A 121,896-nucleotide genomic window follows, 5' to 3' on the forward strand; every position below is an offset into this window, starting at 1 on the left:
TGGGTCCCAGAGCGGAGGAAAAAACGGAAGAAGTGTGTATGGGCCTACATGTGGGACACATTTGACACTATAAACACACACACACACACACACAAACTCTTTGGCAAAGCTCCCACCCATCAAACACAGAGAAGAAAAACAGTGTGTTGCATGCAAAGCACACCCTAGAGCGCGCACACCAACACACACAAACACGCACACGCACACACACACACACACACACACACACACACACAAACACAAACAAACACACACACTCCCTTATATTATAGAAGTTTGGCGGTCGTCACTGCAGGATGTGGAAGTGCACTGTGATAAATAAAAAGTGGCATCAGAAGTTGAAATGTTTATGCAGAGTGATATAAAAGCCTAATTGGACCAGGCACGGGCCCCAACTTTTATCTTCCCTCCAGCACAGACAGAACAAAAGACACAAAAACAATTAGCGGCTCTCCAGGCCCACACACACACAAACATGCACGTGCTAACACACACATGCACGCACACGCTAACACATAAACACAGTCCGGTTTATCGGACCGGACCTGGACCAAAATAAAACACCCGGTGTTTATGGTAGCACGGGTGAATGGGTGGTGGTGGTGGGCGGGGGGTGTGGGGGTTCAGAGCTTTGTCCCCGTCCCCCCTGACAGCAATGCTCCTGACCCCACTCCACTCCAATGGGTCTCATTCCTTTCTGCTTATCAAAACCGCAATCTTCAATTTACTCAGGCCTCAATTCAATAAGATTGAGCGTTAACCCGCAATGACCTTTTGGCGCTGTTGGAGGTGTAACTACGGTACTGGCTGACAAGTCAGTGAGCGGCTGCTCTTGTGTGTCACCAACCAACCACTCCCTTCCTTAATTAATATCCCTATCGTGTTAGATCAAAACGGTGATAAAAAATGTAGGCTCTATTGATGATAAAAATAATGATATGTTTTAATAATGCATGTTTTCATGTTAGTTTGGATTGATAGCCAAATCAGTCTAACCGAGGTGTAGACAATGGAGCATCATGCATTCGAGTGTTTGACACGGCTGCATGGGATTTGTCGGATAAAAAGTTGGGTGTGGTTTTGATGCATCCAATGGCAATGTCCACTATAAGGTAAAGGAAGAAGCTGCTTGTGGATTGACAGCTCTAACGCAGTTCCGGCTCCGACACCACCAAAACAACCAGTATGCAGATGTCAGAGAGCACGGATCTGATAGAATCTAGCTAGTCCTTAGCGCTACTTCACAAAAATACCAATGCCATTTTTTTTTAGGTCTAAACAGGTCTAACAAAGGAATATTGATTTAGTTGCCTTGTTGATCTCTTGAACCATTGCTAATAATGACCATGATGTAAAATCATGCATGACTGAAAACAACTATAAAAAAAGTGAGATGCTCGGTGGCTTGGAAGTGACTGAAGTGACCAAGTTGATTTAGGGGTTGAATGAAAAGTCAGATGTGTGTGCTGGCCCCAGAGCGCTAAGGGGGCCATGACAATATCGTCCCACTTCCCGGGACCACGACTGTCCTCTCAGGAATGTCACGCTAGCTGGAGCACAGGGTGGAACCATGGCCAGCTGTCTGGCTCTCTGTCTTTCTGTGTCTCTCTGTGATGCTCATCTCTCCTGAGGACCTGTCTACTCTCTCTGCTTTCCTCTCTCTACTCGGGCCGGGGGCCACAGGGTTCACACACACTGCACTGCTGGCAATAAATAATAAGGGAAAGGAGCGTAGTAAATTGAGCATCCTGCCTCCTCTGACAGCTAAATTACAGAGGCTGCATGCCCTACCGGCCGCCTGTACTCTCAACTAGAGGGGAGGACAAATCAGGAGATTAAACAGTGAGAACAGGATTCGGAGGATTCGCAGCCCAGTCATAAAAAAGAAAGCCTGCTCGTGGCTGTCGGTGTGCTCCAGTGTCCTAAGCCCTTTAGCTGGGTAGTACACCACCAGCACCACATCAGGTGGCGAGATGGAAGGACTGTGGCCTAATTGTTTCCATTAACGACTGCTCCCAGTTAGGTATGGTACGGAAACTGTCTACAAGAGACATACCTTTTCCCACCTTTATACATAGCTTTTCTAACATAGTATTGAAGTGCAAATGGTAACAGAAAACGCTGGACATATACAGTACATAGGGGCAGTACTCAGTCACTTCCGGATATAAGAGGTAAAAATATAGGTTCACAATATCAACATTCAATGCATCAAAATATATGGCCATACACAAGGAATGTGACCAATATTTAAGAAATATATATATATTGTACAGTGTAAAATATTAAATTAGGATTAAAAAAGCATGCAATCATTTTGACATTTTTTTAACTCTCTCATCTTTTTAAGTGGGATAACTTGCACAATTGGTAGCTGACAAAATACTTGTTTGCCCCACTGTAGGTGGTTAACTGATTTTTGTACTCTGACGTCCTTGGGTAGGTGGAGGGAGTCTGGAAGGGCATCTAGGAATCTTTGTGTTGTCCAAGCATTTATATCTCGGCTTTTGATGATCCTTGGTTGGGGTCTGAGCAGATTATTTGTTGCAATTGCAAACGTAATAAAGTGCATTCGGAAAGTATTCAAACCACTTAACCTTATGTTACAGCCTTATTCTAAAATTGATTACACTTTTTTTCCCTCAACAACCTACCCACAATATCCCAATGTAACAAAAATGTGGAAAATGTCAAGGGGTCTGAATACTTTCCAAATGCACTGTATAGGATCTTCAACCCCAACTTGGGATATGGATGCCTGATGACGACCTAAGGGTCGAAACCTTGCTATAAGAAAACAACTTGCAAGCATGAGCAGCAGTGTGCTGTGTTTTTCCTTTTTATTTTTCATGAATTCACCTACAACTCCAGCATCTTCAAAAAGTACTTGGATGTGCGTATGTTCTTCGGCTTTTGTAAATGGTAACAGAGACATTAATCTAAAAACAGATGGTTACCTTGGTAATGGTTCACAAGGTGGCTTGCATTAACAGTGTATTGACACCACAAAAATATCGCAATCAGCAATATGATCGTGATACCAAGTGGTTGAGTACTTCTGGAAAACTTGAGGGAGTCCTTTGCTCAGCTTTCTAGTCTTACAGTAGGAAATTACCCACAAAATATTCACAAGCTGGATCAATCAACATTAGGGAAACCTGGTTTGCAAGCAGGATGGAATCCCCCATGAAAACAATAGTAGATTCTGACTAGTCTAGTCATATAGTGCCTTGCAAAAGTATTCACCCCCCTTGGCGTTTTTCCTATTTTGTTGTATTACAACCTGTAATTTATTAAATTGATTTTTATCTGGATTTCATGTAATGGACATACAAACATTTGTCCAAATTGGTGAAGTGAAATGAAAAAAAATTCCTTGTTTCAAAAGGATCTAAAAAATAAAAACTGAAAAGTGGTGCGTGCATATTCACCCATTTTGCTATGAAGCCCCTAAATAAGATATGGTGCAACCAATTACCTTCAGAAGTCACATAATTAGTTAAATAAAGTCCACCTGTGTGCAATCTAAGTGACACATGATCTCAGTATACATACACCTGTTCTGAAAGGCCCCAGAGTCTGCAGCATCACCAAGCAAGTGGAACTATGAAAACCAAGGAGCTCTCCAAACAGTTCAGGGACAAAGTTGTGGAGAAGTACAGATCAGGGTTGGGTTATAAAAAAATATCAGAAACTTTGAACATCCCAAGGAGCACCATTAAATTCATTATTAAAAAATGGAAAGAATATGGCACCACAATAAACCTGCCAAGAGAGGGCCGCCCACCAAAATTACGGACCAGGCAAGGAGGGCATTAATCAGAGAAGCAACAAAGAGACCAAAGATAAGCCTGAAGGAGCTGCAAAGCTCCACAGCGGAGATTGTAGTATCTGTCCATAGGACCACTTGAAGCCGTACACACCACAGAGCTGGGCTTTACGGAAGAGTGGCCAAAAAAAGCCATTGCTTAAAGAAAAACATAAGCAAACACGTTTGGTGTTCGCCAAAAGGCAAGTGGGAGACTCCCCAAACATATGGAACAAGGTACTCTGGTCAGATGAAACAAAATGTAGCTTTTTGGACATCAAGGAAAACACTATGTTTGGCGCAAAACCAACACTTCTCATCACTCCGAGAACCCCATCCCCACAGTGAAGCATGATGGTGGCAGCATCATGCTGTGTGGAGGTTTTTCATCAGCAGGTACTGGGAAACTGGTCAGAATTTAAGGAATAGGACAATGATCCAAAGCATACTGCTAAAGCAACATTTGAGTGGTTTAAGGGGAAACAATTAAATGTCTTGGAATGGCCTAGTCAAAGCCCAGACCTCAATCCAATTGAGAATCTGTGGTATGACTTAAAGATTGCTTTACACCAGTGGACCCAATCCAACATTAAGGTGGTGGAGCAGTTTTGCCTTAAAGAATGGGCAAAAATCCCAGTGGCTAGTTGTGCAAAGCTTATAGAGACATACCCCAAGAGACTGGCAGCTGTAATTGCTGAAAAAGGTGTCTCTACAAAGTATTGACTTTGGGGGGTGGAATAGTTAAGCATGCTCAAGTTAATTCTTTTTTTTTCACAATAAAAAATATCTTGCATCTTCAAAGTGGTAGGCATGTTGTGTAAATCAAATGATAGAAACCCCCCATTTGAATTCCAGGTTGTAAGGCAACAAAATAGGAAAAATGCCAAGAGGAGTGAAAACTTTCGTAAGCCACTGTACATCGAACATTGAGAACAGACCACATCATACCATTTATTAATACACCACACTATTAACCGATTGATGACTGAACAAAGGGCATTGCGCAATGACAGAAGTCTGCACTGTACACCCATGCAAACCTCTTAAATCTCTCTCACAATATAATCTCATCTCATCTCTGGCTCGGTCTCAGCGGAGTGACATGGTTCAAGATGACTTTTGAGAGCATAAATCAAGCGTCCTTCCCTGACACTTCATAAAGCACTCGGAAATCAAAAAAGCAGCATACTCCAGTATGGAATTCACCGAGGACTGGATTCTGGCTTCACTGTCACTTAACTCTCAACAGACATCCAGATTTCAGATAATTCCCCTCCTCTCCATTCGGAATATGAGTTACTGAACACTGTGGTAGAACTGAATTTCAGTGAATAAATAATCATCAGATGACCTGACCTCCACAATCACCCGACCTCAACCCAATTGAGATGGTTTGGGATGTTGGATGCAAGCTCATCCTTTACTTCCTCCGGGACTCCGTACAGGAACATGTCGAACAGCGCTTCCAGGTTCCAGGCACTCTCAGCTACCAATTTTCGGAAATCCACCGCATCGTCTGCCACACTGTGGAAGTCTTGTCGAAGCTAGAGTAACATCCGGGCAGCCTCTCATCAATGGAGCATCGAAATGGAGCATCGGAAAATGTCTTTACCTCCACCATGAACTCCTCCTATCAAGCATGCATGCAAGGGTTGGCTCTTATGCTTTTAAAACTCATAGCATTGCATTCATTTAATCTCTGCTCAGTTAATTTAATCTCCTGACAAGGTATGAGTCCATGCACAGGTTACAGTAAAAAAATATCTAATGTATCCTTCATTGTGACAATAAATGCATTGTCTCTCCAAATTCTTTCCACTGTGAAATCACTCATTGTGTGTGTGATGAAGTCACACTAAGCAAAGCCAGTCACAACTTACTGGCCTTGCACCTGTGTATAATATCTGTGTGTTTTCTTTAACTGTGCTTTCTCTCCAGTGAGTCGGATATGGGTGGCTTCTGCGATGGATTTCATGTCAGGGCATTTCACCTTTACCAGTCCAAATGAGGGGTTCTCTGTCGGGTCGACTCCTTTTCCATCAGGACTAGCACAAAGATGGGGCGCGTCTGGATGGACGACCAGACCACAGGGCATGACATTGAACTGAAAGGTCTGTGCATGTCTCCTCAGCTCCAGTTCAAGTCCCCTTGTCATTGCCACTGTCTGGCATGTTCCCTTAAAGATGCGTGAGTGAGAGTCTGGCTGGGAGACTCTCTCCTGATATTCGCTGCTTCATGAAATCAACTGGCAGTGACTCAAGGGTGACACATTTGGTTCCACAATTTGCACTTTCCCCGTTCCCAATTTGGCAGATTAGCAACTGTGGATCCAAATCACACAGCTCTCCGGTGGACATCACATGCTCATCAGGAAGTGGTCCTTAAACAGGAAAGGGATAGTGCTTCACTTGAGTAGGATCTGTCAATAACTAAATTCAACACAGTTGAATTGATTGTATATCCTTTAGTGTCAAATCATTCTGTTTATTTTTCATGTGACATGTTTATAATCACGTGTGTGCCATGTATAGTGTTGATTTTATCCCACTGCTGCTAGAAGCCTTATGATACCCTAATGAATTAATATGTATATTGAATACATGTTTTCACATTTCATTTCATATTGCTACTCTGAGCATTGTGAGATTAGAGAGCCTTTATTAGAGGCTGTATGACAAACTGAACATAACCGCATGACAACAGTACAAGAGTTGGCTACAGCACAGGCAAACAGTGGGACAATAATTCAAGACTATACAGAAGTACGATCTGCAAACCCAATATTCAGCTGAGCGTAAAGTGACTCTGGAGGTCATACATATCCGGATAGCATTTTCTTCACCTAAACTCAACAGTTTGCCTTTCTATGTAATGCTTTTGCTAAAGGTAATGTGAGAAACATGTTGAACTCAGTGGTGCATTGAACATATTGAGATATGTTCGGTGGAAGGACATGGTGAATTGTGCAACCGCACAGACAGAAATAAATAACTTGGATCTTGAAGATATGAACAGGCATCAGGGTCTACTTCCATGTTTTAAGTTACATTCCACCCCAAAATCATGTTATGGTCAGATGGTTTCTAGTCTATGAGGCCAGAATTAGTACTTTAATTCCAGCATTTCATTCAAATTGAGTTGACATAAGAAGGCCTTCATGAGCAGTAACCCACAATACCAGTAAACGATTGCAGCTAAAATGTGAATGGTTTTGCAGCCCCTGTAAAAAAAGATCTGAAGTGAATATTCCTGTACAGGACCGGTAACACGAAGCCTTTACATTTATCTCCCTCCTTATGGCATTGGACACTTTACAAGTGAAAACATGCAAGACAACAATGCAAGGGTTAAGAGACAAAACATGCATGATGAGACAAGCAAGTTCAATTGAGTTCTGTTTTAATGCCAAAGAATGGTAAATACATCCACAGAAGTAAACAAGCAGTAATTACAGAAGTAATTACTCACAGGAAAAACAAACCATTATTCACAATCCTTATTAATAGATGTTTTATTGACAACACAGCAAGACTAAAGGACATAACTCGCTAGCTTACTGTAGTTAGCTGCACCATGTAGCTAGCTACCTAGCACATTAGCTAACCACTGTGATAACCTACCTTCAAAATCAGAAATTAATTGCTCGAAAAACAACTTATATCCTTTATCTAGTTTGGATCTTTTCATCTTGGATAGTTTATCGACTATGTTGACAACATTATGTTGGCTGAAGTTTGGTATTTTAGCCAAACATTGAGTAATGCAGGCCTACAGCAGCTGCCATTACTGCAGCTGCAAAATAACGGGAAACAGTGGAAGTATGTTTCACCTCAGCAGCAATGAACAGCTGTTTGATCAGCTGTAGCAGCAGCTCTCGCACTACATCAGCTGGTATTTCAATCAATGAATAGAATGCATTTTTTCTTCTCTTCTTATTGGCTTAAAAATAGAAATTGAGCCAAAAGCGGGCTATTACCGGCTAACAGAAACCCTGACCTGTAGCAGCAACACACACCTGTAGCAGGCCACACACACCTGTAGCAGGCCACACAAACCTATAGCAGGCAACACACCACACATGTAACAGGCCACACACACCTGTAGCAGGCAACACACACCTGACAGCTTTGCCTATGTATGAGGAACATCAGGAAGGTGCATGTGACCGAGAGTGGGGTGGTTGGGGTAGACACAAGCTGAGCACCTCAGAAAGCTGTGTGTTACCAGCATTTCCACACGCAGATTGATGTCAGTATCATCTTTCTCAAAGACATAATGTACTGGTAGTATAGATTCAGCTTGGAATAAACTGTTTTTGATTGAGACGATGTGAGTAGGAGAGGGTAGCTTAAATGATGGATATCCTACAGCCCTCGACACACAGGGGGAACATGAAGAAGCTTTGCAGCAGGGGGGAGCTGTTGCCAAAATTATGCCTTTGCCAGAAAGAGCAGCCTGGTCTCATAGACTAGACATAATAATAAATAATAAGACATAATAATAAATGTAAATCCGTCACACTTAAATCAGTATGATATGTTTCTTTTGGCATGGTTACATAAGACAATGTTACTTAAAACCTCTCTGGGATAGGGTCCAGTTTCCTGAATTTCCCACCTGACTGACATGCCCAAAGTAAATGCCTGTTACTCAGGATATGCATATAACTGGTAGCATTGGATAGAAAACACTTTGAAGTTTCTAAAACTGTTAGAACAATGTCTGAGACTATGACAGAATTGATATGGCAGGCTAAAATCCAAAGAAAAATCAACCAGAATTTTGTTTTTTTTAGGTCACAGACTCTTATAATGGAAAGCTATTGTTCCTATGTAATTCCGTCTCCCAGATTGCAATTCCTATGGCTTCCACTAGACGTCAACAGTATTTATTCAAGGTTTCAGGCTGTTTTTTTGAAAAACAAGCAAGAATTTTGAGTTTTGGTGAGGAGAGCACCGGTTAATACCCGCTTAATAATTTAGCTTTCCTATTGAACATACTACTTTCCGTATAAAATACTATAGTTTATTTACATTTTGGAGTACCTGAGGATTAAAAAGAAACTTTGTTTGAATTGTTTGGACGAAGTTTAGCTTTTTGGTGTCACGGATGTCATCTAGAGATAGAGAGGAGGACCAAGATGCGGCGTGGTAAGTGTTCGTCATTTTAATGGAAAAAACTGAACACTACAAAACAACAAAGTGACAACCGTGACGCTAATCAAACACTGTGCTAACAAGCAACATAACATAGACAATCATCCACAACCCACAATGACAAAACAGGCTACCTGAACATGGTTTCCAATCAGAGACAATGACTAACACCTGCCTTTGATTGAGAACCATATCAGGCCAAACACAGAAACAGACAAACTAGACATACAACATAGAATGCCCACTCAGATCACACCCTGACCAAACAAAACATATAAACATACAAAGCAAACTATGGTCAGGGTGTGACATTTGGACTCCTTTGTCTGCATGTTGAATGATTGGATTACTGAAATCGATGGCGCAAACTAAACAGACAGCAGTTAGATTAACAAGAATTTAAGCTTTTAAATTATACAAAATACTTGTATGTTCATGAATATTTAATATTACGATTATTTATTTGAATTGCGCGCCTGCCACACCTATCCCTAAGACGTTTTTAAGGCAAAAGCGAAAGAAGGTTGGTTGGCCGGGATAAATGTGTGGGCATATAACGTGAATGTTAAGCAAGCCAAAAGTTGTGTGTTTTGAATCTCAAACTTTAGCTTTTTAGCAACTTTAACTACTTACCACTTTTTTAGCTACTTTGTAACGACTTAGAATGTTAGCGAAGCCATCCCTTAAGCCTAACCCTAACCCTTTTCGTTACCCTTTCTCCTAAACCTAACCTTAACGTGACACTGACAGCTTTTTAGCTATTTTGCTGAGATGAAACAAACAGACAATCATATCAATCAAAAATATAAAAATCCCAGTTTATGCTTCACAACCAACTACATAAGAAGTTTTAAAAATAGACTATATTTGACTCAAAGTCCCATGACGTACTGTAAGGCATTGTTGGCAGAATAGATGGATGCATTTCAATGCATTATTCATATAATTCAACAAAACATTTCTTGGTTGTCCCGAAAAAATGATTCAGTCGTAACGTGGCTAATAGGCTAGCGCACATGGGTCAAACCCAAGGCCCGCGGGCCTGATAGGAAACACAAGCGAGTATCAATGAGTCAACAGTTGAGTCATCTACTTCATGAAATTAATGACTGATCCACTAGCATCGGTGAATTCAACTTCAATTGCGTTACTTTCATATGTCCCATTTACAGTAACTGGCAACAAAACACCATGCAAAGAAGAAAGGCCTATTACAGCAACATTTGAGCAGTAGCTTAGACTGGCTACTCAACCACAATACATTTTGAGTGCACCATTCAATGATGCTGCATTCAACTGCACCAGTGATCCATACAGTGCAAAACAAAATGTCAACATGTTTTAAGTTTAAATGTTATCACAACCTATAGCTACATTTTTGTTATTTGGAGTTGTTAAACACTTTTTGATTAGGGTCGCAGCACATTATGCACATCTGCAAGCATAGCAACAAAGGCTGGACAAATATGATTCTCTTCTTTTGTTTTAATAGGTTAAAACACTATATGCAGCATCCGACTGTATGTACAAAAGTGAATGTTATAAAGGGCCATATTTTTTCTAATAAAATTAAGGCCAGTTTGGGTCGCAGATGTTTTTAAAAATAAATAGTCTATGTCTGGCCTGCGAATTCATTGTTTTTTTCAATATGGCCCATGTGCTGATTGAGCTTGATACCCCTGGGCTAGCATATCTATTTATGTAGCTAGCTATTTATTTAGCCAGCTAAAAACTGCTGGGAGGATGTCATGTCATTGGAGGAGTGGTTTTTCAGTGGCTACATCTAGAGATCCAGTTGTCGTTTGGTTAACTAGCAAGAAATGTGGATGACTTTCCTAGCTAGCTAGCTATGCTGAACTCGAACGACTGTAATCCAGAGTTAGCATATCTCTTAGTTGTCAGTCAAATGTATTTGGCATCGATCAAATGGGCGGGCGGGCGGGCAGGCAAGTTCCCATTCAGTTGTGAACACGTGGGTTGGGACAAGCATGTATTGGCAGGCAAGTTGCAGAAGGACGAGCGGGATAATAATGTGGCTTTTGGCGAATGCGTTCTAATGATCTAAAGTCGCAAAGTTGCTACTGCCTGTAAACACAGTCCAGTTCAAAGTGAATGACGGCAGGCCCATGTGGTAAATGGCTTATTAGCATATAGGCCTACTGTAGCTCTGATGGGCAATGGTGCACTGGTCTGCGTAGACTCCGGTCCTGGACAAGACAGATATTTGTATAAAGTTTTACTTACAGCAGTGTGTATTAATTGTCCAAACGCATAGCCACTTTCCCACTCTATATTGCTGTAGAATTTTCACAAATGCCTTCCTATACGTCATTCCCAAACATTCTATGAATTTATGAAACTTGAAAATGACCATATCTAAGTGCTCGCTTGTCAGAAAATGTATATGGACAGATTTTAATAAGATTTCATGTTGCAAAAATGCTGTCAGTTCCACCTTAACCCTAACCTTAACCCCTAACACTAACCCCTATCCTAGCTAGCGTTAGATAGCTAGCTAATGTTAACCACCTAGCCACTTAGTTAACGTTAACCACAATAAATTGGAATTTGTAACATATCATACTTTTTGCAAATTTGTATTGTATGCTTTTCTAATTCATAACATATTGTACATTGTGCAAATTCGTAATATATCATACAAATTGGAATTCGTAACATATCATACGAAATGAATGATGGACATCCACAAATTAATACATCATATGAATCGTAACATTTCACTCTAAATTAAGTGTTACAAATTTTCAGGCAGAATAATATGAAATGCTCTGAGACCAGGTTGGAAAAAGCCATCTGAATGTCCACACTCCCCTCTATCTTTCTTTCTTTCTTTCTTTCTTTCTTTCTTTCTTTCTTTCTTTCTTCTTGGAGATCTGGGAAGCTCCTTATCAGGGGAGGAAATGGTTGATTTGATGTGGAGCACCCCCGGGGGCTTGGAGCTAAGCCCATTCTCTGTCAGACCTGGGGGTCACACACAGGCATGCATAAGTGCACACATGCACACATATGTGTGAGCACACACACACACACACACACACACACACACACACACACACACACACATACACACAGAACAATAGCTCTTTCTTGAATAAAACATACATTTTTACAGTTTCTTTCAAGGTTACGTACAGCTGAATCACAGATAATGACACCTAGAGAGCTTTTTCTAGCTATGCTAATGTCCCCTGGTCAACATCGCAGCACAAAATACAGCGGATTCTCATACAGCGCCTTCAGAAAGTATTCATACCTCTTGACTTATACCACATTTTGTTGTGTTACAGCCTGAATTCAAAATGGATTGAATATGTTTGTTTTCTCCCGTCTATGCACAATACCCCATAATCACAAAGTGAACACGTGTTTTTAGAAAGTTTTGCATATTTATTGAAAATGAAATACAAAAATATCTAATTTACATACGTATTCACACCCCTGAATCAATATATGTTAGAATCATTGGCAGAGATTACAGCTGTGAGTCTTTCTGGGTAAGTCTCTAAGAGCTTTGCACATCTGGATTGTAACAATCTTTGCACATTATTCTTTATAAACGTTTTCAAGCTCTGTCAAGTTGGTAAATGACCATTGCTAGACAACCATTTTCAAGTTATTGTCCTGCTGAAAGGTGAATTTGTCTTTGTGTCTATTGGAAAGCAGATTGAACAGCCTCCAGTATTTATGCTGCAGTAGTTTATGTGTCAGGGGGCTAGGGTCAGTTTGTTATATCTGGAGTACCTCTCCTGTCCTATTCGGTGTCCTGTGTGAATCTAAGTGTGCGTTCTCTAATTCTCTCTTTCTCTCTCTCGGAGGACCTGAGCCCTAGGACCATGCCCCAGGACTATCTGACATGATGACTCCTTGCTGTCCCCAGTCCATCTGGCCGTGCTGCTGCTCCAGTTTCAACTGTTCTGCCTTATTATTATTCGACCATGCTGGTCATTTATGAATATTTGAACATCTTGGCCATGTTCTGTTATAATCTCCACCCGGCACAGCCAGAAGAGGACTGGCCACCCCACATATGCTCTCTCTAATTCTCTCTTTCTTTCTCTCTCTCGGAGGACCTGAGCCCTCGGACCATGCCCCAGGACTACCTGACATGATGACTCCTTGCTGTCCCCAGTCCACCTGACCGTGCTGCTGCTCCAGTTTCAACTGTTCTACCTTATTATTATACGACCATGCTGGTCATTTATGAACATTTGAACATCTTGGCCATGTTCTGTTATAATCTCCACCCGGCACAGCCAGAAGAGGACTGGCCACACCACATAGCCTGGTTCCTCTCTAGGTTTCTTCCTAGGTTTTGGCCTTTCTAGGGAGTTTTTCCTAGCCAACGGGCTTCTACACCTGCATTGCTTGCTGTTTGGGGTTTTAGGCTGGGTTTCTGTACAGCACTTTGAGATATCAGCTGATGTACGAAGGGATATATAAATAAATTTGATTTGATTGAACCAGGTTTTCCTGTAGGGCTTTGTCTGTGCTTGGCTCTATTCCGTTTATTTTTATCCCCCCCCCAAAAAAACTCCCTAATCCTTGCCGATGACAAGCAGACCCATAAACCAAATCAAATGAAATCTAATTGTATTGGTGACATACATGTTTAACAGATGTTATTGCGAAATGCGAAATGCTTGTGTTTTGAGCTCCAACAGTGCAGCAATATCTAACAATTTCACAATACACACACACATTTAAAGTTTAGGAATGGAATTAAGAATATATAAATATTTGGACGAGCAATGTCGGAGCGGCATAGACTAAAATACAGTATGATGGAATATATGCATATGAGATGAGTCATGCCAAATATGTAAACATTATTAAAGTGACTAGTGTTCCAATTATTGAAGTGGTCAGTGATTTCAAGTCTATGTCTATAGGGCAACTGTCACGTTCGTCGTACGAACTGGAAGCATACTCGTACAAACTGGAAGCATACTCGGACCAGCGTGCAGCGTGATCTGGGTTCCACATCTTTATTTAGTGAAACGCACAAACAATAAAGGAAGAATGAAACGTGACGACAATGGAGTGCTGACATATAACTACCCATAAACAATGTCCCACAAACACAGGAGGGAAAAAGAGCTACTTAAATATGATCCCCAATTAGAGACAAGGATTTCCAGCTGCCTCGAATTGGGAATCATACAAATCACCAACGAAGAAAACAAAACTAGAACCCCACATAGAAAATATAAACTAGACTAACCCCCCCAGTCACGCCCTGACCTACTCTACCATAGAAAATAAGAGCTCTCTATGGTCAGCATGTGACAGCAGCAGCCTCTAAGGTGCTAGTGATGGCTATTTAACAGTATGATGGCCTTGGGATAGAAGATGTTTTTCAGTCTCTCGGCCAGCTTTGATGGACCTGTACTGACCTCGCCTTCTGGATGACAGCGGAGTGAACAGGCAGTGGCTCGGGTGGTTGTTGTCCTTGATGATCTTTTTGTCCTTCCTGTGACATTGGGTGTTGTAGGTGTCCTGGAGGGCAGGTAGTTTGCCCCCGGTGATGCGTTAGGCAGACCGCACTGTGCAGTTGTGCAGTTGCCATACCAGGCGGTGATACAGCCCGACAGGATGCTCTCAATGGTGCATCTGTTAAAGTTTGTGAGGGTTATAGGTACCAAGCCAATATGATGCAGCCACCACCATGCTTGAAAGTATGAAGAGTGGTTCTCAGTGATGTGTTGAATTTGCCCCAAACATAACGCTACGTATTCAGGACATAAAGTTAATTTCTTTGGAATTTTTGTTGTAGTTTTAGTGCCTTATTGCAAACAGGATGTATGTTTTGGAATATTTTTATTCTGTAAAGGCTTCTTTCTTTTTATTCTGTCATTTGGGTTACTATTGTGGAGTAACTACAATGTTGTTGATCCATCCTCAGTTTTCTCCTATCACAGTCATTCAACTCTGTAACTGTTTTATAGTCACCATTGGCCTCATGGTGAAATCCCTGAGTGTTTTCCTTCCAAATCAAATCAATCAAATCAAATCAAATTTTATTTGTCACATACACATGGTTAGCAGATGTTAATGCGAGTGTAGCGAAATGCTTGTGCTTCTAGTTCCGACAATGCAGTAATAACGAACAAGTAATCTAACTAACAATTCCAAAAAAACTACTGTCTTATACACAGTGTAAGGGGATAAAGAATATGTACATAAGGATATATGAATGAGTGATGGTACAGAGCAGCATAGGCAAGATACAGTAGATGATATCGAGTACAGTATATACATATGAGATGAGTATGTAAACCAAGTGGCATAGTTAAAGTGGCTAGTGATACATGTATTACATAAGGATGCAGTCGATGATATAGAGTACAGTATCTACATATGCATATGAGATGAATAATGTAGGGTAAGTAACATTATATAAGGTAGCATTGTTTAAAGTGGCTAGTGATATATTTACATCATTTCCCATCAATTCCCATTATTAAAGTGGCTGGAGTAGAGTCAGTGTCATTGACAGTGTGTTGGCAGTAGCCACTCAATGTTAGTGGTGGCTGTTTAACAGTCTGATGGCCTTGAGATAGAAGCTGTTTTTCAGTCTCTCGGTCCCAGCTTTGATGCACCTGTACTGACCTCACCTTCTGGATGACAGCGGGGTGAACAGGCAGTGGCTCGGGTGGTTGATGTCCTTGATGATCTTTATGGCCTTCCTGTAGCATCGGGTGGTGTAGGTGTCCTGGAGGGCAGGTAGTTTGCCCCCGGTGATGCGTTGTGCAGACCTCACTACCCTCTGGAGAGCCTTACGGGTTGAGGGCGGTGCAGTTGCCATACCAGGCGGTGATACAGCCCGCCAGGATGCTCTCGATTGTGTATCTGTAGAAGTTTGTGAGTGCTTTTGGTGACAAGCCGAATTTCTTCAGCCTCCTGAGGTTGAAGAGGCGCTGCTGCGCCTTCCTCACGATGCTGTCTGTGTGAGTGGACCAATTCAGTTTGTCTGTGATGTGTATGCCGAGGAATTTAAAACTTGCTACCCTCTCCACTACTGTTCCATCGATGTGGATGGGGGGGTGTTCCCTCTGCTGTTTCCTGAAGTCCACAATCATCTCCTTAGTTTTGTTGACGTTGAGTGTGAGGTTATTTTCCTGACACCACACTCCGAGGGCCCTCACCTCCTCCCTGTAGGCCGTCTCGTCGTTGTTGGTAATCAAGCCTACCACTGTTGTGTCGTCCGCAAACTTCCTCTCCGGCAACTGAGTTAGGAAGGACACCTGTATGTTTGTAGTGACTGGGCGTATTGAAACACCATCCAAAGTGTAATTAATAACTTCACCATTCTCAAAGGGATATTCAGTCTCTGCTTTTTTCTTCTTTACCCATCTACCAATAGGTGCCTTTCTTTGCAAGGCATTGGCAAACCTCCCTCGTCTTTGTGGTTGAATCTGTGTTTGAAAATCACTGCTCGATTGAGGGCCCTTACAGATAATTTATGTTTGAGGTACAAAGATGAGGTTGTCTTTCAAAAATCATGTTAAACACTATGATTGCACAAATAGTGAATCCTTGCAACTTATTATGTGACTTGTTAAGGCACATTTTTACTCCTGAACATATACTGAACAAAAATATAAACACAACATGCAAGAATTACATATAAGGAAATCAGTCAATTGGAATATATTCATTAGGCCCTAATCTATGGGATTCACACTGGGAATATAGATTTACATCTGTTGGTCACAGATATCGTTAAAAAGAAGTAGGGGTGTAGATCAGAAAACCTGTGCGACCACCATTTGCCTCATACAGCGCGACAGCTCTTTCGCATTGAGTTGATCAGGCTGTTGATTGTGGCCTGTGGAATGTTGTCCCACTCCTCTTCAACGGCTGTGCAAATTTGCTGGATATTGGCGGGAACTGGATCACGCTGTCGTACACGTCGATCTAGAGCATCACGATCATGCTCAGTGGGTGACATGTCTGGTGAGAATACAGGCCATGGGAGAACTGAGACATTTTCAGCTTCCAGGGAAAAAGGGGTTGAATACTTATTGACTCAAGACATTTCAGCTTTTCATTTTGAAAAACAGAATTCCACTTTGACATTATGGGGTATTGTGTGTATGCCAGTGACACAAAACCTCAATTGAATCCATTTTAATTTCAGTCTGTACAACATGTGGAAAAAGTCAAGGGGTGTGAATACTATTTGAAGGCACTGTGTGTGTGTGTGTGTGTGTGTGTGTGTGTGTGTGTGTGTGTGTGTGTGTGTGTGTGTGTGTGTGTGTGTGTGTGTGTGTGTGTGTGTGTGTGTGTGTGTGTGTGTGTGTGTGTGTGTGCACTTGTGTGTGCAGAAGGGATGTTCAGTGGTAATATTGGTACCATGGGGCTGGAGTGTCACAGGATGATCCAAGTTGCGGTGACCTCATCCTCATCTTGAGTCCTGTGAACCGTTTTGCCTGCACCGTACGATTCACACACCCCTCGGATAGGCCTCCTCTCCCGGGATAAGGGCCCTTATTTTCCATGCCTGCAGGTTCCAGTGTGGGATTCCCAATCCGAAGCCTCCAGGAAAACACATTTACAACATTCCCACAGTGGTGGCCATGGAATTACTCTCTTCCTCTTTTTCTCAAATTCTTCTCCCTTTTTTCTGGGGTCTCTGCCGAGGTTGTTGTCAGATGGAGGTTTGTAAGCAGAGTGATGATTCCCGGTTCGTTTGGTGATGGGCGGTCTGTGTCCCCGCAGACACCACAGCTCTGGGTTTTGTTCCCCGCCAGCCAGCCAGCCAGCAAACCAACAGTTCTCAGCTGTGGACAAATCTCCCATGAGCCCCCTTACTCTACGGAAGCAATTAGGCATCATGGGTAGTTTGGCATAATAGACAGTGTCATTACAGATTTCCCTGGTCCCCAATTTTAACGAACAACAACTTTAAAGACGTACGCTTTAGTAAACCCTTTACAATGCCTAAATAGATGCTTTGCTTATGATTTGTAATCAAATGCATAGTATATAAAGGGTTATAAGAGGTCTGTACATCTGGCACTTTGCATTACCCTTTTTCCACACTTTACATGGCTTCTAGTCTTTATAAAGGGTTCATGAATGCTTCATTTATCCTTTAAAGTTGTTGTTTGTTTAATGTGTGACTGCATTAGAAACTTGGAACAATGTGGTCTTTCGCTGTTTCTTCAAGTCATTGCAATTCGTTACAAGTGCAGCACATTGCGATCTTCAGTAAGTAACAGAGAAAAGAATGAGGTAACATATTACATTATTAATGGTGAACGAGTATATGCTGAGTAGGTATTCAAAAATATGTGGAAAAACTGACAATAATTACAGAAACTATGACTTCCTTCCTCCGTAAAGCCACATTTCACAACTACCGGTGCCTTTGGAAAAAGCCAATTAAGCCATTTGGTTTCCTTTAATTACAACCAACGCACGTTTACTGGTAACTTAAGCCTCATTTAATATTTCCTGCCACATCACTTGCTTAATGATTCAAATAAAAGCTCTAGAGAGTTTGCTCTCTTTAAAACACAAAAACAGAAAAGACAGTCCTTCCTGTTTATTAACTGACCTGACATGACTACATACAGAAAACGCTGTCACTCTTGTACCGTATATCATTCATATTTGATTTTGTGACAGACATATTTTCGTGTGAATGAATCAGGTTGGCCTGCTGGCTTTTTATGTATTCAGCGTCAAATGTCTCGGATCCAAATGTCGCGTATTGGAAATATGCACTTGTCTGTTGTTTGTGTGACGTAAAATAAACACAGCAGAAAGCAATGTGTCCATTGAGGAAATTAAGCGTCGGAAGCCTAAGGTATGAGATCATACCAAAAAAAGCATGACAATTGCTGACAGGGTAAAATTCCAGTGCAACTGCAACTAAAACGGGGTCTGTATAAAAAGGTAGACAAAAAGAGATTGTGGCGAACTCTTTAACAACTTGCAGCTGTTTCCCGCTCACAGTAAGGACATAAAGTTACTCTCTCTCTCACACGCACGCACGCACACACACAGAAGCAAGCTTAATTCCAATTTCCTACTTAACTAAGTGCTGTGGTCATTTCACGAGGAAAAAGCCATCTTGAAAGGGAAGCCACAGAGCAGTTAACATCTCTTGCATGTCAAATAACAACAGTGGTGATGTTTGCAGACAGAGAGAATTTTGACTGCAGTTGGTGGCACAAATAAACTCTAGAATAAACCATATAACACAATACTATAGAAAGACAACCCAATAGAATACTCACCAGTTATTTGATAGGATAGGAAAACGGAACTGAACTGAAGTCAAGAGGGCCTTAAAGGGGAATGGAAACACTAGAGCTGTGTTCGAATACTGTACTAACTGTACTATTTGTGATGTAAATTGGGTATATAGTATGCTTATAGTATGCTATTGGTCATAGTATGGATATAGTTGGTATGTCAAAATTTCTCAGATGTTGTACTACATTCGCCTATACACTATTTCTGTGCTTTTAAGGCCCACAATGCAATTCCTCAGAAAATGGGCGTGACTTCACATCGTTTTCAGATTTGAAGAAAATATACAGTTGAAGTCCAACAAGAGCGAATACAAATTCATTGCTTTAACTAATTATGACAAATGTTAAGAAAATGTTGAGCAATGTAATAAAGTAATGACTTTTCAAATACGTTACCTTACATGTTATGTTGGCTGACAATTTGTTAGCTATGCTATCCTTACGAACCACATAGCATATCATTACAGCAGTATGTACCGGTATGTTAGCTAGCTATCTAACGTTAGTAGGCTACGAATACATCAAACTTGCCAGAATATTAACTACAGTGGTTCCTCCTTTAAAAGTTGCGAGCTTATACTTATTTTCCACCATAATTTGCAAATAAATTCATTAAAAAAATCCTACAATGTGATTTTCTGGATTTTTTCCCCTCATTTTGTCTGTCATAGTTGAAGTGTACATATGATGAAAATTACAGGCCTCTCATCTTTTTAAGTGGGAGAACTTGCACAATTGGTGGCTGACTAAATACTTTTTTGCCCCACTGTATGTTTTACAATTCTACACTTAAACAGTGTTTACCACTCCTGCTCCTGGGACATCAATGATTACACATTGTAACTATGCAACAGACTAGAACCATGATTGATTTGTAATTCATATATACCATTAAAAAAACTATGCACATGTAACTCCCATCATCTGCATTAATCTGAGGACACAGGATAGTATTTCAATGAGATACTTAATTTCAACCAGTGGAGAATGTGAAACACTTTATTGAAAGAAGTTCATTATGCTGGTGTTATAAATACATAGACAGCATATGATTCATGAATTACAGTGCTACCCTAATATTCTCTCAGTTCATCACAATTGCGGTGTCTCCTAACCAGCCTTGGGCTCCCAGTTGGCCCGAAGGTTATCTTAAGAGCGAGTGAGGTGGCGATGACGGGACTGGCTTCCTCTCTCACATCAAAACATACCTGCAGACGAGTGACAAATGGATAAAGAGAGAGCATGATTAAGCCTAGTTTGTTTTTTTATTCTAACACGGTCAGTCATCTTAAATCAGGAGGTGAAATGCAAAACTGACCTTTGATCATTAACTCTGGGACTACTACATCTCTGCCTGTATTTCAATGTAAAGCTTCTCTTTAATAATACTTCCTGTTGACCCGATCAAGTGACATCTCACCTATGATCATGCTGTGCCCTCTGTGTCAGCCAGTTCAGATGCGGAAGGGGTTCACCAGAACAGCTGATATAACCTAGAGGGTTTAGGGAGAAGGGGGAGAGGGATGAAGTGAAGAAGAGAGACTGCAATTGTGTGTGATCTCACCTGGTGTTCACACTAAGTGGCTACAGAGTACTTTATGCAGAAAAACAGACAAATGAGGAAAAACAATAGAAGATAATGTCAATAGAAGATACTGTATGTGACGCAGACACCTATTGGAGTGTACCTGAAACATTTACATTTAGAGGGCTATGTGTCTCACCACTTGCTTATTGCAAGGCTAACCCCCAGGGAAATCATGACTTGGCAGCAACAGATAGACCAGTGAAAAGGGCTGTGTTTATGTGGTGTAAATCTGAAAATTAGCAGCTGACATCTCAATGGTTTTTTAATTAATGCATGTGAGACAGTTTCCATGTACAACAAGACAGGCAGAGAGGAACAGAGAAAAAGAATACAGAACAGTTAAATTACCTCTGGTTATGGACACTTTTACAAGCAATAAAGCTACCACGGCCTGTTTCTCGGACAGTGAACATCTGGCAATATCTACATTTTCGACCCCTTGGTCAGCTCGCTCTCTGAAAAGAAAGAAAACAGCTTATTTTTTATAGATATGAAAACAATAACTGAGATATGATCGATAACAAACTAGCTCGCTGCCCAGACTTACATAATTACAAAGAGGAAATTCTCCTGATTAAAATGGTGCCCATGTAACAGTTTTGCTATCGTCCCTCTCCTCGCCCCTACCTGGGCTCGAACCAGGGACCCTCTGCACACATAGACAACAGCCACCCTCAAAGCATCTTTACCCATCGCTCCACAAAAGCCATGGCCCTTGCAGAGCAAGGGGAACAACTACTTCAAGGTCTCAGAGCGAGTGACGTCACCGATTGAAACGCTATTAGCACGCAGCCCGCTAACTAAAAAGCCATTTCACACCGGTTACAGCCGACTTGAAAAAAAAATCTAAATATATACATTGCGAGATATTTGGCGAAATAGACAGGAAACAATGGGAAGACTGCAGAGCTACAATATTATTTTGTTGTTTACATTTGAACTTTATAACAATGTGAGCAGGTCTAATTGCCAACAATAGCGAATCAGGCATTGTGACGTTGAACAATAAGCTGGGAATAGAACATTTGGAAGGCGAGTTGGTGCCATGGTGCTCAATAGAACTAATAAGAGCTGGCAGGGTGAAAAATGCACTAAAATAAGGCCTGTTTTTTTTCGAGATTAGTTCAAAATGACGGGAAATATGGTCATATTTTGAAACTGGGCTCCACGGTGGATGCAATGACCTAGTTTTTTATCAGAAAATGACTGTTACGACTTCCGCCGAAGTTGGCTCCCCTGCCTGTTCGGGGGGCGTGCTCGGCGGTCGTCGTCACGGTCCTACTAGCCGCTATCGATCCCTTTTTCGTTTGTCTGTTGGTTTTGTCTTATTAGTTTCACCTGTGTGTATTTTGGTTTAATTAGCTTCCCTATATGTAGTAGTTTGACCCGCCCTTGTTTTGTGCGGGATTGTTTTTTGTTACTCTGTTGGTTGTGATTTTCATGTTTGTATTCTCTGGACTGTTTGGTCTGTTTTATGCGCCCTGTATGTTGGCATGACAGTTTTTTGGCCGGAGAATAAATCACGATTTACTGAACCCTGCTCTCTTCCAACCCACCACTCCTAGTAGGCTGTGACAAGAACGTTGTTAAACATTTCATGTGTCCAGCCTACTATCTACACGGATTTCAGAGCACTCTCATCTGAGTGTACCAGAGCACAGAATAATTACTTTACGAGCGCTCAACACCCGTTGAATATGGCCGGTGTCAGTAAACGTCTGAAAAAAAGCATAATTAAATTGTTTCCAGCAGCATATTTACAGTCACCAACGCTCTGGTTAACACAAACTGCCTTATCAGCTCTGCTAGGGTGAGTAAAATGGTCAGAGTGGTCTCATTTGTGTCTGGAAGTAGCTAGCCAACGTTAGCTTGGGTGTCTGAATTTACAAACGGACCATTTTTCTCTGAATGGAAACACCATAATATTAATCAAATTAATTAAGCCAAGTTTCTTAAAATCAATCCATTATACTATGTTTTTAGAAAAAAAGGTTTTCAATTCTCTGGTAATGCCAATATGGAATACTATCAAATGCTTCTCAAAAATGCCCTCTGGTGGTCAAATTAGCAATAACAGAAGAAATGGCTGAGAATTAAATGATGTGCCACAGAATGCTGCTGCAGCAGCACGTAGGGTGTGCTGCGGTATGACACGACTTTTAAAAAGGAGGAACCACTGTACATGCTTTCTAACTAACTACCTAATGTTTATTGATATGATTGTTCCCGTCATTCTTTTCTTACTTCAGTGGTATGTTCTCAATGGACATTCCGGTACTTTCGTAAATTCGCTCTGGCTATCTACTTCGGTTTCAGAGCACCCTCGCTTGAGTGTCACAGAGCGCAGAATAACTGATGCATTTACTAGTGCTCAACACCCGTTGAATGTGGCCGGTGTCAGTAAACGTTGGCAAATTGTTGCCAGCAGCACAGGTGGTCACCAACGCTCTGCATAACATGAAAACTGCCTAAACCGCTCTGCTAGGGCTAGTAAAATCGTCAGAGTGCGGTGTTCTCTCATTCGTGTCTGGAAGTAGCTAGCAAGCTAGCCAAAGTTATCTTGGGTTCTTGACTGCCGTTTTAAGGTCAGAACGCTCTAATCAACCCTACTCCTCAGCGTCCAGTGTGCACTCCCGAGAGCGAAACACTCTGAATATACAAACGGACAATGCTCTGAATTTGCAAATGTCCAGAGCACACTCTGAGCACACTTTGGCACTCCAGATGTAATTTAAGAACACACCTGGAGTCATAAAATGCCAAGCTAGTAATTTGTTAGGCTAACAAGCTAGCAAGAGGTTGCATAGCACCAGTACCAGCATAAACAGGTTAATAAGCTAGTACGCTCAACTGAAAGGATACCGTTCATTTCCAGTATACTAAAATGAACTGATAGTATATACTCACTAAGTATGTAGCATACAGTGTGTTAGTATGGCTATTCAAACACACTTTAGGATTTAGAACACCAGCTAACTGTAAATCACCATATTGGCATTGTTGTGTCACTGGCACGAGAGAATATTTGGGAACTCACAAAAATGTCTGAATTTGCCAAGAGTAGCTCGGGGTCTGAGAGTGAGTTTATAACAGAGGATGAAATATAGTTAGTTAGTGAGCCTGTAAACCTACTGAAGCGGTTCATGTTTGAGCCGATCGTTGCCCCAGATCAGAGTATGTTCTCGTAACAGTAACAACACAGATATTTCGCCTGAAATACCTCAGCTAGAGGGTCGGCGTAGCAGTGACACAATCTGGTGTGACTGCGGATCCTGCCAGATAATGGCTAGAGACTATGAGTGTGTGTGTCGTAGAGAGATGGTGGCAATACAGCACAAAATCCCAGCGGATGGCGATGTATCGGACGTGTCGTAATTCCTTGTGAAGGACTTCCTGGCAGAAGAGGTTACTCGACCAGTCAGCAGCATGTATGCCAGTTAAATAATTGCTTACATTTTGCTTGATTATAAATTGCTTAAAGCTAACATCAGTAGTGGGTAAGTGCTCAATATATATAATAAGTAACCTATAACGATGTTTATCACAAGTGCTGTTTGGCGCGAGGGTAACGCATTCTCCTTTTGATTAGACAACAGCATCATGATTCATGAAATCTCATTCTAACTAATAATGGGGCGTGCTCAATACAAATACATTGTGATTTAGTTTCGGTATCAGACTAACTTTTCTTATGATTTTGTTTTCCAGAGCATACAGGCTGGCTGCTTATCGCCAGTTCACTGTAGAGGCACAAGGGAGAACTGGACGATGTGTCATCCCTGCGTGTGTCGTCTCATCCATAAGGCACGCATACCCAGAAGCAATTGGCATTTACGTAAGGTTTGAGTTTGAATAAAAACAGTTTATTTAGTAAATCTAGCCTGCTGTAATTTGTTTCAAGACAGGCCTAATGCCTGCACTTTATATTAAAAAAAATAGTATTAGTTAGCTGGTCCACTATAACAACAGGTTCAAACATAACCAGATAAACTTGCTCTGAAGATAAAACTACTTTCAACACACACTAACCCCGTGTACCTGTTATTAGAGTAGTGACTTCTACTAGCTTTGGCTGCCATCTATTGGAAAGGAATGGTGCCTACACTAGGCAGCTAGTTGGCAGAGTCAAAGGAGACTTTAAATATGCCATTTAGCAGTGTGTGTATGTGTGCATGTGTGTGTGCTGAATCCTTGGGGGCGAAACTATCTAGGGAGTAAGGGATAAAAACCTCACTTGAAAGCATCTCCTTGCAATGGAAACTCACAGCAGAAGATATTGGTTTGCAAACTATCCATTCCTCACAATTTTTCCACTAATGTCCTGCAAAGGAGCTTGTGTGTGTGTGTGTGTGTGTGTGTGTACGCTGTTGATGATGATAGATTTGGTTTAATGAGATCTAAGCAGGAGATGAAGCACTCACACAGATGCTGAGGTTTCCAGCTGGTCTTCCATTGAGGAGAGAGGAGAGCGAGTGTGTAAGGGAGAGCGAGAAAGAGAGACTGCCACACTTGACATGAAGAGAGTGCCATCTAGAGCCCTCCCTGGGACATCACTGAGCCTTTCATTGACACGAATGCAATTTCTCTCTCTTAAACCTCTTTCAGTCAGAAAACAGTAATACCTAAATGATTTCAGGCATTCTATGACCTCCATTCACACAGCCTGTTATTGAAGAACAATGGTACAGAGGATGGGACAATGGACACAAATGAGCCATCGAGCCAACTCCAGCTCTGTTTAACTCCTTAGTATTGTCTAATTAAGATATAACATATTTCTCCCTGTCAGATAAATGGAATAAGTAAAACAAAATACAAAAGTTAAAACGATACAACTGCAGTATGAGCCAGGAGGGGAGAGGTCCAGTGAGACTGCCTGGTTCCCAGACTCATGTGGGGTTTGTGGCAGGTAGCTTAGTGGCTCCCCTCCAGCGCCACTGGTGAATGGGGGAAATTAGCTCAGAGTCTACACTGCGTTTAGCAAGACTGGATAGGTGTAAACAATATGAAAAGGGTTAAACTTCCACCTTGCCTTCCAATAGCCTAAGTAGAATTTTGGCTCTACTGCTTTCAGCTACCCAGTTTTTCCAGGTCTGTGATTGCTGCAGTGGCACAGCGCAGGCTGAGAGAAAGGATTAGAGTTAGAGAAGAGGGTTATGAACAGAAATGGAACCAATCCCAACTCCACTTTGGGGACTGACTGTGGAATATGCCTCTATTACAGGAGTAAAGAGAGTTTGTGTGTATGTGTGTGTGAGAGAGAAAAAGCCCACCTCTACCCTCATTGGCCAGACCAGCTGGACTCAGTATCCCTGGTCTCAAAGGTGATGCAGTTGCAAAAATGGCGGCGGATAATTTTAGAAAAAGAAGGACAAGATTGTCTAGCCCAGCTGATTTGTACAGGTCCAGGTTTTGCAGCTCTTTTAGAACATCTGCTATCTGGATTTGGGTGAAGGAGAAGCTGTGGAGGCTTGGGCAAGTAGCTGCGGGGGGTGCGGAGCTGTTGGCCGGGTTTGGAGTAGCTAGGAGGAAAGCATGGCCAGCCATAGAGAAATGCTTGTTGAAATTCTCGATTATCGTGGATTTATTGGTGTTGACAATGTTACCTAGCCTCAGAGCAGTGGGCAGCTGGGAGGAGGTGCTCTTATTCTCCATGGACTTTACAGTATCCCAGAACCTTTTGGAGTTAGAGCTACAGGATGAAAATTTCTGTTTGAAAAAGCTAGCCTTTGCTTTCCTGACTGACTGTGTGTATTGATTCCTTATTTCCCTGAAAAGTTGCATATCGCGGGGACTATTCGATGCTAGTGCAATACGCCACAGGATGTTTTTGTGCTGTTCAAGGGCAGTCAGGTCTGAAGTGAACCAAGGGCTATATCTGTTCTTAGTTCTACATTTTTTGAAAGGGGCATGTTTATTTGGTGAGGAAATTACTTTAAAAGAACGACCAGGCATCCACTACTGACGGGATGAGGACAATATCTTTCCAGGATACCCGGGCCAGGTCGATTAGAAAGGCCTGCTCACAGAAGTGTTTTCGGGAGCATTTGACAGTCGTTTGACCGCGGACCCATAGCGGATGCAGGCAATGATTGAAAACAGCAGAGGTGTGTTTGGAGAGCAAGTTGGTCAGGATGATATCTAAGACGGTGCCCATGGTTACGGATTTAGGGTTGTACCTGGAGTGTTCCTTGATAATTTGTGTGAGATTGAGGGCATCAAGCTTAGATTGTAGGATTGCCTGGGTGTTTAGCATATCCCAGTTTAAGTCACCTAACAGAATGAACTCTGAAGATAGATGGGGAGCAATCAATTCACATATGGTGTCCAGGACACAGCTGGGAGCTGAGGGGGGTCTATAACAGGCGGCAACAGTGAGAGACTTATTTCTGGAGAGATTCATTTTTGAAATTAGACTGTTTGGGCATAGTATGGAAAGTATGACAGAACTTTGCAGGCTATCTCTGGAGTAGATTGCAACTCCTCCCCCTTTGGCAGTTCATTCTTGACGGAAAATGTTTTAGTTGGGGATGGAAATATCTACATTTTTGGTGGCCTTCCTAAGCCAGGATTCAGACACGGCAAGGACATCAGGGTTGGCGGAGTGTGCTAAAGCAGTGAGTAAAATAACCTTAGGGGGAGGCTTCTGATGTTAACATGCATGAAACCATGGCTTTTTCGGTTACAGAAGTCAACAAATGAGAGTGCCTGGGGACACGCAGGGCCTGGGTTAACCTCCACAGCACCCGAGGAACAGAGGAGGAGTAGGATAAGGGTACGGCTGAAGGCTATCAGAACTGGTCGCCTAGTGCGTTGTGGACAGAGAATTAAAGGAACAGATTTCTGGGTGTGGTAGAACAGATTCAGGGCATAATGTACAGACAGGGGTACGGTGGGGTGTGGGTACTGTGGAGGTAAGCCCAGGCACCGAGTGATGATAAGAGAGGTTGCTTCTCTGGATGGGCTAGTTATGCTGGGTGAGGTCATTGCATGTGTGGGAGATGGGACAAAGGAGGTATCTGAGGCATGTTAAGTGGGACTAGGGGCTCCACAGTAAACTAAAACAATGATAACTATCCTAAACAACAGTGTACAAGGCATATTGACATTTGAGAGAGACATAAAGCGAGGCATAAATCAATCACAGGTGTTGATTTGGAGAGCTAGCTAAGACAACCATGGGTAAGACAACAACAGCTAATCAGCTAAGACAACAACAGGTAAAATGGCAATGAATGGACAGAGAGGGTCAGTTAACTACACACAGGGCCTGAGTTTGAGGCAGGGGCCGACAGATAAACAAAAACAATATAAACAAAATGTAATACAGTGATTAATGAACAGTCCAGCAGGCATCAGCTATGTAGCCAAGTGATCATAGGGTCCAGTGAACAGCAATATATGGAACAGGGGCTTCCCTGTTCCATCCCCGGGGAGTAGTCGTTACTACGCTAGCATGCGGGAGACACAGCGTTTAAAGTTAGCAGGCCAGGGTCAGATGGCGAAAGAGGTATTGTAGTTGTAGTAATTTTGTTTGCTAGCCGGGAGATGCGCCTGGCTCGCGGCTAACTGGTGCTAGCTTCGGGGCAGGGGAGTTAGCCACTCGGTAGCAGCTAGCTAGCAGTGATGATCCGATGCAAGGGTCCAGAGCTTACGGCAAGGATCTGGTGGAATAGTGGATTCTAGCCGTGTTGGGGGTAGAGTCCGGGAGGCATCGGCTGAGTAGCGGAGTGATCACAGAGTAGGCCGGGAGGTGGGCCTGGCTCAGGGTTAGCTTCGGGGCTGGGTCACTTGGTGGCAGCTAGCTAGCTGTGATGATCAGGAGTAATGGTCCTGGGTTTATGGCAGGAAACCGGCGTTGTAGTGGAGAAAACAGTCCGATACAGGCAGGCTGGCAAGTATTATCCAGGCTAAAAAAAAAGAAATTAACGGCTGGTGTCTGTGCAGCAGGTAAAGGCCGCTAGCAGTGGCTAACAATGACTAAACAGGTAGTAGCTAATTAGCTGGATAGCTTCTGATGGCTAGCTGCTGATGGAGGTTATGGCTATAAGGTCTAAAAAAAAATAGCAGATCCGTGTCACATTGGGGTTACCGGAGGCGGGTTACCGGAGGCGGGTTACCGGAAGGTATGTTTAACTTAAAAATGGAAAAGATATTGACAGCAGAGTTTCTCAAACTTGGTCCTCTGGACCCCAAAGGTGCACATTTTGGTTTTTACCCTAGATTACACAGCTGATTCAAAGAATCAACTAATCATCAAGCTTTGATGATTAGGGCAAAAGTGTTAGGACAAAAAACAAAACGTCACCCTTTGGGGTCCAGAGGACCTAGTTTGGGAAACGCTGCTGTACAGCTATAGGATCGGGAGCAGCACAAATATCAATTTGTAGGGAGAGAGGATTGCCATAATAAATAAATATGCAGCTCCAAAAATAGTTTGGTGATCAAGAATAATAACTGTTTACTTTGCAAGCTCACCAGCAATGGGGTATCAAGCCACAATTAGGCCTACTAGCATAGGCCTACTGGTCTTTTGGTATGTCAAAATTGATTGAAATAGATCATTTATTTATGAAACTTGAATTTGTTGTTAAAATTCATTATTATTGTTGCGAGGACATGCGTCTCTCCACTTGACCCCCCCAAACTCCCGCCAGTGGAGAGCGCTTTGTTCTCTTGCCTTCTCACATTTAAATGCATATGTGCTAAATCTATATTCCATTTAATCCTACAATAATTGCAAGCATTTCATACCGGTACCGTTAATTGCAACACTTAGACATTTCTGTTTGATAAGATCATTTTCATTTAGCCAACTATTTCTTAACCTCTGAGTGGGCGCGATGTTTACTGTGCACATGAACATTCACAAGGCTCATGAGGTAGAAGTTCAGTTTAATTCAATGTATGGTTTCCTTTGTTGATATTTCCCGGGTTAGTAAACAAAATAATTGTTCCATGCGTGAATGGTGATAAAATATCATTAATAATCATTAAGTGTGATTAAGATGAATGTACCAATGTAAGAATAGATGTGGCCTCGTAACTAGTTACGCCCAGAGAACTTGTCCTAAAGGCGGAAACGCCCATTTCTGACCAGAGGGTATAAAACATGTGCGTTAACAAAAACGCAACTCAAGGTCGAAGAAGACAAAGGAACCTCTTAATCATTGGTACCTCTTAATCTATGCTACGGATGAGTAGCTGTGTCTAAGAGGGTGAATACAAGCAGAACCAACCGGCTACTCTCTCCAAGGAATCGTGTGTCGACACTGCATTCATTCCCATGCTGGAACCATCTACACGGCTGATTAGCCGTCCTCAAAAGACCCCTTTTTCAGAACAAGGGCGAGGAAACAGACCACTAAGACAAAGGACACTGACATCGTGAGGACAATCAGAGAGTTACACCCGGTAACCATCAGAGGAGAAGTCGAACCTGGTCCACAAAGAGACACCCCATCGGAGACCTCCAACACGTAATTACATCATTATATTCTGACCCATAAGAGTGGCAGTTCGGGGCAAGGTTAGGGTTAAACCAGGCATAGTTTAGAAACGTACTCAAGTGTGCTTTTCTCTCGTGCACTCTCTCTTTCTCTCTCTTTTTTAAATCCCCGTTTTGTGTAACATGTGTAATATAGTGTTGGCCTGCTAGGGACCTGTTTCATTGAACTAAGTTCTAATCAATAGCTTAGACTGTGTGTTTGTGTACATGTTTCTTATATTGTCATTTTAGCTTGTTAGTAAGTGAATAATCAACTTAATTGGTGTGGCACGGACTTATTTTGTGAGACTTGGGTTTGTGCAGATTCCCGGATTATGCGACGTTCAGGATGAGACTGTAGAGGAAATGAATTAATTAGCGGCGGTTGTAGAATCGATATTCTGATATTCTTTGAGTTAATTTGGGAAATAGAAACTCAACAAAAACCCAAACCTTCCCATGGTGCCCCAGGTTACTTAGTTAATAATTACCTGATTCATTTAATCACGTATTATTATAAACAGTTAATCATTCGATAAGCAGCAGTCGTCACATTAATCAACACAACGTTACGACAAGAGGAATATTGTGACAGGGACACAGAACAGTGGATTTATGAGGAATGGAGGGCGAAAAAGAAAGAAGAGGTTGAAGAGAATGGGGAAAGCAGAGGTTGGATTTGAGGAAGATGGCGATAAAAATGGAGATAGGGTGTTGAAGAAGATTGGTGTCAAGTGCAAACAGAATGAGCTGTGCGGTAGACCGAGTTCTGGAGGTGAAATGGAAGTGAATGAGGGCAAGTTAATTGAGGTGGAAGGTGAAGAGCTCAGAGCCCGAGGCTGGCATCAATAGACATGATAAGGAGAATCTGGTCCAGTAGGAGTGAAGTCTTTGGAGAAAGTTGATCCTTGCCTTGATCCATTTGTGGTTTCAATGTGGGTGAGAAAGGAGTTGGGTGCAGTTGAATCAATGAATGTAACCTGTAGTGGACTTGTGATATTTGTTTGTGTTTCTTCTGACCAGAGGGAGCAGGTGCTCTGGGTCATGCAACTTGGGTCAAGATATGTTTCTTGCTTTGCTCTTAGGAACAGGGCGCCATTGAAAGGAGTGATTTCTGGAGTAGCGTTAAGTTTGGAGGTGGAGCAATTGAAGTTGAAGATTTCTGGTGTTTGGACTGTCAGTCCTTTTGAGTGTTGAGTCAGAGTCTTAACCTGACAAAGTCATGTTAGAATATATCAGTTATCCACAAATCCTGCTTTTGTGCTGAATCCACTGTGCTGTTTCAGGTGCTAAGTTTATGGTCATGTCGCAGCAATTTGTAGGAGGCAGATTCCAAGAAATAGGACGTGCAGGAGGGCATGGGATAGAGGATTGTGTAGTTTGTGGATAAAGTTGTGTGTCATCTGTAGGGGTGCCCATGTTGCTGGAGATCGGAAATGTCCGGTGGGAGAGGCAGGTTGAGGTGGCTAGAGCCAGAGTAGTGCAGGTGCTGTACGCTGAGGCAATGAAGAAAGGAGGATGGTTCAATGTGAGGTATCCTGAGAGGATCCCTGTGAGTAGTAGATCTGTGCCAGCACAGACGGATAGGCCAACGAGTGATACAGTGTGTTTGGAAAGTATTCAAACCCCTTGACTTGATTTTTGTTACGTTACAGCCTTGTTCTAAAATGTAATCAAATATTTTTTCCCCTCATCAATCTACACACAATACCCTAGAATTATAAAGCAAAAACAGGTAAATCGTTTTCTGCTAATATATTCGAAATAAAAAACAGAAATATCACATTTGTGACCCGATTCATGAAACTAGGCATATTTCTCAAGTCACGACTTCACAGGAGAGCTGTTTGAACATTAAAAAAAATGTTTGATCAAAATGCGTTTTTTGGCAGAAATGCCGTCTCGAACTTGTGAACTTTCATGTGCCTTAATATCAAACTTGTATGCCATCTGTAAATATGAATAAAAAATGTTGGTCTGGTAGTTGGCAACCTGGCAACCTTCCCGCTAGCCATGACTGGCTGAGATAATGAGTGGGCTGGACATGCCGAGAGATGAGTTTAGATTGGTCTGCCATGTAGCAGATTGGAGCTGGTCAGTATGTCTAGGTAATCGTGTCAAATGTGGATTTTTCTTAAATGTATCGCGTAGTAAAACTGCATAAACCTAATGTCAAGTTAAAGTGTACTGTTAGCTAGCTAATGTTAGCTTGCTGGCTCTCCACTTTCTGGAGGACCGAGTTTTGAAATCAGTGGAATTCGATTATGATAGCTAAGGAGATGTGGAAAATACTAGTCTGGATTACATCGTCAAACTAAGGGCAACTATGCATGCCATCAGACAGGAGATGTGTCTGATGGCATGCAAGATGTAAGATAGTCTAGCTAACTACATTTTCAGATATTACACATTTCTAATTTTGACAGAAAGTGGTTTAATTTCAAGTGTATTGTTAGCTAGCTAACGTTAGCTGGCTGGGTCGCTATCGAACGTTGTGTATGATCTTATTCTTCGTATCTCAGACACATTTGCTTGACTGGTATGGTGATTATTCAGTAGCATATTGTGAAATATTAACGTAATAAAATAGAATCATTAAAAGCATTAAAGGAACCTGTAACCACACCTGCATAGCATAAGAAATGCCAATATACAAAAGAAATAGACACACATTGTAATCCAGATGCATGCCTGGATAAGAAGTGTCAGAATCAATATCATTAATGTACTTATGACTATAGCCTGGTGGGTGCTGATATAAACTATATAATGAATGTACTTGTGACTGCAGCCTGGTAGAGGCCACTATTATATTTTAACCAAACTGTCACAGTTGCGCCACCAATATAATCGGTTCAATGATTTGTAGAGGCGGGAAAAAGCCACAAGGGACCAATAAACGGTGGAAAATCTATGGCTGCAGACGGGTCTTTCAGGACGAATTGCACAAACAGGTTGCCACCTTAAGAAGGTAAGCAATGGTCTTACTTATAGTATAAAGTTTGTGTGGTTCGTTTCGAGAGCCTGCCTCAGTAATAGAACACCAACTAGATCTCTCCAAATTGAACAAACTAAAGGATATTGAGAGCTGTTGAATTCAATGAATGCAAGCAAAATAAAGAAAGGGAACGCTTTGGGGTTAAAATAGTGAAGGTATAATAGAAATATTTGCATGGACCACTGTGGATTGGGAGTTGTGTGCTTCATCTGTTTTGGATGGTTCAGTTGAGTGGGGTTACTCACTTGGTTTAATTATGGGAGTTCATCTGACTAAGTTTATTCAGTCTGTTTGACGTTAGGATTGTTTTGTCTGATTCAATTTGGCTGTTCAGCCTGCTTGAGGTTGCGGGCGCAATTCGTTGCAAACGCAATTCATTCATCTTATTCAATCAGTCCAAGTCGGGCGGGCCATTCAATTTATCCGACTCGCTCAGCTGCTCATCTGGGGAATTTTTCGATCTTGTTCAATGAATCTGTCTGCCCTGTTGACTGTTCAGCTCAACCCATTTTGGGGTGGCAGCTGTCCGTCTTCATGGTCGAATACAATAAGTAGAAGTCCTATGGTTATCACTTTATTGTGTCTGGGGAAGTGTATCAATAAAGGACTGCTCAGATAGGCACAAATCCTGTGGTTACCGCCTTGTTGTGTTGAGGAAGTGAATCAGCAAGGGACTGGTCAGACAGGTAAAACCCTGTATAATACTGCTTTTCTGTGTCGAGGAAGTGTATCAGAGAAGGGCTGAATTTGCAGGTCGCTTAGAAACGCGTGAGAGAGAGTGTGAAAGTGAGTGTGAAAACTCTCTGTCCTTGGTGAGAAAAGGTTGCGCACCTCTCCCGGATCGTCACTTAAGTGTGACCTGGTGGGGCGGAGGCACCCAGTCCCGCACTAAAAGAGGGGAGTGTGAATGGTGCACGAATGACTATTATAGTAATATGATGCTAGAGATCTTAAGTAATTAGTGAACAAAGATAGGAAATGGAAAAAACATACCAGAAGGGGTATGGTCACAACATGACAGACGTTGCATTGGTAAAATCAGCAAGTCCTGTAAGCATCCAGGTTAAACCAAATGGTAAGCCCCCTGGAAAGCCCAATATTATACGAAGCCAGAAGCTGAGGAAGGCATAAGCATGACAATTGAGGGACTGAAAAAGCAGGGGTATTGATAGAAACACAAAGTTTCTGTAATAGACATTTACACGGAACCCAAACTGGCTGCGCATGTGCACCATCGTGCGACATCGTGCATAAATGTATTTTGTCTTCCTACACCAAACGCGATCACGACAAGCAGGTTAAAATATCAAAACAAATTCTGAACCAATGACATTAATTTGGGGACAGGTCGAAAAGCATTAAACATTTATGTTAATTCAGATAGTTAGCTTGCACTTGCTAGCTAATTTGTCCTATTTAGCTTGCTTCGCCTTGCTAGCTAATTTGTCCTGGGATATAAACATTCGGTTGTTATTTTAACTGAAATGCACAAGGTCCTCTACTCCGACAATTAATCCACACATAAAAACGGTCAACCGAATTGTTTCTAGTCATCTCTCCTCCTTCCAGGATTTTTCATTGATGAACTTATATGGTGATTGGCATCTAAACTTTAGATGCACGCGAGCAGTGTGGGGGCAATATTTGAATAACATAGATTTCTAAATTTAATTTGCAACACTCGTGCACGCGGCGCGAGTGGTGTAGTCAGGGTATTACTACCAGTTCGTAACCCCTTATAGGCTAGGTCTGCCCCTAACGTCCCACCACTACAACATCCGGTGAAATTGCAGAGCGCGAAATACAAAAATCGTAATATTAAACATGAATGAAAATACAAGTGTCATACATCATTCTTTAGCTTAGAATCTTGGTAATCGAACCGCTTTCTCCGATTTAATAAATGGCTTTACGGCGAAAGCATAGCATTTGATTGCCTGAGGACATTGTCCCGCATACACCAGCATTAAACACATTTTTCAAACCAGCAGAGGCGTCACAAAAATCAGAAATAGCGAAAAAATAAATCACTTACCTTTGAAGATCTTCCTCTGTTTGCAATCCCAACGGTCCCAGCTACACACCAAATTGTCATTTTGTTTGATAAAGTCCTTCTTTATATCTCAAAAAAGTCTGTTTAGTTGGCGCGTTTGATTCAGTAATCCATCCGTTCCACTCGTTCAACATGCAGACAAAGGAATCCCAAAAGTTACCGGTAAACTTCGCCCAAACAAGTCAAACAATGTTTCTGATTAATCCTCAGGTACCCTGATATGTAAATAAACAATAACATTTAAGATGGAATGCAGTATGTTCAATACCGGAGATAAATAACGAAGTGCGCGCCCTCATTCACGTGCGCCACAAGACTAGAGTCCTAATGAGGGACAACTTGAAAAACTACAACTACTTGTTCATTTTTTCAAAAAAACAAGCCTGAAAACCTTTCTAAAGACTAGTGGAAGCCATAGGAACTGCAATCTGGGAGGAACTCCTTTGAATATCCCATAGGCTTGCATTGAAATGGCCTGTGACCTCAAACAAAACAAAAATCCAGATGGATTCTCCTCGGGTTTTTGCCTGCCATATCAGTGTATTATTTTAACAGTTTTAGAAACTTCAGAGTGTTTTCTATCCAATGCTAGCAATTATATGCATATCCTAGCTTCTGGGCCTGAGTAACAGACAGTTTACTTTGGGCAAGTCAGTCATCCGAACTTCCGAATACTGCCCCCTAGCCTTAAGAAGACAGTTATTTCTTAAATTATTGAATCTTTGCAGGTGGCAGAGTAAGCCCTATTATATGGAATGACAATAGATGATAAATATGCGTTCAGAATTATTGTACATTTATCTGGGAGTTATATGAGTAAGGCAAGAGGCACAAACAATTGTGCTGTCTGGTTTGCTTAATGTAAGGAATGTGAAATTATTTATGCTTTTACTTTTGATACTTAAGTCTGTTTTAGTAATTACACTTACTTTTGTTACTTAAGTATATTAAAAAACAGATAGTTTTAGACTTTTACTCAAGTCTGACAATTGGGTACTTTTTCCACCACTGCAAAGAGGCCACAGAATGCTCAGCATGTTGCCTCCCCTTAAAGCTGTGGATTGGTGTTAAAGGGATTTTCCACCATTCTTATAGTAGTCCATTTCTTCTTAAGTCTATGAAGGGGAGTGAAGGTGTGCACACTTTGAGGAGAAGGGTTGAGAATTGAATAGCAGGTATGTCATAGCCCACAATTTCCATAACGATCATCAAAGACAAGGCCTGCCAGAGCCAGTTCTGGTGAAGCAGGAAGTTCTTAATGGGGTCCAGGAGCAGTAGAAAAGGGATGTATTTGAACCAATGATTCCTCATCTCTTTCCTAATACCAATCATCAGGGGGGCCCATGTGGTGAGGGTAGGCAACGTCATCTCTGCCACGCTGATCCTCAACACGGGGTGCATGTGTGGCCATGAACGACTACAACTCAATCATCAGGTTTGCTGATGACAAGACAGTGGTAGGCCTGATTATTAACAATGACGAGACAGCCTACAGTGAGTATGTTAGAGCCCTGGCAGAGTGGTGCCAGGAAAATAACCTCTAAAAGGAGCTTATCGTGGACTACAGGAGGCGGAAGAGAGAGCATGACATTCTCAACGACGCGGCCGCAGTGGCGAGGGTCAAAAGCTTCAAGTTCCTCTGCGTGCACATCACTGAGGACCTGAAATGGTCTCCCCAAACCGACATCGTGGTGAAGGCTGCGCAACATCACCTCTACAACCTTAAGCAGCTGAAAAGATTCAGCACAGGCCCTCTAAGACCCTCACAAACTTTTACAGACGCACCACTGAGCGCATTCTATCGCGCTGCATCGCCGCCTAGTGCATTATTCTCCAGAGTGTGGTAGAGGCACCCCAACGCATCACCGGGGGCACACTACTTTTCCCTCCAGGACATCTACAGCACCTGGTGTCAAAGGAAGGCCAAGAAGTTCATTAAGGACGTCAACCACCTGAGCAACTGACTGTTCACTCGGCTACCGTCTGACAGATGAACTGAAAAGTGCAGTAACTACAGTCGCCTGTGGTATTTTGGACTCAGTAATTGCAGAATTAATGACGTGTACTGCAGCTATACTTCACTTTAACTGCAGTTACACTGCAAACTTACTGTAATAAACAAAACAGTATTTTTTGGGATGCAATATTTGCAGAATACGGCAGTTAGACTGCACTCTAACTACAGTTATACTGCATTGTACTGCAGTTATACTGCAGTCTGGCTGCCAGCCTGAACAACGCGATATCAGCCCAGAGCATATCGGACTGCTCTTCACCTTTACTCCCGATCATCCTTGCACCTTTACTCCGGATCATCGCAGTTAGCTAGCTGCTATTCGAGTGGCTACTCCTGGCTAACGTCTCTGTCCCGAATATAATGTCTCTGTCCACTTCAATACCTCTTTTGCCAATTGGCCTGGACCCTTTGCTGCCTACACTGAGCCCCGCCGATCCATCACGACTGGTCTGCCGACGTAACTGTCTGAGGGGGTTTCAACAGGCTCTCCCATTGCGCCGTCCCCCTGAGGCCCATCTGCTAGCCTGCTGCTAGCCCTGGCCTACTAGATGTCTGAATCTCTGTGCCTCCAGCTCACCTAGCTACTCACTGGACTCTATGACCACTCGGCTACACATGCCTCTCCCTAATGTCAATATGACTTTCGTTTGGTTACTCATTTTTGTCTTATTTCACTGTAGTGCCTCCAGAACCTGCACAAAATGCCTTAGCTAGCCCTGTTGTTCCACCCCCCCACACATCGTCACTCAATGCCTTGGCTTACCTCCACTGTACTCACATCCTACCATACCCTTGTCTGTACACCTTGAATCTATTCTTCCTCGCCCAGAAACCTGCTCCTTTTACTCTCCGTTCCGAACGCACTGAACGACCAGTTCTTATAGCCTTTAGCCATACTCTTATCCTACTCTTCTTCTGTTCCTCTGGTGATGTAGAGGTTAACCCAGGCCCTGCAGCCCCCAGCACCACTCCCATTCCCCAGGTGCTCTCATTTGTTGATTTCTGTAACCGTAAAATATTGGTTTCATGCATGTTAACATTAGAAGCCTCTTCCCTAAGTTTGTTTTATTCAATGCTTTAGCACACTCACCCAACCTGGATGTCCTAGCCGTGTTGGAATCCTGGCTTAGGAAGGCAACCAAAACTCCTGAAATTTCCATCCCTAACGATAACATTTTCCAACAAGATAGAACAAGATAGAAAAGGGGGCGGAGTTGCGAAATTTCCCCAATGGCAGACGATACTACTCTTCTTTGAAGACAAAGACCAGGTCACCCATGCCCTTAATGCTATCACTTCATTCTTGTAACGTGTGTGAGAGTAGGGAAGCAAGTACAGGGAGTGAGTGTTTTAATTAATATACAAAAAACATAAACAACACACCAATATAAAACAGAGTCAATAACACCTGAGGAAAGAACCAAGGGGAGTGACAGATATAGAGAAGATAATCAAGGAGGTGATGGAGTCCAGGTGAGTGTCATGAGGCGCTGGTGCGCTTGACGATGGTGACAGGTGTGCGGGATAATCATCAGCCTGATGACCTAGTAAACATGACAATTCTCTATTGCATCTGGATTCAAAAGGAACGTTTCTAAATGTGTAATCTTATGTTTATATGACTCTGATGGTAAAGAAATAAAAAAATATTCCTGTAAAGGACTGTTAAATATTTAGGAATACATCTATCAAAAAAACACTTAGTCAGACAAGGACTGTGATTTTCTCTCCTAAAATTAAGAAAACCTAAAATATATTTATTAATTGGATCTATCCACACTTGGGAGAGTGCTTCTGTCCAAGGCAGAGGGACTGTCTCACTTTGTGTACCCCTCCCTCATTATCTTTGTTTGTAAATCCCTCTACCTGTAAAGAGATCAACAAGACCTTTCTTGACTTCATCTAGAAAAATACATCTCATAAAATAAAAAAAGTCAGTCCTCTCAAATAAAAGACCTGAAGGAGGTCTGGAAGTGTTGGATTTTGTAGACATACAGTGGGGAGAACAAGTATTTGATACACTGCCGATATTGCAGGTTTTCCTACTTACAAAGCATGTAGAGGTCTGTCATTTTTATCATAGGTACACTTCAACTGTGAGAGACGGAATCTAAAAAAAATATCTAGAAAATCACATTTGTATGATTTTTAAGTTATTAATTAGCATTTTATTGCATGACATAAGTATTTGATCACCTACCAACCAGTAAGAATTCCGACTCTCACAGACCTGTTAGTTTTTCTTTAAGAAGCCCTCCTGTTGTCCACCTGTTTGAACTCATTACCTGTATAAAAGAGACCTGTTCACATTCATTCAAACAGACTCCAACCTCTCCACAATGGCAAAGACCAGGGAGCTGTGTAAGGACATCAGGGATAAAATTGTAGACCTGCACAAGGCTGGGATGGGCTACAGGACAATAGGCAAGCAGCTTGGTGAGAAGGCAACAAGTGTTGGCGCAATTATTAGAAAATGGAAGAAGTTAAAGATGGCGGTCAATCACCCTCGGTCTGGGGCATCAATGATCATGAGGAAGGTGAGGAATCAGCCCAGAACTACACGGCAGGACCTGGTCAATGACCTGAAGAGAGCTTGGACCACAGTCTCAAAGAAAACCATTAGTAACACATTACGCCGTCATGGATTAAAATCCTGCAGCACACGCAAGGTCCCCCTGCTCAAGCCAGCGCATGTCCAGGCCCGTCTGAAGTTTTCCAATGACCATCTGGATGATCCAGAGGAGGAATGGGAGAAGGTCATGTGGTCTGATGAGACAAAAATAGAGCTTTTTGGTCTAAACTCCACTCGCCGTGTTTGGAGGAAGAAGAAGGATGAGTACAACCCCAAGAACACCATCCCAACCGTGAAGCGGGGAGGTGGAAACATCATTCTTTGGGGATGCTTCTCTGCAAAGGGGACAGGACGACTGCACCGTATTGAGGGGAGGATGGATGGGGCCATGTATCACGAGATCTTGGCCAACAATCTCCTTCCCCCAGTAAGAGCATTGAAGATGGGTCGTGGCTGGGTCTTCCAGCATGACAATGACCTGAAACACACAGCCAGGGCAACTAAGGAGTGGCTCCGTAAGAAGCACCTCAAGGTCCTGGAGTGGCCTAGCCCGTCTCCAGACCTGAACCCAATAGAAAATCTTTGAAGGGAGCTGAAAGTCCGTATTGCCCAGCGACAGCCCCGAAACCTGAAGGACCTGGAGAAGGTCTTTATGGAGGAGTGGACCAAAATCCCTGCTGCCGTGTGTGCAAACCTGGTCAAGAACTACAGGAAACTTCTGATCTCTGTAATTGCAAACAAAGGTTTCTGTACCAAATATTAAGTTCTGCTTTTCTGATGTATCAAATACTTACGTCATGCAATAAAATGCAAATTAATTACTTAAAAATCATACAATGTGATTTTCGGGATTTTTGTTTTAGATTCCGTCTCTCACAGTTGAAGTGTACCTATAATAAAAATTACAGACCTCTACATAATTTGTAAGTAGGAAAACCTGCAAAATCGGCAGTGTATCAAATACTTGTTCTCCCCACTGTAAATAACATTGAAAATATGTTTGGTCAATACAGAACCAATTTGGTATTTAATTCCAAACAATGAGTTTAATATTTTATTTAACTAGACAAGTCAGTTAAGAACAAATTCTTATTTACAATGACAGCCAAACCCTAACGACACTGGGCCAATTGTCCGCCGCCCTGTGGGACTCCCAATTACGGCCGGTTGTGATACAGCCTGGAATCAAACCAAGGTCTGTAGTGACGCCTTTTGCACTGAGATGCAGTCCCTTAGACCACTGCACCACCTGGGAGGTCTTGAATTTTTACTGAAATGTAATTATATTCCTGAAAGATTACCCACTTAATCTGCTATGATTCACCAACAAGCTTTAATATCCCAGAAAATATGTTTCCTGCACAACCTTTCCCCGCATAAAGCTCTTTTGTGGAATAATTCAGACATAATTCAGACATCCATGTACAGTTGAAGTCAGAAGTTTACATACACCTTAGCCAAATACATTTAAACTCGGTTTTTCACAATTCCTGACATTAAATCCTAGTAAAAATTCCCTGTTTTAGGTCAGTTAGGATCACCACTTTATTTTAAGCGTCAGAAATGTCATAATAATAGTAGAGAGAATGATTTATTTCAGCTTTTATTTCTTTCATCACATTCCCAGTGAGTCAGAAGTTTACATACACTCAATTAGTATTTGGGAGCATTGCCTTTAAATTGTTTTAACTTGGGTCAAATGTTTTGCGTAGCCTTCCACAAACTTCCCACAATAAGTTCGGTGAATTTTGGCCCATTCCTCCTGACAGAACTGAGTCAGGTTTGTAGGCCTCCTTGCTCACACACTCTCTTTCAGTTCTGCCCACACATTTTCTGTACGATGGCCACTCCAATACCTTGACTTTGTTGTCCTTAAGCTATTTTGCCACAACTTTGGAAGCATGCTTGGGGTCATTGTCCATTTGGAAGACACATTTGCGACCAAGCTTTACCGTCCTGACTGATGTCTTGAGATGGTGCTTCAATATATCCACATATTTACACATTTACCTGCCTCATGATGCCATCTATTTTGTGAAGTACACCAGCCCCTCCTGCAGCAAAGCACCCCCACAACATGATGCTGCCACCCCCGTGCTTCACGGTTGGGATGGTGTTCTTCGGCTTGCAAGCTTCCCCCTTTTTCCTCCAAACATAACAATGGTCATTATGGCCAAAAAGTTCTATTTCATCAGACCCTATTTCATCAGACATGTCTCCAAAAAGTACGATCTTTGTCCCCATTTGCAGTTGCAAACCGTAGTCTGGCTTTTTTATGGCGGTTTTGGAGCAGTGGCTTCTTCCTTGCTGAGCGGCCTTTAAGGTTATGTCGATATAGGACTCGTTTAACTTTGGATATAGATACTTTTGTACCTGTTTCCTCCAGCATCTTCACAAGGTCCTTTTCTGGGATTGATTTGCACTTTTTGCACCAAAGTACGCTCATCTCTAGGAGACGGAACGCGTCTCCTTCCTGAGCGGTATGATGGCTGCGTGGTCCTATGGTGTTTATACTTGCATACAATTGTTTGTACAGATGAACCCTGTACCTTCAAGCGTTTGGAAATTGCTCCCAAGGATGAACCAGACTTGTGTAGGTCTACAATTTATTTTTATGAGGTCTTGGCTGATTTATTTTTTATTTTCCCATGATGTCAAGCAAAGAGGCACTGAGTTTGAAGGTAGGCCTTAAAATACATCCACAGGTACACCTCCAATTGACTCAACTGATGTCAATTAGCCTATCAGAAGCTTTTAAAGCCATGACATAATTTTCTGGAATTTTCCAAGCTGTTTAAAGGCACAGTCAACTTAGCGTATGTAAACGTCTGACCCACTGGAATTGTGATACAGTGAATTATAAGTGTTGGAAAATGTACTTGTGCCATGCACGACGTAGATGTCCTAACCGACTTTCCAAAACTCTAGTTTGTTAACAAGACATTTGTGGAGTGGTTGAAAAATGAGTTTTAATGACTCCATCCTCAGTGTATGTAAACTTCCAACTTCAACTGTAATTCTATGTTGCCTAGTTTTATATATATATATATATATTTTACCCCATTTTTCTCCCCAATTTTTCATCTTGTCTCATCGCTGCAACTCCCCAACAGGCTCGGGAGGCGAAGGTTGAGTCATGCGTCCTCCCAAACCACGGATTTCGGGAGGCGAAGGTTGAGTCATGCGTCCCCCGAAACATGACCCGCCAAACCACGCATCTTAGCACCCGCCTCCTTAACACGGAAGCCAGTCTCACAAATGTGTCAGAGGGAACACTGTTCACCCCAGGTCAGACTGCAGGCGCCCGGCCCACCACAAGGAGTTGCAAGAGCGCGATGAGCCAAGTAAATCCTCCCCGGCCAAACCTACCCCTATCCCTGATGATGCTGGGCCAATTTCGCACAGCCCTGTGGGGCTTCCAAACACGGACGGTTGTGATACAGCCTGGGATCGATACCGGTTCTGTAGTGATGCCTTTAGTACTGCAATGCAGTGCATTAGGCCACTGTGCCACTCAGGAGGCCCCTAGAATTTTTCTTGTTTATATTTGTTAGATATGTTTTATCTAGGGATGTAAGTTGTTGATTGCTGATAATTTTGTATAATGACACAAAAATAAATCGAAATCTAAAATAAATAAATACATTTACAAGTGGCTACACATATGGTGCGTGACTAGCAGTGTGCGGATGTAGTAGTGACATAGAAATTAGTTACAAAATAAGGGCAAAATCGGAAGTAAACAAAGTTTGAGTTATACTCGTAATAGTGAAATAGCCAAATGTTTTGATATTGACATGTGTGTTTTGCCCACAAAGACATGAGATGGCTGTAGAGTTTCTTGTGGTGGTGTTTTTAAGCATTTTTTTTGGGGGTTGGGGGTCAGTCTGGCCACAACCATTATATGGCTCATGCAAGCTATGAAGCCAGCCCAAGAAATCTCAGGAATGGAACTGTCTAGGTGATGCTTCAACACTCATTTTAATTCCCTCATTTCTGAATTTGTTTATTTATATTATATACTGAACAAAAATATGAATGCAACATGTAAAGTGTTGGTCCCATGTTTCCCAACCCTGGTCCTCAAGTACCCCCAACAATACACATCTTAATTGTAGCCATGGACAAACACACCTCATTAAACTCATTGAGGGCTGGATGATTGAATCAGGTTTGCTTGTCCAGGGTTACAATACAAATGTGTACTGTTGAGGGTAATCGAGGACCAGGGTTGGGATACACTGGCCTAATGAATTTATTTAAATTGACTGATCTCCTTATATGAACTGTAACTCAGTCAAATCTGTGAAATTGTTGCACGTTGCGTTTATATTTTTGTTCAGTATAGTATCTTGGAGGTCATCAATGAGGAGTGACTGCAACTGCCGTTTAATTCTTCTGTTTTTGTCACCACAGGGACATTGGATTTGGATCATTTTAAAATGCTCAATAATACCACCCCCTTGCCCTCAGAACAGTCTCAATTCGTCTGGGCATGAACTCTACAAGGTGTCGAAGGTGTTCCACATGGATGCTGGCTCATGTTGACTCCAATGCTTCCCACAGTTGTGTCAAGTTGGTTGGATGTTCTTTGGGTGGTATTAAAAACCCAGCAGCGTTGCAGTTCTTGATAGGGCATTGGGACCACCATGAGCCGCCAGAACAGCTTCATTACACCTTGGCATGTATTCTACAAGTGTCTGGAACTTCCTGTGTGGAAGCACCTGCGTTCAATATACTTTGTATCCCTCATTTACTCAAGTGTTTCCTTTATTTTGGCAGTTGCCTATATAATGGACAGAGAGTTAATCGCTTGAGTCGCAACAAAATGGAATATAATGTGGCGGATAAAGTACGGAATCACAATTTTATGTGTACAACATCTAAAGACCTGCATCACTATACTGAGAGCTTTTCCATTTCTAAAAGGATGTATTTTGGTGTTTTTGGAGCCTTTGTTCATGTTTTTTCAGAGCCCACATACACCATAACGCGGACAAGGAAATAAATCGTTGGTTGGGGGTAAGTTTCTCAAAACCAAGTGAAATCGCTAAAAAAGTGTCTGGACTCTTCCATATATATAACATGCCATTTCCATCAACAATAAAGATTTGGTTGGTGAATGGTGAATACAATTCTGATGCTGGTTGCATCCCAATAATCTCCTTTATCCTGACGTGTGCACTTGTCCACTTCCCTTAACCGATTTGAAAGGAAATGACTCATATAAGCAATATAGTGGAAACGCTCTAACCCATATCAACACCAATCCAATGCTTTTTGGAAATTTGTGGGAGTGAACGAGTGCATACTTTAGGGGAAAGGAGATATTGGGCTACTGTGTATGTAGCTTGCTGAAATCATAAGGCTCAAAATTAGGGGACGGAGAATGTTGCATTCCCAAATCATTGCTTTTTTTATTAGAACAGACTAAATGAATTGCATGGGTCACAGGTTTCACTGTATACCTATTTCTGGTTAAAATATAGAGTATAATATTGATCAATATCATGAATAATATAGCGACCACACACAGGCACTGGACACAAAAGGTGTCCATCGTCATTGATGTAAATTGACCTATGTCTCAGTAGCCATGGTTATTAATAACCTTTTTGAACAGCGTTTGAAAGTGTTGGGACAACTTAGCACCTAAGGCCTGCCCGAGAATAAAGCCTCCTTCATGGGTTTACAAGAGAGAAGACAAGACTAGGGTCTAGGACCAACAGTCAGTCTGTGAGTTGAGAGTGTGAGTTGGGTGGTTTTACTCGAGGCAGCGTTGCGTCTCACTGTTTACCTGTGGCAGGTGACTTGACTGTACCGCTGTTGAAGGTTTCACGACGGGGGAGGTGGCATGCAACCATGGCTTATTGCTGCCTGACGACAGCTGAACCATGGACACTGGACGGCGGCCTCTTAAAATAAACAGGGGAGGCCCCCGCCGGGCCTCCATGTATTACTCTGAACGGACTGGACCGTAGTGACCCCCGAACCCCCCGGCTCTGTGAAGACCAAAGGTTGCTCAACAGTGGAAAAAGGAACCTGTCAAACATGTTCCTTCTTTTTAAAAGTAAATTCTTTGTATAATGGCAGTTTGTGTCAAGTTACTCTTTTATCATGCCATGGAACATAATGGATTTTGGTATGGCTGTGTCACATGAAGCAATATCTAAAGTGCAAAACAGAGTCAGATTCAGATATGGCAGGGTGGGGGATGGGTATGTTAGAGGCCTACTCACCGGATTAAGCCACTCATTAGCAAAGCAAACCATTCTGAAGCTCAGGGACCAAACATTTGAGTTGGATGGACTCAGACCTTTCTAAAGGTAAAGAGACAGCCATTTCCTAAACCCCACACTTGGCACAAGTCACTTTTGTGTTTTTGCACTGGCTCTACGCACACACATATACTACACTGATACTCCAACACACACACAGATATACACACCACAAGAGGTTGGTGGCACCTTAATTGGGGAGGATGGAGTCGTGGTAATGGCTGGAGTGGAATAGATGGAATGGTATCAAATACATAAAGCACATGGTTTCCATGTGTTTGATGCCATTCCAGCAATTATTAGGATCCGTCCTCCCCTCAGCAGCCTCCTGTGACAAATGCACATCACACACAGACTTTCACATACGCTGCTGATACTCTTTATTATCTAGGCAGATTGCCCAGTCACTTTTACCCGTACCTACATGTACATATTACCTCAATTATCTCGTACCCCTGTACATTGAGTACAGATACTCCTTGTAAATACTAGCTTCATTATTGTTATGTTATTGTGTTACTATTCCACCACCCCCATCCCCCAAAAGTCATATTTTTGTATTTTTTTTACTTGGGCATTGTTGGGAAAGGGCTCGTGAGTAAAGCATTTCACTTTAAAGTCTACCCCTGTTGTATTCAGCGCATGTGACAAATAGATTTTGATTTGACTTCAGGCCTGTCTTCCAGGAGAGTTTACTTTAGTCCTACAGCAAGAGGGCAAACACAGATAGACAATGGGAGTAGTGGCTGTATGTGCTACAACAGCCTGCACTAATCCAACTGATCAACTTCAGACAAAGGCCAGTCTTTGCTTTAAAGCAGGTGTCCACTTGCCTCTAAAGGGGCCTCTATATCCTAACTTCTATCCCAAACGCCCAGACAAAAACCTCACTTAAGAGATTTTAAGGCTTTTTAATTACTTGTGTGTGTGTGTCGCAGCTGTTTTATGGATTGCCAAAAAACAGTCCAGCGGCTGATGTTATAATAGAGATGATTTAATACATGTTTTAGTTATGTCACGTTGGGCTAGACTTCAACGGAGAGGGTTTCCTCACAATTGTGACTAGGTCGTGCCACGATGAGTTTGGGTGAACCCGTCAGAAACACACATTCGGGTTGTTTGTCATTCGGCTCATAATGCAACACGAGCTACCCAGACCAGTCATTAAGATTAGAGAATGAAATATATGGATTTTTTTAGGGACTATACGGATTTTTGGGAGGCCGATGGCCAATATATTATGCCGATATTCATGATCATTACATTTTTAAATGTTGATGACAAATATTCCCAGAGACAGACATTATTGCATTCATTTTCAAATCAATCAATAAATTTAACTTTGTTTTTAACAATCTAATCACATAGCGATAATATTTTATTTGAATGGTGAGATGGTATCTCTTGATAAAATAGGTAACTCAAGATGGCATAGACCTACTCATAATACAAGTGAATGCATATCAAATCAAATCAAATTTTATTTGTCACATACACATGGTTAGCAGATGTTAATGCGAGTGTAGCGAAATGCTTGTGCTTCTAGTTCCGACAATGCAGTAATAACCAACAAGTAATCTAACTAACAATTCCAAAACGACTGTCTTATACACAGTGTAAGGGGATAAAGAATATGTACATAAGGATATATGAATGAGTGATGGTACAGAGCAGCATAGGCAAGATACAGTAGATGGTATCGAGTACAGTATATACATATGAGATGAGTATGTAAACAAAGTGGCATAGTTAAAGTGGCTAGTGATACATGTATTACATAAGGATACAGTCGATGATAGAGTACAGTATATACATATGCATATGAGATGAATAATGTAGGGTAAGTAACATTATATAAGGTAGCATTGTTTAAAGTGGCTAGTGATATATTTACATCATTTCCCATCAATTCCCATTATTAAAGTGTCTGGAGTTGAGTCAGTGTCAGTGTGTTGGCAGCAGCCACTCAATGTTAGTGGTGGCTGTTTAACAGTCTGATGGCCTTGAGATAGAAGCTGTTTTTCAGTCTCTCGGTCCCAGCTTTGATGCACCTGTACTGACCTCGCCTTCTGGATGATAGCGGGGTGAACAGGCAGTGGCTCGGGTGGTTGATGTCCTTGATGATCTTTATGGCCTTCCTGTAACATCAGGTGGTGTAGGTGTCCTGGAGGGCAGGTAGTTTGCCCCCGGTGATGCGTTGTGCAGACCTCACTACCCTGGAGAGCCTTACGGTTGAGGGCGGAGCAGTTGCCGTACCAGGCGGTGATACAGCCTGCCAGGATGCTCTCGATTGTGCATCTGTAGAAGTTTGTGAGTGCTTTTGGTGACAGTGGAGGCTCCTCAGAGGAGGAAGGGAGGAAATTCCTACTCAGTGAATTTCAGAAAAAATGTTAGGCATTAAAAAAAAAAGGTTTTAGATAAAACAATGCTAAATTTCACATCACCAAATACCTGATTAAAACACACTATTTTGCGATGAAGGTCAACAGTAGTCTCAATAGCACCTTCTAAAGGTAGCCCCGGGAATTGCTGACTTAGAAAGTTGAGGTGCAAAAAATCATTTGAATTTAAAAAAACATTTCCTGCAATTCTACAATGTTTTTTCAAGGGGAATCCATATTTATTAACAGAACACTCACATTTTTTTTGTGTGTTTAAAAAAAAAAGCTTTCTATCGCTGGAATAGAACTTGCAACCCTCGGAATCAGAGGCGGACGCTTACACCCATCCACAACACCCTCACTGTTGACGCTTGTGACTGGTTTCCATGTCATCTCCCGATGTCCTCAAACATTGATGGACGTCGAATATTGACTTGTATCACTGGTGACCTGGCTGAGAAGAAGTCAGAGTGCACAAGCACTTTACAACAAACAATTTCACACAGAGACATGGGGGGAACAGAGGGTTAAATACACGACAAGTAATGAGGGAATGTAAACCAGGTATGTGGGAAAACAAGACAAAACAAATGGAAAATAAAAGGTGGATCGGCAATGGCTAGAAGACCAGTGAAGTCGACCACCGAACGCCGCCCGAACAATGAGAGGAACCGACTTCAGCGGAAGTCGTGACAGATATGTTATGTTTCATATTGTATATATTAATTTGTGGATCTCCAGCACCCATTTTCGGATGATATGTTACATATTACCGTTTGTATTATATGTTACAAATTAGCAAAATGTACAATAATTAAAGATTTTGTAAAAGGTACATTGTTACGAATGAGCAAAAAACGTAAATCATTTAAGGATTTCGAAAATGTATGATATGTTACGAGTAATAGCTAGTCGGCTAGGTGGTTAACATTAGCTATCTGGCCAACGTTAGCTAGACTAGGCGTTATGGTTAAGTTTAGGAGTTAGGTTAACACAGAGTCTAATCAAAACTATGAAATAACACATGGAATCATGTAGTAAAACATCTTGTTTCCACCGGTCTAATGTCCAGTGCTCACGTTTCTTGATCCAAGCAAGTCTCTTCTTCTTATTGGTGTCCTTTAGTAGTGGTTTCTTTGCTGCAATTCGACTATGAAGGCCTGATTCATGCAGTCTCCTCTGAACAGTTGATGTTGAGATGTGTCTGTTACTTGAAGTCTGTGAAGCATTTATTTGGGCTGCAATTTCTGAAGCTGGCAATTCTAATGAATCTTCTGCAGCAGAAGTAACTCTGGGTATTCCTTTCCTGTGGCGGTCCTCATGAGAGCCAGTTTCATCATAGCACTTGATAGTTTTTGCGACTGCACTTGAGGAAACTTTAAAAGTTCTTGAAATGTTCCACATTTAATAATGGACTGTCGTTTCTCTTTTGTTATTTCTGATTTCTGCTTCACAGGTTTTCTGCACATTAAGCTTATTACCTAAAAATTATTAATTTAACGTGTGGGTTCACAGCTCCAATCCAGATGTGTTGGTCATTACTGAGACATGGTTAAGAAAGAGTGTTTTGAACACTGATGTTAACCTTTCTGGTTATAACCTTTTCCGGCAGACAGATCTTTCAAAGGTGGTGGAGTGGCAATGTTTACCAAGGAACACCTTCAGTGCTCTGTTGTCTCTACCAAGTCTGTCCCCAAACAATTTGATTTGCTGGTTTTAAGCATTAAACTTTCAAATAGCTTTTGGTTGACTGTTGCAGAGTCTTATTGTCCACCATCAGCCCTGGCCTGTACACTACCTGCCCTAGACTCTCTCCTGGCCCCTTACACTAAGTCTGAATTTGTCCTGCTACGTGACCTAAACTGGGACATGCTTAAATCACCTGGACAGGTCCTAAAGCAATGAGATTCGCTAAATATTTCTCAGATTATTACCAATCCCACAAGGTATGACTCCAGAAAAGGCTACTCTCCTTGGTGTTATCCGTACAAATAATCCTGATCGGTATCAGTCTGGTGTTTTCTGTAATGACCTTAGTGATCGCTGTTTACAGCCTGTGTTCGTAATGGCTGCTCAGTGAAACGACCTGTCCTGATTGGTCATAGACGCTTGCTAAAAAAATTCATGAGCAAGCCTTCCTTCATGACCTGGCCTCTGTAAATTGGTATAGAATCAGCTTGATCCCCTCTGTCGAAGATGCTTGGGCCTTATTTAAAAAAAAAATATCTTCAGTGGTATTGTTAACAGACATGCCCCCATAAAGAAAATGAGAATTAAAAACAGGTTCAGCCCCTGGTTCGACCGTGATCTGGCAGAGTTAGTCCACCTCAAGAATTCTATTTGGCAAAAGGCTCAGCAGACAAATACTCAGGCTGACTGGCTGTCATTCAGGCAAATGAAAAATAAGTGTAATCAGGCTAGCTCAGTGCTGCCCCTTTTCATTGAGTAAAGTCATCCGTCCGAATGCTTTCCAGCCGAAACAGTTCGGAAGAATTTGTGAATATACTGTATTATGACGACATTTTGTGACCTTTTTGTTTTGGATTTCAGTAACGGTTTTTTCATCTGTACGGGCACACACATTTCATCTGTGATTGGTCAACAGAAGGAATTCATCAATAAAGTATTGTCATTCAACGAGACGACTCGTTTTCATGTACATGTTTTGGTTGAGAAATACAGCACCAAACATCTCAGTTCGATGTAAAATTGCGCGACTAAAATCGCTTCTGCAACAATCTTGGATTAATTTGGACTATTTTGAGGCTGCGGCATCTCAAAATGGAAAAACAGTACTATTGCCGCTTTTTTCTCATTTTTCAAGCGAAGGTCTTTTAAGGGAGTATTCGAGCACACTGAAATTGAAGGCCGACCGGGGTACTGCAGGCTACCAAATTATCTTTAGAACTTATTCTGTGTACAATTTTAAAATAATCGGTTCAAGGACACAGTGCTTTCAGAAAGAGTTCAGATCCCTTCACTTTTTCCACATTTTGTTAGGTTACAGCCTTATTCTACAGTTGATCAAATATTTTTATACTCCAACACCATCATTAAGTTGGCAGATGACACAACTGGTAGGCCTGATTACCAACAACGACGAGACAGCCTATAGTGAGGAGGTCACTTCCCAACCTTCTGCCAAACATCTGGCACATAATAACAATACAATTGCTGGAAAATATCCCAACATTATTTTTTTTTTAAATGACTATTATTAGAGAAACATACTTTGGATCTTCTTCAAATTACTTTATTAGCTAAATCCTGTCATAGCTCTCATTAATTAATATTTTGAGGAAAACCCTATTTTGCTTCTAACCTCTTGACAAGTTACTACGATATTCCTTCTTAATTGGCTCAATAACCTTATGGAAAAAGGGTATATTGTATAACTATAGAAACTCCTCTCTTGCTTTGGGCAGTTTGTGGACTTTGGGTTAGACATTTTAGCTGGACCTGGCAACCCTGCACAGATCATTTGCAGCCGTTTACTGCTACTAGCTAGCTATGATAACTAGCTCAAAGGCAATGGCATTTGATATCAAGCCATAAACGTGCATAATATCTAACAAGGGGAGCGAGGGCAGGAAAAATAATGAAACGATGATCCACACTGAATGACTCATCTGCCAGTAGTTTGAGAAGTGCGAACGCGCATCACTTGCTTCTGATCTGCAGCTTTATTGGTCTAATTAGGTTGGTAACCAGTTTATAATAGCAAAAATGCACCCAGGGGGGGTTGTGGTATATGGCCAATACGGCTGGATACAGCTGTTAATTGATAGAGAAGGGAGAGGCTAGACGGACACGCCTGGTGCCCAAATCAATGGCGTTTGTTGCGCAGCGAGTCGAGATGAACGGATGTTTCAGTCAGTCATCCTTTAGTTTATACTTGTGGCTAGAAACTTCAGCGAGAATTTGAAACGTGTCTGCCGAAACTGGGATTTGGGAGTGTTCTGAATCTTTCAGTTTTGATCAGTGATTATAATTTTTTTTATAAGAACATTTTAAACGTTAATGCCGTAACTTTGGACATTTTCGGCGAAAAAGACAATACATCTTTGCCTACACTACCGAGCAACTTCATACTGCGGCAAGAGGGAGCGAAAGACTGCCCAGTGTTGCGTTGCAGGCATGCAGCTTAAACTCTCCCCATTGAGTAGTTGTAGACTGTATCAGGGTGACATCAATGGTTACTATCAATATTACAAGTTATTTCTTGTGTAGGCTGCTATCCTACTCAAAATAAAATCAAGTGGGATGGAACAGTTTGGAGATGGTGACCAATACAAGTTATTTATTCCTCTCCCATAAAAATAAACATCACTTTATTTTACAAGTTTTAACTAGTACCATGCTGCTGTTGCTGCCAGCTGGGTCTGGGAAGGGATCTTCAGGATGACAGCCTGAACCAAATACATTAGTCTTCACACTCGACATGCATCATCAATTTGGGCACCAGGTGTGTCCGTATAGCTTATCCCGATAGAAAGGGCCAAGATTATAAAAGGCCAATATCGGTCGTTCTTTTCCATTCTAATGTTAGCAGAGTCTACAGTATACCCCAAACCATACTCAATCTCAGACCCTCCTTGCTTATTGTGTAATGCGTTTGTACTCTAATGAAAATAATCAAAAGGACATTCATTTCTTTTATTTAAATATAACCATTTCACTCCACAACAAAAATTATACTCATTTGTGAACTGACACGGACTCAAAATATACATCATAGCTGTGAGTATGAAACAAATAGGACCATTTACACTATAAACTTTCTTAAAAATACATGGAAATACTAAGCGTTCCCTAAATGGGCTTTGCTTTGCAGGAAATACAGTAAAAGGTTTCCTTGTACAGTACGCCACTCAGTCTAAGACACTGCATCTCAGTGCAAGGGGAATCACTGCAGTATCTGATTCGAATCCAGCCTGTTTCACATCCGGCAGTGATTGGGAGTCCCAAAGGGCGGTGCACAATTGGCCCAGCGTCGTCCGGATTTGGCCATCATTGTAAATAAGAATTTGTCCTTAACTGACTTGCCTAGTTAAATAAAAGGTTATATTTCATATATTATATATATATATATATTCCTTTAGGCAAGAATTAAGATTCAATTGCTCAAGCACTATATGTATCCTAATACCCTAGCAAATGCTCTTACTAAAGAAATTAGTGTTACTACACAGGTTTAAGAGCACATTATTTTAAAGTGTTAATTATTTTTGCAGTACAATGTTAACATGTACATTTGATGTGCTAGCTAATAATACTGATATGAAATGGATTAAAATCTGTATACAGTATTACTTGTTTACACTTGTGTAAGAAGGTAAATGACTATTTAAATGTAATAAATGTGCAGTTTGGTTCTGTATCCAATTGAAGTGACCGTTTTGGTTTCGTAAGTGAAACAAGTTCAGCATGAAAACTTTGTTATTTTCAGCATGGACAAATAAACATGTTAGTGTAAAATGTTGGGTTGTTAGGGACTTAGACTGCGATCCACTTGTTTTTGTTTTTCATCTTCACATTTTCATTCATTAACCATATCGTGTATATTCTAGTGCAATTTCACCAGCATAGTATGGCTTCATCTTTTAAATAATTTTATAAATCATTGCTTATTAATCTTTTTTTTTTTTTAAATCTATGTAAATTAAACTCCATAAAACATGTCATATTCACTAGGTGGGGATACGTTTTTCCGAAAACCAATTCATATGAAATAGCAAATCATGTTATGAACTCTGAAATCAAAGTAAACTAATTTTCCACTAGTGTCTACAAATTGCCATCATAAAAACATGAGTGACAACTTATTCAGTTTTGCTAGATTTAGTCAATAAAAAAAAATATACACTAAAAGGTCAAGTTTTAGAAAACCGACTCATTCAAAGGTTTTTCTTTAATTTACTATTTTCTACATTGTCGAATAATAGTAGACATCAATACTATGAAATAACACATACGGAATCATGTAGTAGCCCAACATTTTTAAACAACTAAATATATTTTATATTTCGAGATTCTTCAAATAGCCACCCTTCGCCTTGATGACAGCTTTGCACACTGTTGGCATTCTCTAAACCAGCTTCATGAGGTGGTCACCTGGAATGAATTTCAATTAACAGGTGTGCCTTCTGAAAAGATAATGCGTTTGAGCCAATCAGCTGTGTATACAGAAGATAGCCCTATTTGGTAAAATACCAAGTCTATATCATGGGAAGAACCTCAAATAAGCAAAGAGAAACGACAGTCCATCATGACTAAGAAATGGTCAGTCAATATGGAAAATGTCAAGAACTTTAAAAGTTCTTCAAGTGCAGTCGCAAAAACCATCAAGCCCTATGAGGAACCTGGCTCTTATGAGGACCGCCGCAGGAATGGAAGACCCAGAGTTACCTCTGCTGCAGAGGATACGTTCATTCGAGTTACCAGCCTCAGAAATTGCAGCCCAAATAAAATGTTTCAGAGTTCAAGTAACAGACATCTCAACATCAACTGTTCAGAGGAGACTGTGTGAATTAGGCCTTCATGATTGAAATGCTGCAAAGAAACCACTACTAAAGGACACCAATAAGAAGAGAGACTTGCTTGGCCAAGAAACACGAGCAATGGACATTAGACCGGTGGAAATTATTGGAGATTTTTAGTTCCAACTGCCGTGTCAGTGTGAGACTGACACGGATGACCTCAGCATGTGTATTTCTCACCGTAACATATGGAGGAGGTGTTATGGTGTGGGGATTGAAAGGGGTTCACCTAGGGGTCATGATAGGGGCTGTACCAAATGTTTGATGTATTATTATTATAATTGATTATGCTTATGTTGTATTAATAGAAGGGGAGGGGTTATAAGACTCCTCCCTCCTTACATTTATAGGGGCCTAGACTACAGATTAACAATATATACACATTATGAGGTTTAATATTGTTCAGACAAACTCGGAAGCTTCAAAAGGAGGGTGGTGCTTGGAATCATTGTTCTTCCTCTGTCAATCATGGTTACCTGCAACACAGCCTGGAGCGCTACCATCAGTCCTGTGTCATGCCAACAGTAAGGCATCCTGAGACCATTCACGTGTGGGGTTGCTTCTCAGCCAAGGGAGTGGGCTAACACACAATTTTGCCTAAGAACACAGCCATGAATAAAGAATGGTACCAACACATCCTCCGAGAGCAACTTCTCCCAACCATCCAGGAACAGTTTGGTGACGAACAATGCCTTTTCCAGCATGATGGAGCACCTTGCTATAAGGCAAAAGTGATAAGTGGCTCGGGTAACAAAACATCGATATTTTGGGTCCATGGCCAGGAATCTCCCCAGACCTTAATCCCATTGAGAACTTGTGGTCAATCCTCAAGAGGCGGGTGGACAAACAAAAACCCACAAATTCCAAGCATTGATTATGCAAGAATGGCCTGCCATCAGTCAGGATGTGGCCCAGAAGTTAATTGACATCATGCCAGGGCAGATTGCAAAGGTCTTGAAAAAGAAGGGTCAACACTGCAAATATTGACTCTTTGCATCAACTTCATGTAATTGTCAATAAAAGCTTTTGACACTTATGAAATGCTTGTAATTAGAGTTCAGTATTCCATAGTAACATCTGACAAAAATATCTAAAGACACTGAAGCAGCAAACGTTGTGAAAATTAATATTTGTGTCATTCTCAAAACTTTTGGCCACGACTGTAGAAGATAATGACGTAGGCAGTGACATCACTCGGGCTGGACTTAAAATAACTTAGGAGATTTTCTTTGATGCAAAACTTACTTGTAAACATGCGTTATGTTCCTGTTGTCAACTTATGTCTGCAATTTAATTAATAAAGGTTTTTGAATTATGTAATTGAAGATATTGTCACAATGCTAATTTAACAAATGAGACAATGATTGACAAGGAACAAAGAAACTAACTTTAACCAGGTACTTTGCTGGTGAAACTGTCTGTGATTTATTTAGAATTCAAGGCAAACTTAACCAGCATGGCTACCACAGCATTCTGCAGCGATACACCATCCCATCTGGTTTGGGCTTAGTGGGACAATCATTTGTTTTTCAACAGGACAATAACCCAACACACCTCCAGTCTGTGTTAGGGCTATTTGACCAAGAAGGAGAGTGATGCATCAGGTGACCTGGCCTTCACAATCCCCCAAGCTCAACCAAATTGAGATGGTTTTGGATGAGTTGGACCACAGAGAGAAGGAAAAGCAGACAAGTGCTCAGCATGTGGGAGAACTCCTTCAAGACTGTTGGAAAAACATTCCAGGTGAAGCTGGTTGAGAGAATGCCAAGAGTGTGCAAATCTGTCATTAAGGCAAAGGGTGGCTATATGAAGAATCTCAAATATATTATAACACTTTTTTGGTTACTACACTGCTCAGAAAAATAAAAGGGAACATTTAAACAACACAATGTAACTCCAAGTCAATCACACTTCTGTGAAATCAAACTGTCCACTTAGGAAGCAACACTGATTGACAATAAATTTCACATGCTGTTTTGCAAATGGAATAGACAACAGGTTGAAATTAAAGGCAATTAGCAAGACACTCCCAATATAGGAGTGGTTTTGCAGGTGGGGACCACAGACCACTTCTCAGTTCCTATGCTTCCTGGCTGATGTTTTGGTCACTTTTGAATGCTGGCGGTGCTTTCACTCTAGTGGTAGCATGAGACGAAGTCTACAACCCACACAAGTGGCTCAGGTAGTGCAGCTCATCCAGGATGAGACATTAAATGCGAGTTGTGGCAAGAAGGTTTGCTGTGTCTGTCAGCGTAGTGTCCAGAGCATGGAGGTGCTACCAGGAGACAGGCCAGTACATCAGGAGACGTGGAGGAGGCCGTAGGAGGGCAACAACCCAGCAGCAGGACCGCTACCTCCGCCTTTGTGCAAGGAGGAGCACTGCCAGAGCCCTGCAAAATGACCTCCAGCAGGCCACAAATGTGCATGTGTCTGCTCAAACGGTCAGAAACAGACTCCATGAAGGTGGTATGAGGGCCCGACGTCCACAGGTGGGGGTTGTGCTTACAGCCGAACACCGTGCAGGACGTTTGGCATTTGCCAGAGAACACCAAGATTGGCAAATTCGCCACTGGCGCCCTGTGCTCTTCACAGATGAAAGCAGGTTCACACTGAGCACGTGACAGACGTGACAGATATAATATATATAGATATATATAGATATATATATATATATTTTTTTTTTTATCTATGAAAGTGTCATGTTACTTTTAACTCTTACTTTAACTACTCTTTCAATGAGTGGACACAGTTCTATACTAACCCAATTTCTCAAAGCACAGTGGTGCTCGACTAGCCTGACCCCAGGCCTGTTTTTGATGTCTTGCTGACCTTGGCCAGAACGCACAAACAGATCTGGGACAAGCATAGTGGTTGACAGAAGGAAGAGTCAAAGGACTGCCATGTCTTCTGCTCGTGGCGTCCCTAGCTCCTCAGCAAACCTCAGATCTATTGCTTTGTACAGGCTTTGAAGAAGCTTCAGGTAAACAGAATTGTTAATAGACAGACATGTTAAAAAATGACAGAAGTCTGTATCAAATGTATATCAAGTAGATGTGGAGGGTATTGGCTTGGTCCATGTGCCCTTTGCTTGAAGCTGTAAAAGAACTTCAATGTCAAGCCTTAATTCCCACAACGCATATACATTGTAATGTCAAAAAACACGAAACTATACGGACCAAAAATATAAACGCAATATGTAACAATTTCAAAGATTTGACTAAGTTACAGTTCATATAAGGAAATAAGTCAATTGAAAGAAATTCATTATCCCCTAATTAATGGATTTCATATGACTGGGCAGAGTTGCAGCCATGGGTGGGACTGAGGGGGCATAGACACACCCATCGGGGAGCCAGGCCCAGCGAATCAGAATGATTCTTCCCCACAAAAAGGCTTTAATACAGACAGTAATACTTCTCAGCACCCCTCCTCAGACAATCCCGCAGGTGAAGAAGCCAGATGTGCAGGTCCTGGGCTGGCGTGGTTACACATGTTCTGCAGTTGTGAGACTGTTTGGAAGAACTGTCATATGTTAGAGGCAGATTATGGTAGAGAAATGTACATTAAATTCTCTGGCAACAGCTCTGGTGGACATTCCTGCAGTCAGCATGCCAATTGCACGCTCCCTTAAAAGTAGAGACATTTGTGGCATTGTGTTGTGTGACAACCCTGCACATTTTAAAGTGGCTTTTTATTGTCCACAGCACAAGGTGCACCTGTGTAATAATCATGCTGTTTAATCAGCCTCTTGATATGCCACACCTGTAAGGTGGATGGAGAAATGGAGGAGAAAAGAAGAAATGCACACTAACAGGGATCTAAACAAATTTGTGCATAACATTTGAGAGAACCAAGCTATTAGTTCGTATGGATATTTTAATTTAATGAAACATGGGATTCAACACTATACATGTTGCGTTTATATTTTTGTTCAGTGTAGTAAAGGTGAGTCAATCACCTTAAAGTGGATGGAGCACTAGCAAAATAACATGCGTCTCTCTCCCTCCCTAGGGGGGTTGAATTCGAACCCTCTCTCCCTTAACCAGTCAGTCAGTCAGTGTGGGTGTGTGTGTAAAAGTGCAGTTGAGGCCTCCATTTCAGACTTCACCAGACTAATTAAGAACCAGGCTCACCCTGAACGCTCAGTCCTTATTTAAGGGCGATAATCCTTTATTTGGACCTTGGCTCCCCCTCATATTCGCGAGGAGAAGTTGATGCTGGTTACCATCTTCTGGATCTTGTCCTCATTCTTCAGGATGTTGGACTTGACGGCGCAGATCTTGTCCTGCTGCTCCTTGATCAGCTGCTCAAGCTCGGCCAGCTCGGCCTTCAGAGGCTCCACCGCGCTGTCCGTCACTCTGGAAAAGATGTACACACGCCAAAATATAAATGTATGCCAAGTCGTGTGTGTGTGAGAATGTGTGTGTTGGTGGTCTTCCAGATCTGTTGCTGCATCAGGGCCTGTGTGTGCTCCTTGTTTTCCTACCTCCAGGCTTTAGTGCAGGGCTCTCCAACCCTGTTCCTGAAGAGCTACCCTCCTGTAGGTTTTCGCTCCAACCCCAGTTGTAACTAACCCGATTCAGCTTATCCACCAACTAATTATTAGAATCAGGTATCTAGTTTAGGATTGGAGCAAAAACCTACCTACCTCTGTTCATGCAGCAGGGCCTGCCCATGTTCCTTGTTCTCCCTCCTCCAGGTGTGCAGCTCGTTCTGCATGGCGTCCATGTCCTCCTGGATGTAATCCATGATCTTGCCTAGGGGCAAGGCGCTGCGGCACACCGTCTGGATGGACGAGCGCAGCCGCTCAATCTCCCTAGACACCAGGTCCCGCTCCTTCTTCCTGGACACCTCCGACACCAGGCTCTGGGTCTGGAGAGAAGGAGGGATGATGGATAGATGGAGGGATAGAGGGAAGGGGTGGATAGATGGATGGAGTAGGAGAGAAGCCAAGAAAGATTGTTACAATATAGAAAGACTGGATTTTGGATGTTTGTGCTTTTCTAATGAATAATTTTCATGTTCGTGCAAGTGACTGATTGAATAAATCCTCACAATCAGTATCTGCAATTTGGCAGTACACCCAGACCCTTGCTTTAAGAACAAAAGATCTCTCAGTTTCAAGGTCTCAGCTTAGAGAAGAAGCCTCGTGAGCTATTGGTCGGTCACATGAATGAAGCGAATGTTAATGATGAATTAATTGTGAATGATGAATAAAGCTAAATCATGCAAATATAACTTGTCTGCAGTATATAACATAACTAACGGGACTGCCCCGGTAGAGCTCCTGATGGACATGTGTACTTGGTGCATTGAGTTGGTTGGAACCTCTTCAGCGCGCTGATAATAAAGAATGATTCATTTAAGATTGACTTCGAGTGTCCCTGTGTAGAATTTTCACAACAATTTGGCATCAACGAACAGGATGATTGATTCTGCCTGCAGAGCTTTCCAGTGGGGGTCTGTGAGGATAACCGGTGGTGCATTTCATGAAGCGTGAGGGAAATTTCCATCTGACCAAAAGACCCGCCCAGACCAGATCCTTACTGTGAGCTGCCCTGGAGGAGACACATTCCCCGTGAGCAATTGAGGGACATGTCTTCTGATTTCAGTAAGTCAGTTTAAATGAATTTGTAAAAAAATATATGCTTTTATTATCCAAATTTCAATCTACTTAATAAGCAAATTTCTATCCTGTTATTATCCTCATTTCAATCAGCTTAACAGTTTCCACTCTCACACAACACTCACATCTACATTGACTACACTCACACAATTCACATTCACTTTGTGCTGTTACTTGGAGGAGGGTACCACTAGTTCTAAGTCAAGTAACAGCACGAAGTGAATGTGAATTGTGTGAGTGTAGTGAACGTGAAAGCTTTGTGAGAGTGGAAAATTGGGACAATAGCAGGATAGAAAAGTTCCTATTAAGCAGATTTAAATTTGGAAAATAAAAGCTTGAAATTTGGATATTAAGAAATATTAGTTAGGTGGTTGAAATTTGGATAATATGTACTGAGTGAATGTGTGAAAGTATGTGTGTTATTCTATATGCATGTTATTTTATTCTATATGCATAGACTATAGAGTCTATAGAAAACATAGCATTTATGACTATATAAACTATTGATACTATGGATGCTATAGGGACTGTGATGCTATAGGGACGGATAGACACGGTAGAGACTATGGCGACTGTAGAGACTATAGAGGAACCATGGCGGTGATACATATGACAGAAGAAGGTTAGAGCTAATCTTATAGACAAGGGCAAGTAACGGTACCATGAAAAGCCCCGCTGACGTGTCTACATGGGCTGCAGCCACTACTGGTAGCATATGGTGTTAATATATATGTATGTGATACATATGGTGCTGAGATGCACATGGGGTAATTAGGGAGATTACCGAGTGTGTTTGGGAATAGTACTAAGTGAATGTGGATGTGAGAGTTGTGGGAGTGTGGAAAGTACGTGTTAAATGGATTGAAATTTGGATAATAAGATACATTATTACGATTAAGTACTGAGTGAATAAGAGCTGTCAGGAGACTTGCTCCGGTGTGAAAGAGGTAATATAGAAGATTACTGAGTGTGTGTCTGAATGGATAACCCAGCCAGTTCTGTGAGCTGAGTATTTTGATCTATAACGTTATCTACAGTTAATATAAACTCAGCAAAAAAAGAAACGTCCTCTCCCTGTCAACTACGTTTATTTTCAGCAAACTCATTTTGGATATATATCAACAGAATTAATCGAACAAAAGGACCATTTGTGATGTTTATGGGACATATTGGAGTGCCAATAAAAGAAGCTCGTCAAAGGTAAGGCATGAATTATATTTTTATTTCTGTGTTTTGTGTCACGCCTGCAGGGTTGAAATATGCTTTCTCTCTTTGTTTACGGAGGTGCTATCCTAAGATAATACCATTGTCTGCTTTCGCCGAAAAGCCTTTTTGAAATCTGACATGGCTGGATTCACAACAAGTGTAGCTTTAATTTGGTATCTTACATGTGTGATTTCATGATAGTTAGATTTTTATAGTAATTTATTTGAATTTGGCGCTCTGCATTTTCCCTGGCTTTTGGCCAGGTGGGACGCTAGCGTCCCACATATCCCAGAGAGGTTAACGACCATCCCACAGGTGCATGTTCAATAATTGTTTATGGTTCATTGAACAAGCATGGGAAACAGTGTTTAAACCCTTTCCAATGAAGATCTGTGAAGTTATTTGGATTTTTACGAATTATCTGTAAAAGACAGGGTCCTGAAAAAAGGGACTTTTCTTTTATTGACGAGTTTATATGTATAGGAAGTGGCGGCAAGCTAGTCTTCAGAGAAGGCTAGAGTGAAGGCAGGAGGCCCCACTGACAATTGTTGGCATTTATAAAGAGAAGTGTCTACGTGGTCTGAAAACCACTGAAGATACATATGGTAAATACCGAAGAAGTGTCTCTGTGTGTCTGCAGCCATTACTAATAGCACAGTGTTATTTTATATGTATAGGATGTTGTGGCAAAAGAACCATTGAAGATACATATGGCATAGGATGTAACGATAGTCTACGTGGTCTGAGAACCACTGATAATCGCACAAGGTGTTACTGTAGGCATTTTGAGTCGTTGAAGATGCACATGAGTGGTGTGATGTCTGTAGGGATTCACGTTGATCTGTAACATTATATAGGGAATCTGTGTATGTGAGAGATATGAAAGGAGAACGTACTATTCCCGAATATGCTGTTAAAGAGAACAACTAGTGTAAATATCTAAACCCCTGAAAGAATAGAACACTAGTCTAAAGGAGGAATTGGTGAAGTATACTGGGTTACTAGAGATTTGATAAAGTAACAATGGAGAAAAATAATAAACAACTTGCACACCCACACGTAGGAGTACGTAAGTGGTGCAAAAAGTATTTAGAGAAATGTTCAGAATGGTCCCTCTATGGATCATTTGATAAAGAAAAGGTTAAAGCATTGTAGGACTGTCTAAAGGGTCTGGGAAATAGAGTCTCAGACAAAGATTGGCGTATATCCACTTTTGGTAAAGGTACAGGACTTGACTTGACTTACCCCTAACCAATAAAACTATAAATAGAAACAATGAATTAATGTTGAACATGATTCTGTTAACAAAACTTAAGGCTACAATTTATTGATATCCCAAATTATGACGTTCTAAATCAAATTTGTGAGTAGGAAAAACGGAAACTGCCTATTTCCCTGTCTATGCTGTCTCAGGTGCCAGGCTTATTATGGGCAGAGTGCGCCATCTACAGGGGAATGATACAGTGCCAGCCCAGTGATTGCGAAAGTGATCCCAGAAAGAAACTAGTTGAGAGCTACCTCCAAAGTTTCTCTTCCCTTCTGAATTGGCCGATGTATTTTATATATTCAGAGCATTACATGTTAATCTTAAAATAGACTTTTAATAAATTTCAGTACAAGGTCACACATATGTTGTGATGTGCTGCAAAGCAACTCTTCATAGCTTTTGGATGTCTGTAATAATGCTAAAATTCTCTACCAAATGTGAATGCACACACTCCTCAACTCTACTTAAACCGAATCACATAAAAAGTATCAAAATGTACAGAGCCAGTTGCAGGGCTGCATTTAGTGGTTTAGGATTTCAAGGCTAAAAAATGTTAGGCAGGAATTATATAAACCTAGGCTGTGTATATAAATATCAAACGCGTGGCTGAATTATGCTGCCTAATGTGGGGGGACTGGCTGGTGAAGGCCTCTGTATGGTATGTGGCTAGGAAGTCCTGCTCTGCCCAGTCACCCCTCAGCCTCAGTGTGGGAGGGGGGTGGAGGGCCTCCCCTTGGCACAGTGAGGGCCAGGGACGTTTACTCAGCTGGGTCTGCAGGCTGGTGTGTGTGGCACTGCAGGCGCGCACACACACACTAAATGGTACCCACCCACACTCCTGTGGAATTAAAACCCCTTGTTTAATTTAGTAACAGGCTGTGGCAGTGAAGTTATTTTACTACAGTATTCGGTAACAACTACTACAATTATGTCCCTTTCAAGTTCAACTCTTGGGCCAATGTGTCATTCTGGCCTCGAGATTGAAACACCTGCTTTCACGGGTCTGTAAAAAAAAACACATTCCCGCTACTTGACAGTGTAAACTAACCAATAACGTCCTCTTCAAAACAGACCAACCATCATAGACTATTATAGGTATAGGTATTAGGTGTAGATAGGTGGGCAAAACTTCACGTTAAGCGCCACTAATCCAACTTTAATTACGAGCTAGCTTCTTATCATTTCGCTTATAAAAACAAGGCAACTCAATAATTACAGCTTAGAAACACGCTAAACTACATAGAACTAAACTGTAAAAAATGTCAACTGTCTTCCTTTCCTTCAGGAAGCCAGCAAAAATGTCTGACAAGCTGCCTCATCCCCCCTCCCCCCCCTCCCCCCCCTCCCTTCGCTCTATGGTTTGCAAAGTGTGCGAGGATTGAAATGTCTAATCGTTGTCTGCAATGTGGGTGGCTTTCCCCTCGACCCCGTGAACTCTGTGGCTACACAAACACGCCGCGGCTCAGTCAGTCCGCTGGCCACGGTGGAGCGCTGCGGAAGCTCCGACGGGCTCCGCGCTGTTTTCTGTCCTCTTGCACAGCCTCAACCCCTCAGAAAACCAGTAATATAAAGAAAACCCGTCCCTGGTCTGCATGGTGCACTCTGTCCGGCCGAGCATATATCAGCACTTTATAGTCAGGCTCTACAAGTCCAGCGCACTCCTACTTTCTTCTTTTTCACCCCGACCCAAGAACATGATTTGTTTTGAGTCCGGTGGCTGGAGGAAGGGTGAGGAGGGTGTGGGGGCAGGTTCTTCCATTAGCTCATGAAGTCAGTAACGGAAGCGCCTTCGGCCGTGGAGACCAGTGGAGGCTCCTCGGAGGAGGATGGGGAGGACCATCCTATTCACTGAATTTTATCAACAAAATAGTGGAACATTTTATTTTTTAAAGTTGTCCTTTTTATATAAAACTATGTAAAATATATTTACGTCACCATTTATCCTTTATTTAACTAGGCAAGTCAGTTAAGAACAGAGTCTTATTTACAATGACGGCCTACACTGGCCAAACGACACTGGGCCAATTGTGCGCCGCCCTATGGGACTCCCAATCACAGCCAGTTGTGATATAGCCTGGAATCGAACCAGGGTGTCTGTAGTGATGCCTCTAGCACTGAGATGCAGTGCCTTAGACCACTGCGCGACTCGGGAGCACAAATTAAAACACACTGTTTTGCAATGAAGGTCTACAGTAGCCTCAACAGCACTCTGTAGGGTAGTACCATTTTGTAGCCGGAGGACAGATATTTTCCGGCCTCCCCTGGGTACATTGAATTCAATACAAAACCATGAGCCTCCTAGATTCTCACCCCCTTCCATAGACCTACACAGTAACAACTTCCATGAATCTAGTACTAAATGCATAAACTACAGCTAGTTAACACTGCAGTGCATAACAAGGTGAATAGTTGACAAAGAGAGAGAAAGACAATAGTTGGACAGTTTTGAACAAATTCATTTCTTTAAAAATTAAGTAGAAGCAGGACAGAGATATTTAGTTTTTAGTTTTTCCAGTTTCACTTACGCTAATTTAGCCTACTCATCAACCTGACTCAAACAGAGAGGAATGATATTAATGTTAGCTAGCTGGCTAAGGCTATCCAACACTTCCAATTCAAGGTAAACTTTCAATTTTATAAATGTATTGCCAGCGGGGCCTTCCAGTGTAACTGCTAAACTGCTTTCTGTACACTACTGTGGGATTGTACACATGCATTGGATTGTGGGTTTACTAATGCGTTAGTTCTAGTAGCTATGTTGACTATGTTAACTATGGTGACAACAATGCAGGTTGTGTGTAGCGGTTATGGTATGGTATGACGTTTTGGCTTGGAGAGGTATTTTCACCTGATCAGACAGCTGTTGTGTTGTGCACTGAAGTCCACAAGCGAAGGGACAACGTAATAGGAGGAAAGCATGTAGATGTGAAGTTTGTATATGGCTGTTATGAAAGTGACCTGTGTGTGCGGGTGATAAGGGGTTCATTCCACCAATTCTGTTGCAAAACATTTTTTCAACAGAAGCAAACAGCACGAAATGGGGATGGACTACCGTTTTGCAACATTTTGGACTAATGATTACACCCTAGATCATCTAGAAGCAGGCGAGAGTGTGCAAGGCGGTATTGAACGGGTCACTGTCAGTCACCTTGATTACTCCAATTTGTCTCTCGCCCTGTGCACCTACGTTATAAACGTTCATTTGTAGGCTAGGTTGTAGCAACCTCATGATGGGTATAGGGCAAATTTGAGTATCATGTAGTGGCCTAAACCTATCGATGTTACATTGAACTGGGTGAATGGAATATGAAAGAGTCATCCGATATGCTGTAATAAGGCCATGCTCACACAAAAAAAAAAAAAAAAAGGAAATCGTAAAACGGCACCGATCGCCACTGGTGGAGACCCGAGCCAATGATCCTTCCTGGGAGCAGGTGGCACCCAGAGACAGCTGAGTGTTGAACATCAATTCCCTTTCTATCGGTCTTTCATGGTTTTTCCTAGGAGCCCCTAGTCAATCCATACAGATCAGAGCGTGTCAGGGATATGCCATTAATTACAATCTTGCTTTTCCTTGCAGAAGAAAGTTCCCTCTGGTTTCGCATAGTAAACGATGCGTTGCTGAGTATATCAATCCAAAACGTGCACTCTTGTGCCAGAATGTTTTACTATGTCTTGTGGAAACTCTGATGGGCATCTAGTCTCATCCCGGCGACTAAGAGCAGGATCTAAACCCCCCACAGACCTGCTAGGCCTGGCTGGCAGGGCAGGCTGCTGCGCTGCAATGTGGAATTCACCCGAACCCTCTGATGCCTAATTTGCTTAAAGGAGGGAACACATGCAAAGCACATGATTTATGGAGCGGTAATAAGGAGCTGGTGAGAGGCGGTGGGAGAATAACTGTCAACAAAGTAAGGCTTTTGAAAAGAAGAATGGGTTGCCGGCGTGAAACCTGTTAAGAAACCTACCAACCTCTTTGGGCGTCTTTAATTACATAATTCATTTACCCACCACTGGACCATTTCAGAGTATTGGCTTCCAGACTGATGTAATAAGCCACTTCATCAACCTCAATTGTGGGTCAGCTGAAATGTCCGGCGACAAACATATAAACTGCACAGCGCAACGGTGTAACAACGTTTCCGTGGTGAATGGCATGACACACTTATATGACAAATTCAATTTCCAGTGTCCATTAGGTGAATGTACAGCATGTTTCCTCATATTTTCTGATCATTACTACGGTCCCAATAGTTTCAACTGGATTTCCTCGTCTCGTCTTATTTCCTTCATCCCCACGTTATTAAATATTTTTTATTAAAACATTTTTTTTAACAGATGAACAAGTCTTCTGGCTCTCTCGGGTTTCTCTGCAATAGATTTCAAAACATAGTCGTGTTCAGAACAGAGCAGGCAAAGAAAAGGAGACGAGGAGTTGATGACGTCACATTAGACCCATCCACCTCCTGGCCACTGGCTCTAAGTTGGAGACAATGCAGGCTACCCAAGGGCCCTGAATTGTGTCCCTAGAGAGGGTTTCAGAGGTAGGCCAAGGAGCTAGGTATTACAGCATGATGATGATTAGTCCAGTATTGTTCAGAGGTTAGCTATTTTTTTGGGGGGGAGAAAAGACATCATCCAAATGTCCAGCCAGATCATAAAAATAGCTAGGAGTCAGTGAGGTGAAGAGTGAGGCTAAGGGCGAGAGGGGTTACAGGATGTTAGGGTCAGTATGTAGCCCCTGAGGGGGTCACAGTTGAGCCCCCTGCCCTGAACCCAGGGGTACAGGGGGGAACCCCTACCTCTGAACAAGACTGGGGACAGGGAAAAGGGCTTGATTCAATTGTTTGACCAAGTGGGCTACACCACAAAGGTTGAAGCTGCTAAGACCTCTAGCTTGTAAGGTTATGGGGTTTGACTCGATTGGTGTGATCGAAGCGACTTAAGAAAAATAGGACCTACTACGCCACGGTCTGCATTGGAGTCCAGTCTCAGAAAGGTATTTTTCAGAAACCTTTCCTCATTCCACTGGAATCTCAAAGTGCAGCTCTTGCAAGGGCAATATGGCTAATGGAATGCTGCAGGGTCATTTCATTTACGTTTCCACAAAAAAAGGTGAATGTTTACGAAGACACGGGCCTGGTGGGTATTGGACTATTTATTTTCCTGCCGATTCTGCCGCAAGTATTCTGGCACTCCTCCTCCGTGACTCTAACTCAACCATCCATGTGTGCCACGGGGTTTATTTATACATTGTAAACTTTCATCAAGGCTAATTTGATGGGGTAAGAAAAGGGAGAGACAGTCCGAAAACATTGTGTGAAAACGCAGCTGCTACGAGGGCCCGATTCTGTCTAAATAAAAAGGCCTCAGAAGTATCTTAGAATAATATACAAGTGTTCTGAAAGGTCATGGGGAAGGTCGTACCTATAAACAGAGAATAATTTGCTCTATGGTGCACTTTTTGTGTGGCGGGATACGGCAAAACGATTGATAAAGCATTTAAGAAAGAATCACGTCCTGCTGTAATTCCAGACCTCACACCGGGGGATGGGGGAAGCTCAATGTTTACATGTTTTAACCCTCCATGTTCCGCCGTGATTACAAGAGAGCAATGTCTCTATTACACTGACCGTCAACCCTTTCATGTCAGGAAGGAAGCCATTATAGTCCTTCCTACAGCGGACAAGGCAAGGCCAGTAACGAGGGGGGTAGCACATAGACAAAGTACACCTACCTTCCAATCAGACTGCAGAATGCCCCAGCAATACAGCCCCCCCCCAATTAGATGCCCTATAATAAGGGGCCTGGAATCCCAAAGCTCATTAAGTCAATTACGATAACCCTGTGGGCTGTGCTCAAGTTATACCGGAAACTTATTTGGAAACCAAAGGGAAATCCAGTCGGATTTTTTTGAAATTAAAACTACAAGGGGCGCGCAGTGAAATCTGACCACCTATTGGGGCGGGTGGGGGGAGCCGTCCATCCGAAGGCAAGCTGGGAATGGGGGACTTCATCTGAGTTGCTATGAGCTAAATGCGCCTCGGAGCCGGAACAACGGATGGAGCCTGGCGCACGTCTTGCAGATAGGAGCACTCATTCTCCCCGCTCATCAGCGGCTGGCCAGGGACAGGCGACATCGTTGGGGAAGAGGGATGGGGTCAGGAAAAGGGGGGGGGGGCTAGACAGAGCCTTTTAGCATGAAAAACAGGCAAAAACCCGGCATCCATCAGAGTCGGGTGGTCAGCTGGGCAGGGAGAGGAGGGAGCAGCACGCTTGGGCAGAAAAGACCACCCAAAACAGGCAGCGCCGTACAACCCACACCACTGGAGCATGAAAAGAGGCCTTCACACCGATTCCCTATCCAAATATTGACTGTGGGAGCCCTCTCTGGCCAATAAACACACTCGGGGGAACAGAAGAGGGGCAGCAATAATGGCGTTACATCAGACTGGAAGTCATGTTCAGAGTAATGAAAAATCTATCAACTATGAAATGTGGAGACAACAGTTTATGGTTGAATCACAGGGAGAGGTAGGGCAGGAGGCCAAGGTAGAAAAGTGGGATATAGCATGGCCCCAAAAAAGGAAGATATTTTTTTCTGAGGAAGACTTAAATCACACCAGAAAGGAAAAGTAGTTAAGTTTAGTAGTTTTAGTCAAATCCACGTTATTGCTTTTGTCTCTTTAAAATGATGCAGCTGGTGTAAAATCGGTGCAGACGATTGAAATCTATTTTCCATTATAATGATCAAATGTATTCATTAGGCATGTGAACTAGACAGAAGAAAATAAAACATACTTTCTCTCAAACTGGTTGTTGAGACATTGAGCTAGATAAGCCTAATTTGGATGCATTTTTTTGCAACGCTTTCTGAGGCCAAAAACACTTCGAAATCATAAAATGAGAAACAACCACATTAAATTACAACAAAGAGGTGGAGATTTTTTGCTGACTTAATCTTCATTCTCGCTGATGTAATCAACCCGCATGATGCTGTTTTTCTAGCTCCACTGAGGAGATCAAAATGTTCAATGTTTTTTGCAATTTTGCAAACTTTGTCACTCCATTTGCAAGATTCTTTCTTCAGCTAATAGACTGTATGCTATGGGGTTTTGCAACCCCACATGCGTAAGATACTGAATGTCGAGAAATAACGGTGTGTGTACGCTCCGTGAGAGGTAGTAAAATGTCTAGAATTGAGTCACGGGAGAGGAATGAGAGAGCCAAATACTTGGAACACAGTCGTTCGTTATGCTGTCATTGCATTGCCCTCTAGTGGAGATCAAGATCACTACATCTGTAGGACACCATTGACATTTTACCTGGTCTTGGGACTTTGGAGATGATGGTGATGTTTCAAAGTCTTTTTTGGTTTCCAGGATTTTTTTCACCAGCCCACCTGGGGATGAAAAAAGGTTAATTCGTTTTTCAAAATGTTGGCCATGTTTAACCATCCTTAAAGTGGCAATCTGAGGTTCAAATAAGTGAGTAACCCTCCACTGTTTTGGTAAATAGCTGAGGAATGGGGCTTGAGAAATGTGACCACTCAAATTCATTGACAGAGGTAAAGATGCAAGGACTGACCATTCATGAGATCAAACTTGCAGTTTATTTATATGTTATATTTTTCAGGAATCAAAATCGGTACATCATTAATATAAAAGTCTGAAAATGGATATAAACAATTGCAGACTGCTCCTTAAGATACAAACCCTGACCAAAGGTCTAGCAATTTGTACTAGAATTATAAGCACCTACAGTGTCAAATGTGAGTGATTGTTTGGCTTGTAGGATTGCTCACCATGATTCTCATCGCCTTGGAGATCCACTGTTGGCTCCTGTGGAAGGACCAAATCGTGAAGAAACCATAAGAAAGACGCTGAATGACCAACACTGCTGCTGCCTTCTCTTGAACAGATACAGTGCAGTATATGCTCGTGGGAACAGCACAACCAAATGCAACCTGAATGACCTGCAGGGCAGTCGGACAGTATTCAGGCCCCTTTCCTTTTTACACCTTTTGTTACGTTTCAGCCTTATTCTAAAATGAATTAAATAAAACAGAATTCCTCATCAATCTACACACAATACCCCATAATGACAAAGAAAAAAACAATTTAGAAATTTGTACAAATGCATTAAAAAAAAAAAAAAACACAAATACCATAAGTATTCAGACCCTTTGCTATGAGACCCGAAATTGAGCTCAGGTGCATCCTGTTTCCATTGATCATCCTTGAGATGCTTCTACAACTTTATTGGAGTCCACCTGTGGTAAATTCAATTGATTGGATTTGGAAAGGCACACACCTGTCTATATAAGGTCACACAGTTGACAGTGCATGTCACAGCAAAAACCAAGCCATGAGGTTGAAGGAATTGTCCGTAGAGCTCCAGGACAGATTGTGTTGAGGCACAGATCTGGGGAAGTGTACCAAAATATTTCTGCAGCATTGAAAGTCCCCAAGAACACAGTGGCCTCAATCACTCTTAAAATGGAAGTTTGGAACCACCAAGACTCTTCCTAGAGCTGGCTGGCCGGCCAAACTGAGCAATCGAGGGGTTTGAAGGGCCTTGGTCAGGGAGGTGAACAAAAACCCAATGGCCACTCTGACAGAGCTCCAGAGTTCCTCTGTGGACATGGGAGACCTTTCCAGAAAAACAACCATCTCTGCAGCACTCCACCAATCAGTCCTTTATGGTAGTGGCCAGATGGAAGCCACTCCTCAGTAAAAGGCACAGCCCACTTGGAGTTTGCCAAAAGGCACCTAAAGATTCTCTGGTCTGATGAAACCAAGATTGAACTCTGGCTTGAATGCCAAGCGTCACGTCTGGAGGAAAACTGGCACCATTCCTACGGTGAAGCATGGTGGTGGCAGCATCTGTGGGGGATGTTTTTCAGCAGCAGGGACTGGGAGACTAGTCAGGATCGAGGGCGAAATGAACGGAGTAAAGTACAGAGAGACCCTTGATGAAAACCTGCTCCAGAGCGCCCAGGACCTCAGACTGGGGCGAAGGATCACCTTCCAACAGGAAAATGACCCTAAGCACACAGCCAAGACAACGCAGGAGTGGCTTCGGGACAAGTCTCTGAATGTCCTTGAGTGGCCCAGCCAGAGCCCAAACTTGAACCCGATCGAACATCTCTGGAGAGACCTGAAAATATCTGTGCAGCAACGCCCCCCATCCAACCTGACAGAGCTTGAGAGGATCTGCAGAGAAGACTGGTAGAAACTCCCCAAAAGCACGTGTGCCAAGCTTGTAGCGTCATACCCATGAAGACGTGATGCTGTAATCGCTGCCGAAAGGTGCTTCAACAAAAGTACTGAGTAAATGTGATAGTTTTACAGTACTTATAAATTAGCAACAAATTCTAAAAACCTGTTTGGATTTGTCATTATGGGGTAAAAACTATTTAATCCATTTTAGAATAAGGCTGTAGCGTAACAAAATGTGGAAAAAGTTAAGAGGACTGAATACTTTCCGAAGGTACTGTACATATGTGCTCTCTCACCATCTCGGGCATGTCGGGGGGAAGAGGGGAGGCCTCCAACACCACAAACTGTTCATCTTCATCCTCAGAAAGCTTCTTCCCCTCCGTGATGACGGCCGCCGGGGGCTTGGCACTGGTCAGCCTTACACACACATACACACAATTTAGAGGAAGGAGGCTATGGAGCAAAGTACAACATTTTCTCAGCCTGGTTCCGTAGGTAAACACTGTGGAACGTAGCAGATAGAAATGTCACAAATAGAGCTGATGTGACTCCTAAATCTACATGTCAGAGAGGCATGTTTGTTCTACGTCATATATTTAGAAAAGCTCCAAAATGCTGTGCACTGCTAAATACAGAGCATCTATGCTGACTACTGTATAATTCATAGTGACACAGGAAGTAAGAAGGTATGAGGGGAAGTCACCTTTCAGCTGGGGTCACGTCAGTGTAGCTCTCCTGCGTCTTGACCCGAGGAGGGGCGGGCCGGGCGCTGCTGGGCCGAGGTATCCTCCTGTTGGGGAGATAAGACGGTCCACACTAATGATCAGCCAGCCAGTAAAACAACTTTTTCACCAATAGCCTCATTTACAGTGCTTCTCAAAACTGATCCCGGGGACCCGCTATGTACGCTATATTCTTCACCAATTGATTACCAAAAATTAGTCATCTGTTTGGCTGGTTAAAGACAACCATTTAACCAAGAGACACTGAGAATCATATCTTCAAATAATCACAAATATTCAAAGACCGGTAGACAAGAACAGGACAGGGTACAAAGTTACTGTATTTAGTTGGAATAATAAAGTAAAATAGACCAGAGTCTAATGGCTGTATTTGGCTGTAGTGAGAACCCGAACATACAGAGGTTCCCAGGACTAGAGTTGAGAAACCCTGCTGCACTACTGGCCCTCAACAGTCGACAACACTCACTCCCATTCAGTCAGTTATTCCACCATGGGACAGTCACGCGTTTGACGTTACACTGAGAAAATGATAAGTGGGGACTAGCGGAGCAATTTGTTGTGGTGTAAAGAGAGAGTACTCCAGCTGAGTGTTGCGGTTGATCAAGAAGAAAGTGGAGGATTTGCGTCAGTGAATGGAGAGCTGTAGCATGCAAACGCACATTGCTGCATGTTACACAACTTTTTCGGTCACACAGAGGAAATGGGAAGAAAGACGGTTCAAAGTTGTGAGGTTACGGGAGAGACCGTTTCCATTGTTGCTGAATGTGCAAATCGAGCAGTGCCCTCAAACCCTGCTAATTTGCTTAGTAAGCTGTCGACACACACACACACACACACACAGAGTACAGACCTGTGGGCCATGTGGGCTGGCACTGCGTCTGTGGCATCTCCGTTCTCCAGGGGAACCGGCCTCTGTGCCAACGGAGTGTCTCCATCTACAACATGATGCTGACATGAGAACACCCCTTCTAACACGTTTTATTGGAACAGCCGATGAACTTGATGGCAAGAACTAGAAATACTGACGGCTAGGGCTTTTAGAACAGAGACGTATAGAAATGTCCACCTGGACTACTAAATGGGAAAAAACTCCAGCACTGTTGGTGCAGTGAGAAAAATACTCACCTTCACTGTCAAACTCTTCTGGAAAAGAGGAAACAGAACAATTATTTGTATCTATTCATATTATGGTGTAAAAAGAAGAATGAAAGGCCGGAGGGGTTGAGGGGTGCTTGGGGTTACCTTGTTGGGCTCCTGCTTTGGGCCAGCGCCTCTGCCCCTTGGCAGATGAAGGCCGAGGTATTCTGGCTGGACTGTCAGACTGAGGAGAGGAGATGGGAGGGGAGGGGAAGATGACTGGGTAAGTGTGTCCCATTTCGGATGGAGAGCATGCGTACACACTTATAAACATGCACACATGCAGGGTCATTCGTAGGAAAAGGAGGACACAGGCAGCCCCTCTTTAAAAATAAGAGGTTACCTGTTTGTATGTGACTTCCGCTGTCTACAAACAGAGAAAGACAGCGTTGAGTAAATATCTGGATGCAGACCTATCTCCAAACCTTCCACCGAGGGGGGCTACAAAGCAAGTAAAACAGTAGGAAAACCAAGCTGCTATGATTATTATAATTTTTTTCTAGAGTATGGTATGACAAGTTACGCTAAGACAGCCAAACAAACTACTGAAGATGCTTACAGCGCTGTTAAAGTAGGTGAATCTATATCAGGCAGCCATGCTGCACTAGCGAGTTCTACACAGTTCTGAATCTGCTAAATAGCTAGAGGCAAAGGAAGGATACCTCTTCAGATGCATCTTCAATAGGCTTCGGTGGATAATTCCAGCGGTAGCACAGAAGCACAGAATGAACCATTATCACACTAATAGCAGCATAGAAATAGACTATATTAGCCAGTCTAATATGTTATATTGGCCCACTTTTCTATTTCTATGGATGGCACCCTAGTCCTAACCTATGACCATGTGGTACTACATGGGTTCCATCTTAGGTAAGTCAAATCTGTGCCACACAACTAAAGCATATTCAACATCAGCTCATGGACGTAGCAGTAGCCTATATCTGTCTCAGAAACAACAGCAGTCTTATGACCACCTAAAATATGTGCCATTGTTCGTCTTCCCAAGTATAAATTAAGTTTCAATTTTTTTTTTTAAGCAAATATAGGCTAGCATAGACAAATAATGATGAAATTCTACTGAAATGCTGGAGTTGAAAACAGAAGATAAAGCAATAGACTGGAAACTCTCACAAACCAAGAGTGTGCTAAATATAACTAATCTCTCAATGACTGCAGAGCGCTGCAGATGACAGCTGTCTTGGTCAAAGATGCAGAAAAAAACCCAAATGTGTTCTATCCTAGCAACAAGCAAGAAGTAAAGGGCCCTTGAAGTGAAATGAAGCGAGCGAGCAAATTAGCATCTATGCTAACACAAATGCATTCAGAGCAACTACATTACTATTAGGCATGTAGCTACCTCCTGTTCATCATCTTCAGCCTTGGGGTTGAAGGTGAGAGTACAAATGCATTAAGGCCATGACACACACACGGTGATGGGGCAAGATTATAAATGGGAGCATAAACAAGGAATTGACATAAGGGTCGTTGCTAAGGCCAAAACAAAAGTGAACAAATTATTATTCTAAAATGAAAGTAAAAACATATACCGGTAGTTGCAATAAACTATGTCTAAACAATTCAAAGTGTTGTGGCCACCTTTGATTGAATTATTTGAATCAAACTTAATTAACCATTTCATTCATTGAATTTGTCCTTAGTTTACTTGCTTATTAAGCCGTTACTTGCCTCATGCCTCATTTATACATTTTGTTCAAAACACCTTTTATTCCCCCTTTATTGATTGGCGTCACTCCATAGGACATTATATCACACCGATGGACAATATACAACAGGCAGTCAAATTAACTGAAAGGTCGCTAGTTTGAATCCCTGAGCCGACTAGGTGAACAAGCTGTCAGATGTGCCCTTGAGCAAGGCATTTAACCCTAATTGCTCCTGTAAGTCACTCGGGATGAGATAATAAATTACTAAAATATATATAATATATAAATGGACTCCTGTATAGTTATTTTCCATCACTACCTCCCAGGGTCAGGAATGGGTAATTTGCACACCTAGTGCCTTCCGTGGATATTGGTAGCCGTTTCTTAGGCTCCCTACCCATAATCAAACCCTGTTTCCCCATTACCCGTGGTCACTATTGTATGCACAGAAAGTACCATTGAAAGCTGACAGGGCAGACATTTGAATTACATGTCAGTACGTCACCAGTCGAGGATATAAAGTCACCAAAAGCGTCTGTGGTGCCTGAGAGTAGCCAACATTGATTTTGGGTCTGACCCATGCGCACCGAGGGGGAGGCCCTGACAGCTGATGCAGTGGGAGCCATAGGAGCCGAGGCACGGCTTGATAGGTGTTCCGTTTGAGGGATTTTGGAGTATACCGTACAATGGAGCCAATGACAGGGTTTGAAAAACACAACGTATCTCTGATGTTGGAGGGCAATAGGGTGACCCCCGTTCCAGGCATCACTGCACTGGCGTGCCATGCCCCGCGCCGGAGAACCATCACCGGAAAACCATCGGAGGAAAACTGAGACACTCAGAGTAAGACCGACTGGGGCGTATAGGAGGCAGGGTGAATAGTCTTCAAAAAAGAGGCTCTGCCAATGGGGGCCCTCCCAGGGGTACTACATATGCCAATCGGTCAGTGGGAGTGAAACTGATTTGACAGAGAGGGATCAAGAGGATGGATGGTCTAATGCAGGGAGTGAAAACCAGGACTTTGAGGCACCACAGCCAGTCCCTAATATGGGCCTGCACCATCACTAGGGCCAGGTAAAATAACCAGACCCTGCCCAGACGGCAGAGAGAGACACAGAGGTTGCCTGAGCAAAGGTCACCTGAAGGGTGTGAGGAACCAGACGTGGGAGAATGAAAATGTAAATATTGCACTCAGAACCACTTAAAATGATCAACATTGATACAGGATAAGTCTAATACAAATAGGTGTTATTTGATGAGAAATACATCTAAAAAGCCAATTACAGAAGTTTATTAATAGGTTATGTCCCCCAGGGTGACAGCTATTTCCTCTGGTGTGTCACCATCTTCAAGTCACACCAAGGGAAAAAAGTTGTCACGCCTGTGGAAATCTCAGGCTGGATTGGCTTTATTGTTAACAGTAAGCTTACCATTTCATTTCACCACACATATTTTCATTGCTATTTATACTTAGAATTAATTATTATTTTCAATTATATATTCAAAAGACGTCACACCAAAGGACTAAGGAATTGACCCCTTTTATGGTAATGGCAGAAAAGTGCAATATTTTGTTCAATATTTTTGATAAAGCTCACAATCTGTCCAGAACAGGTGCTCCAGCAATGTCTTCCGTTCTTTCTCATTTGTAAGAGAACCCTCCCCCGCGCAATGGTGACCAAATGCTGGGTCGTTCTTTAATCAGAAAAATGTGTCACACCATGTGGACATAGATTTTGAGATCAAAATGTAATCAATCAGAACTATTTTGAAATATCATGGACTTTGGGACTACTGTTTCCGGAAATAGACTTACACTCCATGACCAAAGGTATGTGGACTCCTGCATGTCGAACATCTCATTCCAAAACCATGGGCTTTAATATGGAGTTGGTCCCAAACGTGTCACAATTTTAACCAATTTATATTTGAAATTTAAAAAAATGTAATAAAATTCTAAAGGGCATCACGTCAGGAGGCCAAAGTTCATGTTCACTTGACTGAAAATATAAATGAGCTATTTACACACAGAAGTGCCATATTTCCTTTCACCTACACATAGTGGAGGAATCAGAAAGATAAGTACAGGAATCCCTTTTATTTGGGTCATCATCAGTAAAAAAGTTCACATAGCTGGGATAACTTGCCCGACTGCCATTAATGCCATAAATTGTGTCTTTCACTTAAACAATGGTGAGGAATCGGAAAGATCAGTTTTAGGCTACTATAATTCTTTGTAGTTTGGTTGTTTTCACTTTTATTTATTTTTTTATCACCTGCCCAATCGGGCAACCTCAGAGCATGCTCAACTTGCGGGAATGCTTAGTTCACTTGCCCCAGGTAATAGGTGAACCCTTAAAATCAATCCCTTATCAACACTCTTCTACATACTGCAAGTCTTAACCTTAATATCCTCCATTAATATAATGAAAAATCTGACATTTTTAAATGTCATGGGTTGACATCACACATTCATATGCTATTGCAACTGCCAAACTGTAAAAACGTTATTTATGTTGTTGTGTTTTGCAATGGGACTTGTTGCTATGTACTGTACGATGTTAACGAATGACCAGTCACTTTCATAATGTACTGGTTACATTCATTTCCCAAACTAGACTTAACATGAACATGTAGCAAAAATACAACCATGGAAAGGACTGGCATGAGAAATGTAGGCATTGGTTGAATATGACTGACAATAGTATATACTGCTCATTGGAGAGAAAGTAGGTTGGAGTCATTTAAAGCTTACCGCTGGTTCAAGTTTGGCAGTTTTACTGGGCTCCTCTTCATGTGGTCTGTGTTTTGTGTCCTCTGACACTCTGGCCTAAACACACACACACACCACACACACACACACACACACACAGAAGCATTGTTGCGGCCACTGTTATATTGAGGACCATTTGGCACAAAGCCACAGAATGACAGACATACTCTACCTTTTTGTCACCCTTCTCTGGCACTTTGGTTTTCTCCTCCCCCTGTTTGTGTCTGAGCTCTCTCTCCTTCTCTCGCCGTTTATCCCGGTCTAAATCTTTCTCCTTATCCCTCTCTCGATCTCTCCCTCTGTGCAACTCCTTGTCTTTGCTCTTTTCCCTGTCTCTGTCCCTCTCGCTCTCCTTGTCTCGTTCTCGGTCTTTCTCTCTTTCATTGTTTTTGTCCCGGCTCTTGTCCTTGCCACGGTCTTTGGTACGGTCTCGATCGCGGCTCTTTTTTGACCTTTCTCTCTCGCGGTGGCGCTCCTTTTCCTTGTCGCCCAGTCTGCCCTCTTGCTCTTTGGGCAGGTCTGGGTCCTTCTGCTCCCAACCCCCGGCGCTGTGCTCTCGGATCGCCTTCTCCTGGAGAAACACACATATATAGCAAAGCATATACACACACACAAAAGCGTACATACACACAGATACATTAATGTGACCATAGGGACACCCTCAAAACACAGTGGCACCAGGCAAACATTAGCCCTGTATGACAAACCTTTACATTAGAGGTTGAAGTTACATACAGAACAATAATTGAATTTACATTTTTTTAAACGATGGTGACTGATTTCTAGAATTTCACTAAGCTAATGTACACTCCCCTACGTACAGTGAAGGTAAAATGTTACATGTGGCTCTCTCTACACGCCAGCATTTTGGATTTGAGATCAAACGTTTCATATGAGGCAACAGTACAGAATGTCACCTTTTATTTGAGGTTATTTTCACGAAAGTGCTTTGTCATAAGTGTTTGGACAAATTCACTTAAAGTGTATTTGGTCCCAAATTCCTAGCACCCAGTACATCAAGGTTGTGACTACTAGCTCATTGGATGCATTTGCAGTTTGTTTTGTGTTTTGCCCAATAGTAACTAAATGGTGAATGATGACTGGAGTAACTTTCTTTAAGTGAATAGATAAGAGGTTTCTGAACACTTCTAAATTAACCCTGATAATGCCATGATTAAGAAAAACCATGAATAATGATGAGTGAGATGCCATTCAGAGGCTACAATAAAACATGCTAACCTCTCATTATTACCAATGAAATGGGGAGTCAAGCGTTTTTTGTGGGGTATGATCATCATCATTTAAAACAACCAAAACAAACTGGAAATGCATCCAACAAGTTCGTAGTCACAAGCTTGATGTAGTCATTGCGTGCTATGAATATGGGACCAAACACTACACTTTTGACTACTTTAATACACAAGTGAATTTGTCCAAATACCTATGACCTCTTCAAATGGAGGGGACTATATACATGAAGTGCTTTCATTTCTAAAACAGTAACACCGATATCTATGGATATACTTAAATCCAAAATGGATGGAGTAGAGAGCAAAATATAAAATCTTTGCTTCACTGTCCCAATAAAGTCTAATGGGAATATATCCTGTCCAGTCTGAATTGTGTGTGTCTGGGCCGTATTCGTAAAGCATCTCAGAGTAGTATCGCTTATCTAGGACCAGTTTAGCCTTGAGATCATAATTAATAAGATTATATGGACAGGTTGGGACCTGATAATATATCAGCATTTCACTTCGAGAGGCTTTGTGGATGGAGCCCCTGGTCTCACCACTTGGTCTCGTTGGCGCTCTCGTCCCTCCCTGTTCTCCTTGTCCTGGGACCGGGAGGAGCTGGCCTTCCCCTTGGGGTCCAGCTTGTCCCCGGCCAGCACCCGCTTTACCGCCTCCTCACTGGACAGCTGGGGACAACATGACACAGGGGACAGATGTGATTGTCAACTCACTTTCAAATCAAAATGTATTTTTCACATGTGCCAAATACAACAGGTGTAGACGAGCCTTACCCAGTGATGCAGAGTAAAAAAAATAGTAACACAAATTGTAAGCTATATACAGAGATTACCAGTACCAGACCAACATGTGGTATTTGAGGTAGATACAGTATGTACATAAAAGGCATCCACTTCTGCCCTCAGAACAGCCTTAATTCATTGGGGCATGGACTCTACAAGGTTTCGAAAGCGTTTCACACAGATGTTGGCCCATGTTGACTCCAATGCATCATTGCAGTTCTTGACACCGGTGAGCGTGGCACCTACTACCATACCCTGTTCAAAAGGTTCTTGAATATTTTATCTTGCCCATTCACCCTTTGGATGGCACACATACACACAAGCCATGTCTCAAGTCTTAAAAATCCTTCTTTAACCTGTCTCCTCCCCTTCATCTACACAGATTGAAGTGGATATAACAAGTGACATTAATAAGGGATTATAGCTTTCACCTGGTCAGACTGTCATGGAAAGAGGTGTTGCTAATGTTTTGTACACTCAGTGTATATAGTGTGTATAGACTTGAGTATGCATAGAGTCAGTGCAAGATAGGGTCAACGCAGATAGTCCTTCCTACCATATCTATATCTTTACCTTTGTTTATTGGGATTGAACATTTTTCAAAGTAATTCATTGTAGAAGGAGTGCACATCACTATCACACATCAATCTTTGAGTAGAATTACCTGCCCATCTGTCTGTTCATAATGAATTGAATTAATTTGATTAGAAATGTCTAACATAGTTGCCGCAGCCATATGAGTACAACGATACATCAATTATAGAGGATTAAAAACACAATCAAGTCTAAATGTATTCCCATTGTGGTCCTTGTTATAATTAAATGTTGTGCTAGCTAGCTGGTTTACATGCATGTGAACAGTTGTCATGATGAGACCCTTCGGGAGGCATGGCAATGATCCCCTGAGCTCGAAGCCCTTTATTCAAACTGGCTGTCTTCAGGGTCCAACTAAAATGTGCTAGACTGTAATTGATCCTCTTCAGATTTCACCCACAAGCATCATTATTGTGTGTAAACATGCATGGCCTTATCTGCAGCATTTGGTGTGTGTTGATAGGTAACAGCCACTGAAATGCACAAACATATGCTCATAATGTTTGCAGAAAGAGCTACCTTTTCACCTTTCTTTGCGGCTGTGGCTATGTAAAATATTTTATTTCTTGGCAACTTTGGATGTTGTGGACTGAAGATTGCGCTACAATTGCACACAAACGTGTTGCATGTGTGGTTGCATGTGTATGACAATCTGGACAGAGTGCGCATGCACATGCGTCTGTCTGTCTGTCTGTCTATCTGTCTGTGAGGGTGTATGTCGTGTAGTTACAGGTGTGCGCATGTGAAACAGATGCTAATGTACAGTTTAACTTCCTCCACTGTCCCTGTCCCCATACCGTGCTCGAACCGTGCTCACCCTCTGCATCGCAACACACATGACCACCCTCCTTGACAACGTGTGAACCAACTGAGCTATACAAAAGTTACCAATTTGTAACTCCGTTACACATGTACTCCGTTACACATGTACATGGGTCTTTCCAAGCAAACAGACCTTGTTGAGGCAGCACTTGGCGATGGCCTGTAGCAGCTCGTTGGTCCTCTCAGGCTCATGGCCGGCTACAATGCGCGCTGGCTTGACCGAGAGGGGCTCGCCGTTCACCAGCATCACCACATCTAGGGCCTTCTGCAGGAACGCTATCTTAGCATCCTTATCCTGCAGGAGAGAAGAAGGATGAGAGGGATTGAAAGAAAGAGTGAGAACAACGGCTTTAGGAAGACCGTCTAATGGGAATGTTTTTGTTTTTTCCTCTGAGGTTAGCATAACAAAACTGCTTCGACCTGTTTCTTTGCATCGGTTTTCTTGAGTGGATCCTCCATTAATATCAGAGTACACATGACCACTGGAGAGTTTATACAGACATGCTTGTGTGAAACCCCTCTTCATCATGTGCACTTGAGGGAATTCTCAACATTGTATAGTTACGTGCCAACGCACAAATAGTACTAAGGGTGTTGCGCTGCACAGACCATTCCAAAACGGTGTCCTCATCTGTTATCCATTTCCAGATAAGCACAGTTGAGACCACAACCTAAGCTCCATGCCAACAGTGTAACATTAAGCTGGCCACTAACTTAACGTATAACAAGCTCAAAATCCATTCAGCCCCTGAGCTCTCCAGGCCCTGTATTTCACAACACAGCTGATATTCAGGCCTGAAAGAAAAGAGCGGTGAACGGGCCAGAGCCAAGAGTACAGTCGCACCCCTAAAAACAAAACAATTGTCACAAGAAATTAGCTCCCTGGAATACAGAAAATACCAGAGCCCTGAAGAAAACTGGAAAGACGCTCCACCAAACAAAGTCTTCCGACTAGCTTGGAAAGACAGCACCGTGTAACATCGAAGAGCCCTCACGGCTGCTCGATCATCCTATTATTCCAACCTAATTGAGGAGAATAAGAACAATCCGAAATGTATTTTTGACACTATAGCAAAGCTAACTAAAATGCAGCGTTCCCCAAGAGAGGGTGGCTTTTACTTCAGCAGTGATGAATTCACAAACTTCTTTGACGAAAAGATCATGATCATTAGAAAGCAAATTACGGACTCTTTAAATCTGCATATTTCTCCAAAGCTCAGTTGTCCTGAGTCTGCACAGAACTGCCAGGACCTAGGATCAACAGAGACTATCAATTTTCTTAATCCTGTCTCTCTTAACATAGTCATGAAAATAGTCATGGCCTCTAACCCTAAAAGCTGCATACTGGACCTTATTCCAACTAAACTACTGAAAGAGCTGCTTCCTGTGCTTGGCCCTCCTATGTCGAACGTAAAGGACTCCCTATCCTCTGTATGTGTACCTAACTCACTAAAAGTGGCAGTAATAAAGCCTGTCATTAAAGAGCCATACCTTTGACCTTGAAAATGTAAAAAAAATAACTCCTACTCCTCTCAATTGTTTTTTGAAAAAGCTGTTGGGCAGCAACTCATTGCCTTCCAGAAGACACAATGTATATGAAATGCTTCAGTCTGGTTTTAGACCCCATCATAGCACTGGGACTGCACTCGTGAATGTGGTAAAATACCTTAATGGTGTCAGACCACGGGTTTGCATCTGTCCCCGTGATCCAAGACCTTAGTGCTGCTTTTGACACCATCAATCACCACATTCTTTTGGAGAGACTGGAAACCCTAATTGGTCAATACGGACAAGTTCTTGCCTGGTTTAGATCTTATCTGACGGAAAGATATCAGTTTCTCTGTGGATGGTTTGTTCTCTGACAATTCAATTGTAAGTTTCAGTGTTCCTCATGGTTCCGTTTTAAGACCACTATTGTTTTCAATATATATTTTACTTCTTGGTGATGTCATTCATTCACAATGTCAACTTTCACTGCTATACTGACAACACACAGCTGTACATTTCGATGAAACCCCAAAATTGAATACCCTGGAAGCCTGTGTTGGAGATTATTATAATAATTTTTTACCTTTATTTAACTAGGCAAGTTAGTTAAGAACACATTTTTATCTTAAATGACGGCCTAGGAACAGTGGGTTAACTGCTTTGTTCAGAGGCAGAACGACAGATTTTTACATTGTCAGATCGGGGATTCGATCTTGCAACCTTTCTGTTACTAGTCCAACGCTCTAACCACTGCCTGCCTAGTGGTTAGCGTGGATGGCGGCAAATGTTTTACTTTTAAACTAAGACAAAACAGAAATGCTAGTTCTAAGTCCCAAGAAACAAAGAGATCTGCTGTTGGATCTGACAATTAAATCTTGATGGTTATACAGTCATTCCAAATGAAACTTAAGGTCCTCTGCATTACTCTGGATCCTGATCTCTCTTTTGACGAACATATCAAGAATTTTTCAAGGACAGCTTTTTTACATCTCGAAACATTGCAAAAATCTGAAACTTTGTGTCAAAAAATTTGGCAGAAAAGCAAATCCATCTTTTCTCACTTCAAGGCTAGACTACTGCAATCCTCTACTTTCGGGCTACCTGGATAAAGCACTAAATAAACTTCAGTTAGTGCTAAACACAGCTGTCAGAATCTTGACTAAAACCAATGCTCCAGTGCCAGCCTCCTGTTAAGGCTAGGGCTGATTTTAAGGTTTTTCTGCTAACCTACAAAGCATTACATGGGCTTGCTCCTAACTATCTGTCCGATTTGGTCCTGCCGTACATACCTACACGTACGCTATGATCACAAGATGCAGGCCTCCTTATGCTCTCTAGAATTTCTAAGCAAACATCTGGAGGCAGGGCCTTCTCCTATAGAGCTACATTTTTATAGAATAATCTGCCTATCCATGTAAGAGATGCAGACTCGGTCTCGACCTTTAAGTCTTTATTGAAGAGTCATCTCTTCAGTATGTCCTATGATTGAGTGTAGTCTGGCCCAGGGGTGCTAAGGTGAACGGCAAGGCACTGGAGCAACGAACTGCCCTTGATGTCTCTGCCTGGCCGGCGCCCCTCCATCCAATGGGATTCTCTGCTTCTGACCCTATTACGGGGGCTGAGTCACTGGCTTACTAGTGCTCTTCCATGCCGTCCCTAGGAGGGGTGCGCCACATGAGTGGATTGAGCCCACGTGATTTCCTGTCCGGTTTTGCACCCCCTCTGGCTCTTGCAGTGTAGGAGATCTTCATGGGCTATACTCAGCCTGGTCTAAGGGTAGTAAGTTGGTGGTTGATGATATCCCTCTAGTGTTGTGGGGGCTGTACTTTGGCAAAGTGGGTGGGGTTATATCCTGTCTTTCGTTTTTTGCAAATAAATTCATTAAAAATCCTACAATGTGATTTTCTGGATTTTTTTCTCTCATTTTGTCTGTCATAGTTGAAGTGTACCTATGATGAAAATTACAGGCCTCTCATCTTTTCAAGTGGGAGAACTTGCACAATTGGTGGCTGACTAAATACTTTTTTGCCCCACTGTAGAGGCTCAACACAGAAACATTGAATTGTTAACTGCAAGCTGCGCACACAGCTTTTTTTGAGGACATATTCTGTAACTTAAACGGGTTAAATCTGCAGTTAGAAGGAAGAGGGAAACAGTTGTGGACATGGATAAACTTCAGGCCTTTACTAGGAAGCTTGAGTTGTTTGATTTGGACCAGGCCGCAGCATTGTCACAGAGGTGATGGAAGATTTCATCAAGCAGCTGAGGGACAATTTATCCACCAGATTTGAAGACTTCAGCATGCCCAAGGATATCATTGCGTTTGTACGTGATCCTCTCACTGTCTGCCCAGGTGGAGAATACTTCTCCCTTGCTAAGAAAACTACAACCCTCGCTGAATGAGGCAGCAATTCAAACTGAGCTAATTCCAGACATCGAGCCAAACCAGGGCTACGCTCAGGAGTGCCGAGTCCCTGTGTGCGTTGTGGGTGGGATGCTCAGAGGAATACAGCACAATAAAGAAACTGGCATTTTATGTGCTAACAATGTTTGGATCGACTTACACCTGCGAGTCCTCATTTCCCTCTATGAACGCAATATAGACTCACGACAGGAACCGGCTTTCACATAAGTCAATCGAGGACTGCATGCACATCAAAATCACATCCATCCATCAAACCCGACATCCACAAGATTGTGTCAGAGGGGAAATGCAATTTTTCTCATTGAATAAGTAACTTAGCGGCCGATATGACTGTATTTAGTCAATTCTAATGCTACTGTGAGAGGTTATATTGACATCTCAAGCTGACAGTATGTTCCGTTTGTTCTGTCGTTACAAGAGCAGGCTATCCCGACGCAGACAGACTTTTTTTCTTTAAATACTTGTTGTATGTAGGATGCTAAATTTTTTGATCAGTTGCAATTGTAAGTAGGCTTAATTTAAAAAAAATAATCCTACTTCTACTAGGCCTCATAGCCTACCTCAGCCAGTTAAGTTATTTTAGATAGGTCTAGGCTCCGAAGAAATAGACTGTAATTAAGCCCTCGTTGTTTGTAAAGTCAAATTCAAATAAAGCTTATTGGTGAAATTAAATTGCTAGACTGGTGTAGGTTCTCCATCTGTTGGTTTTTGGACAAGAACATCCCGGCCAGCCAAACCCTCCCCTAACCCGGATGACGCTGGGCCAATTGTGCGTTGCCTCATGGGTCTCCTGGTGGCGGCCGGTACGGGTATCGAACCAGCATCTGTAGCGACGCAGAGAATGGTTTTGACTGTTAGGACTTGCAGGAAGAACGGAAAACTGCGTGTCAATTCGTAAACCATGTGCCATGGAATCGCTTCCAAACTTTTTCCTCGTCATTTTATTAAGGAAAGCAGAAAGATGTCGATGTTGAAATATTGCTGTTTTGAGTTACCAATGCAACACCTAAGCATCGAATACATTGCAAGTTGGGGATTTTCACACCTACAGTAGCCGGGCTATAAAGAGTCTATTGTCCTGCTAATAGGGTTACACCTGCTACAGTACACTTGTGAAAAACAAGTGTTTGAAAACCTGCTTTCAAAATGCCTCCAGCTGTCCATTACTACTGTAAATAAAAACACAGCATCATGTGTATTCTTTATTGTAACCACAATGGCACAAATCATTTGTATTTACCTTTCCAATTACTTTTAAAGTTTGTGATTTACAAATGTGTGCTTTTCATGTCATTTTTCGTTAAATCCAGTTCGGATTCAAGTATAACTTTTGACTGAAGCCTTTGGTGAGAGGTCTAATGCTTTAATATTTAATAATTTCTGCCCTCCGAATTCATATATAAGGGACATTTTCCACGCCATTAACATTGTTTTAGTTTGAACGTGCAGACTGGCTCTAAGAACAGTGGGAATGCTTTCCTAGTCAGCTCCATTATTAGTGCAATGCCCCTTAAAGTGTCCCTCTGTGCTACCCGGTGGGGCAGGGTGTGGGTTCACCCCCTTCCTCCTCCTCCCTTCCCCATGGGCTAGGACCGTCTTCTGTGCGCTGCTCTGCGGCCCATCCCGTACCCTCGTGCCTTGAACCTCGCACGCTCACCACTATCTCAGTGGATAAAGCTGGAGAACTGCAAGGCAACCCCATTGTTTGCCACTCGGGAGCCATGACAAATATATGCTAATATGCCAATATCCCGCTAACAGCCCATCCTAGAAACGTTGTTTTTTTGGCTGAATTCACAGCCTGCTATGCTTGTGAAAAACAGGGTTAATAATATATCTGTGAGAATATCTAATGGGCTTTTATATAATTCGAAGTAATCATTATTATTAATAAACGTTGTTTAAAAAATAACGACATTTTGGAGATTTAGTTTTCAAATAACCTAAAGTGAGCGAGAAAAAGGCCATTCTTGAACATGGGGTGAGACATTCTTACTAATTTGTAAATAAAGCCAGTGTGTTATTTAGAATGATTTATATCTGTTTTTAGAGGGAGAAAAACCAAAAGCCACCATAGCCTCAATGATCTCCCGGTCACGGCCGGCACGGGTATCGAACCAGCATTTGTAGCAACGCAGTGCTGCGATGCAGTGTCTTAGACTGCTGCGCCACTCGGGAGGCCCCATCCACAAAGATTTTAATGCTGATCAATTGCCTTGCACAAAGTATCAAAATACAGAGGTGTTGGCAAGAGTGTATTGTCCTGCTAATAGCCCATAATGGACTATTATAATACATGGTGTCCAGGTCAGGATAATCAAAACATTTATTTATTCAAGTTTATCAGAAAGAACGTTGCTCCAAAGCCATGAATAAGTGAGTCACTCAGCTTTATCTAGGTGCCGAGGCTATATGACTGCGCCATCAACTTGATTATTTAGCAGACATCACTTGATTATATTCAGTCAACACATATCTTAAGAATATCATGGAATATAATTGCACATTTTCATTTCTCTTAGAATAAAAACCTTAAGGGTAACAGTTTTAGTAAGTAATACTGAGGAGTAGAAATAAATAAAAAAATAAGTGTATTTTTCACTTACACTATTGTTCTAAATTCAATCACCTTCATCCTCATCATTCAGTTCATAGAAATTCAGTATTGAAGTCGTGCACAATTATCAGTTTCTACTTGGTTTATGTCGCCCATTCATTGTCAGTTAGAGACACACATTAGCGCCTTGGGACCCAAACGCCTAATCAGTGCTCTAACTCCCCTTGCGCTGGTCTGGAGCAATGAAGCAGTGACGCAGGGTACCGTACTAAACCACAAAATACCTCTAAGTCCTGCAGCATAATCTCCAAACTTTTTGTTGAGGAACCACTGAAGGACCATGCCTATGGACTACCTGGCCTGATGACTCCTGGCTGTCCCCAGTCCACCTGGTCCAGTTTCAACTGTTCTGCCTGCAGCTATGGAACCTTGAACTATTTACCGGACATGCTACCTTGCTGTTTTCGACTCGCTCTCACTCTACTGCACCTGCTGTCTCAACCTCAGAATGCTTGGCTATGAAAAGCCAACTGACATTTACTCTTGAGGTACAGACCTGATGCACCCTCTACAACCACGGATTATTATTTGACCCTGCTGGTCATCTATGAATGTTTGAACATCTTGAAGAACAATCTGGCCTTAACGGCCATGTACTCTTATAATCTCCATCTGGCACAGCAGGAAGAGGACTGGCCACCCCTCAGAGCCTGGTTCCTCGCTGGGTTCCTTCCTAGGTTCCTGCCTTTCTAGGGAGTTTTTCCTAGCCACCATGCTGTTTGGGGTTTTAGGTTGGGTTTCTGTACACTTTTATTTTTATTTTTTTATTTTACCTTTATTTAACTAGGCAAGTCAGTTAAAGAACACATTCTTATTTTCAATGACGGTCTAGGAACAGTGGGTTAACTGTCTTGCTCAGGGCCAGAACGACAGATTTGTACTTTGTCAGCTTGGGGGTTTGAACTTGCAACCTTCCGGTTAATAGTCCAACACTCTAACCACTAGGCTATCCTGCCGCCCCAAATGTCACTTTGTGACATCTGCCCATGTAAAAAGGGCTTTATAAATAAAGGTGATTGATTGATAGGTGTCCCTTTCAGGTGCTGCCAGACAATTATAGGCTTTGTATGTGTCCCCATTCATTATGCATGCTGCTAGGTAAATCCATTTTAACAGCCCCAGGTTTGATTAGAATGAAGCCTTCCCTACACATAGGTGCTCAAAGTCGACCGATACCTTGAGACATGTCTTCATAACTGGAAAATGTAAAAATGGTTGAGGGTTATATAATGTAAAAACTTAAACCATTTTATAATTTATTGTTTAGTAAAATCGTTAATTTATCCTTAAAAAGTGCATCAACTCTGATTGTCTTCATATTCGCATATGTTGCAGCTTAGACCCTATTTGACCCTATCGGAGGTTGTGTTGTGCCTGCCATCGATCAAGACAACATGATCTTGAATACAGGGTGGGTGTCATGTTTTGGCTGATAAATGTACTGAAATGGGATTGAAATGTAAACTTTCAAATGGTATCACAAAGACTGTTGGAGGTCCATGAATCAGAGCATGTTGACTTGAAATGGGAATATCAGTAGTTTTGAATTATACTGTCAATCCCCAATAGGGAACCTATTGAAGTCTATTGAAGTAGACCATCATTGTATATAAGAATTTGTTCTTAACTGACTTGCCTAGGTAAATAAAGGTGAAAAATATATATATATATATATATATATAGATTTTTAGATATTTCAACATGTATGACCATTTAATTAAGTTGACATTTCGATGGTGGGTGGACTGGCGGCCATCTTTGGGGTAGTAATTAGAAGTTACAATTTCTATTTCAATTTACAGTACCAGTCAAATGTTTGGACACACCTACTCATTCAAGAGTTTTTCTTTTTAAACTATTTTAAATTAAACTTTCATGAAAATTTGCATGTGAAAATCATAGCTGGCATGTAGATTGGAAGAAATGGTAAGATACATTGGCATTCCACATGAGAAAGGTTGCCGACTCCTCGTGTAGCCCATTACTGGTAATTTCAGGAGAGTAATGGCAGAAACTGTGAAAGCTAGCACGAGTGGGAGGAGAATAGCTGGGTCAGGTTAAGTTTTTTTTCTTCTTGTTATCTAGATCTCTGGCGCCCTAGAGGCATTTGTCTTAGTTCATCAAAACGTAAGCTAAAAGCATATTGTTGATTTTATTAAAACACATAGGGTAAATAGACGTTTTTGTTTTATTAATACCAAATCAGTCGACCAACATATTGTTTTGGTCGGGGACAGCCCTACCTTGTTCCCTCTCTGGGTTTCTATTCTCCTCTTACCACATCTACCAACTGTTCTTAGGCCAGACTCTCATACTGACCTAAGGCCAGTTGGAGAGAAAAGCGCCTGAAAACTGATCTCGACACAGGTTGCGTGTCTGTAATTATGTGGGTGAGTATGGGTTTACTCTTCTAAATTGTATGTGCCAGCTCCAAAAATCACAAGTGGTCTCTCAAACTGATCTAAGGTCAGTTAGGAGGACAGACGAGGCCACCCTATGGGCTTACAGTCTCCTGCCCTATTGGGTGAGAAGATTGTTGCCTCGCTAAGAATCTGACCCTGATACTGATCCCAGGTCAGTCAGTGGTGTGATAACACAGCAGTGTGACGTTACACCACCTCTGATACGGCCTGAGTCACAGCCCACTCTAGTACTGAGAGTTTTAGGCTATATTAACTACGAGAAAAAATAAGAAACCTGCACACTGCTCTTGATAGTATCACTGCTCTTTAATAAGCTTTACGTGTCGGCCTCACGGCCTTCGTCAGAGAATTGAGGCCGATACGTAAAGCTTATTAAAGAGCAGTGACACTATCAAGAGCAGTGTGCGGGTTTCAACATCTCTCTTATTTTATTCAACTGTTACCATGCACCTGCAAAAAAGATAGCTCAGACGTGTGAGTGCATTTTGACTTACAGGTTATATAACTACACAAGCCGTTTTGGGTTACACTAATCATGTCATGTAATGGCTGGATGCTTTTCCACACCCAGGCAGGGTGCTGGAAGTGATGCACACACACATAAGTATGGGAAGAAGCACACTTCAGTGAGATATCTATCCACTTAGTGTTAAAAAGGCCCCAGCTAATCAGATAGTGAGTGTGATTCATTCCTAGCTCACAGAACAATCACTGTATGAAATAGGCCTAAAGGTTTCTACATGCGTTGGTTTGGCTGGCACCTAGTCGAACTCAGCTAGCCGAACGAGTCTGCTCGCACACTTAAAGAAGACCTTTGCTTGAAAAATGAGAAAAAAAAAGCAGCAATAGCACTGTTTGTCCATTTTGAGACGCCGTAGCCAGTACACACTTCCTCAAATAAGTCAGAATTAATGTAAGACAAAATAAGACAGATCCTTTGAGTTGACGTTTTTGCATTGGAGATCTAACTAAGATGTTTGATGTAGTATTTCCCAAGTAATTATTTTTCTTCATGTAAACGGGTCATCTATTGTTGAATGACAACCAACACTTCATTGAAGAATCCCTACTGTTGACCAATGAAGGGGCTTAGACTTCGACTCCGAAATTGTTGTGAGCACGACCACCCGAAGACCAAAACATCACAATCCGAAGACCAAAACATCACAATTTTGGCATAATATATGAACGAACTGTTCTAGTTGGGAAGCACGCGGACACCTTAAGAGCTAGGCTATGTATCATTTATTTTAAAATGACTAATGACAATTACTCATTAGATCTGTCACAGTGCAGTATAACAATTAGGGGCCTTCAAGATTTCAGTCTGTTCTGGTGTTTCACAAATTCCTCCAAGTGATCAAATGGAGAAAATGTCTTACCTTGACATTGTCTGACTTCATCTCAGTCTCTGCATAGAGTCCCTTCATGAAGCCAGTGGTCCGGATCACCTATAGGAGAAAAGGTTAGGATACATCGCCAAATGAGTCAGCGGTTAGCCACTATATGGTTGTAATTATCAATGCAGTACAACATGACTGATTTTAAGCCATTCATTTTTGAGCATATTTTTGTGGAGGGAAAACCAAATAAATAGTCAGTTAAGTTATATTCAATACACGTATGCTAAATTCAGTGGTCAGTAACTAACCCTTTGCTAAGCCCCAGCCCCCTTGTTTACTGTTGCAACCTCTGACAACATTTGCACAGGAAGCTCAATTTCCCATTCAACCACTGGAAAAATCCCCTCACAATGATCTCAAACTGTGTTTCTATTAAACACAAATGACCCCTTGCTAATCAGGAAACTCCTGGGCTGTCATTACATTGGGGAAGGTGCATGAAGACGGAAGAATTCTGATGGCATTGTTTTTGAACACTACCCACAGAGATCTTAAACTATGGCCCGCAACATGGCTCAATGTGCCAGTAAATCAGCACAATCTGCGTTTCTTCAAATTGCCGCCGTCTTGGAGCTAGAGTAATAAAAGTAAAGTAAAGGGAACACTTAAACAACACAAATGTAACTCCAAGTCAATCACACTTCTGTGAAATCAAACTGTCCACTTAGGAAGCAACACTGATTGACAATAAATTTCACATGCTGTTGTGCAAATGGAATAGACAACAGGTGGAAATTATAGGCAATTAGCAAGACACCCCCAATAAAGGAGTGGTTCTGCAGGTGGCAACCACAGATCACTTCTCAGTTCCTATGCTTCCTGGATGATGTTTTGGTCACTTTTGAATGCTGTCGGTGCTTTCACTCTAGTGGTAGCATGAGACGGAGTCTACAACCCACACAAGTGGCTCAGGTAGTGCAGCTCATCCAGGATGGCACATCAATGCGAGCTGTGGCAAGAAGGTTTGCTGTGTCTGTCAGCGTAGTGTCCCGAGCATGGAGGCGCTACCAGGAGGCAGGCCAGTACATCAGGAGACTTGGAGGAGGCCGTAGGAGGGCAACAACCCAGCAGCAGGACCGCTACCTCCGCCTTTGTGCAAGGAGGAGCAGGAGGAGCACTGCCAGAGCCCTGCAAAATGACCGCCAGCAGGCCACAAATGTGCATGTGTCTGCTCAAACAGTCAGAAACAGACTCCATGAGGGTGGTATGAGGGCCCGACGTCCACAGGTGGGGGTTGTGCTTACAGCCCAACACGAGTGCAGGACGTTTGGCATTTGCCAGAGAACACCAAGATTGGCTAATTCGCCACTGGCGCCCTGTGCTCTTCACAGATGAAAGCAGGTTCACACTGAGCACGTGACAGACATGACAGTCTGGAGACGCCGTGGAGAACGTTCTGCTACCTGCAACATCCTCCAGCATGACCGGTTTGGCGGTGGGTCAGTCATGGTGTGGGGTGACATTTCTTTGGGGGGCCGCACAGCCCTCCATGTGCTTGCCAGAAGTAGCCTGACTGCCATTAGGTACCGAGATGAGATCCTCAGACCCCTTGTGAGACCATATGCTGGTGCGGTTGGCCCTGGGTTCCTCCTAATGCAAGACAATGCTAGACCTCATGTGGCTGGAGTGTGTCAGCAGTTCCTGCAAGAGGAAGGCATTGATGCTATGGACTGGCCCGCCCATTCCCCAGACCTGAATCCAATTGAGCACATCTGGGGCATCATGTCTCGCTCCATCCACCAGACTGTCCAGGATTTGGCGGATGCTTTAGTCCAGGTCTGGGAGGAGAGCCCTCAGGAGACCATCTGCCACCTCATCAGGAGCATGCCCAGGCGTTGTAGGGAGGTCATACAGGCACGTGGAGGCCACACACACTACTGAGCCTCATTTTGACTTGTTTTAAGAACATTACATCAAGGTTGGATCAGCCTGTAATGTGGTTTTCCACTTTAATTTTGAGTGTGACTCCAAATCCAGACCTCCATGGGTTGATACATTTGATTTCCATTGATAATGTGTGATTTTGTTGTCAGCACATTCAACTATGTAAAGAAAAAAGTAGTTCATAAGAATATTTCATTCATTCAGATCTAGGATGTGTTATTTTCTAAATAGCTGACTGAATTCACTGTCAGCATGCAGTCAAAGCTATAACCAGCAGCAGATGGGAGTTGTAGTCATAACACCGCTAAAATAAATTGAGAAAACAAGTTACATTAATCCTTAAGAGGCTATTGACGCACACATGCGTCAATCTAAGTAACACAATTTTAAAAATCTCCAAAATCCATCAGTTTAAGCTAGGAATGTATATGTTTTGCAGGGGTTGCGGCTCAATCCATTGCATCCGCCTATGTCGGCCTTCCGCATATGCGGTGGAAGGCGGGTGAGCTATAGTGGCGTTTGTCAGACCATGAGACATCCCAAAAATCGTTCTTCACGAAAATGTCTGTTCAAGCTATAAACTAACATGATTGTGTTCTCCGTTTTGCTCTACGACCGCCACAAGTGTCAAGGGACTCATCTGAAGGTAACCCATACAAACAATTGAAAGTATGGAGGTAGTTGTGTGGCAACAAAAATAAGGGGTGAAATGTGTCAAAAATATATATATTTCCTGAGCTTTCTTATAACTCCTAGATATAGGAGACACCCTTTCCCATGTTTTGTTTAGTTACAACCTTGTTCTAAAAATGGATTAAATAAATATATATCTACACAAAAAAAAAATCATTTGTTAAACACTTTTTTGGTTACAACATGATTCCATACACCGTTATTTAATATTTCTGATGTCTTCAATAGTATCTATAATGTAGAAAACAGTAAAAATAAAGAAAAACCCTGGAATGAGTAGGTGTCCAAACATTTGACTTGTAAATATTGGTTTTATAAACAGCAAAAAAGAGAAAAATCCTCACTGTCATCTGCATTTATTTTCAGCAAACTTAACTATTAACTAAATATACTTAACTAAATATTTGTATGAACATAAGATTCAACAACTGAGACATAACAAGTTCCACAGACATGTGACTAACAGAAATGGGATAATGTGTCCCTGAACAAAGGGGAGGTCAAAATCAAAAGTAAGAGTCAATGCAGCTGGTGGCCACACCAGATACTAAGTACTGCAGTGCATCTCCTCCTCGTGGACTGCACCAGATTTGCCAGGTCTTGCTGTTAGATGTTACCACAGTCTTCCATCAAGGCACCTGCAAGTTCCCAGACACTTCTGGGGGGAATGGACCTAGCCCTCACCCTCCCATCCAACATGTCCCAGACGTGCTCAATGGGATTGAGATCTGGGCTCTTCGCTGGCAATGGCAGAACACCTGTCTTGCAGGAAATCACACACAGAACAAGCAGTATGGCTGGTGGCATTGTCATGCTGGAGGGTCATGTCAGAATGAGCCTGCAGGAAGGGTACCACATGAGGGAAGAGGATGTCTTCCCTGTAACGCACAGGGTCGAGATTGCCTGCAAATGACAACAAGCTCAGTCCGATGATGCGGTGACACACCGCCCCAGACCATGACGGACCCTCCACCTCCAAATCGATCCTGCTCCAGAGTACAGGCCTCAGTGTAACGCTCATTCCTACGACGATAAATGCGAATCCAACAATCACCCCTGGTGAGACAAAAAAACACGACTCATTAGTGAAGAGCACATTCTGCCAGTCCTGTCTGGTCCAGCAACAGTAGTTTGTGCCCATAGGCGATGTTGCTGCCGGTCATGTCTGGTGAGGACCTGCCTTAAAACAGGCCTTACAACTCAGTCCAGCCTCTCTCAGCCTATTACGGACAGTCTGAGCACTGATGGAGGGATTGTGCATTCCTGGTGTAACTCGGGCAATTGTTTCCATCCTGTACCTGTCCCACAGGTGTGATGTTCGGATGTACCGATCCTGTGCAGGTGTTGTTACACGTGGTCTGCCACTGCGAGGACGATCAGCTGTCCATCCTGTCTCCATGTAGCGAAGTCTTAGGCGTCTCACAGTTCAGACATTGCAATTTATTGCCCTGGCCACACATGCAGTCCTCATGCCTCCTTGCAGCATGCCAAAGGCACGTTCACACAGATGAGCAGGGACCCTGGGCATCTTTCTTTTTGTGTTTTTCAGAGTCAGTAGAAAAGCCTCTAAGGTCACAGACATGAAAACTTAGGACACTAATTGCCTATCGTCTGTAAGCTGTTAGTGTCTTAAAGACCGTTCCACACGTGCATGTTCATTAATTGTTTATGGTTCATTGAACAAGCATGGGAAACAGTGTTTAAACCCTTTACAATGAAGTTCTGTGAAGTTATTTGGATTTTTACAAATTATCTTTGAAAGACAGGGTCCTGAAAAAGGGACGTTTTTGCATTTCCCTAAAAGGGTCCTATAATTCAAAATCGAATTGCTAAAATATCTTTAATACGATTTAAACATGAGCTTGTCCGAGACGTCGGACTCAACAACAGTTGCTATCCATTGGAACACTGAGATTGGTGCCCTAAATTCTGAGGTGGGGCTTAGCGAAGGGTCAATTGCATCATCCACGCAAACATACTTATCAAATATGCATGAGCATATACTGAAAGGTGAGAAACTTCACTGGAAGAGGAGAGAGACTACTAATTGAATGGGATTAAGACTGTACTCAGCTCTTCTGCTCGTGGGAACAGCAGTGGCCAAAAACAACCTGAATGACCTTTAAGTCAGACTTGCTCAGAGAGTGTGTTGTGTCCAGAAGATGTTGTAGTCTTGTGCAGGTGGATCTGTCAGTCTGCTCTGCCTGGATAATCTTCGCTGAGCCTGGTATAGCCTGTGGCACAGACCCAGCCACTGGCAAACCTTCTAGCGAGGAAGCCATTCTCAAAGCATAACACCCTATGTTCGTATAGTGCTTCCAGAATGAATCATACCCCTTGACTTATTCCACATTTTGATGTGTTACAGCCTGAATTCAAAATTATTTCAATTTGTTTTCTCATCCACCTACACACACACACACACAATAGCCCATAATGGCAAAGTGAAAACATGTTTTTAAACATTAAAAAAATATAACACAGAAATATGTCATTTACATAAGTATTCACACCCCTAGGTTAATACTTTGTAGAAGCACATTTGACAACTGGGAGTCTTTCTGGGTAAGTCGCTAAGAGTTTTCCACACCTGGAGTGTGCAACATTTGCCCATTATTCTTTTCAAATTTCTTCAAGCTCTGTCAAATTCAAATTCTCTGTCAAATTGTTGTTGATCATTACTAGACAACCATTTTCAGGTTTTGCCTAAAATCTACTTGAAAATCTAAGTCAAAACTAAAACTCGGCCACTCAGGAATATTCAATGTCTTCTTGGTAAGAAACTCAAATGTAGATTTGGCCTTGTGTTTTAGGATATTGTCCTGCTGAAATGTGAATTAATCTCCCAGTGTCTGGTGAAAAGCAGATCCTCTAGGATTTTGCCTGTGCTTTGCTCCATTAAGTTTATTTTTTATCCTGAAAAACTCCCCCGTCCTTAACGATAACATGATGCAGCCACCACTATGTTTGAAAATATGGAGAGTGGTACTCCGTAATGTGTTGTATTGGTTTTCCCCGAAACATAAAACATTTCGTATTCAGGACAAAAAGTTGCTTTGTCACATTTTTTGCATTATTACTTTAGTACCTTGCTGAAAACCAGATGCATGTTTTGGGATATTTTTATTCTGTGCAGGCTTCCTTCTTTTCACTCTGTCAATTAGGTTAGTATTGTGACATAACTACAATGTTGTTGATCCATCCTCAATTTTCTTATATCACAGCCATTACACTCTAACTGTTTTAAAGTCCTCATTGGCCTCATGGTGAAATCCCTGAGTGGTTTCCTTCCTCTCCAGCAACTGATTTAGAAGGACGTCTTGATCTTTGTAGTGATCATCCAAAATGTAATAAATAACTTCACCATGCCGAAAGGGATATTCAATATCAGATTTGTTTTAGCCCATCTACCAAAAGGTGCCCTTCTTTGCGAGCCAATTGAAAACCTCTCGTCTTTGTGGTTGAATCTGTTAAATTCACTGCTTGACTGAGGGACCTTACAAATAATTGTATGTGTGGGGTACAGAGATGAGGTAGTCATTCAAAAATCATGTTAAACACCATTATCGCACACAGAGTGAGTCCATGCAATGTATTAAGCAAATGTTTACTCTTGAACATATTTAGGCTTGCCATAACAAAAAGGGTTGAATACATGAATCAAGAACAGAAGAAAAAAAAAACACTGAGATTATATGGTTTGGTGTGTAGACCAGTGAAACTGTAATCCATTTGAAATGCAGGCAACATTTGGGAAAAGTCTATGGGTGTAAATACTTTGAAGGCACATTTATGAGGGCATGTCCCTGCCTGCCCCATGATACTTGTTATGTCAAGTACAAATTACAATGGATTTAGAACCCTGATCAGCGGCCTCCTTTTTATATTATTTGGCTATAACAAGCAAGCACCACCCTTCCACAGTGCCATGCCTTCATGTTGCCATCCTAACTAGTTAGTTAGGGAAGAGCCCAATTCAAACAAGCAATCCAGCTGCATTTAGGAATAAGCTCATTGACCGTCACCTAGAATAGAAGGTTGGGAGGTCTCATTTCATAACAGGGATGACACCCTCACAAAACTTCGGTGACAAAAAATGTAACTGTACCTGCTAACTAACTAGTAAATGTTAACTAGAGTTAACTAGTGCTGGGGCAGAAATGTAATTTGTTGGAGGATAATGTTTTTAACCTTTTCATGAGTAAATAGCCAAACAGTTAGCAAATAATTTCATATTTTTGTCATAGATACAGTGAAAAGTCACATTTCCCGGCGCCGCGACTTGGTTTTGTTTACTAAAACAAGCAGACAGGAGTGCCTAGCAACGAAAAAAATCAGATTGATGGCTGGCTACTGTTAGGTAAATTGGCTAATTATCATGCCTCAGTCTCAATGCTGAAAGGTTAGTTGGCTGGTTTTAGCAGGGGACAAATGGTAGCTAGCTATCAAATCCAATCTAACTAGCAAGAACTATTTGTAGCTAGTAGGCAATGTTAGCTAATCACTCACCTCACTGAATATGTCGTGCAGATACCTAAACGGCGGTTTGCTGAGCAGTTTTTCAGTAAGCGGAGGTTTCTTTATAACTCTCCCTAAAGTGTCTTGGGTCTTTTTGGCCACTGACCCGTTCATGGCAGCTGCTGAAATGACAAATTCCCCAAAGTTATTGATGAAAACAAGACTGTTCTTCAATCGACAATCCTGTCGCTATGTCAATAGCATCCAATCCCACAATGCATCATTCATCTGAAATGCGCTTGTGCTAAATCAGAGATACTGGATATAATGGTGAGATGCTTGCGTCCCATGCCCAACAGTGGGGACGAGACAACTCCGATATAAAGTGTTTTTTTTCTCAAAGTTGCCGGGATGTCATGTGCACTGGCGACCCGTCATTCAGGGCAGGTGTGGCTTTTGAGCCCCACATTTTTAGCATGCTTGCCTGTTTTGCATGTTATTTTGGCATTAATACATGTCACGTATCAGTTGGAAAACAATGTAATTAAAAAAAATATATATATATATATATATATATATATTTTTTTTTTTATATATATATATATCAGAGTTAATAAAGCCACATACAAACATGGTCTCTTTTTTGTTTTCTTGATGTAAGGCAGCTCCAAAATGCAGGTGTTTCAGCCTAACACAGTGCTTTCTGTGGTGGGGCAAGCCAGCAGAAAATACAGAGTGTTGCTCCGTGATTGGCTCAGTGTTCTGTCACTCATGGGGACACTACGTCACCAACAAGTCGAAGGGTAGACCAAAAAAATTCTATCCCCTTGGGTTCTGCAATAGAGTTACATTAGAAGTGCTGATCCAAAAAGGCTCAAGGTCATTGGACACAGATAAAATTATATCACATCACTTTCTGTCATGTCAACATCATACTTTCAAAATCTCAGCTAGCAGTCATCATCATGAATCACGTCGACAATCTACTGGCAAATCCTTTTTAATCCTTGTCATGTGAAGATACATAATGAAGAGAACGTATAGATAAAATGTATCAGTGCTCGTCTGCCATTGGACATAAACATTACACATAAAAATTACACAACAAGTTGGAAATAGCAAATTCAACAATGAGTGGTTTGGAAGGAATCAGTGGCTAACTGCAAGCGTTGCAAAGCTATCACTAGCCTGCTATTCAGTGGTGTGGCTGTGGCGGTGTGGTCCCAAGTCTAAAATTAAGGGTCTCTTTTCCTAGTTTAAATTATAAACATTCAACATTGGCTATGCTGTCAATGAAGCATGATTTGTGACGTGCTCAAAACAACTTAACTAGGAACTCTAATATCTGACTTTAGTGAGTTCAAGACAACTGCGAACTCGGGACAAATGAGCTACGACTGCGAAAATATGTAGGTGTGCTGACTGTGACATACTGGATTTTCAGTTGTCTTGTTTGCTAAATTAACAAATGAAATAGGCAGTGCCATGGTGTACAGTATATAACCATAGAAGCACTGTGATATATGCCTCATTGCAGTCATATTGGCCAGTTAAGACATTTGCGTCCCGCCTATCCTTAAGAGGTTGGCTTATTGGGGATGTGGCTTTCAGGTAATTATTATTGGCAACCCATTCCATGAGAGTGAATGTCATTCCAGTTCATCTCTTCAGTTATATTTGATCAAATATGACTAAACCAGTGTACTGCTTTCTATGAATTCTGATGGTGTTTAAGTGTTTAGGCAAAAAGAAAAATGTCCTGTTTGGAACACTGACAAGTACAGAGAATAAAAAATAAAAAATAAAAAATTGGATAGGCCTGGCTTCCCATACCTGTTTGGTGAGTTCTGTTGTCTATAAAAATAACTGCAAATCAAAACCAAGTTACTGTCAGCTTGGAGATAGGTTGCAGACACTCCTCCTCTGCCTGTGCAATAGGTAAGATATCAAAATCATTGAACATTTCTTAGTGTAAACTTGTAATATTATTGTGTTGACTTGATGCAGCATTTGAATAACCTGGTCGGTGTACAGGCCTATCTCTGTCAACATTCAATCATGTTAAACTTTCATTTTGCCTTTGGCAATTCGGCCGAAGAAGAAACAGACTGACACCAAAATCGGTTGTTTGAAGTTACACACACATCAATATGATCTGTACAAACTCTAAAATACTTGTACATGGTTTTATTTTAGAATTTAAAAAATACTTAAAGACAAATGACAAATGCCATAATCGAGAAAATGTGTAGTTTGGGGAAATGTGGCACACATAACCAAACAGGTTTGGCCTGTTTTAGTAAGCAGACAAATATCGCTACTATTCATTTAGGCACTTGTATTGAAATAGGCCTACCCCTAAATGGCACAAGGCAGGTGTTTCTTGGAAGGGGTTCCTTTTTATGGCACTTGGCTTTTATATGGTCAAGGCTAGAGATACATTGCTACGTTTTCATTTATAAAGCCCTTTTTACAAAAAGTCGATCCATACCTAACATCATTACTCAACTTCAGACATACGAGTTACCACACCCGGTCGCAGGGATGGCTAACTTAAGAAATTCCTTTGGTCTCCACTGAGTTAGGTAAATCAGCTTTTAGTTCTCTTGCACCTTATTTGAGGAATGATCTTTAAAATGTTCTTAAATTTGATGTTCTGGTGCCTCTAGGGCAGTTCATTTTATGACTGTGTTTTTCTTTCTGCTTGCAATTTGTATTTTGCTATTTTGATGTGCGCATTTTCTGTAATGCATGTAATTCAGGGCTCATCTGTAAAAGAGACCTTGGTCAGAGTATGACTCCTTGGTCAAATAAAGCTTAACTAAATAAATAATAAACATAAGAACTACATATAAGTATTTTTCAGCAGTTTGACTTGACTGCCTCCTGTTCTCTCTCTACCTCAGAACGGATGACAACCATGTATCGCTGGTCTCTCTTTGCATTGCTCTTTGTCACCTGTATGGAAGTATCCCTACAGAAGAAAACAAGGAAAGGCCCTCAAACTCTCTCAAGAGGTAAGAATTATGTCACAATGTATCCTCGCCCCACCCCTAACGTCTATTTGAATTTACTACACTCAGAAAAAAAGGGCTCTTCAGCTGTCCCCATAGGAGAACCTTTTTGGTTCCAGGTAGAACCCTTTTGAGTTCCACATAGAACCCACTGTGGAAAGGGTTCTACATAGAACCAAAAGGATTCTACCTGGAACAAATAAATGATTTTTCAAAGGGTTCTCCTATGGGGACAGCTGAATAACTCTTTCATGTTCTAGAAAGCACCTTTTTTTCTGAGTGTACGAAAACAGTTCTCCATCCCCATTACATTAACACCAAATCCTTCGTTCTGATTTCCATCCTCAATTTTGTCTCAGGATGGGGAGATTACATTGCCTGGGTCAATACCTATGAGGAAGCCCTGATGACAATGAAAGAAAGGTAAAACAAGATTAGACAAAATACACAACAAGACATCAAATTGCAATTGTGTTGTTTGGTTAGTGGCATATGTTTGACAATTAGAGCAGTCTTTCAAATGTCTGAGAGTAAAACATTTCATTAAAACTATCTGCTTATGTTACAGCCATATCCTCACAATTATTATATTACAATTGACATTTCAGTCAATTATCAGGCACTTTTATCCAGAGTGACTTACAGTTGGTGCATTCATCTTAAGATAACTAGGTGAGAATCACATATCAATGCGCCCCATTAATTCAACATGTCCAATTAAACTAATCAAACTGTAACGGAAATCCTCATATTTATTATATGGTTGCATCCCAAAATGGCACAGGCACCATATTCACTAGACAGTGCACTACTGTTGACCAGGGCGCTATCAAAAGTAGTGCACAGAATAGGAAATAGGTTGCCATTTGGGACACACAGCCTATTTCTTTTCTTATCTCCATAATGACACTAGGGACTTAAGTTTGGTACAATCCCAGAGACGTTGTACTTCTCTGTAAGCACATCCACCCACTACTTATTCTGCAGTGGAATGTGTTCTTGTTTTGTCTGTGTTCTCATGTTCCCACAGTAAGAAGCCTCTGATGGTCATTCATCACATGGAGGATTGTCCTCATAGCCAAGGTAATACTGCTGTGCTTTCATACTCACACAGAGTACCAGTCAAAAGTTTAGACACACCTAGTCATTCAAGGGTTTTTCTTTATTTTTTCATTGTAGAATAATAGTGAAGACATCAAAACTATGAAATAACACAATTGGAATCGTGTAGTAACCCAAAAAGTGTTAAACAAATCAAAATATATTTTATATTTGAGATTCTTCAAAGTAGCCACCCTTTTCCTTGATGATAGCTGCACACTCTTGGCATTCTCTCAAACAGCCTCATGAGGTAGTCACCTAGAATGCATTTCAATTAACAGGTGTGCCTTGTTCAAAGTTAATTTGTAGAATTATTTTCCTTCTTAATGCATTTGAGCCAATCAGTTGTGTTGTGACAAGGTAGGGGTGGTATACAAAATATAGACCTATTTGGTTAAATTGTTCAGAGGAGACTGAGTGAATCGGGCCTTCATGGTCAAATTGCTGGAAGAAACCACTACTAAAGAACATCAATAATAAGAAGAGACTTGATTGGGCCAAGAAACAGGATCAATGGACATTAGACCAGTGGAAATCTGTCCTTTGGTCTGATTAGTCTAAATTTAAGATTTTTTGTTCCAACTGCCATGTCTTTGTGAGACGTAGAGTAGGTGAATGGATCATCTCCGCATGTGTGGTTCCCACTGTGAAGCATGGATGGTGTGGGGGTGCTTTGCTGGTGACACGGTTTGTGATTTATTTCGAATTCAAGGTACACATAATCAGCATGGCTACCGCAGCATTCTGCAGCGATACACTATCGCATCTGGTTTGTGCGTAGTGGGACTATCATTTGTTTCCAACAGGACAATGACCCAAAACACACCTTCATGATGTGTAAGGGCTATTTGACCAAGAAGGAGAGTGATGGAGTGCTGCGTCAAATGACCTGGTCTCCACAATCACCTGCCTGACCTCAACCAAATTGAGATGATTTGGAATGAGTTGGACCGCAGAGTGAAGGATGTGAAGAGTGAAGTGCTCAGCATATGTGGGAACTCCTTCAAGACTGTTTTTATTTGAAGAATCTCAAATATAAAATATATTTTGATTTGTTTAACATTTTTGGGGGTTACTAAATGTTTACATATGTGTTATTTAATCGTTTTTATGTCTGAACTATTATTCTGCAACGTAGAAAATAGTAAAAATAAAGAAAAATCCTTGAATGACTAGGTGTGTCCAAACTTGACTGGTACTGTACTTCATCTAACCAAGGGACCAACCAAGGTCTTTGTTGCCTTACAGTTGGTCTCGTGGTATCAACATTTCTTTAGACATTATCATTTGTCAAGGCTTGTTTGACAAAAGAATAGCAATACATACAAATTCCACTCTGTGTTGCAGTTAAAGGTGAGGTTCTCACTGATTATCATTCTGTCACACTTCCCCCCACAGCTCTGAAGAAGGCATTTGCTGTGGATAAAACCGTACAGAAAATGGCCCAAAAGGATTTTGTTATGCTCAATTTGATGGTAATTGATCATCAAAACAAAACAAAATCAACATACACGCAATGGAAGCAATGAAATGATATAGTTGTAACCATATCCCAATCACATATTGTACATTGCATCATGCATTTCATTATTTCATCACTTGGAGGTAAATGTTTGAATTTAGATGTTAAATAGATGATAGTTGATTAGAAATGTACATTTTGATGTCATTTTGATTTCTTTTTCAGCATGAGACTACAGACACAAATCTGGCAGCAGATGGCAACTATGTTCCAAGAATCATCTTTGTTGGTGGGCCTCTTCTTCTACCATGCCATCTCACTTAGGAAATAAACCACCACTTATTCTGAATCCCCAACACGTCACTCAGGTCCAATGCTTGCTGTGAGATCTTTGATGTAACCGTATTCAGTGCCTCGCATACATTTATTTTAATCAGTAGCAATTTGCCTAAGAACCACCAAATAACTTACAGTACATGTGTGGGTCTTGATCAAGGGATCAATGTCATTTATGGGTCGTCATAGTGTTAGAAATGGAATAGTATGAATAAAGCATTACAATGTAGTTATACCTACATAATGATGTATTATGTTTTGAAGCGTTGGCAAAGTCCTCCAAAATATCTCTCCGCCCACAGATCCATCCATGACTGTCCGTTTAGACCTTGTTGGGAAGTACAGTAATCGCCTGTACACCTACAAGCCAAGCGACATCCCATACTGTGAGTGCACACACACACACACACACACACACACACACACACACACACACACACACACACACACACACACATTTTCCAATAACACAGAATGCACTTACTTGGTTCTACTCTTTCTTCCACCCCTTCACCTAATTCACTAACTAGTTGAGAGGAGAGATTTGGGAGATGCAACTGCAAAATAATGAGAATGTATAAGGGCAGTTCTTAGCGACTAATGGCTTAAAGTGTAAAAAAATTAATTGCTTGGTCCACTACTATCAGAACAACATAAAGCAAGGTTGGGCCATTTAACTTCAGTCAATTCCCAAATTGAATTCCCAAATCTCTTCCTGACATGAAATGGAATTGACCACTTCCCGGGTAAACAGATTCTTACCCAAGCTTCTTGTCCCTCTCTCCATAGTGGCCAAGAACATGAAAAAAGCCAAGCTTCTACTGCACACTGAACTGTGACCTCACAGCCTTATAAACTCTGTACCAATAGAGCAACAACCAGAGTGGTTCACTGACTCTTGTACATCCATCTGTTTACACAAAATGTATACAATTGATGATCAATAAAGATGAATGACAGTGTGCAGTGTACTGAATTTGTTGATGTTCATTTGCTTTTGACTCAGAATGCTTACTTAAACCGACAAAATATATACATTTAACGTTATATGGACATTCTCTTTGAGGGTTGTTGACATGACTTAATTGTTGCAGAATGCAAGAGGATACAAACATATTCAAATATGAATTTACTAGATTGAAGACTTATCGGCTCAGTGCTTAATAGATTTACAATGAGGGCATGGACAGGGAAGCATTTTTTCTTTTGGCTCTGTACTCCATGAGGTGAATGAATCGTGAATAATGATGAGTGAGAAAGTTACAGATGCACAAATATCATACCACCAAGACATGCTGACCTCTCACCATTACAATCACATGGGAGGTTAGCATTTTGGGGGGAATATGATATTTGTGGGTCTAACTTTCTCACTAATCATTATTCATGATTAATTCAGTATTATCTGTAATCAGGGTAGCATCCACATTAATGCTGAAGTGTTTAGAAACATATTCTATTCTTATTTACAGTAAAAGTCACTCCAAATTGACACAATACATTATTTACCATTCACAAGCTTGATGCAGTCCATTAATCACATAAGTTCCTGTTGAATGCGGAATGAGGCAGCGCTTGGTATGTTGTTTTGGAAGTGTCTGAAAGTGTTCTATTGGAAAAATTTGGTTACTAGATAGATACCTTTTGATTTTGGATCCCGCTGCACCGTTGGCATCAGATGCTGGGACTGCTGCGGTCTGTTCGCGGATCATTCCGTCCGAGGGGTAGCTGTCTATAAAGCAAGCAGGGTTTCCTTGAGGGCTGGAATGCAGCCTGAGTCGCGGTTAGCCCTTGTGGCTTTGATTTTCCCGGGCTTGTGGCTGTCTAGATCCCTACTGTTTGTTGCTGTTCCCATCTTCCCTGTGACCTGCCCTGTCTGGAATTGTGGGGAGTAACAGCGTAGCCTACGTTGCTACCATGACAAAGACCAAAGCCGGTGGGAGTACCGTGGAGGACAGTGGCGTCACTATCGCAGTTCTACAAGCAGTTGTTACAACAAGAAAATAGCTTCAACTGTTGTGTCCAAATACTGGTGGAATAAACTCATTTAAAAAATGGACGACCTGACCAGAGAGGTCCAGGACCTGAAGAACAGTTTGCAGTTCTCCCAGGGTCCGCTCGATGAGTTTATACAGGAAAACGGCAAGAAGACAATCTGTAAATCATTGAGAGGAAATTAGTTCTGTATGTGAATCCATGATAACAACGACAAATAAATCAGATTATCTCGAGGGACAATCTCCACATGAGACCTGGATGGTGGACAAAGTGAGGGAAAAGATCTTGAAGAAACTGAAGATGGAGATTGAGTTGGAGCACGCCCAAAATACTGGAAAACCCACCACCGGCCCAGCCCACGTGGCGTCAAGTTCCTGAGGTTCAAGGACAAGGTAGTGGTTCTGGAATGAGTCAAGAACTTGAGGGGAATGTACATCTTCCTCATTGAGGACTATCCTGAAGCTGTGCGCCAGAAGAGAAAATAACTTATCCCGGCCACGAAAGCTGCCAGAGCACGGACATTGCTTACATTCGAATGACTGCCTCATTGTTCACCCTTTCCCCGAAAAGCCTGGAAGGGATGAGAGAGCCAAGCCTATGGGTTTGTAGCTTTAACCCCGCAACACACACACTTACACACACCAACTAATGAATGGACGGCTAAATGTATGTTTTTGTTTCTCTTGCTTTGTTTGCTTGTGGAAGGGATGCCTGGAAGGGATGAGAACACCAGCTGTTCCGGATGACTGTGTGATCACTCTCTTCGTAACCGATGTCAGCAAGACCTTTAAACAACATTCACAAGGTCAACATTCACAAGGCCGCAGGGCCAGACAGATTACTAGGACATGTACTCAGAGCGTGCACGGACCAACTGGCAAGTGACTTCACTGACATTTTCAACCTCAACCGGAGTCTGTAAAACCGACATGTTTCAAACAGACCCCCATAGTCCCTGTGCCCAAGAAAGCGAAGGTAACCTGCCTAAATGACTACCGCCCTGTAGCACTCACGTCGATAGCCATGGAGTGTTTTGAATGGCTGGTGATGGCTCACATCTACACCATCATCCAGGAAACCCCAGACCCACTCTGATTCAAATACAAACCCAACAGATCCACAGATGACGCAATCTCAATCGCACCTGTACAAAAGTAGCACCTATGTGAGAATGCTGTTCATTGACTACAGCTCAGTGTTCAACACCATAGTGCCCACAAAGCTAATCACTAAGCTAAGGACTCTGGGACTATAAACACCTACCTTTGCAACTGAATCCTGGACTTTCTGACAGGCCACCTCCAGGTGGTAAGGTTAGGCAACAACACATCTGCCACGCTCATCCTCAATACGGGAGCCCTTGAGGGATGCGTGCAATAGTCTCCTCCTGTACTCCTTGTTCACCCACAACTGCGTGGCCAACACCTTCTTTACGTTTGCTGATGACACACCGGTGGTTGGTCTGATCACTGACAATGATGAGACAGCCTTATAGGGACGAGGTCAGAGACATGGCAGTGTGTACATACCAGTTGAGTTATAGCATGTTTTAACCACTCCTATGTAAATGGTAGATTATCAGACACTCAACAAGGTCTAATTTCATTATTACTGAAACAGGATACAAGTGGGAAATATAAAGATCAAGTCCATTTAAAAAAATTGTAGGCCCCAGTGTGATGAAAAAATTTAGAGAAAAATGTATACCGCATAGAATTTGAAAGGTATTGTCGGACATTATTCATTCTAATAAGACAGATTTTTTACATGGACGATACATTGGAGATAATATAAGGCAAGTACTGGAAACAATAGAACACCATGAAAAATCTGGGAAACCCGGCCTGATAAAGTATGACTGACGTTTATAAATAAATGCCTGGAGAATTTCAATTTTGGAGAATTTTGGAGAAAATGGGTTAAAATCATGTATAGTAACTCTAGGTGTAAAACAGTAAATAATGGCTACTTCTCAGAAAGTTTTTCCCGTGCTCCTACTTTTCTATTCTCTTGAACTAGTTCCCCCCAGTTTTGACCTTTGCCTGTTTTCTGGACTCTGCCTGACCTGACCTCGAGCCTGCCTGCCATTCTGTACCCCTGGATCTCTGAACTGGGTTTGACCTTTTGCCTGTTCACGACCATTCTCTTGCCTACCCCTTTTGGATTGTTAATAAACATCTTGAACTCCAACCATCTGCTTCCTGTGTCTTGATCTCGCCTTGTGCCCTTATATTTAGCAAAAATAGATAAGATCTTGCTACCATGGAAAGGTAAATGAATGATGAAACCAAAATATAACTTTTTGGTAAAAACTCAACTCGTCGTGTTTGGAGGACAAAGAATGCTGAGTTGCATCCAAAGAACACCATACCTACTGTGAAGCATGGGGGTGGAAACATCATGCTTTGGGGCTGTTTTTCTGCAAAGGGACCAGGACGACTGACCCGCCGTGTAAAGGAAAGAATGAATGGGGCCATATATCGTGAGATTTTGAGTGACAACCTCCTTCCATCAGCAAGGGCATTGAAGATGAAACGTGGCTGGGTCTTTCAGCATGACAATAATCCCAAACACACCGCCCGGGCAACAAAGGAGTGGCTTCGTAAGAAGCATTTCAAGTTCCTGGAGTGGCCTAGCTAGTCTCCAGATCTCAACCCCATAGAAGATCTTTGGAGGGAGTTGAAAGTCCGTGTTGCCCATCAACAGCCCCAAAACATCACTGCTCTAGAGGAGATCTGCATGGAGGAATGGGCCAAAATACCAGCAACAGTGTGTGAAAACCTTGTGAAAACGTTTGACCTCTGTCATTGCCAACAAAGGGTATATAACAAAGTATTGAGATAAACTTTTGTTTTTGACCAAATACTTATTTTCCACCATAATTTGCAAATAAATTCATTAAAAATCCTACAATGTGGATTTCCTCATTTTGTCTGTCATAGTTGAAGTGTACCTATGATGAAAATTACAGGCCCCTCATCTTTTTAAGTGGGAGAACTTGGTGGCTGACTAAATACTTTTTGCCATACTGTATATAATTCAAATGAATTCGGAGGGCAGGATTTATTAAATATTAAAGCATTAGACCTCTCCCTAAGTGCTTTAGTCATGCAAAATGTATACTTAAATCCGAACTGGTTCTCTAGCAAATTAGTTCGAATGTCTCACCCTATGTTCAAGAAAGGCCTTTTTCCCTTTATTCAGACTACAACCTCTCACTTTCAGTTATTTGAAAAGGAAATCATCTCCCAAATATCACTATTTTTAAAACAAGCCATAGAAAGTTGGAAGCAATTTCTATTTAATCCACCAGAAAAGACAGAACAAATAATACAACAAATATTATGGTTAACCTAATGGATAATAAAACATTAAAAACAAAGGTATAATCTTCGTAAATGATGTCACAAAGACGGCTGGTGGAGTTCTGTCATACATGCAGCTAACTAAAACATATGGAAATGTCTTCTCAACCCAAAATTACAACCCAAAATTGCAGCATTTACCGCAAATATGGAAGAGGAAAGTGGACGGGGAAAAAGTAATTAACTGTTGGCCCTGCATTAAAGACCATAATTGGTTAAAGAAAATTGTGATAAATGAAAAAGTATAATAAGATATACTTTATAATACCTTTGGCAAAAATGTTTAATTTCAACTTTCAATCGAGAATAGAAAGGTTCAGAATTTCTGTGAAACATCACAGCACAGTTAAAAAATATATGGTAAATAGAAATCCAATATGGATGGTGTTGAGATATAGATGGGAGGGGTTGAATGGGATTAATAACAACAATATAACTAATGTAAAACATACTGTGTCCGTAAAACGTATATACATCAAAACTATGAAACAACACATATAGAATTATGTAGTAACCAAAAAAGTGTTAAACAAATCAAAATATATTTTATATTTGAGATTCTTCAAATAGCCCCCCTTTGCCTTGATGACAGCTTTGCACACTCTTGGCATTCTCTCAACCAGCTTTACGTGGAATGCTTTTCCAACAGTCGTGAAGGGGTTCCCACATGTGCTGAGCACTTGTTGGCTGCTTGTCCTTAAATCTGCGGTCCGACTCATCCTAAACCATCTCAATTTGGTTGAGGTAGATGATGCAGCACTCCATCACTCTCCTTCTTGGTAAAACAGCCCTTACACAGCCTGGAGGTGTGTTGGGTCATTGTCCCGTTGAAAACAAATGATAGTCCCATTAAGCGCAAACCAGATGGGATGGTGTATCGCTGCAGAATGCTGTGGTAGCCATGCTGGTTAAGTGTGCCTTCAATTCCACTGGCACAGCACCCCCACACTATAACACCTCCTCCTCCATGCTTTACGGTGGGAAATACACATACAGAGATCATCTGTTCACCCACAACGCATCTCACCTAGACATGGTAGTGGGAACCAAATATCTCCAATTTGGACTCCAGACCAAAGGACACATTTCCACCGGTCTAATGTCCATTGCTCATATTTCTCTTTTCTTATTGGTGTCCTTTAGTAGTGGTTTCTTTGCAGCAATTCGACCATGAAGGCCTGATTCACAAAGTCTCCTCAGTTGATGTTGAGATGTGTCTGGTTCTTTAACTCTGTGAAGAATTTATTGGGGCTGCAATTTCTGAGGCTGGTAACTAATAAACTTGTCCTCTGCAGCAGAGGTAACTCTGGGTCTTCCATTCCTGTGGCGGTCCTTATGAGAGCCAGTTTCATCAAAGTGTTTGATGGTTTTTGCGACTGCAAGAAACTTTCAAAGTTCTTGAAATTGTCCATATTGACTGACCTTCATGTCTTAAAGTAATGATGGACTGTCTTTTCTCTTTGCTTATTTGAGCTGTTCTTGCCATAATATGAGTCACGCCCTGACCTACTCTACCATAGAAAATAAAGGCTTTCTATGGTCAGGACGTGACATAAGGAGATTTGAATTGAACATTGAGCTTCAGTCAATGCCTACCCATAGTAATGTATGAGTGCCTTTTAATCATGTGTGCTGTGTGTAGTTTACAACGATTTGCTTTCATTTAACTCCTTACATTCTCACGAGTGAATTCGAATTGAATCGCATGGACTATTTTCCTTGCTTGTATGGTGTGCTGTGATTCCACAGATTGGCATAGACTAAAGTGACGTTTAGACAGCTATTGAGAATTCCCTATTACCTCTTCCTTCTCCAAACTAATTGCTAAACACGCCCAAGAACTAGTCTAGAGTATAAAAGACCTGGAATTTGCCTTCAGGGTGACTACATACAAAGGGGACCCGCATGACGCAGCTTCGAGAGGATACACCCAACGCTACAACCCAGCAGGCCCAGTGCATTGCAAGAGACATCCCAGCAAGCTGCCATCGACAACCAAGCCATGCTACCAAGAGCTCAACTCATACTACGCTATCTATATCTATAACTCCAATGAGTGTGACTCCAATTGTCGGCCAGTACATCAAATCAAATCTAACTTTGTCACATGCGCCAAATACATGTGTAGACCTTACCTTGAAATGCTTAGTCACAAGCCCTTAAACCAACAGTGCACTTAAAGAAAGAGTTAAGAAAATATTTACCAAATAAACTAAAGTAAAAAATCATAAAAATAACAATTAAATAACAATAACAAGGTTATATACAGGGGGAACCGGTACTGAGTCAATATGCGGGGGTACAGGTTAGACCAGGTAATTTGTACATGTAGGTAGGGGTGAAGTGACTATGCATGAATAATAAACAGCGTAGCAGCAGTGTAACAAACAAATTAGGGGGGTCAATGTAAATAGTAAGGTGGCCATTTGATTCATTGTTCAGTAGTCTTATGGCTTGGGGGTAGAAGCTGTTATTAAGGAGCCTTTTGGTCCTAGACTTGGCGCTCCGGTACCGCTTGCCGTGCGGTAGCAGAGAAAACATTCCATGACTTGGGTGACTGGGGTCTTTGGCAATTTTTTGGTGCATTCCTCTTACACCGCCTAGTATATAGGTCCTGGATGGCAGGACCCTCTTTAGCGCCTTACGGTTAGATGCCGAGCAGTTGCCATACCAGGCAGTGATGCAACCGGTCAGGATGCTCACGATTGTGCAGCTGTAGAACGTTTTGAGGATCTGGGGACCCATGCCAAATCTTTTCAGTCTCCTGAGGGGGAAAAGGTTTTGTTGTGCCCTCTTCATGACTGTCTTGGTGTGTTCGTACCATGATAGTTTGTTGCTGATGTGGACACCAAGGAACTTGAAACTCTCGACCCGCTCCACTACAGCCCCGTCGATGTTAATGGGAGCCTGTTCGGCCTGCCTTTTCCTGTAGTCCACAATCAGCTCCTTTGTCTTGCTCACATTGAGGGAGTGGTTGTTGTCCTGGCACCAGACTGCCATGCTCTAATTGTATGTGTGAGGTTGACCCATCGGTGAGGTAGCTGACAATAGCTAGGTTTCCATCCAATTGGTGACAGATTTGAATGAGAATATTCTAAAAACTGACTTGTTGCAGAATAAAAAAATCTGTGCATGCTGACGTAGTACACACAAAGTGTACTTTTTCGCTTATATTTTTATGTACTGAATAGAAATCTTAAAATCACTGTGTTTCCATCACATTTTGAACTCTACCGATAGTTGTCACAAACTGTTGCGTTAAATAACAAATGTGCCTTAATCTGGTCTTGGCTCGTGTGCTCTAGCCAACAGGTCGCAGATACAGTGCTTGTAGGCTGCGCAGGTAGGCTAGTCTACATTCTGAGATTGTCATGTGTCAGACAATTTTGATTTTGTCAAACGACAGTCAAGAATCGATCATCATGTCACCAGAATAAGATTGTTCATATTTATTGGAAAGGAGAATCAAGAAAACCTTGCACTTTCACCACTGCCACATTGTTTGCTGTATTACTTTAGTGTCTTCTTGCAAACAGGATGCATGTCTTGAAATATGTTCTATTCTTTATTGTGGAGTTACTACAACTGGTGCTCCGGAGTGGCACAGCGGTCTAAGGCACTGCATTGCAGTGCTTGAGGCATCACTACAGACCCTGGTATGATTCTGGGCTGTATCACAACCGGCCGTGATCGGGAGTCCCATAGGGCAGTGCACTATTGGCCCAGCGTCGGCCGTCATTGTAAATAAGAATTTGTTTTTAACCTAAATTACTTGCCTAGTCCATCCTCAGTTTCCTCCTATCACAGCCTTTAAACTCTGTTTTAAAGCCACCATTGTGCTCATGGTGAACTCCCTGAGAGGATTCCTTCCTCTCCGGCAACAGAGTTAGCCTGTATCTTTATAGTGATTGGGTGTATTGATACACCATCCAAAGTGTAATTAATAACTTCACCATGCTCAAAGGGATATTCAGTTTCTGCTTTTTTATCTTTACCCATGTACCAATAGTTGCCTTTCTTTGCAAAGCATTGGAAAACCTCCCTGGTCTTTGTGGTTGAGTCTGTGTTTGAAATTCACTGCAGAGAATTGTATGTGTGGGGTACAGAGATGAGGTAGCCAGTGACACAACCTCAATTTAATACATTTGATACTTTCTGAAAGCACTTTAACTGCAGGATCTGTTTTGTTTGTGTTTGGTTGCCAGGTCACGGGCGGTGTGAATGCAACCACTGTGCTTTTGAGGAGGGGTTTATGGGTTCTGAATGCGAATGCTCTTCAGAGATGGACCGTTGCCGGGATCTAAACGGAAACCTCGGTAACCATGGAAACTGCCTGTGTGAACGAGGTGCGAGTGTGAGGAGATGTACTCCGGACTTTTGTGTGAGCGACGTGCCATGGCGGAGGGTTAATCACAACATCAACATGAAGAAAAATGCAGTGCTTCCCTATAAGAATCAAGTTTCTAGGATTTGATACTTAGAACCAATTGATTCAAAATACAGTGCAAGTCTAAGAATATACCGGTCCAAAAGGTTTTGACCACTCCAACATCTGTGATTCTCAGAAATGTAATGACCTGTACATTTCAACCTATAAACGCTGATGTTCAGTGGGTTGGGATGGTTAAAGATTGAATACCCAGTAGAGGAAAGCGCCACTGTCCACCCCACCGCTGTTGTTTCATTGTTTTGACAAAGGGGGAGCTAAAGAGCATCACAATGTGGTAAAATAAAATAGCAGTGCATATTCAAATCAAAGTTTGTTGGTCGCGTACACAGTTTAGCAGATCTTATAGTAGGTGCAGTGAAATGCTTATGTTACTAACTCCTAACAATGCAGTAGAAATGTCAAACAAGTACACAACAGGCCTCCCAAGTGGTCTAAGGCACTGCATCGCCGTGCCACTAGAGATCCTGGTTCGAGTCCAGGCTCTGTTGCAGCCGGCCTCAACCGGGAGACCCCATGGTGCGTCGTTCAGGTTAGGGAAGGGTTTGGAAGATAGGGATGTCCTTGTCCCATTGCGCTCTAGCAACTCCTGTGGCGGGCCAGGCACACGGACATGGTCGCCAGGTTTACGGTGTTTCCTCCGACACATTGGTGTGGCTGGCTTCCGGGTTAAGTGAGCATTGTGTCAAGAAGTATTGCGGCTTTGCTGGGTTGTGTTTCAGCGTATGGGAGTTACAGCAATGGGACTGTAATGACCAATTGGGGAGAAAAAAATAAACATTTTTAAAAAGTTAACACATCTTAAATCAAAAAACAGAAATCATCATTGTCCAGACAAAATGCAATGTAGTCGTAGAGATTAGATATTATAATGAGCTTTGTGAATACAGTATGTGAATTGTGTTCATTGTTTGCGATAACTCTTTGTTGTTGTAATATTGCAAACGGATGTGATAGTTTTCACCATTAACGATTCAAGTTTTAATCTCATACAAAACCTCGTTAGATGTAATTATCTGTTTTATCCGCTAGATGGCAATGTGATACAAAAGAAGAGGCTCAAGTGATAGTACTCTCCACTGCTACTTTTATTGTTGCGGTTGAATTAGGTGTATTCACATAGATACCTCAGTATATGGATGGGTATTATTTGCAAGATATATCATATTGAAAAATAATATAATGCACTTTGAAATTATTATTTTCCCATTTAAAGTGGTATCTTACTTTTGTAAACCCTTAAGGATTTAGAAAACCTTTAATGTTACACTTCTCAATCCATGAAAGGCACCTTTGATGCTAAGCACTCTTCTGCCTTTTCTGAAAACTGTTTGTAGTACATGTAGTGCTCTCCCTAACCACAGTATTGTAACACAGTACATATACTATACCATACAAGACTCAGCCTTGCCACAAATTCTAATTTACAGATCTACAAATATATTACCGGTAAATTAGCTATATTTGATTAACATAACCACTTAATCTTCTGCACATCTACCATTCCAGTTTTTAATTGCTATATTGTAATTACTTCGCCACCATGGTCTATTTATTGTCTTAACTCCCTTCTTACCTCATTTGCACTCACTGTATATAGACTTTTTGTTTTCTTTTTTCTACTGTATTATTGACTGTATGTTTTGTTTATTCCATTTGTAACTCTGTGTTGTTGTATGTGTCGAATTGCTATGCTTTGTCTTGGCCAGGTCGCAGTTGCAAATGAGAACTTGTTCTCAACTAGCCTACCTGGTTAAATAAAGGTGAAATAAAATAAAAAAATAAATAGAAAACCACTAAAGGTAGCCATCAAAATTTGTGGAAGTAACATTTTCAGAGGAAGCACAATAATCAACATGTGTTCATAAAAATGTGTTACTAAGGAAATGTGCCTTCCAGATCACGTTCATTTGGTGGGTCATTTAGCTGTGCAGAGGAAATAAAAATGCTGCTGAGGGAAAATGTCTCCCTGGAATAGGAAAATAACATTTCATACTGTGGAGATTTTTTCCCCCCAAAATGTACCATCAATGACATTGATTGAATTATTAAGTCTCTCCATCTCTCTAGCTCTGCTTTTAAGTCATTTGCTTTCCCTCCCTTATCGCGCATTTTCTTTCTCGCCTTTGAGCTGGGCAGAGTTGCACTCAATGCTTCTAGTGTTGTTCCCAAGATGTTTATATTATCTTTATTTTATACGTTGTACAGGTTCACTCTCTGCTGCAACTAGCAGATTGTTATTGTTACAAAATGTTATTCCTGGGAACCAGATAGACATATTACTTAGCATCCTGTTGTAGATTCAGACAGACATATGTAACATGTGCAAACAAATGAAAAGAAACTCTGTTGACCCCCTTTACGCCACACAGAGACACGTACCAAGCTCTCCCCCGCCCTCCATTTGGCAAATCTGACCATAATTCTATCCTCCTGATTCCGGCTTACAAGCAAAAACTAAAGCAGGATGTACCAGTGACTCACTCAATACGGAAGTGGTCAGATGACCCGGATGCTACAGAATTGTTTTGCTAACACAGACTGGAATATTCCGGGATTCATCCAATGGCATTGAGAAGTATAGCACATTAGTCACCGGATTTATCAATAAGTGCATTGACGACGTTGTCCCCACATTGACCATACGTACATATCCCAACCAGAAGCCATGGATTACAGGCAACATCCACACTGAGCTAAAGACTAGAGCTGCCGCTTTCAAGGAGCGGGACACTAATCCAGAAGCTTATAAGAAATCTTGCTATGCCCTCAGACAAACCATCAAAGAGGAAAAGCGTCAATACAGGACTAAGAATGAATCCTACTTCACCGGCTCGGATGCTCGTCGGATGTGGCAGGGCTTGCAAACTATTATGGACTACAAAGGGAAACCCAGCTGCGAGTTGCCCAGTGACGCAAGCCTACCAGATGGGCTAAATGCCTTTAATGCTCGCTTTGAGGCAAGCAACATTGAAGCATGCATGAGAGAATCAGCTGTTCCAGACCACTGTGTGATCACGCGCTACATAGCAGATGTGAGCAAGACCAATGTTTTCATTTCACCAGGTAGGCCAGTTGGGAACAAGTTCTCATTTACAACTGCGACCTGGCCAAGATAAAGAAAAGCAGTGCGACAAAAACAACAGAGTTACACATGGGATAAACAAACGTACAGTCAATAACACAATAGAAACATTTGTTTACAGTGTGTGCAAATGAAGTAAGGAGGTAAGGCAATTGTCACACCTTGGTCTTAGTATTTTGTGTTTTCTTTAATTATTTGTTCAGGCCAGGGTGTGACATGGGTTTATTGTGTTGTCGTATTGTTTTTTTTTGTAGGCATTGGGATTGTGGCTGATTAGGGGTGTGTCTAGCATAGGCTTGGCTGCCTGAGGCGGTTCTCAATCAGAGTCAGGTGATTCTCGTTGTCTCTGATTGGGAACCATATTGAGGTAGCCTGGGTTTTACTGTGTATTTTGTGGGTGATTGTTCCTGTCTCTGTGTAGTGTTCACCAGATAGGCTGTAATTAGGTTTTCACGTTTCGTTTGTTGTTTTTGTATTTATTTAGTTATTTCATGCATCGCTATTTTTTCATTAAAGAACATGAGTAACCACCACGCTGCATTTTGGTCCGACTCTCCTTCAACAGACGAACGCTGTTACAGAATCACCCACCACACCCGGACCGAGCGGCGTGGTAACAGGCAGCGACAGCAGGAGCAGCGAAAGGAGGAATGGACATGGGAAGACGTGTTGGATGGCAAAGGTTGTTCCACTTGGGAGGAGATACTGGCCGGAAGAGATCGCCTCCCATGGGAACAGGTGGAGGCATTTAGGAGAGCAGAGGCAGCCGGAGATAAGAGCCGACGATACGAGGGAACACGGTTGGCAAGGAAGCCCGAAAAGCAGCCCCAAAAATGTATTGGGGGGGGGCTCAGGGAGAGAGTGGCAGAGTCAGGAGTCAGACCTGAGCCAACTCTCCCGTTAATCGTGAGGAGCAGCTATCAAAGGACTTCTGGACTTGGGAAGAGATATTGGACGGAAAAGGACCCTGGGCACAGCCTGGTGAATATCGACGCCCCAAAGAAGAACTGGAGGCGGCGAGAGCGGAGAGGCGCTGGTATGAAGAGGCAGCACGGTGACGCGGATGGAAGCCTGAGAGTCACCCCCAAAAATGTATTGGGGGGGGGCTCACAGGGAGTATGGCGATGCCAGGTAGGAGACCTGTGCAAACTCCCTGTGCTTACCGGGGGTTAAAGAGACCGGGCAGGCACCGTGTTATGCTAGTGAGCGCACGGTGTCTCCAGTGCGGGTGCATAGCCCGGTACGGTACATACCAGCTCTTCGTATTAGCCGGGCTAGAGTGGGCATCGAGCCAAGTAAGGTTGGGCAGGCTCGGTGCTCAAGAGCTCCAGTGCGCCTGCACGGTCCGGTCTATCCAGAGCCACCTCCACACACCAGTCCTCCGGTAGCAGCTCCCCGCACCAGGCTTCCTGTGCGTGTCCTCGATCCAGTACCACCAGTTCCAGCACCACGCACCAGGCCTTCAGTGCGCCTCACCTGTTCAGCACAGCCAGAGCCTTCCTTCCCTCTAATGCTGCCGGAACCTCCCGCCTCTTCAGCGCAGCCAGCGTTTTCCTCCTCTCCTCCGCTGTCGGAGTCTCCCGCCTGTTCAGCGCTTCCAGAGCCTTCCTCCTCTACAGCGCTGCCGGAGCCTCCTGCCTGTTCAACGCAGCCAGAGCTGCCAGTCTGCATGGAGCAGCCAGAGCTGCCAGTCTGCATGGAGCAGCCAGAGCTGCCAGTCTGCATGGAGCGGCCAGAGCTGTCAGTCTGCATGGAGCAGCCAGAACTGCCAGGTTGCATGGAGCAGCCAGAGCTGCCAGTCTGCATAGAGCTGCCAGTCTGCATAGAGCAGCCAGAGCTGCCAGTCTGCATGGAGCTGCCAGTCTGCATGGAGCTGCCAGTCTGCATAGAGCAGCCAGAGCCGCCAGTCTGCATGGAGCAGCCAGAACTGCCAGTCTACATGGAGCAGCCAGAGCAGTCAGCCTGCATGGAGCAGCCTGAGCTGCCAGTCTGCATGGAGCAGCCTGAGCTGTCAGTCTGCATGGTGCAGCCTGAGCTGCCAGTTTGCATGGAGCAGCCAGAGCTGTCAGTCTGCACAAAGCTACCAGTCTGCATGGAGCAGCCAGAGCTGTCAGTCTGCATGGAGCAGCCAGAGCTGCCAGTCTGCATGGAGAAGCCAGAGCTGTCAATCTGCATGGAGCAGCCAGAGTTGCCAATCTACACGGAGCAGCCAGAGCTGTCAGTCTGCATGGAGCAGCCAGAGTAGCTAGATCCGCCAGTCAGCCATGATCTTCCAGATCTGCCAGTCAACCAGACTCTTCCAGATCTGCCAGCCAGCCAGGAGCTGCCTCAGTCCCGAGCTGCCCCTCAGTCCAGTGGGGTTCTGGGTGAGGACTACGAGGTCATGGTCGGCGGCGAGGGTGGACTATCCCAGGATGCAAGGGGGAGGAACTAAGACATTTATGGAGTGGGGTCCACGTCCCGAGCCGGAGCCGCCACCATGGACAGACGCCCACCCGGACCCTCCCTATGGTTTTGAGGTGCGTCCGGGAGTCCGCACCTTGGGGGGGTGGTTCTGTCACGCCTTGGTCTTAGTATTTTGTGTTTTCTTTAATTATTTGTTCAGGCCAGGATGTGACATGGGTTTATTGTGTTGTCGTATTGTTTTTTTTTGTAGGCATTGGGATTGTGGCTGATTAGGGGTGTGTCTAGCATAGGCTTGGCTGCCTGAGGCGGTTCTCAATCAGAGTCAGGTGATTCTCGTTGTCTCTGATTGGGAACCATATTTAGGTAGCCTGGGTTTTACTATGTATTTTGTGGGTGATTGTTCCTGTCTCTGTGTAGTGTTCACCAGATAGGCTGTAATTAGGTTTTCACGTTTCGTTTGTTGTTTTTGTATTTATTTAGTTATTTCATGTATCGCTATTTTTTCATTAAAGAACATGAGTAACCACCACGCTGCATTTTGGTCCGACTCTCCTTCAACAGACGAACGCCGTTACAGCAATAAATAGGCCAATAGTGGCGAAGTAATTACAATTTAGCAATTTACACTGGAGTGATATATGTGCAGATGAGGATGTGCAAGTACAAATACTGGTGTGCAAAAGAGCAGAAAAACAAAGACAAATATGGAGATGAGGTAGGTAGTTGGTTGGATGGGCTATTTATAGATGGGCTGCAGCGATCGGAAAGCTGCTCTGGCAGCTGACCTGAAGGGTAGTGAGGGAGAGATGTCTCCAACTTCAGCGATTTTTGTAGTTCGTTCCAGTCATTGGCAGCAGAGAACTAGAAGGAAAGGCAGCCAAGGCAGGTGTTGGCTTTGGGGATGACTAGTGAAATATACCTGCTGGAGCGCGTGCTACGGGTGGGTGTTGCGATGGTGACCAGTGAGCTGAGATAAGGCGGGGCTTTACCTAGCAAAGACTTGTAGATTATCTGGAGCCAGTAGGTTTAGCGACGAATATGTA

At 42.2% G+C, this 121,896-nt stretch overlaps 2 protein-coding genes across 10 annotated transcripts; one reads left to right on the top strand and one right to left on the bottom strand.

Annotated features, from left to right (window-relative positions):
• Positions 1 to 57,757: 57,757 nt before the first annotated feature.
• Positions 57,758 to 99,937, bottom strand: LOC112235155 (TRAF3-interacting protein 1). 8 transcript variants are annotated; one of them, XR_006082212.1, is made up of 17 exons: positions 99,691 to 99,936; positions 92,584 to 92,652; positions 82,382 to 82,543; positions 80,590 to 80,718; positions 78,973 to 79,371; positions 78,783 to 78,857; positions 74,707 to 74,730; positions 74,469 to 74,547; positions 74,352 to 74,369; positions 74,077 to 74,161; positions 73,187 to 73,273; positions 72,780 to 72,900; positions 71,067 to 71,103; positions 70,588 to 70,664; positions 59,812 to 60,035; positions 59,297 to 59,521; positions 57,758 to 58,672 (listed from the first exon to the last, which is right to left on the bottom strand). XR_006082212.1 is itself a non-coding variant. In XM_024403558.2 (16 exons), exons 1-16 carry the CDS (start codon positions 99,811 to 99,813, stop codon positions 59,356 to 59,358), a joined length of 1,872 nt encoding a protein of 623 aa, XP_024259326.1. In that variant the 5' UTR covers positions 99,814 to 99,936; the 3' UTR covers positions 58,856 to 59,355. The 8 variants fall into 8 exon arrangements, 7 of the variants coding, with proteins under 7 accessions (XP_042171372.1, XP_024259326.1, XP_024259321.1 ...); XM_024403558.2 differs by lacking the exon at positions 57,758 to 58,672 and having other exon boundaries at positions 58,856 to 59,521; positions 74,352 to 74,366; XM_024403553.2 differs by lacking the exon at positions 57,758 to 58,672 and having other exon boundaries at positions 58,856 to 59,521.
• A 1,539-nt stretch (positions 99,938 to 101,476) lies between these two features.
• LOC112224090 (anterior gradient protein 3) lies at positions 101,477 to 106,514 on the top strand. 2 transcript variants are annotated; one of them, XM_024387393.2, is made up of 8 exons: positions 101,477 to 101,577; positions 102,546 to 102,656; positions 103,013 to 103,076; positions 103,684 to 103,736; positions 105,153 to 105,229; positions 105,442 to 105,505; positions 105,855 to 105,938; positions 106,342 to 106,514. In XM_024387393.2, the coding sequence occupies exons 2-8, from the start codon at positions 102,551 to 102,553 to the stop codon at positions 106,389 to 106,391; spliced, it is 498 nt and encodes a 165-aa protein (XP_024243161.2). In that variant the 5' UTR covers positions 101,477 to 101,577; positions 102,546 to 102,550; the 3' UTR covers positions 106,392 to 106,514. The 2 variants fall into 2 exon arrangements, with proteins under 2 accessions (XP_024243161.2, XP_042171393.1); XM_042315459.1 differs by lacking the exon at positions 101,477 to 101,577 and adding an exon at positions 102,154 to 102,224.
• Positions 106,515 to 121,896: the final 15,382 nt, after the last annotated feature.

The sequence above is a fragment of the Oncorhynchus tshawytscha genome, linkage group LG03 (assembly GCF_018296145.1).
Source record: "Oncorhynchus tshawytscha isolate Ot180627B linkage group LG03, Otsh_v2.0, whole genome shotgun sequence".
Classification (NCBI taxonomy): domain Eukaryota; kingdom Metazoa; phylum Chordata; class Actinopteri; order Salmoniformes; family Salmonidae; genus Oncorhynchus; species Oncorhynchus tshawytscha.

Bases quoted from the DNA above. Each gene is read 5' to 3' on its own strand.
- LOC112224090 (XM_024387393.2), top strand. From the start codon at position 102,551: ATGACAACCATGTATCGCTGGTCTCTCTTTGCATTGCTCTTTGTCACC. The intron at 102,657-103,012 runs GTAAGAATTATG...ATTTTGTCTCAG, and splicing joins CCCTCAAACTCTCTCAAGAG to GATGGGGAGATTACATTGCC. The intron at 103,077-103,683 runs GTAAAACAAGAT...ATGTTCCCACAG, and splicing joins CTGATGACAATGAAAGAAAG to TAAGAAGCCTCTGATGGTCA.
- LOC112235155 (XM_024403553.2), bottom strand. From the start codon at position 99,813: ATGAACGGGTCAGTGGCCAAAAAGACCCAAGACACTTTAGGGAGAGTT. The intron at 80,719-82,381 runs GTCTGTTTGCTT...TGTTGTCCCCAG, and splicing joins CCAAGTGCTGCCTCAACAAG to CTGTCCAGTGAGGAGGCGGT. The intron at 71,104-72,779 runs GTGAGAGAGCAC...GTCCTTCCACAG, and splicing joins CCCCCGACATGCCCGAGATG to GAGCCAACAGTGGATCTCCA.